The 126,355-nt window shown below is 18.9% G+C and overlaps 5 protein-coding genes across 13 annotated transcripts; 3 read left to right on the forward strand and 2 right to left on the reverse strand.

Annotated features, from left to right (window-relative positions):
- The first annotated feature begins 2,929 nt into the window (after positions 1–2,929).
- Positions 2,930–13,499, forward strand: LOC100871079 (rho GTPase-activating protein 44). Of its 4 annotated transcripts, none has more exons than XM_086912561.1 (11): positions 2,930–3,258; positions 3,347–3,619; positions 3,983–4,136; positions 4,342–4,627; positions 4,708–4,932; positions 8,643–8,940; positions 9,051–9,290; positions 10,567–11,360; positions 11,437–11,609; positions 11,865–11,912; positions 11,997–13,499. In XM_086912561.1, exons 2-11 carry the CDS (start codon positions 3,567–3,569, stop codon positions 12,291–12,293), a joined length of 2,568 nt encoding a protein of 855 aa, XP_086768687.1. In that variant the 5' UTR covers positions 2,930–3,258; positions 3,347–3,566; the 3' UTR covers positions 12,294–13,499. The 4 variants fall into 4 exon arrangements, with proteins under 4 accessions (XP_086768687.1, XP_086768688.1, XP_086768686.1 ...); XM_086912562.1 differs by adding an exon at positions 11,684–11,744 and having other exon boundaries at positions 11,865–12,002; XM_086912560.1 differs by having other exon boundaries at positions 11,865–13,499.
- On the reverse strand, positions 11,777–15,741 carry LOC100865212 (acyl-CoA-binding domain-containing protein 6). 2 transcript variants are annotated; one of them, XM_086912565.1, is made up of 2 exons: positions 15,069–15,741; positions 11,777–12,299 (listed from the first exon to the last, which is right to left on the reverse strand). In XM_086912565.1, exons 1-2 carry the CDS (start codon positions 15,739–15,741, stop codon positions 12,283–12,285), a joined length of 690 nt encoding a protein of 229 aa, XP_086768691.1. In that variant the 3' UTR covers positions 11,777–12,282. The 2 variants fall into 2 exon arrangements, with proteins under 2 accessions (XP_086768691.1, XP_012348431.1); XM_012492977.2 differs by lacking the exon at positions 11,777–12,299 and having other exon boundaries at positions 14,491–15,741.
- Positions 14,491–17,392, reverse strand: LOC105734741 (histone-arginine methyltransferase METTL23). Its single transcript, XM_086912564.1, has 2 exons — positions 17,047–17,392; positions 14,491–16,699 (listed from the first exon to the last, which is right to left on the reverse strand). Exons 1-2 carry the CDS (start codon positions 17,209–17,211, stop codon positions 16,115–16,117), a joined length of 750 nt encoding a protein of 249 aa, XP_086768690.1. The 5' UTR covers positions 17,212–17,392; the 3' UTR covers positions 14,491–16,114.
- A 1,065-nt stretch (positions 17,393–18,457) lies between these two features.
- Positions 18,458–21,413, forward strand: Sirt7 (sirtuin 7). Its single transcript, XM_086912566.1, has 5 exons — positions 18,458–18,488; positions 18,593–18,747; positions 18,891–18,988; positions 19,193–19,408; positions 19,468–21,413. The coding sequence occupies exons 2-5, from the start codon at positions 18,649–18,651 to the stop codon at positions 20,624–20,626; spliced, it is 1,572 nt and encodes a 523-aa protein (XP_086768692.1). The 5' UTR covers positions 18,458–18,488; positions 18,593–18,648; the 3' UTR covers positions 20,627–21,413.
- A 3,959-nt stretch (positions 21,414–25,372) lies between these two features.
- Positions 25,373–118,107, forward strand: ckn (CRK like proto-oncogene, adaptor protein). 5 transcript variants are annotated; one of them, XM_086912568.1, is made up of 9 exons: positions 25,373–25,461; positions 25,590–25,832; positions 34,730–34,841; positions 104,991–105,269; positions 106,642–106,965; positions 107,768–108,105; positions 108,948–109,334; positions 111,012–111,458; positions 117,444–118,107. In XM_086912568.1, exons 4-9 carry the CDS (start codon positions 104,999–105,001, stop codon positions 117,699–117,701), a joined length of 2,025 nt encoding a protein of 674 aa, XP_086768694.1. In that variant the 5' UTR covers positions 25,373–25,461; positions 25,590–25,832; positions 34,730–34,841; positions 104,991–104,998; the 3' UTR covers positions 117,702–118,107. The 5 variants fall into 5 exon arrangements, with proteins under 5 accessions (XP_086768694.1, XP_086768695.1, XP_012348427.1 ...); XM_086912569.1 differs by lacking the exon at positions 34,730–34,841 and having other exon boundaries at positions 108,948–109,068; positions 109,138–109,334; XM_086912570.1 differs by lacking the exon at positions 25,373–25,461 and having other exon boundaries at positions 25,591–25,832; positions 108,948–109,068; positions 109,138–109,334.
- The last annotated feature ends 8,248 nt before the right edge of the window (positions 118,108–126,355 follow it).

The following is a 126,355-nucleotide window of genomic DNA, read 5'->3' on the forward strand; positions in this document are numbered from 1 at the left end:
CAGAGATGATATTATCTTGCAATTATCTATAACTGTGTCTATAAATATATATGATCTAAGGTCTGAATTTAGTCTCATTGATTTTTATTTAAAAAAGGCCTATTATATTTGTTATAGAATATGCTTTAATCAATCAAGTTATTAAAAATTACTTAAGATATTCAATGTTTTCTGCGATTTTAAAATAAAAAAAAATTTACTTTTAAAATATATTATGATAAATTAAAAATATAAGAAAATTATTCAATACAATTATATAGCCTTCAATGCAATAGTGTGGATAAGCATTTTCTATATTGTATTAATTTGATTTTCTTTTTTTTCCGTTAATAATTGGTAATCTTTTTTGGTTACATTTATATATTGCCTGTCGGTGTTACATTTTAAAATATATACAATCAGCAAAATTTCGTATTATCAAAGAATATTAGCTATTTATAAAATTTATTGAATTGAACAAATTGCATTTATGATTATATACTATAGAAATTTAAATACAATTGGATCATGAATATTTAAAATTAAAAAAAATGTGAAAATTTTTGATTTCTTCCAAAACTAAAAAAGAAGTATATATTGAGAAACAAAGTTTTATCTTTAAATGAAAGAAAAAAAAAAGTATATTATATTATTGAAAAATTAATATTTCTTTGAAATATAATAATAAGTAACATTTATCTATATATATGTGGAAGAATTTCACAAAATATGCAAAATAAATTTGATTTTGTCTTTTATGGGCCAAGTCCATATAAACTTTTGAAATCTTTTTTTATTAATCATTCTTTTTGAATATTTTCCAAAAAGATAATAATAAAATTAATAAAACAACAGATCACAAAATGGTATACTAATTTTTAATTTCATCAAAAATTTTAGATATACAATAGATGTAATAGATTGAAACCAAACTTATTTAAAAAATCTTAAATATAATCTTACTCTATTAGTTAAAAAATATCAATTTAAATAAAGCATAATTTTATCTTATCAATTGATAATGTGTTAATAGAGATTTAAAGACTTTAAATTTGTATTTTACATTTTTTATTTAAATTTTTTATATTATATTTACATATTTATAAATATTGTAAAAGTTTATATATTTATTTAAAAATATATTTATAAATATATTTTCTTATATAAATATAAGGAATAAATTATTTAAAATCATGAATAATCATGATTATGAATTCCATTCTAGTTCTATTCAAAAATATCATATTTGTAAATCGTTGAATATAGAAAATACTAAATACTAAAATTGAATACTAAAAATAAAACTTTAAACAATATATATTTTATTTATATAGAAATATAGTTAGTTTTTATTTTTATTTAAAAAATAATAATTTTTTTATTCTTATATATATAATAATAAAAGTTTTGATAAATAATAATTTTTTTTTTGAATTTTTCAAAATTGAAAATCATAACATTTTATATAGATTATAATAATATTTAATTTAAATTATTTATCATTTTTGAAAATATATATAAATATATATAAATATATATGCTAACAATTGCTCTATTGCTATAAGATCTGATATTTTAACATTAAAATTTTATAAAATAATTTAATTATAATTAAATTATAATACTATTTTTAATGCAATTTAATATAATTCATTCATTAACTTTTTATAATTTATCGCCACTAGTCATTTTTAATTTTTTTTAGTAATATTAGTAATCTTCCTTTTTAACTTTTATTACCATATGTATTTAATTACTTATTTTTAAAAATTTTACTCATAAAAATAATTTAATTTTATAATACTAACATTTGCTTAATAATCAGCATAAAATATTTGAAGTATAAATATTATAATCTTAAATTTAATTAATTTGTATTTGTATTTATTTTATCATTTTTAAGTTTGTATATTTATTTTATAATTTTTAGTATTATATTTTATATATATATATATATATATATATATATATATATTATTATTATATATATTATAATAATACTTATATATTTTTAAAAATTTTTACATAATAATAGAAGAATTATGTATATTTAAATTAATTTCCTAAAAAAAATTTTATTTCGTCTTCCTATTTATCACAACACTAAAATAAGATTCATATTTTGAGTAATTTGTTAAATTCAGAATTTGTCAGATACATTTTTCACATTTCAGATTACACAACAGTAAATCATGATATTCGTCAACATAAATATTTAAAAAAAAAGAAAAAGAGAAACTAATACTAGAAAGTAACTAATAATAAAATAAATTAATAACAGAGTAGAATTTTAAAAATATTAAAATTTATTGAAAAATGAAATTGTTTATATAATACAATCATTGGATGAGAATTTCATATCTTAGTGATTGAATATAATCTATATATATGGTTGTATAATAATATATAATAACATTTTTTCTTGGTGTATATTTTTAATTTTTTAATATTTTTTAATCTTTAATTTTAAATTAAACAGCACTGATATTCATTTTTATAATATTGTTATATTAATCTTATCAATTATTAATAATTGGTTCAAATAGAATGAAGAAACAAGCATTGTTATCAATCAACACTTAATCAAAGAATTAATAATTACAATTTAATTAACAAGAATTAAGATATTAAGAAATTAGATATTAATCATTACAAAATTTAATATTTATAATAGTTATATTTTTTCTGAAAAAATATATTCAATGTATTATTTATATATTAGATAATAATAATATAAAAATAACAAATACATTAAAATTTTCACCTAATTTTATTAATATTTATTTTTGTTATAATTATTATTATTAAATTATATTAAAGTGATATGTAATATAATAGAGAATATAATGTAATATAATAGAAAAATAAAGTTTAAAAATTTGGTAATGTATATTGTATATACAATTGTAGATTTCAAAATAAAAAATATATTTTCATTATATATTTTCAGATTTATAAATTTCATAAAAATAATTATTTTAAGTTTCCCGCTTTTGAAATGATTTCTCATTCTAAATGAAATCATACTGAGAAACAAGAATGGCTGACTACTAAAAGTAAAAACTCGTTGGTTGTCCCGTTATCAAATTTCTTGATAAAAATTTAAAAATTTAATTAAAAAAAAAAAACAAAATTAATAAATGAATGAAGTCACATTAATGATGAATATATTAAAATCATTGTTCTTGCGTGCATAGAACAACCAATAATGAACAAGGATATAAAATGCCGCGATTAAAATTTGTGAGACTTTGACACGTTTACAAATTCAAGATTCAAGTAATTAATCTTGAAAACTTTTTTTTAGAAGTGAAAATTTATTTATATTATAGAAGAATATACTAATCAGAACAATATTCTTTTATAGAGGATGTGAGATCATTGTACAAACATTATGACGAATTGCTGTCTTTGTAATAATGTGATGGATTCTTATATTTTTTATTATCTGCATTTCTTTAATATTGTATAATTATATTAATTATGTGTATTTGTGAACATTATTGTGATTAACAATTGACAAGTGATTATTTAGAAAATTAAAATATAATTTTATTTACATAATAAGCATTAGGTGCTTATCAATCATGAAGAAACAATTCTTCAGAGTTAAACAGCTCGCTGATCAAACATTTTCTAGGTAATTATTTTACATTTTCATTTAAATTTCTGAAAAAAATTATAATATGTTTTATTATTTATATTAATTTTCTTGCATATCATTATGATATTACTAATATTACACTCATATTAAACTGTTTTAAACAAAACATAAAATTAATATCTTTGTACTTCATAACAAAAAATAAACATTTTTATTATATCTTATGATTTTAAAAATAAAAGTTTGAATAATATTAAGATGTTTTAAGAGGCATCTATGAATATTAAAATAACTTATGAATCAGACAATCTTAAAATGGATTGATTTTAAAAAATGTATTTTATCTTAATTTAAACATATTAATATATAAAATAATTAAATATAATGTTATTTCTATAGAGCTGGCAAAACAGAAGTGCTCACAGATGATTTACAAGCTGCAGACAAACGTGTAGATCAAATCCGATTGGCCCTCATTGGATTAAATAAGAGACTTGGTAATCCACCAAATCAAACTATGACACAAGATCCTGCTCTTAAGGAAAAACGATTGGTAAAATTAATAAAATTTTTATATTAAATGTGATTATAATAATTATTCTTTATTAATTATAAACAAAATTTAATATATTTAATATTAATATATATATATATATATATATATATATATATATATATATAAAATTTCAAAAAAATAATTATATAAAATTTATATTCTTTATATATTCTTTTATTTTTTTAAAATATTCATTTTTCAGAAAAAGTGTCCAGAATATATATTGGGACAAACAATGTTAGAAAATGCTCCTGAAGATGGTCTTATGGGTTTTACTTTATCAGAATGTGGCCGTGCACAAATACATTTAGCAAATGAAGCAATTGAACATGAAACAAAAGTTGAACAATATGTTGCAATTCCTCTTCAACATATTTTAGATACAGATGTACCAAATATATTAAAACATAAAAGAAATTTAGCTCGATTAATCTTGGACATGGATAGTGTGAGAACAAGATATCAACAAGCCAGTAAACATAGTGCTAGTAAGAAGAAATTTTAATTTACCTTGTAAATTATATTGTAATACTTATATTTAAATTTTTAAATTAATATTATATAAAAGGTTCAGGTGCAACAAAAGTAGATAATTTAAGAGAAGAGTTAGAAGAAGCTGAAGCTAAAGTTGAACAGTGTAGAGATCAACTAGCAGCAGAAATGTTTCAACTTATGTCACGAGAAACTGAATTAGCACACACTATTATACAATATATAAAACTTCAAAGAGCTTATCATGAAAGTGCACTACATTGTCTTGAAGATCTTATTCCAGGATTAGAAAGTTATATTAGTAAGTTAAACTTAATTATATTTATAAGCTTGTTATTATTGTTATACAAGATGGTTTGTAATTTACGTTATTTAATTTAAAAATTGATTATATCACAAGTAATGAAAAGAGTTCATATAAATAATAAAAAAATTTGCACTATTTGATTTTATTTATGAAGTATAACAAATTTTGTATTATTGAATTACTTTTACAAAAAGTATTCAAGTTTTTTTTCATTTTTTTTATAAATGTTTTTATTTTGTACAAAATAATTACATTTATTGTATCAATAATTAAAATAAAAAAATAAGTAGTCAAAATAATAAAAAATAAAAATCAACTTGGGGATTTAAATATATATATAGGTAATCCAGAAGTTATTAAATAATTAGCTGAAAAATTAGCTATCATTTTCAAATTTAATTGATAAAATCAGATATTTTTTCTTGAATTTTCTAGGAAAATCTGAATAACAGTTTATAGCTAGTGGGTTTATATGTTTGACTATAATTTTTGTTAATATACTTTTAAGTATTGTCATTTCTCTGCTACCATACAGAGTCTTGAAATTTTCCTAATATTGTATTTCTCACAAATTACAATTTAAAATAGTTCTTGAAATGATGAATTGAAGATTTTTCTGATGTTTTTTATACTCCATTTATATCCAGATTTGCAGTCCGTATCTATATTAGTTTAATTATAGTTTTATAGATCAGAAGTTTATTATTTATGTCTAATTTGGATCTTCTCGCTGTGAGTCAGTACATACTTTTTCTAGCCATTTTTATTTGCTTGATTTTTTCTTATATATGTTTCTTCCAGTTTAATTTACTATCTAAGTGGAGATCAAGATATTTAATGGATTCTGTTTGGGTGAGTTCTGAATTTTGAAAGTTAATTTTGGGAATTGATTTTCTATTGAGCATAAAAGTGATATGTGAGCATTTAGTTAAATTTATTTTGATTTTATTGTCTTATGATCAGTTTTTAATCTTTTTTAAATGATTTTGTAATTTTTTTATTGCACTTTCGATATTTTTGTGTATAGAAAGTATGATTGTATCATCTGCAAAAGTGTATATTTCGATATCTGGTTTAATTGATATATCAACAGTAAAAAGTAAAGCATAGGTTTAAAGACATTTCTTTGCGGTACTCTAGCATGAATTTTTGTAAACGATGAGATTGTATTATTAATCTTGACATAAAAAGGTATGAAAAGATAATTGAAATTATTGAAACTATAAAAATTGATTGTAATTTTTTTAGTAGTTTTCTATGCCAAACTTTATCAAATGTCTTTTTTATATCTAAAAAAACTATTAAGCAGTATTTATCTTTCTTATATATATAATGCGAAAATATTCAAAATGACTACTTTGCTTTTCCTAACAAGTGCTTTTCCAACTTATAAATTTATTATGGATCTGGTTATCCTTTCAATAAATTCTAATGTTGACATGCTTTTTATATTTTATAGTATTTTAACATTTTCTATAATATTTCAACATTTATAATACTGCATTGTATATAGATTTTAAATATATTTGTAAGTAATGAAATTCAATGGATTTAAATAAAAGGAGATGATTATATAATAAGAAATCTTTATGTTCATCTCATTTATTTGAAAAACATTAAAAATTGCAGAAAATTCCTTATAATTTTAAATGAACAATTTTTTTAAACAAACAAAATAGAATATATTTACTTAATAATAATATATGAACTTTTTTTCATTATTTTTGGATATATAATCAACATTCAATTTTGAAATTTGTAAAAGTTTCATGAATTATAGGACATAACATATAATAACAGTATATAATCATTTTAATAAATTAAAAAATAGTTTTCATGAATTACGCATTTTATAATTAATTTTATAATTTTATAATTTACTTAATATTATTATTGATATGGTATTTATTAGAAAAAATAAAAAATATTTAATCATAAATTTTAAACAGATTCTAAAATGCTTTTAATGCCAAATATAATTTTATATTTTTTTGTAGGAATAATTTATTAATTTAATTTATTTATCCAAATAATAAATAGAAAATTATATATTTGATATATAATATATCGGAAATTGTGATACAATTAAAAAATTTATGTATATCGATATAAAGAAAGAATATTAAAAGAAATTTATAAAAAAAAGATTAATAATAATAATAAAATATATTTTATGAATGAAAAAATAAATTTTATATCTTAATATATTTTTCTTTTTGGATATTCATTTTATGATATTATCATAAATGATATTATATTATAATCATTTATAATATAATATATTTTTAAATCAATTTTTTTATATTTAATAAAATTATAATTTATTTTAAAGAAAAGTATTTTAAAATCTATATTTTTTAGATATATTTTGCTTGTTTCAGTAAATAATATAAATTATTTAAATTTTAGATATTTATTTCTTAATACTATTTAATTACTTATTTTTTATATTTTTTTTATTGATTTAATTTTTATGATAAATATAGATTTGATATAAAAAAAAATTAACAATAACTAGAAAATAAAAAATTCTTTTTAATTTATTTTAAATATTTCTAAATTTAATCAAAATGTTAAATTTCTAAAATAAAATTGTGTGATTATTTAGTTATATATAAGAAAAAAATATGTAATAAAAAAATTTGAAGTTTTTTGTCATAAATGTTGTTTATTTTTATTTATTTTACATTTCAAAATGTATTAGAATGTTCAAAATAGTATTCTATTTTTTTAAGTATATACTATTAAAAGCATTTTTTCCAATTTGTAAATATATCGTTATAAGTTAAATTGCTTTCAACATTTTTTTTGATTTGGTAATTATTTCCTCTTGTGCACCTATTGCATGATAATATATAGCCATTTATGGCATTGTTAATTATGTTAAATATTTTTAATTTTTTAGTATAAAACTATAATGTTTAATGTTAAATTTAGCCTACTAAATTTATCAATAATTTCTTTCTATTCCCATGTTTAAACAAGTATTAAAAAAAATTTTTTTGAGATACAAGAGAAAAAATTTTGAAAGTGAAGTACTGATTTCTAAAAAAAATGAATTTGCAAGTTGAAAAAAAAAAAATTTCCAATGTATGTATTAGCGATGTATGTATACTAACAGAAAGAATATTTTAAAAATGTTTTATTAAATTAAATTAATTATTAAGTTCTGTTATGCTTTGAAATAAACAATTTATGACAAAAATTCCAGAATTTATTATCATATTTTATATTTAACAAATTATAATAACAGTATAGCAATATTATAATAATTTTTTAAAAATTCATAATTATAAATACAATTATAAATACATATTACATTTATTATATATACAAATATAACAAATATATAACAAATAATTGAAAATGTATAAATAATATATATATAATGTAATATATAATGTATATATAATGTATAAATAATATATATATAATAATTTAAACTAAAGAAAACTAAAAACTGAACACAAACCAAGAATTAGACATTTTTATGTAAAATAATATTTCTATCTCAGATTGCGATTTTTCAAGAGTTAATAATTTATTAAGTGAAAAAATGGATCACTAGATAAAAAACTGTTCTAAAATAGAAAGGAAATTATATTCATTTTTAAAATTCACTTTTAAAAAATAGAAGTTTTGAATTATATATAAAAATAATAGATTTCATATTCATTCTATATAATCCCATTTTATAATTACAGATGATAATGAAATGAAACCAGTTTATGGTTACCCTCTGGAAGAACATCTCAGAGTCACTAACAGAAAAATTGCATTACCCATTCAATTATGTGTATCTGCATTATTAAGATTAGGTATGGAAGAAGAAGGTCTTTTTAGAATAGCTGGCGCTGCATCAAAATCACGACGAATTAAATTAAGTTTAGATGCATGTTGTCTTACATTACTAACTGCTCTAGAATATAAAGATCCACATGTCATTGCTGGTGCATTGAAATCTTATCTTCGAGAATTACCAGAACCTCTTCTAACATACAAGTAAATATAAATATATTTATTGCCAAAAATATTACTATAATGATAATATATAAATATTACTATAATGAAAAAAAATAATGTTATATTCATGTTTTTATTTTATATTAAAGATTATATCCTGAATGGATGGCAGCTGCAAAAATAACACAGAATGAAACAAGATTAAGAGCGCTTTGGGAAGTGTTACATAAATTACCATCAGCAAATTTAGAAAATTTACGGTTCCTAATCAAATTTTTAGCTGTACTGACTAAAAATCAAGATGTAAATAAAATGTCACCACAAAATATTGCAATTGTGATTGCACCTAATTTAATATGGAGCCCACAAGAGGATGTAAATACAATGGTGTAAGAATCTATTTTTTTGAATAATAAGTAAAAACTATATTATTTATTTATATAAATCTTATAATTAATTATTAAATAATAAAACAAATTATAATATACAACTATTGATAGTACCACTATTAATAGTCTAAAAAAAGGATCATTTTACATCAAAAAATAAGTCGAAAATCAATTTTAAATGTTTGCAGAACTTAATTACGTCCTAACTATATGTGCATTTGACTATATTCTGATCTAACATATCTCGCTATAGATTATTTTTTTGGTTAAATTTGTATTTATTATACTAATTAATCAAGAATTTATGATAAATTTTATTATTTTAATTGTTGAAAATGTTTGCTATTTTGTCAAATACTCTACAAACTAAATTTCTATCATGTTTATTGTTTTAATTGATTGAACATGAAATTAATTCTTTCCTTTAATTTAATTTCCTTTAATAATCAAAACTAGTAATTGAAAATTAGCAATAGAATAAAGAATTGATTTAATATGAATTTGATCCATAAATAAAAATCAAATGGTATGAGGAAATTATAGTGAAAAAAATTAAACTCCAATCTAAACTTTAGGGAAATCACATCCATTATTTATTTTAAAGAAATTGCAATAACGAATATTTTCAATGATTTCTGTAATATTAAAATTTATTTATATAATAAATTAATATTTGGTTTTATTGTGTTTTTAATTACCCTGTATAATAAACACAAATATACAGCGAGATAGATTAAATCAAAACATAATCAAGTATATTTGGCAAATATTTAAAATAGATTTTCTCGAAACAAAACATTATATGAAAAAATTTTGTTTTATTATTTTCGATTTATTTTTTGATATAGTATCACCTCTTTCCGATTATATTTTTAGCTACCGACTATCTTGTACAAATTATTATATATATATATAGAATATTAATATTCGTGGAATATTTTTGAAGAATTCATTCTAAATATTAAAATAAATTCAAAAATTAATATACAAAATTGATTATGATTTATTTTATTTTATATTTTGGAATTTGCATTTGATTAAATGAGACAAAATGAGATTTTAAAATTTTAATCTCTTTAATTTAATTCTGTTTGAATATTACTGTTTCGCTTTATTTTGATGTCAATTTATCCAACATAAATTTTAATTGCTTATAACTTAATAAATTATTTTTTTATACTAACTTTTGTTCTGTTTTGATCTCTATCTCTAATCAATTTTTCAAAGAATAAACAATGTACGATAATTTCTACCAATATAATATTTATTATTTCAGAATGAACATGAGCACAGCTAATAACTCTAGTCTTATAGTTGATCAGTTGATTACATATGCAGATTGGTTTTTTCCTGGTGAAATAGATTTTGATCGTGATTTAGAAGTTGGTATTATAAATGGTTCAGAAAATCAAAATACGAATATGCGCCGTTGTATCTCTAATAGTAGTCTTAGCGATCATGGTGAAAGTCCTCCACAAGGTAGTCCTAAACCAGCAACTCGTAGGAAAAACAAACCAGCTCCAACTCCACCAAATAATACTACTCCAGATAAACATGATAAAAAATCTGATGATAAACCACCACCTACACCTGATAAACCACCTAGACCTTTAACATCAGCAACTCTTAATCGTAAAATTCAAAAACATGAAACAATAAATACTGAATCAATTAGTAAACATGACAATAATATAGAAAAACAAGATGGAAGTTCAGAAATAGAAAATAAACAATGTAATGAAACGAATGCACTAGATTCTTCATCTTTTAACTATTCAGAATGCATTAATGAAGTACAAGAAGATTTACATAATGCAAATATTGAAACTGAAAAAATTAATCAAGAAACTCAAAGATATGAAAAAAAAATAAATGTTCCTATTGCTTTTGAGAGAAATACTATAGAAAATTATATATTGTGCAATAAATCTGTTATGGAACTTGAAAATTCAGAAAATTCTACACATAAATTAAAAATAATACCAATTGAAAGATCACTTCCTTCCACAATAGAAAGACGTAGACCAATAGCTGCACCAAGAAGTATAACTAATATAGTACATAATACAGGTAAATAATAAATATTTTTATAATTTTTAAGAAAATGTATAATATGAAATTTTTAATATATATTTTAATTTAAAAGAAGAAATAGTTGAATTACGTAAGAAGTCGGATAATAATCCTATTTGTACAAGTACTCTTGACAGAAGTAGTAAACCAGCAATACCAGAACGTCCAGCTGGATTAATTAGACCTTCAAGCCTCATTAAACAACAGCCACGTCACAGTAATGAAAACTTAGATTCTGAAACAGGGGTGAGTGTTAGGAATTTTCAAGTATTATTCATTTTCAGTATTGTATGTAAGATAATTCTTTAAAATAAATGTAGTTACTGCCAGTGGACTCAACAAATATCACTGCCTGGATATTGCATTTTGAAATACAATAACGTAAGCTATAAATAAAGTGAAGAATCCAAACGTGTTAATAATTAATTTTATTTAAAATGTCAAATTGCATAATGATTTTTCATAGTTATTAATATCTTTTTCCTTTTTAATAATCTATAGCCTTTAACTTTGGAAAGAGCTCATGTATATTCAGTGGACAAACAACAGGTCAGTATAATACAAGTGCGTGGAAATGGCAATGTGTTCTGCACCTCGGGCAACAACAATGGCAACGCGGCTTCGAACTTACAGAGAAGCCCCAGTGTAGGTAGTCGACCTTCATCTATGTCCTTGTATGGTGAACGACCGGAAAAGCCAGCCAAATTAAATGCTCCAGAGCAAACAAAAGCTCATGTGCGAACAAGATCAGAAGGAAATATTATCGATGTGCAAACTCAGACTGAGACGGTAGTAGTTGTTAAAACTTCACCTCCACAACCTGTTCCGGCTTCTCCAAGATTTCATCAAAGGCCTCCACGGCCACAACCACCGCCTCCACCTCCACCCATCGCACGAATTAAATCAGAACATGAAAGTACTAATCTTTAGGATTAGCTGTAAAAAAGTGATTATTAAGAGAACTTTATAAAAATTAATATTTTTAAAAAATGAATATTATATATTTCTTATAAAATAATATGAAATTATGAAAAATTTCTGACAAAATAACACAATATCTCATATTTTAGTATTATGATTTTGAGAATTGAAATTGAAGCACACTTAAATAAAATTTCATTTTAACTTTCTAAAATTATGCAGATGATAAAATATATTTTTTTTTGTATTTTTAAATGTTAGTAAATAACAAAAACAAAAAATAAATTTTAAAATTAAACATTTTTAAATCTTATATTATTATATTAAAAATCAAGAAATTATATCTAATTTTCATATTTAATTCTAATATTTTTGCAATTTATTAATTTTTATAATATTTTTATAATGTTACGAAAACGATATATTATAAATATATATATAAAAATTGGCTTTAAATTAATATATATATTTTTACACATATAAATTTCAGTATGGTTATTATGTAATACAAAATGAAACACATTTGGAATTATAACATATTTATGTTATTTATTTGTATCTTGTGAAATATATTAAATTCTAATACATTTAATAAGGTAATTACTTAAAGAATATAGAGAAGAGATGAATTTTTTAAATTAGTTTTAAGTTGTTAAAAATAATTTTGAATAAAATAATATCAATTAACTTCAGTGTAAATAAATAAATAACTTTTGCGTGTATTTGTTTTACAAAATAACAATACTGTGATATAGAACTTATGATACAAAACAATATAATATAAAACAATATAGAACTTATAATACTACCAAAAATTATAACATATTCAATTTTATTATTTAGCATCATTTATTTAGATCAAATAAAAATAATGTTTATTACAATTAATTGTAAAAAACTTATTCTAATTAAAATTAAAATATTATTCTAATATATTAAATATAAAAAATTGTTTTATATTTATTTATGAATGAAATATTTATATTGTGAATGTTTTCAAAATTTTTTACAATATATTGAATTAATAAATTACATTTTCAAAATATTATTATATTTAATATTAAATTATATCATCAAAATATACGTAGAATATTTTTCAATGTAAGAGTAAATGTATGCATTGATAAATATATTGTATATAATAATATATTATATCTTTATATATAAATTTTTTTCTTTTTTTTTTTAATATAATAATAAAAAAATCTAATTTCATATTTGTTTTTTTTTTATATAAAATCACCTGCATATTAAAATTGCAATTTAGTAAATTCTATTTAAACAAAATTAATTAGAAAAAATATAAATATTTATATAATTTTAAAAAATTATTTCATATTTTGACAAAAATAACTTGATATTAATAGATATGTAATAAAATTTTTATATTTTAATTTTTTCATTTATTTAAAAAATACATTTAATTTATAGAAAAAATAATAATTTCATCACATTATTTAGAAGATTTATAAATTTTTTTTGTTTTATTTATGAAAAAATTATATATAAAAAAATCTATTAATTAAAGGTAATAATAAATATTAAAATATATATACTTTGCAACTTTACAAAATTTTTGATTTATTTAATGAAAATTTTGATTAAATACAAAAAGGCAAAACTTCTATTTTTTTTTCTCTCTATATAATCTATATATAATTTATCTATATAAAAAATAAAAATTGTTACATAAATGTATAAATAATTTCCCTAAAGAAATTCATAAATTTATATATATTTACATAATTTTTGTAAGATATTTATAAAATATTTGTAAAATATTATAAACATTTGATGATATATATGTATAAAATAAAGAATTTTAATGTGCAATAAAAAATAAAATTAGTTACATATTTAAATTTAATATTTTATGATTTTTTTGTATTACTAATATATATTATTAATATTTTTTAAATACATTTTACATATATAATTGTAATTATAAACGTATTTTTATAAGTAGTATTTTATAAAAAAATTGATAAAATTTTCATTAATATATTAGTATATATATATATATATATATATATATATATATATATATATATATATATACAATATTTAAATATTCTATAAACATAACTTTTTAAAATAAAAAGCGAGAATACTTAATGAGATATAGAATTGTTATTAAGTATTTACACATACATATACATATACATATACATATTTTATTAAAAAATTGAATAAATAATTCCATATATTTCATCAATTAATCAATTTTATTTTCAGAATTTATATCAAGTTACATATCAAGTATTAGTAGTTAAGCTAAACAAAGCAAAAAAATAAACTAATAATATATTATAAATTTTTTTGATGTAACAGATTATTTAATTTTATTAATTTTTATATTATTTTTTTTTTATAATATATGTTTACATGACATAATTAACATAATATTATTTTTGTTTATAATAATAATTTTAATCATGAAACCTTAAATATTTTTTATTATAATAAACACTTAAATTTTTTATTTTTTAATTAAAAATGTTTATTTAAATTTTTTATTTAAAAATGTTTGTAAAGTTTTCTATATATTAAATTATGTTATGTTATAAATCATGCATTTATTTTATATTGTTTATATATAAAAAATATTTAAAGTGTGAATTTAATAACAACTATTTGAGGATCTGTTTATATAAATAAAAAAATTATAAAAATAGAATTGTAATATAAAATATCATGAAAAAATCATTAATTTAATTTATTAATATATATTATTAAACTTAGCTATTACAATGATTAAATATATTAACATTAATTATAATATACCTCTTAAATGTTCATCAGCAATATCTTTTGGTATCATACCATTATTATCTTTTATAGATTCAGCTCCGATAGAAATTAAATATTTTACAACATCAAGATGTCCACATGATGCTGCATAATGCAATGGTGTTTGTCCACCTTCATCTTGTGAATTTATACTTGCTCCTTTTTTAATTAATTGTTCTATAATTTTTAAATGTCCTCGATCTGCAGCCCAATGAATGGGTAATAAACCTTCTGAATCCATTTTATTTATAAGATTTGGTTCTTTGTCCAATAATTCTTGTACTTTTTCTTCTTGTCCTTCTTTTATCCAATCCAAAAAAGTTTTATCTACATCATTTATTTCATCTTCCATATTTATAAACCGACTAATAGCAACCCAATTACTAGATTCAGATTGTACATTTTCTTCCCAATTAGGATTAAGTTTAGTTAATTCTTGTATATAATTATTCATAGCATCATCACAACTCATGTTATTAAGACTTTTCCATGCTTCCCATTTTTGTCTTGCTTGCATTTGATACCAATTAGGTTTTGAAATATTACAAGGTCCAATTGTAGCTTGCTTGTATAAAGCATAAAATTTTAAAAGTTCTGCAGAATTTAATTCTGAAGCCAATAACTGTAAATAATGTGTTGCTTTATTGAATGTTTTTTCAAGACTCATTTTGATGTATATTTTGATATATTATTAATAATTGAATTTATGCTATAAATTATATTGTTTTGTCTATTACTTTATCTATTTTGTATATTTTCAAACTGTTTAATATTTTCCTCAAATGAATATTTAGTTTCTTTTGTAACATGTAATAACTCGCCTTCTAAAATATGATTCATACAAAGTACATTATTCATTTCTAATTTACTATAAAATTCTACAAAACCATGACCTGTACTTAAACCATTTTTATCAAATATAACTTTTGTATTCTTTATTTTACCAAATGTTGAAAAATATTTTTCAAGTTCGTAACGAGAAATTGTCCATGGAATATTACGTACAGAAATCAAATATCGATTAATCATGGCAAAAATATTTAAGCTGCACGTTGTATACTTAATAAATGAATTGTATGATCTTGCATTAATTCATGTATATTTATATCAGAATCTGTGCCAAGTCCAGCTAATGATATATGGGTACAAGTAAGATTCCATTTATTTAATAGATGTTCTATTGTCCAATCTGCACTTCTTTCTTGATAGGTACATAAAAATTTTGCATTTGGATTTCTTTCTAATAAGAATGCCACTGTAACAACTATATCTTCAAATAATGCTGGTTCATAAAAACAATCAGAACCAAGAATTAAATCTAATGGTCCAATTGAAAATAAACTAGACAAAAATAAACCCCATGTAATACCAACAATTTGAACTTGAGATAAAATACCATTTAATTCGCAACTTCTTCTTATATGTTGTAGACTTCTAGGAAAATTAGCAGAATCACTTAAAGTTACTATAGCACCACATTTACTAGCTAAAATTCCAGGAAGAGCTGTACCTGAACCAAGTTCCAATACTCTTTTCCCAATAAGTTCTTCTTTATGTTCCCAAAGAAACCAAGCTAATACAGGTGCTGAAGGCCATGTATAAAAACTATAATTAGCTTGAAGTTGCTATAACAAGAAATACATTATTAATAAAATATTAAACAAAATATATTTAAATAGCTTATTTAAATTTTATTTATTCATAATATAATTTAAATGATTCATAATATAATTTAAATGATTTAAATAGTATTTAACAATTTTTAACATTTTAATATTTTTTTATTAATTAAAATATAAATTAAATTACAAAATATTTATTTTATATTATTTCATGGAAAAATATGAATTATTAGATAACATAATTTTTGAAATAAATATTTTTGAAAAATGTATAACCAAACTGTATGGTACATATATAATAATAAAAAATGATTATAATAAATAATATAATTAATAAAAAACTTTATTACCTCCGGAATATAAATCTCTAAACTTTCGTTACACTGTACGTTATCTTGAGTTTTACGAGAAGTGAACAAAAATTTTTTTATTTGCTCGGAAACGATTCCATCGGACATTAGGCTGTGCGTAGGTGGACTTGTATTGCGTGGAATACTTTCTTCTAAACCTGGCATGACTAATTATCAAGCCGTTTACACTAGTATCTATTCATTCTGATCGTAATTATAAAGTTGTCACTAGAAATCATAAACTTAAAATTTTCTTTGTCTGCAAATAAAATAAAAAAAAAATATAATCACTATTTTGTCCAGAGTTGTCGATTCACAGTACAATAGAAAATACAAACGTATAGATAAATTTAAATTTTGAAATGGCGGGAATAAGTTTAAAAAAAAATTAATTATAATTATAATTTATCATGATGAAAATAAATTATTATTATTTTTTATTTTTCTCTTTTTGAAATTTTAATTTTTTTTATAATATATATAACGTACATAATAATATAAAAAAAATAATAAATACCATATAAAAAAAATAAATATAATATAGATAATATGTATTTAATATGTATATATAATATATTTTTAAAAATTTGAAAAAAATAATGATTTTTACTTTGTTTTATAAAAAAATTAATTTTTATTTTATCATTTTTAATTATTTATGTTAAATATAAAAGATATATATTAAATTTTTAATTGATAAAATGATAGAATATTAAAAAAGATATTGTATTATATAATACTTTTGGTTTTAATTGTATTAAATATAATCTTTAATCATTTTTATATTATTTTTAATATTCCATCTTTTATCCAATATTCGATTATTATTATTTATAAATTTATATTGTACATTATGTTAGTATATAATGTTTTTTATTGAAATGAGTTTATAATAGAATGAAATGATAGACATATTTTTATATAAAATATTAATATATTTTTTTTTATACATATAACTTTTCTAGCAAAATATATAATATATATGTTATTATTATTATATTATAATATAATTATAATATAATATAATATAATAATATATATTATAATATATTTTAAATATTAAAACTATATTCTATTTTTTTAGAGACTAAATTAAATAAGACTAAAATTAAATATCATGATGTTAATAAAATTATTTAATAAAATCGAAATGTTTTTAATATAGAATATATTTTTTTAATTTTAATATTTATATACTTGAATGATATTTATACTTTAGAATGATATTTATAATTTTATATAGTTACAAATTTAATTTATTATTAATTTTTTTAAAAAATAATATTTGTAATTATATGTGTATTTATTTTATATATTTATATATTTTATATATTTTTCTCTTTTTTTCTCTATCATCTATCTATCTATTTATCTATCTATTTCTATATCTATCTATCTATCTATCTATCTATCTTTTTCATGTTTTCCATTACAGTTGATCAGTAAATCAAAAAATATATTATTAATGACATTGAATAATTTACTATTATTATTATAATAGATTTAATAATTATAAATTATCAATATAATATTTCTATTATTTTAGATAAGTATGTATACTTTATATAGTGCTATGCTGCTGTTTAATCGGTTTGATTAAAGATGGAGGAGACTAGCAATGAGAAGTTTCTGTCAAGGAGGCGTTCTGCTGCTCTTAAAGCTTTCAAAGTTAAAGACGAACGTGTTGCAACTTTTAAAAAGGTACATTTATAATTTTTAATATATTTTATTTGATCATAATTAATCAATAGTAATTTTTTTTTTAATTTTTATTTATTTCCCGGCATTATTTTTGATCCATCATAAACAACTATGAGTTTAATTATATTTTTATCTTTTTTTAGGTAGCAGCGATTTTACAAAAATCTGAAACGGACAGAACCGCAGAAGAAACAGGAATACTTATATCTTGCAGTGATGTAGTAAAAGAGGTTAATTTAAGGTATAGCCATTTTGGAAATCATTGATTGTACATTTATGAATATATTAATATCATTTTATAATTATATTAATTATTGGTAACATAATTTTATAATACAATACAAGTTTTGAGAATTAAGTTATATATACAAATATATATATATATATATATATATATATATATATATATATATTTAACTTGATAAAAAATTTATTAATCTTTTAGACAAGAAAAAAGACATAGAGTTAAAGCAAGATTAGAAGAAATAGAAGATGCACCAGAAATTTTGGAAGAAAAATGTATGAGATTGGCTGCTGCAATTAGCAGAGCAACATCACTTGCTGTTTATACTGGTGCTGGTATTAGTACAGCTGCTTCTATTCCTGATTATAGAGGAACAAATGGTGTTTGGACTCGTTTACAACAAGGAAAAGATATCGGGTAATATCAAAATTGATTGAATATTAGAATATAATTAATTAAAATTTATATATTTACAGAAATCATGATCTTAGTCAAGCAGAACCAACATTGACACATATGGCTCTTTATGCTTTATATAAGGCAAGAGTTTTAAAACATATAGTTTCTCAAAATTGTGATGGACTTCATTTGCGTAGTGGAATACCTCGTACACTTTTATCTGAAGTTCATGGCAATATGTATGTAGAAGTTTGTAGAATATGTAAACCATATAGAGAATATTGGAGATTATTTGATGTTACTGAAAAAACAGCTCGATATTCTCATGGTACTGGAAGATTATGCCATAGATGTAATTCTGTTTTACAAGATTCTATTGTTCATTTTGGTGAAAGAGGCAATCTTCCTTGGCCAATTAATTGGAATGGCGCAACAAGAGCTGCAAAACAAGCAGATGTTATATTATGCTTAGGTTCTACTTTAAAAGTTTTGAAGAAATATCCATGGTTGTGGCAAATGGATAGACCAATTCATAAACGTCCATCATTGTATATTGTAAATTTACAATGGACTCCAAAAGATGAAAATGCAGTTTTAAAAATAAATGGAAAATGCGATGAAGTTATGAAAAGGATCATGACTCATCTTGGATTAGAAATACCGCAATATAATCGTGCCAAGGATCCTATTTTTTTTCATGCTGTACGACTTAGAAATAGTGAACAACACACAACAAGTCAACCTTGTTTGGAAGAGCCAACTAATATTATTCATAAAGAATTAAATCAAATCGATGATAATTTTCATGAAGGTATATCATCTCCAACAAAAGAAAAAGAATGCATTTCACCCAAAAGAGTAACTGAATCAATGTCTGCTTATTCAGCACCATTTTTTACTGCATTACCGTTTTTATCTATGGGATTACCATTTCCACCAATGTATATGTGTCCTCAACTAACACCACTTTTTTATTATCCATTTGTACAAGTACCAAATATGACTTCAGATGTGCCAAAACCTAAACCTACATGTACTTTTTGCATGGAAAATGAAGGATCTCTTACTTGTCTTTATTATCAACGAGAAGCAGACAATTCTACTTTAATAGGAACAGAAAGTAAACAAATAAAAGATACAAAAACATTAGTAATTCATGCAGATCCTCCAATAGCTGCTAAAAATCCTGGATGGTTTGGTAAAGGATATCGTAAAGGCATGAAAAAGAAACGGTAGCATTTACTTTCCCTAATATTATATAATCTTCCTCTTTTCTCTTATAATATGAATGTATAACATATATGATATATGATAATGTACGTAAATGTTCGATTCCTCCATATCATAATGAGATCTGTATACACAATTTAGAAATGTGTAGCAATTAAATTCCAATATTTAATAACCAAAATTTTAGCAATTAAATTAAAATATTTAAAATTAAAAAAAATTAAACTTTTAAGCATTTTATTATTCCTATTTAGTAAATATGCAATTATTTAATTTTAATTAAATAAAATATAATATTAATTACAGACTGAAATCATCAATAGATATTTAAATATATATTATATATTATCAATTGGATTATTAATAGCTTACTATGAAATATGTTTAAAATTTTTATTTTGCAGGCCAATTATATTGTGATTTTTAGTTATAAGATTTTTAAATGTTGTGCAAATCATTGAAAGTTTATATTAACCAAAGTGATAATTTTCTTTTATTATTTCTTATTTTATATGTGTACAGTTAAATGTATTATAATATTTTAAAAAAAGAATTTTTTAAAAAATAATGTGTATGAATAGTATGTATGTAAAACTTTTATATTATATCTTTTTCATATTGATTTATCATTCCAGTTTTATAAACTAAATATTATAACAAATTAATCCTATGGATATTAAAAAACTGTTTGTAATAAATATCGAACTATATTAGCTCTTTTTTTTGTATTGATTAACAATGCAATAAACAAAACAAAATTTTATAAATAAAAATAAAAATTTTTATTTATTTATATTTATTTATTTTTTTCATTAACCATGTTGAAGTGGAAAAAATCATATATAATATTATAATTCATATAATATAAATTATAAGTAATAATAAAAATATAACATAAATATAATATATAATATAATATATTCATATATGCACTATATATAAAAGCTGAAACATTTTTTAAGAGTATTTAATATAAATGTCTTTTTTTAAATAATAAAGTTTATATTAATATAAAGAAGTTACTGTATATCATTAAAAAAGTAAATTATTTATGGTTGATTATTATTCAATTATAGATAAAATTAATATGTATAGTTTCAATATTCCTATTATTCTTTTAGTGATATATATATATATATATATTGCATGATATTCATATATATACACAAGATAGAGAGATAATATAAATTATATATGTTTTATTTATTAAATAGAACATTAATAATTAATTTTCAATGAATAAAAACATACAAAAATAAAAGAAAAAAATTAATTAGAATTAAAATTAAAGTTAATTATAAGAAAAAAAAATAGAACTGAAAGAAAAGAAAATAAATATGAAAAATGAGAATCTATTCAAATATAAATCTAAATGATATTTCTATGTTTCAAATTTTATTTATTTTACATGGAACTCGATTCATTTATATTTTTGTATATCAAATAATTTTTTTGAATGAAATAAATTTATTATATACGTTTTCAATTTCATGTTATGATAACTTTAATAAATTTTGAAAATATAAATTTTTTGAAATAAATAAAAAAAAAACAAGATGTATAAGAATAAATAGAAACGAAATAATCATAATAAAAATTTTATATACAATTAAAAACAAAATTTTTTTAATATATAATATAAATATATTAGAATAAATAAGAAATATGACGACAAACTTTCAATTGAAATTATATGAGAAGTCATATAGCGATAAGTGAATATTGAAAATAGTAAATATATTTAAAATAAAACTTATAGCATCAAGGTAAGAAAGGAAAAAAAAAGAAAGAAGACAGAAACGAGAATGAAAGAAAGAATATAAGAAAAGTATAAGGGCTAATACTACTAGAAGGGAAGAGATTGAAAAAGCCTATAGTCTGTTGTCATAGTAACCCCGTACAACGTCAACCTATTACCAGCTTCGACAGTACTTATTGTAAAGCCTACTATGTAGTACTTTGCCAATACTATAATATATGTTGACTGCTCATTGACTTATTGACTTTACAATGAGATATCATTGTAAAATAAATGTGCTAGTTCTATTTTTTTTATGTTGTTTTTTTTAAATGAATATATTAATATATATTAATGATAATATATTATATCAAAATATATTATCATATTAAATTAATAAATGAAAATTCATAGAGAAAAAAAAATTACAAATTTCTTATAATTTAAATTTAAAATTTTAAAAATAAAAAATTTTAAATTATTTTTTATTATCTTTTTTATTTTTACTTGTCATTTTATATATTGAGTATAATATATTAAAATATAATGAAAAATAATAAAATTAAATATTTATGTTATTTAATTTTATATGATATAATAAACAATACTTTTTATAATTCCTATTTTTAAAAAATCTTATATTTACAGTTTTAAAACTTAGTTATTTGTGATTCATTACTTTATGTTAAACATATATACATATTTTCTCTATGTATTTTTTTAAAATAAAAAATAAATATCATAATGTAAATATTCAAATTATTGAAATGTATTTAAGTATATAAGAAGAGATTATAAAATATTTTAAATGATTAAAATTCTTAATTCTAATTAAAAAGAATATATGAATTATTTTAATAATTAATAATTAATTTTAAACTATTTAGATTCTATAACTTTTTAATATTGTTTTTAGATTTATATTATATTGCTTATTTTACTATAATTTGTGAAATAATTAATATAATATAATTTATTAATTATTAATATATAAATATAATATAATATAATTAATATAACATAAATAATATAATATAATATAACGTAATATAAATTAATATAATAAAAATAAATTTATATTTATTTTGATTTATTATTATAAAATAAATAAAAGTAAAATTATAAAAGAAAAGAATTATAATATAATATAATGTAAAATATTAAATATATTAAATAGATTATAATTTAAAGATTATAATTTAAATAAATATAAAATCTAAATTATTAATATGTATTATATAATTATTTTCGATTAGAAAAGTATACAAATGTTGTAACAATTGTTATATTATCAAATTATATTTATAATTACACTATATACATATATGTATGAATTCTTAAATACATTTCGAATAGTAATTATAACTAATTCTATTATTATTGTTATATTTTGTGTACTATAATAAGTATAATACTATAATTGTGTACTATAAGAAAATAATTATTAGCGCTAAAACTTTATTTATGAAACGTTAAATATAAAGTTTAACATAAATTCAATCTCTTTTATAATTCATTAAAAATAAATAAGGTATTTAAAAATTCATTTAAATTTTGATATTTTTTTTAAAGTAAAATTTTTAGACAATTGTATCGAATACAATTATTTATTATTGAAATTATCACAAATACATTACGTAATCGCTTCATGACGAACAAAAAGTAAATTAAATGCTTAAAAAATATAATTACATGATATTTAAAAAAAATATATAAAGAAATATTTATAAATTATATAGATATTATGATTTTTTTTTTTTTAGAAAATTGAATAAGAATTGATTTTAAGTCATTTAATATAACTATTTCTTTTATTTTAATTATATTAAATATATGTTAAATAACTAATTATGTATTAAATATCTAATTATATGTTTTAATATACATATACATATACATGAAAAAATATAAAAAAAATTTAAAATAAAATAAAATAAAATAAAAATTTATCTAACAGAAAAATTTAATATATATATTTAATTAATTTAATTATATATATATATTTAAACTTTAATTATATATATAATTTAAACTTAAAAAATATATATATAATTTAAATTTCAATGTCTATTAAATATTTAATGTATTATCTTTTAATTTTAATAATTTTAATCCTTAATCTTTAAATGATAATTTAATTTAATTTATATATTTTTTTATTTTTTATAATTTATGTCAGAAGTTTATTAAATTATTTATTTATAATTTCTATAATAAATAAAAATAATAAAATAATTTATATAATAAATAAAAATGATAAACCATAAATAAAATTAGGAAAATAAAATATAATCAAATATTTCTGAAATTATATAAAGGAAATTATAATATATATTAATATTTTTATTTTAGAAATTTAATTTACTTAAATTTTCATATTCATAATTTTTAATATAGCCTGAATTTAGGATCGTTTATTTTGATTTATACATTTTATATTATTATATTTTTTGACATTATATATTTTATATACAATTAATAATAAAAAAAATTTTTTAAATTATTTAATCAACTAAAACTTTGTTTTTATTTTAATTTAAACTTGAAAATTTTATTGTTTATTTCTTAAAATTATTTTTATTAATATTATCAATGATAGTAATAACAATAGATATATTTTAAACTTTACTTAAGTTAAAATAATATAATTTAAAATAGTAGATATAGTAATATAAAATTTATTTAAAATATTAGATATAATATAATTTAATTAAAAGTAGATATATATAAAAACTAATAACAAACTCATTAATTATAATCAAAATTTTTGTATTTTAAACATACAAAATAAATATTATATTTTATTCATTATATTTTAAAACTTTTTAATTTGATTTAAAGTTTAATATTTTAATGTTAAATTTAATAAAAATAAACAAAAACAAATTTAATAAAAATAAACAATAGAGAGATAGAATAATGAATTTAAAAAGCTAATATTTCGACTGCAAGACCTAAATCCATACAAGGAGGAGATTTATCATTACCGGTTACTCGAGCGCTCTAGCGGTGGCATTGGATACTATAACACGACAGTGCTACGTGAGAAATCGTGATGATGTAGTTTATACTCTGTTTGGTCGTCATTCTTCATTTCGTTCAAGTACGTTTAAAATTATCGCGTTTTCAGTGTACTTATTGTATACGTAGATAAAAAACTTTGTAATCACAGTTAACAATATGTCATTCTCTTTCGAAGTAATTTTTTACTTTTTCATATTAACGTAACAGGTAAAAGACGTGTCGAAGGGCCAGGTTATCTTCTTTGTTCGAGAAAAGCCTCATCAGTGAGCAATGGCGCGGGAACTTCACGTTCCAGAATCAATGTGTGCATGGCGTAGGTGATGATCGGTGTTTGTACATGTGGCATGGTGTTTATAGCGAACAGGAAGATTTACATATCTTACTGGATTGACCAGCTCGTCGGTTTTTGGATACGAGCCGTGTCGTGAGCCGCCATGAGGCGTATTAGCGGTAAGCCAAGTGTATTAGCCATTTTAAACGATATTTTTAACATTTTATCAACAATTAGATATACTTTCTTTAAAGATCATTGATTATATTTTGTAATCAAGATTTTCTGTAAAAAATTCTTTATTAGGAAGAATATTTATTAGAACGTAATTTTCAACTTTTCTACAAGATTGCGCATGCGCTGATTTTGCAAATTTTTTGCGAATTATTTAATATTATTTAAATATTATTTAAATATTATTTAAATAATCGTACTAATTAATTAAGTTTATTTTATTATATATTATATTTAATAATAAACAATTTTTTATATTCACACATTGATTTCTGTAAAACATATTTTATTGAATATATTTTTATATTTTTAAATTAATAGTCAAATTGTATTTAATTTTTTTAAAAGACATTTTACATTTCTTTAAATTTAAATAAAATAAACATAATTGTTTACGTTTGATGTTTTTTCTGCAATTATGATTCATTATTTGTTGATTTTATCATCATTAGAGTATTATATGAAAAATAAAACAATCTACAATGCATTTATAAATTTCTTATTTAATAATTTAATTTGATAATATTAGGATTGAATCATATATTTGTATATATTTCAAAACATTTTATAGATAAAATAATAAATATCCATATGAAATAATAATATATATTGTTGAACATAAATATAATATTTTGATATTATAGAATTGACACAGAAAATAGTAAAGCTAGAAAAATTAATTATTTATATCTAGCAAACGTATTTGAATTTTTTCTCTTCTATTGAATAGAAAAGATTATTTGCTACTGGAATAATTTTTTATTTTCAATAAAAAATATTAACTAAAATGGAAGATTCATTTCTGAAATAAATCGAATAAAGAAAAGTATAAAAACAATTTTTTAATATTTGATATCTGAAATTATGATTTTCCTAATGTTTATATTCAATGATTATAAAAATTAATATAGATTAATTTATTAATTTGTATATAATTAAAAACTGTTTTGTAATCGTTTATAATATAATAAATATAAAAATCTAATATATAATATTTATAAATGTAATAAATATAAAAGTTTGTATATGATATAAAACAATTTGATTTTAATTCTTTTAAAATCTATATTGATTTTATTCATTTTTATTATTTAAAGAATTTTTTTATTTATATTATTATATTTTATTATATTATATAGCATATATTATATTATATATACTGTTTAAACATTTTTATAGATATATTTTAATTTTGTACAATTCACAAAAGTATTATTTTTATTTCTAAACATTTTAGAATAAAAATATTCGTAATTTTGAAACTCTTTAAAATTAAAAAAAATGTTACTTTTTAACTATAATATAATAATATTATGATAATATGAATTTATTTTTATTTAACCAATAATAAATTTAATTTCGTTAAATTTAAATTTAATATAAATTGAATTTAGATTCATTTTAATACAATCAATTTATTGCAATAATTTATATAGAGATAAAATAAAAGATAAAAATGTAATTTTTTAAGCCAAAAAGATAACTAATGATAATAATAGCAATGACCATGAATTTGAATTTGAAGAATTCCATTTAAAATTTATTGAGACTTGTTTTTTATATATACATTATATTTTTATACATTATATTATACAGAATATTGCTTAGAAAAAAATAAACATTTTGGATTTCGAAGTTTTAAACCTCACAAAGTTTTAGATTCAAATGAATTTCATGATAAATCTTTTTAAAAATATTTTGATAAATCTTTGTAAAAATATAACATCGAATCTGATATATAAAAAAAATATGATTAATTGTTATTATGAAATTCATGCAAATAATTTCTTATTTTTTTATATTTATCTTGTTTTTCTTGTATGACTTTTATTAAACTAATAAACTATTAAACTAATGTTTAATTTAGATATTATATATTAATGCATCATTATTAATGTATATTGATATATTCTTTAAATCTTATTTTTTTATTATTATAATTATATTAACATTACTAATGCTTTAAAAATTGTATTTTACAAATCAAAATAAGAAATAATAATCGTACATAATTTTTTTTTAGGGATTAATTATATTAATTATTATATATCTAATGAAACATTTTATTATTTCAGATAAATATTAAGATGTTATATTAAAATTATAAAATTTTATAATAGAATTTCAAGAATTTTAAATAAATGGAAAAAATAAGAATGTTAGTTTATTATTCATTTAGTTATTATTCATTTTTATATATCTTCTTTCTGATTTTCTCTCTACTTTCTTTTTTAATAAAAACATGTATCAAAAAAATATCTAGAACATATAATTTCTTCGATTATGCGAAAAACATTTTTCGTTGATTCGTTATGTATATAATTTCTTTTTGTATAATATGTTTATAATATTGTGTATAATAAGTTTATTATATTGTTTATAAAAGTTTATAAATTATTAGTTTGATAAAAGAATTAAGAAATTGAAAAGAAAGATGAAAGATGATAAAAAAAATGAGATTAAAAAAAGAGTAAAACAGAATAGAAGGGATGAATGTAGTATTTACATGCAAGAAAAGAAAAAGTAAAGAAAACAAGTGTGTGTGTGTGTGCGCGCGCGCGTGTGTACATGGATTAAATTTATTCTATTTTTTCATTCACATTATCGAATGTCATTTTTTGAATGTCAAAAAGAAACGTGTGAATATAAATAAAATTGTCCAATTCTAACTGATTATTAAAAATTTAATGGTAATTAAATTATGAATTATAACAAAATAATTTTATGTTAAAATTGTATAAAATTTTTTGGTTTTTTAACTTTTTCTTTTTTTCTTTATTTCGATTAATTTTAATATTTTAATATTTAAAAATTTTTATTAAATAATTTTAAAAAAAATATACATTTGATTTTTGCACAATATCGATGAATAGAAATGCTAATTTTTTTAAATATTTTATCACAATTTTGTTATGTTATTTACAGAAAGATATAATGAAATGTTAATATAATATGTAATATGTAATATGTATGTAGTATAATTAAAATCATAATAAAATATATTTTTATAAAATAATTATCATATTAGAAAGATTAATTATTTTTGAAATATATATTAAAATATAAAATTTGTAAATTTTTCAATTCCGTCATTGTCTTTGTTTATACTATTTATTAATTATAAAGATACGAATTAGATCATAATATGTCCTTTACGATACTTCGTTTTTTTATTCAAAAATATCAATTTTTATGGATATCATGTATTTTCTTGTTTTTTTTTTTAGTCTTCTTATCACAATAGAATTTGGAAAGAATTTCATTATTTAAAAATATTAAAAAAAAAAATATCTGTATATAATTACAAACTAACGTTATTCAATTATATTTTGTATTTTTGAAGAAATAGAATGACATCGTAAATAAATTCTAAATTGTGTAATATGATAGAAAAATTAAAAAAATTAAAATTTAAAATTATACTATTAAAAAAAAAACATTTTATTTATAACATATTTTATTATAATAAATTTTTTTTAATCACTTCATCATTATTTCTTTATTATTTTATATTAATCCATTGTACATCATATGATGATAATATAATATTTTTTATAAAACAATAATATAATATTTATTTTAATAATATTTTAGAATAAAAAACAAATTAATTATTCAATAAATCAATCCAATAAAAATTATATATAGAATAATTGATTATTTATTCTTTTTAAAAATTATTTAATATTTCAATAAAAGATAATTAATTCATTGTAAAAATTATGTAATCTAATTATCTAATTATTTAAAAGTATTTAAAAATATAATGTTTGTTAAAAATATAATAAAATTAAAAAAAATTATTATGCGATTAAAATAACTACTAAAGTTCTACGCAGAATTAAACATGTTTTTAGTGTTAAATACAAATAACAATAAATTTATGATAAAATATATTGTATAAATGTAAATATATTTAATAAATTAATTTTTTATATATTTTTTGGATAAATTATCAATTTATATATCAAATCAAATATATGAAATATATCAATTTATGTATAAATTATACATAAACTGCACTAATATAATTATCAATTGAAAGTATAATAAAAAGCTATTTAAGTGTTCTATCTATGTTTCAATTAATAGTTAAATATTTTTTTGCATTTAATTTGCTTGATAATTGATTTTCCATATTGCATATATATATATATATAATAATAATTTCTTATTCAATTTGATTATGTTGAATATTGTTAGATATTAGATTGTTTTTTTATTTGTATGAAATGAATGTTTTGTATATTTTATAAATATGGAATTTATTAATATATGTAAATTTTAAAAATTTCTTTTTTTATATGACGAAAATTATAATTTTTTTTTAATCTGAATATTTTAATTCATTTTTGCAAATTTTAACTAAATATTTCGATGCAAATAAATATAAAAACATATACAAAATTAATAATGTATAATAACATGTACGTGAAAAAATATATATTGTTATATTTTAAGTGTATTATATATTATATATATTATTTTATATATAATTTATATAATGTTCAGATATAATTTTTTATTAATTTTTTATATGTCACTAAAATTTTTTTTGAAATGTAATATCAAATGATAAGATGATAAAATGATAAAATTTGATTATTATATTTCATATAATATTTGAATTTCTATATATTAATTATTCTCTAAATTAATTTATTTAGAAATATATTTTAAATTATATAACAAAAAGAAAGACATTTTCAATATTTATAAAATATTAAATAAAATATTAATTAAATAAAAAATAAAAAGAATAAACGAATAATTTACAAAAAGAATATTATTTCAATTATATCATTATCAGTGTTTCTAAATGCTAGTTAAATAAAAATCAATATTGAAATAACAGGATAACTGGATCTTTGTAAATCGATCATATATCTGATTTTTTCGAGAAGAGGTTTTATAAAGATCAAATAAAATTCAGATAAAAAATTTTTTCTTATTTTTTAATGTAGAATCATCATTTGCTCGATTATACTATGACTATTCTGTGATTTTGTATTTAATGCTCAATTATATTTCATTTTTAATTTCATCGAAGTTAAATTATTATTTTGCAAGACATCACAAATATAAAATTGCGACTTGATTAAAATATTGAACCAGATCATATTTTGAATATATATATATGTATATATATATAATGTAATTCTATTTATGTTTTATATTTAAAAGTATTATATTTTATCTAAATAATTTATATAAAAATACTGATTTATATAAAAATTACGGAGTTTTCTTGTTCAAGAAGTAAGTATTTTTAATGATCGAATTTTTTTTCTTTCATTTAAAAATATATTTTTGAAGAAAAATATTATATTTATTTGAGAATTATAATCCTTATATTATTTAGAATAGTTTCTATCAACTATAAATCAATTATAACTATGTATTTTTACGATAAATTTTATGAAAAATTTATAATAAATGAATGAAATAAGAGAGCTGATTCTATCACAAAGTGTGGTAAATTAGAGTGTAAGTAAATTAATCTAAGTTAAGTAAATAAAAATAAATATTATAAAATTCACAAATGCAATTTCTAATTATATTTATTTAAATTTTGTATAAAAAATATACATGAAAAAAAATATTAAAAACTAAAATGTGTTTTGATTTATTTAAAGATTATAAACTGTTTAAAAAACACGTTTATAAAGTTTATAAAATTTATAAAGTGTTTAAAAAAATGTATAAAATTTCTCAGATATTATAATATATAAAGAAATGAAAATGTTTAACTAAAATAATTTTTAAAATAAATTCTGACAATGTGAAACTGAAATTTGTTTTGTATTTGTAAAAATATTCAATGTTTATATATGTTTATATATGTTAAAACAAAACTAATATCGACAGATTATATTTATGCATTTTATGCAATTATATATTTTCAAATATTTTTACGTTTCATGCTTTGTGTTATATATATTCATTATCATATGACTATTATTAATGAATAAGATAAAGATTTTAAATGCTTTTGTAAAAATAAATTCTTCTATTTGTCTATTACATATGTAATTATAGATATGCAAAGAAACTTATAGTATTATCATATATTTCTATAAATGTTTTTCATAAAATTTTTTATTAAAAATGATTCAGAATTTTTTTATAGAATTGATTTTACAATTAAAATGTTTTTAAGCATTTTGATTATGCGTTTTTTATTTGTCTCATTGAGAATTATAAGACAAAATCTCTCTTTTATTTTTTCATATGATTATGTTATATTTTTTATATATAATTATGTTTGTTCAACAAGATGAGATAATACACATAAACAAATGCATGTGATCGATGCATGAGTAGGACAAGAGTAATTTTATATTTTTGCAAGATCATATTTGCCAATGCATGTTTTAAAAAGTATACTTATGAAAAAATAGCAAAAAAAAAAATAATAAAGTTCATAAAGCTTTCAATGTGTGATGTTAATCTCTATTACGTGATCGCTTCTGTTCTAAAATAATAGCAATTGTTATATTTACTTATTAAATTAATTTTTTTTCTATTTCTTCTCCTATCTGATATCGTATTTGCTATGGTAAGTCAAATGTATTTAATTTCTTTCTAAAACGATCAGATTTTTTGGGGATTGCAAATGCATATTAAAGAGATTAAAACTGATAAATTAAACCTATAGATATTAAAGCCGTTATAGCAAGATCAGCTCATACTTGACGATGATGATTTTTACGATGTTGTATTAATAACATCTGGATAAGCAGCATTCAATAATATTTGTTTAATAATATTTGTATATGCAGTTTTCAATGCACAATGTATAATATTAGATTTTTTTTTATCTATCTCATCTATTTAATATCTAATTAAAAAATTAATAAATAAGTGAAAAATTTAGATCTTACATTCTTTCTCTAAATTTCATATCAATTGGTAATTAAATGATGAATTGACAATAATTTATAGAGTAAAGATGATTATATTAGTTTGTTGTTTTATTGTATTAATTCTGAATTCAATTGCAAGCAAAATTCAATTATATTCAGTTTTTTTTTTAGTAATATTGCTAAAAAATATTCGAAATAAAACTTTTAGATTTAGAAATTATTCTCTGTATCTTCCATCTTTTCTAAATTTCATCGATTGAAAGTACAATCAAAAATTCAAATCAGTTGATTCAATTTTAAAAATATTATATATAAGAATCATGGAATAGTAGTATCTGAAAATCGAAAAATAATATTAGATTAGCAACTAATAGCTGCAGCCACAATAAATAAACATTTTAAGTTTATGTTTACTGCCTTGTTTTATTATACAAATTATACATCATTTGAACTAATATAATATTTGAATTATTAAAAAAATTATTATATAATAAAATATTATTATATAATATATTTTTTATAAAATTCGATTTGAACCAACTTATAATATATTGTGTTTTATATTCATATGAAAAACTTTTCTTTTTTTTATTTTTTTTTTATTATTGCATTACTAATTCTTTTTCAAACATTGTGATTTCTATTATATCAGCCATTTACTAATAATTTATATTTATATTTATCTGATATTTATATAGAACTAATAAAATATTACAATTATAAAAAAATATGTAGATCATATAAATGGTAGATCAAATAAATGTTTTAAGACTGATTTATAGATGAAAGATATATATATTAAGATTAACATAGAAAATGTTTCCTTTAATTTGCAATGTTCGAATATTTAACATATTGAAACTATCAAAAAAATAATGTTATAAAAGTGATACTATTTGGTATAAAAAGATTAAAATTTGTATTAATAGAAACGAGACGCGAAGGAATCATTAATCTATCTTCATTGCATTACTATTGCATATTATTCCCGCCTCATTTCATTTGATGTAAACTTAAATTACTTATAATAATTTAAATTAATAAATAAATCTCGAGTAATATTTTTATATTTTGTATTTATTTTAATTCCTAGAATTGATCCTCCAAAGATCTTTCATGAATATTAACATATATATATTATTAATACTGCATTAATATATATCAATATATTATAGTATATCAAATAATTTTTGTAATATTATTTTTCTGATGATTTCACGATTTTAGATGTTCTAACATTGTAAATAAATGCTTTATTTATTTAGATATATAAAATGAAAATATTTTTCTTAAAATTATGCAAATTATTTTGAAAGAAAATATATTCCAATTTATTCAGATATAAATATTATGTATATGATATTCTTTAAAACAATCAAATAGGTATAAAGATTTGCAGAAACAAACATTAATAGTCAATTTCTCAGGATGATTTTCCATTTTGACATTTATGCACGTTTATTATGTAAATAAAATTTGGATTTGACTTCTTTTCAAATTGATAATCATCTTCGAAATGTATCTATTCTTCGATTTGTGTATATCCTTAAGTCTTTTGTTATTTACAATCTTGAAATCTGTTGGTAAATAGGTAATTTCTTCAACTATCAAATAACTCTATTAATTTACTGATTGATAATAATATTAATTATACGTAAAGGAAAGTAGATAAATTTCAATCAATTAGATTCACTTCACAATCCGGATAAAGATTAATACACACACACATATATATATATATATATATTTGATATTTATAATATATACACATATAAAAATAAAAATTATTTTATTTTATTTTCTAAAAGTTTATATGCGTTTCGTAACGAAAGGATTCTTTATTCGAAGGAACTTCCCAATTTAATTATATGAATCCATTCTTTTTTTTCATCGATATCTCTAGTTTCTCGATATAATGCAACGTTTATAGTGCTAATTATAAATAGGTGAAAGAAAAATATTTTCCACTATTTCAGGATAATAAGCAGTCACCTGATCTGATCTGTTCATCCCTTTGTGAATGTTGTAATCAAGAACGACATCTGGTTTTGTCTTTGTAACTGGCTCTTCTTGTGACTACGTAACAATGTAAGTTGTAGAAGCTGTGTGGCATGCTAACAGCATCAACACATCTTTCGTGTCTCTCCATTTTAGGCAGCGCAGGTGCTTTCTTCTTACCGATATTTTTTTATTTTTTTTTAATCCTGTATAATTGCTTATGAAAGGTTTTTATCTATTCATATAAACGACAACCTATTATAAATTTAATTATTCAACAATATCTAATTACTGTAATGTTTAGCTTTTCGATTTTCTATATTAACTGACTTTTAATTCGAAACATTACATATTTTGGATTTTTTCTTGGTTTTTTTAAGATTTTAACAAATTGTTAAGAATATTGATTTTATTTGTTGACATTAAATTTAAATATTCAAAAGTTACATATTGCATATGCATATTTAAAGTATTTTTAAGGCAAAATTTCTCATTTTGCGATTTAAAGCGTCATGTAATTGTTTAACTAAAAAATAATTTAAATAATATACGAATGTTTTTATTCAATGAATCAAATTAAATAAAAATCTCATATAATTCTTATGTTACATGATATAAAAAATATTAAAATAGGAAAATTTACATATATGTAATTTTTTAATGAAATCTAATGGTTAAATTATTATTTGATTCTATATATCAAAATTTATAAGAAATCTACGAACAATAATTTAAAATTTTAGATATCCTAAAATAAAATTTAGTTTCTATTATTAATATTTTTTATTACATTTTCATTTTAAACACATAACATTAGATATATATTGTAATATAATAGTTTTATTCTATATTCTTTTTCTGTATACATAGTAGTGACTAAATATGTATTTAGTTTTTGCTATTCTTAAGATTGAACAGTTTTAAAAGCACTATTTTAAAACGATAGCAGATGCAAGCTATAAAATGAAGAAATATGGAGAAATGAGGAATTTTTAGATCATTTGTTAATCATTAAGTTTAAATTCCTTCATGAAATACATACATATATTTATTATTGTTATAAATCATATAGAGATTAATTTCATAATCTTTACGTTTTTTCTGACTAAAATGTTAGTTAACTTCAATTTATTCATTTGTCTAAATTTTTAGATCAATCAAATTGGTGGCATCATTAGTTTTTATTTTGAATAGTCTTACTGTATATTATAATTTCAAAATATCAATGAATAATTATTAAAGCAACAATTCATGTTTTCGCACTCATATCGAAATATAAATATATGAGCACAAAATTTATTGTATCCCTTATATTTTTATTTTAATATTTAGATTTACTATAACTTCACATACTTAAATTATAATTCTTAAATTTGACATTATCAAAAATGTTGTTTATATTTATTGAATTTATATATTATATTTAATTATTTCTATAAAATGTTATGAAATGAATAATAATTTGCAGGAAATTAGATTGTATAGAGAAAATAATAAAATATAAAAATTAATATTCGATTTTTCATTTTCAAATCTAAATTTTCGAATATCAAAAAAAATTCAGTATTCAAACTTTTGCTTAGTAAAAAAATTCTTATTTGATCCATTTTATTTGAATATTTATGCAAAAATTCAATTAATTTATATTATGCAATTCAATCGATTAAATATATTATAATTCTAAGAGTTTTAATTTAATGAAAATAATTTTATTTCATTTGCATTTTGTGATAAATTTTAATTATAATTTCAAATTAATAATAATGAATTTGTTAAATTTTTGAAAAAAGTTTTCGAATTGATTTTTTTGAAAATTTTGTTTAAATATTATTTCTAATATGTATAATTATATATTATTGATTATATATATGATTTTTTTAGAAAATATAAATTAAATTAATTTTTTTATAAAAAATAATATTTATTAAATATTCAATAAATCATTTAAAAAATACAGAATAAAAATAATGTAATTTAATATTAAAATAATAATAGAAGAGATCAATTTTATATATAATATAAAGTTAAGAATATTATAAATTTTTTATATTATTGTTAAATTTAGAAAAATTTTGATTTCTTAAAAAAATATTCTTAAAAAAATTAAACATTGAGAAATGCAAAATGAATATAATAAAATAGAAGTTATAGAATATTTTATATTAATTTAATATCATTATCATAATATATTATAATTTTATATAATCATCAAAGCTTAACTTTAATGAGTTAATTAATATTTTTATTAATTATAGAAGAATTAAATTTTGCTTTCTCTAATGAATTTATTATATTTCATAAATATTGTAAATTTAAATTGTTAAATTAAATTAATAAATATTATGCGTAATATTACACGAACATTTTCACATAATTGAATTATCAAATTGATAAAAGACAATATGTACTAAAGAAAAAATAACAAACTGATTTAAAATAAAAATAAAATAATAGAATAAATTATAAAAATAACTTTTAATATTAAAATATATTTAATATTAAAAATAACTTTTAATATTTTGCATTGTCCAAAATATATTATAAAGTAGATATTATTAAGATATAATAGTATTAAGAAGATATTAAAACAAATATTTAATTTTTATAAAAATAATATTATATTATAATAAATTACTATTTTAGTTATTTGATTATAAATTTTTAAAGTATTCAAATATTTTTGCAATGGAAAAATAGTTGTGATTTTATTTAATATTTAATATTATTTTATTATACCAATTACATAAATCACTCATATTTAGTAAAGTACAATAAATATTTTATCCAAAGAAAGTTTGAATTCATTTTTTCTATATTAGAAAGAATTAAGAAAAATATAAATGTCGTTAAATATATCTTAATATCCAAATATTTTTATGAGTAATTATACATATATATATTTGTATTAATTCTCATTAATTAATAAATTCTCATTAATTTCAATAAACATATTATTAATACTTTATATAAATATATATATAATACTTCATATCTTATAATATTTTATATTTGTAAATAGCTATTTATTTTATAAATAAATTATTTTTTATGAATTAGTTGTGTAGATATGAATGTTTGTATTATTTTATTAAAAAAAATTTGTACGAATTTTTTGATCAAAACATATATTTACATAGATTTAATTAAAAATATCAGCTAATCAAATCCGCATTCTTTTATTTTAAAATCTTTATTAATTTAATTATTTACAATATTTTCTTCTTTTATTTCTTTTCTCAGAACTTTAAAACGCTGCAGTTTTTAATTAGCATTAATTATACACATTTTTAAATTAATAAATATAGAGTATTTTTTAGATAATGTTTAAAGAATTTTTTTTTATAATTTTTTAAATTTTGTTTAATCTTAAAAAACTAAAGATTTGTCATCAGATAAAAATATTATTATGTTACATAAAAAATAGTTCATCAGTCCACGCTAAAAATATTATATATAATTATTTCATATTTTTAATTAATTAATCATTTTAATTAATCATTTAATCAATTAAGAATCTTAGATCTTATTTTTAGTATTTTTAAGATCATATTTTTAACATATTCCAAAAAATATGTTTTTCTGTCATGTCAATTCTCAATTTTGAAAGCTGATTTTATTTCAAATTGGATGTTAGTCGATAAAAAATATGCATTAAATATTTTGTCGAGAAGAATCTAATTTTTGCCATAAATTTCATCAAAATTGTGTGGGTCAGTTTGACGAATTTTTTTATTAATATTTTATTCATTTGATTTTGACAACATATTTAAATTTTATCAAAATTGGTAAAGATTATTCTTTAATTAATTAATAATTAATTTGAAAATTAGTTAACTTTCCTTTAAGTCAAAAACATATATTATTTATTAATATTAATTAATGAATAAGCAATAATTATTGTTAAAAAAATTGTATTCATGAAATGATGATTTATAATTTGGATATTACTTTTTTATTGTTAAAGTTCACTTAAATATGATTTTGAATATTGTATAAAGGAAGGAGCTTGAAGTGAATGCTATTTCTTGAATGATCATCTATGATTATAGGATTATAGGATAATTTTGTTTGTATTGTAAGCCTTGAATGAACTAATAGTGTTTATTGATTGATAACTGATTGAATTTTATCTGATTTTTAATTATGCTCTAATTTACATTACATATCTGATTAATTGCATACAATTAAATTCTAGCTATGATTTAATCTGAATTTTATCTCGATTAATTAATTTGATCTGAACTTTATGTGGATTAAATTGTATCTAATTGTCGATTTGGAAAACATCGGATTTTCTTTCTTCAATCATTATCTTCTGCGAAAATGCAAATTAAAGGAAATTAAAAAAAACTATTGATCGTGTTGAAGAGCGATTTTCAAGAATGGGTGAAATAATATCGCAGTACATAAGAATCAGGATTCTTGCAACTATTTCTATGGTGATTCATGACGAATTTGACGCAAATTCTAACTTGTAAAGTGGCCATCGCTGTTATATCTTAGTTTTGACTGCTAAAGAATTGAAGAATTGAAAATGTGAGGGAATTATATCTGTTCGTAAATTATTATTAAAACTTAAACTATTGAAAATGCTATTGAAAATAAAATTCAAACTATCTGGCTGCTTCATAAGTTCTAGTTTTTGTTCTTTATATAAAATTTTATGTAACATTTTATAATATTTATTGTTATATAAAAAAATAGTTTTAAATAATTGTTTCATAGATTTTGTTTTAAAATGTATATTGTCTATTCGATTCGTTACGGAATTTATTATAATTTATATTAATTTATATTAATTTCTAGAATCAATTATAATCAATTTTTATATTCTGATAGGAATTTGATTAATTTGACAATAGGGCCATAGAATTCTAGAGCTTTAAGAATTTTCTGGGTCAAAAATATATTGTATGATTGATCTATTCCTTATTTATGATTTAAATAAGATATATTGGAAATTGAAATATTAAATTTTATGAGTTTACATTTTAATAAAACTCTCTTGATATTATGAGAAAGTATAGAAATATTTTTTAATCATTTTCACATCTGATGTGAATACAATATAATTATATACAATATAATTAATAATTACGTATATATATATAATATAAATAATTTAAATAATTATTTAAATAATGCATAATTTAAAAAATTAAATAATAAACATATTTTTCATTGATAAAAAAATTTTAATTTTAGTAAATTATATTTTTTTTTTATAAAAATATCACAAAAAACATGTTTCTTTTATAACATTCTCTTTAATAATCGATAAAAATAAGTTTTTTCTAAAATCTTAAAAAGATTTCTTGAAAGAATTAAGAAAATTATCTAATTTGTATCTTTATCTTATTTTTATTTTATTTATTAAATATGTGGGATTTCTCAATTCTTAATTTCAATTTCAAACTTTGGAAAATATACTTATATTGGCTAAAAAAAAAAATAAATAAATTTTTCATTTGAAATTTTAAAAATTATAATAAAAATACGAAAGAAATAATAAAATATAATGATGATGATATAATTAAGAAAAGAGACAAAATAAAAAAATTCATTTATTATTTATTATTACAAATTTCACAATAAAATATTTTTGTTTGAATATTTATACCAATATATTATGTATAATACTACTGAAACACATTTGACATTGAATCCAATGCTTATTTATTTTAAATGTAAATATAAAGAATTGCAATAAATACAAACTGCATTATATGAAAGTTGATATATAATTGATATATAATTTATAAAATTTTTATAATTTATATAATTTATAATTTATAAAAATCATAATTAAGATTTGCTGAAGTTAAATATAAATAAATATTCTGCAAGTAATTTTTTTTTTCGTTTAGAAATATTTGTGATGTTATGAAATTCGGATAAAAAACTTCGTTATTTTTACATTTAATTATATATTTAAATATTGTTTTTATCAATTTTGTATTTTTTAGCCGTTATTTTTGAATTATTTTTATTAAAAATTTCCAATATTTTTAGATAAATTTATTTGACAATTTTCAGACTTCCATTTAAATGGTATTTATTAAAATATAAATTTCTATCATAATTGTTTATTGAAGAATGTTACAGATTATAAATTAAATTATTTTAGTATAATATATTAAATTTTGAAATCTCATACCAAATATAAAATTTTAAAACCATAATTCTAACAATATTTAATTTTAAAGAGAAAGTAACAAGAGTTGATACATATATATAATATTAAGTATATTTTCATAAAATTAATAATATTTCATCCGTTAAATAAAAATCAATGCAGTTATAAAAACTTTACGTAAATAAAGTAAAAATTTACATTTTTCAGCACGAAATGAATTTCCTTTAATAAAATAGTTTTAAATTAATAAGTTTAAAACAATTGTAACCGAACATACAGAATATATGATATGATATACAGTGGCAGCCATATACTTACATACACGTAATATTTTAATGATTAATCCTGGTCTCTTAAAAAGGTGACAAAAATATAAAAATCTTTTTTCAAAATCTCAACTTTAATCTATTATATACGAAAGAAGTTTTTATTTATTTCAAGAATTTAATAAATTTGTAAATATTTTATTTTGTTGAATAGTAGTTTTTCGGAAGGATAATTACTTACGTATATGTGAAAAATTTACATGTTATATGAAATTCTTATATTTTCTTATATTAAATATAAAAATCACTTTAAACTTATGAATAGTTAATATTTAGTGACTAGTTGCTTTTTATCGAATCACAACTATCTTCATCGTATCTTCATGGCATTCGTCGAATCAGTTAATTTGATACATCTATCTATGGGTATTGATTTCCACACTTCTTTTATTGGAAAAAATTCTTTCAAATTTTTTGGTTTTCGGTGTTGTATATATTATTCTACATCAATCCATAACATCTTAATGGGATTCAGATCGGGAGATTGTGCCGGCCATTTTAAACAGTTAATGTTTTGGTCAGATAAAAATGTTTTAACAAGGCGTACTATGTGCTTTAGGTCATTATTTGCTTGATAAATCCAATCATTTCCCAGATATCTTTTTGTATATGGTAGCAATATCTCTTTTATTATATTTAAATAAACGTAACGATTACCATGATTCCCTGTATTCTATGAATAGGGTCTATATCATTCATTACATTCCAAATAAGTATCGATCCACTACCACCTTTCATCGTTGGTTTTGTATAATTTTTTGGGTACTTCTCTACACATGCCTAACATAAGTTTTTCCATCAGATATAAATCTATTAAATTTAGATTCATCTGAATTAAATTACTTTGAATTACTGTTCTTGTTTCAAATGTTCTTTCGCGAAAGCAATTTTAACTCAACGATTTTTTCTGAAATCAGGGATTTCTTTCTGGCAATCCTTTTTAATCCAAAATCTACGTCGAATTGTTCTTACACTGATGTTTTTGTTAAGATTTGGCGTTATTTTTTTACGAATATCCACAGTCGTCTTAAATCTGTTCGTTTCAGATAAGCGATGGATAATGCGATCGATTCTTTTCGTGTTTTAATTTTCCGAGGAATATGAATCATTTACAATTCTATAATGCTTAATGTGTTGCATTGTTTGAATACAAGCCATTATAAATAGCCTTAGATTTTTAGCTATCTCTCATGAAATGTTTTCTCAGCTTTTCGAAATAATTGTACCCTATTGTCGTTGATTTGGTGTCTTTCTTCCCTCTACTAATCATAATTACACACACTTCTGTTCATTTCAACAGTTTGATACATGCTGAATGAAACAAAAGTTGTTTATAATATTGATGTGTCAATTTGTATCACCACAACTACAATGTATGTAAACAATTGTCCGCCACAAAAGCGACAATTCAACTCAATGTGTACACAAATGTCCTCGATTTCTTGGAATGAATGAAAATTTCATTGGAATTTTAAAATTGAATATTCAAACTATATGAAAATATAAGTTATATATGTTTTCAAACTCTCTAAGAAACTATATTTCATATTTTTTAAATTAATGTACGACTTGTATGTAAGTAAATAGCCGCCACTGTATATATACTGAAGTATATGTTTCTTTTTTATTTTTAATATAGATAATATAGAATAAAAATGTATATTTCAAATTTTTCTATATATCAATTTTTGCCAGTTTTCTACATATAGAAATGTTCAGGATGATAAATTTAAAGATTTATTAATCAGTATTTTTCTTGTAAAAAATGAAAAAAATGTTAATTAGGAGAGAAAAGTTTTTTGTTTTATATAAGTTATATAATAATGTAATTTTTTATATGTTATTAATTTCTAATTATTAATTTTTTATATATTTTATTTAAATTTTCGAGAAACAAAAGTGACCTTCAGATTTTTAAATGCAATACACATATGCTTCTATCTTAATAAGATAAATTTATTCATATGATCATGATCTTCAAAGATCAGAAATGAAGGAAACATTTTGTTTGCGAATTATGTACTATTTATTTTTTTATTAATTTAATAGATTTTTTGTTATTTATATGATTTTATAAAAAATTTATTTTACTATGATATTCTGTATAATTTTATAATATAATTTTTTGAAATTTCTGCTTTTTCAGCAATCTTTTCTTGCAATCTTAAAATTAAAAACAGGAGTTTGTCTATCTGTTTTATATTCTGTTTTTCAGCATGAGATCTTTCAGTTATTCTTTTCTTTTTTTCTCTATAAATTTTTTGATTCTTTAAAAGATTATAATAATACGGCTTTTAATAATTTTGCGATTTTTATAATAGTATCTTTGATCGCAACAATAAGATCCAATCGATTTCATTTTTGTTTAATTGTTTTATTTATCCATTTTTTATTTATTTTAAAATTAAATGCACTAATATTATCTAATTGAAAGACTTATATGTTTATTTTGAATCACTGTTGACTTATTACTGATGAAAAGAATGAAAAATATGTCAAATTATTTTGCTTGACTAAGATTAGCACAAGTTTATATTTTTTTTCTAACTTCTTCTTTCTACAAATTTAAAATTTAATTTGTTTATTTTAAAGAATACACCTAATATAAAATGTATAAAATATATATATATTTTTTCTTACACAAAATATTCAAATGTATCAAGTACTATTATTTTCATATCCTGTATATCGAATTTGTCTAATTTATCGTATTTTAAAAAAAATAACGAATTTTTTCCAAGTTTCTTAATGTTCACAATATTTATGTTTATGCATAATATAATACATTTCATATAAAGTTTTTATAAAATTACACATTTTATGTTTTCATTCATAGCTATTCTGAGATTTTTTAAGTCACCAGTTTAAATATCTATATATTTCTATTCTCTTCTCAAAATTTAAATTATGTATTTGAAACATCATTTTACATATGATAATATGCTGTTAAAGTATAAGATTCAAACAATTAATCCCAGAAATTTTCAGTTATGATCTATTATTCAAAACAGAAATAATTCTTTATATTTTATTTAATTTTTTCTTTTCTTTTTTTCTTTTTCATCAAAATTTTTTTAAAAGTTAGAAAATTAAATCTTTAGATTGATATTGAATATCATATGTTATATTTTCTTTTCTAAACTTATATCTCTTTTGTTTTTTAATAATAAATTTACATATTAAAAATTGAATAAAAATGAATGAAAGTGTAATTATTTATTTATATTAATTTTCTTTTAAATCAATAAATATATAATTTTTTTATTATTTAACTTTTAAAAAATAATTTTTACAATTTAAAAGAAATAAATTAATACAAAACAGTGAATTAAGAAAAATTATGAAAATATAATTTGATATTAATATTAATATTAATAAATATTATTATTTATTAATAATATTATAAATATTATATCTAATATTATATAAATGTTAATATTATATAGTAATTTTATAAATATTAAAATCGAATGAATTATAAAACAAACAACACAAAAATATATAATAATATATATATATATATATATATATATATATATTAGATTAGCTTATTATATATATATATATAGCTTATAAAATATAATATATAAAAATATATATATGTATTATTGTACTAAAACCATTAAAAAAAATTATTATACAATTAAAATATATATTTGCGTATATAATTACGAATTGTAAATACTTAAATTTTTATTTTAAATGAATTCAAAAAAAAAAGTGAATAATATATATATTGTAAATTAATTAAGCTTTATTAATTTTATAATAATATTATATTTTCTTTATAATTTTTATAAAAATTAAAGAATATTATTGCTTAGAATATCGATAATATAACTAATTGTCTAATTTTTATCTTCTTGTTTGTTTTATTGAATTTACAAATTATATTTAAGCAATACAGATTATTAATTATTAAATAACAACTATAAAATATATAAAAAATAATATAAATAAAAATTATAAATTTTTTTTGAATATTAAAATTATCAAAATTTTTATGTTAAATATATTTTAAACAAATAGTTATATTTTATATAAATATTATATATAATAATATATATATAATATATAAATATATATATAATATATAAATATATATATATATATATATATATTATATATAAACTATTAAAATTTTTAATATTCTAAGTAAATATATATAAGCATATATATGTTTATAAAATATGACAATAAAAAATTGCAATTATTTGCGACATGATTGTTTTCGTAGATCTTTTAATTTAAAAATTCTATGTTCTGGAAACAGGTAACATGAGATGATGTCACGTTACTCGAAACGTGTACTCGTGGTACAATGTTGCCGTAATAATATCTTGTTTACACGAAAGTCGGTTATAAAGCATGGCAACATCGCAAGTTTTGTAGACTTTGTTTTCATTCTATTTAGAAACCCTTGCACAATTAATTTTTTTTGATAGATTTTTCATTTATTTGTACATATATATATATATACATATACACAATGCATGCGCATGCATGTGCACGTGCACATGTGTGTGTATCTATAGAAAGTATATATTAATATATTTACTAAATACATTTGAAAAATGGAATTTAGGATTGTAATGGAAACAAAGACAAAATTTGATATATAAAAATATTAATTAAAGTTTATTTATTAAATTATAAACAATATAAATTTACATTAAATGAAGTGAGAATAGTATGATAGCGGTATGATAAAGATAAACGATCTCAATTTTTTTTCTCATCTTATTTTATCTTATTGCAAACTTCAATTGTTTATAACTTAATAATGAGTTTTAATTGACATTTTTGTATCAATTTTTATATCGGCTTTTAAAATGAATTCACCAAAATTCTAATATATATATTATGTAAAATAACGTAAATTACGTGAATAAATATTTAAGAATATTAAATAACATTAAATCTTAACGCAAACAATCTTAATATAAAAAAAAATGTATATACATAGTATTATGTACTTAATGAATTTTTTAAAAACTTTATATCTGAAGAAAATTAATTGTTTTTTTTATCTTTGAATATGCTAAATAAATTTTTGAAATTATTGTGAAATGTGAAATGAGTTCAATGATCACAGTTATTTTATGTTAGTCGAGATTTTAAAATAGTCATATTAATCAATTATCTTTAATTCTATTTACTTTTACTTAAGAAAATTTTTTAACCATTTTTTATATCTTTTTTTTTATTCTTTCATTTTTAATAGAAACTAATATATGTAATGTAACTTATTATATTAACTTAACATAAGTAATGAACGATTTTATTAATGAGTGTTATCTATGAGCCATTTTGTCAGTCTTATGTACTCATATGTATTATATTTTACATTATAATTTACAATGATAATTATCATTATCGTGATAATTATGTTCCTTTTCTTCAATATCATATATTGAATAAGAGATTTGAAATCTAAAAAAAAATGCCAAAATAAATTCGAGATAAATATATACGTATAAAACTTGACATAAAGTTTTAAAATTCAAAAAGAAAAGAAAAAGAAAAAAAAAAGGTGTGTGTGTGCGTGCGTGCTTGCGATAAGAGAGAGAGAGAGAGAGAGAGAGAGAGAGAGAGAGAGAGAGAGAGAGAGAGAGAGAGAGAGAGAGAGAGAGAGAGATCAATAAATGTTTTTTTATATTAATTTTGTTTTATATTTTTTGTTTTTAATTATACTTGATTCTTGACAAAGATTATTATTAAAAATTTAGAAAATTTGTCTATTATGTCAATAATTTTTTATAATTAATATTTATTATTTAATTTTATTTTTAATAATATAATTTATTAAATTATTTTTGTTAAAAATTATTTTGAGCCATATATGCATTCAATAAGAATATTAAAATAAATTTTTAATAAAATTGTTATATTAAATATACCAATATATTGATTTACAAATATATATTTGATAGCTTTTATATTTTAAATAAAATAAGATTTATGTTTGGATAAAGTTTTTTTATGAAATTATTTATTTAAGCCTTAAATTTGATTTATTTTATTTATTATATTTCTACAATTCTCTTAATTTTGTACTTGTTTTTTACTTTCATATTATATTCTGTTATATTCAAATAATTCAATCATTTTTTAAAGTTCAGATTTCTATAATTTTGTTTGTATTATTGTTGTTGTATTATTTTGAAATATTATAGAAAAATATTATATTAATTAATTAATTTATTTTTCACTTTATATTATATTTTATATTATATTTATTTAGTTATAATTTTTTGTAGTACTATACTTTTGTAAAATAAATTCTTATTTGATAATAAATATTCTAACTATGTTTTCTTCACATATTTTTTTATTTGATGAATTAAATTTATAAAAATGATATTAATATAATGTTATTATCTTTACAATAATTATGTATTTTTATATTTTTTACTTTTTTATCAATTTTTATAGAAAATTTTTCAATTGAATTAATTTATTTTGATTTTATATTCCTTTAATATATAAAAATTAAATCATTGAGAGAGAAATATTTTTCTTTTTTATTAATATTTTATTTTTATTTTTTTTATTAATTTTAACTCAATATTTTATTGTATTTAATATGCAATATTAATATGTATATATATTCTAATATACAATATGTTTAATATATAATATTTTTTTCAAATTATTAGATAATAATTATTAATAAGCTAATAAATTAAATATTTTATTGGCCATTTTTGATCTTTTAATTTTGTAACATTTTATATTTAATTTTAAAAAATTCAAAAAAGGCAATTAGGAAAATAATTATTTTTTTCTTTTTATTATTTGAAATTTTTGAAAATTTTTATTTTATATATAAAAATATATGAGATATGAAATTTACGTAATTATTCTTAACAGCTTGCTGAAATTTTTGAGTTCATTGTGAATGGATTTACAGAAGCAATATAAATTTGATTAATTTAATAATAATTAATTAACTAGTTTATATTACAAAATATATTACAATATATTACAAAATTGTTAGATAATCAACCATGTTATTTGTATTCTTTAAACATTTCATTAATAGATAAAAATTAATTATAAAATGAATATAGAAATCTTCAAATCAAAATATATAGAAATCTTTCGATGAAATATTTTGCTTTTATCACTTTGTTATATATATTATTATTATATTATATTATCCATTTTGAAAGTTTGTTATTATACAGATATTTTGTATATAACGAGAAAGAATTTATTAATTTTAATTGCTATTTAATTGATATTTAATATATATTTAATTCAATTCGTTTATGTTTATCTTTGACAAAATATCTTGACATCTATCTTATGCAAATTCGATCCATGAAATTCGATTTTATCTTCTTTTGTACATACTTTTTAGCTTACTTTTTAGAACGTAGTATCCTAAGGCTGTTTTAACATTGACTTATCTTTTAAATCACTTAATTCATAAGGTTCTTATTTTTGGATAAAGTCTTTTGAGTTATTTTTTAAAGATAGATCATATACTAAATATTAAATATATTAAATATATTAAATGTATATTAAATATATTATTATTATTATATATTATTAAATATATATAATCATATATCATATATATAATCAATATATTAAATATATACAAATATATATAAATTTTTTGAAAATATTTATTTAAATTGTTAACAAAATTTTATTAATATTTTTAAATTTACTAAAAATCTTTATATGTTATAATATAATGTTATTTAATTCTAGAAATTATTAATTCACAAAAAAATTTTATCATTTTTTTACATTTCCATTTAATTAATCTATCATATATTTTCTTTAAATATTCTTATATATATTATTTTCTTATATTATTTTCTTATATATATTTATATAAATATATAAATATATATATATATATATATATATAATAAATTCTGTATTAAATTCTATAATATTGTAATTTATATTTTACAAAAAATTTTAAGTTATAAAATTTTAAACTACTTGTGACAAGTCTTTTTTTTTTTTTTTGCCATTTCATAGACATTAGAAAATATTTTTTTAAATGATTTATAGAAATTTCATATTTTTAATATATATTATATCCGTTTTAAGCGTATACATACTATTATTTCTATATCAGAAATGTTAAAAAATGTTTCAGACAAAAGTTCTATGATATTGAAAACACATATAATGATAAATGTTTGATTTTGGAATAACCTTGAATTCTTCAATAATTATATTATATATTATATTATATATTTAAATTTTTAAATGGAACCTTTAAATTTATGCATGTATTTTTCTTAAACTATTATTAATTTATAAATACTGTTATTAATTTTTATGTATCACTGTTATTAATTTTGTTGGTTTGGATATGGTAGTCCAATGATATGATTATCGAGATTGCTAAATTTTTGGTCATGCAATTTTTTTCTGTAACAATATAAAAAGTTATATTGTTTTTCACATTTCGGTTAAGAATATAATAGAATATGCTTTTTTTTTTTTAGATATTTTAAATATTATTTTTCCACTAATATGTATATATACACATTATGTATAATATATACATACAATAAAATTTCTTCTAAAAATTTCTTGAATATTGAATTTAACTCACATTCTATTTTCATTATTCTTTTAACTTTTCTCAAAATTTTTACAAAATGATAATTTTAAATTAGTCTTTTTTTTTAATGTCTAAGTAATTAAAATTTATATTTTTGCTTAATGTCATTAGCAGCATCAGAAGTAGATAAAAATAGTTGAAGTTGTGCATTTTTTTTGAAATTAAAATAATAAAGAGAAATAGATAAAAAAAGAAATAGATAACAATTACATCAAATAAAATAAAAAATAAATTTATTTGAAATAAAACTATTTATAAATATTTTTTAAAATCTTTTCTGAGACAAATTTATAAATTTTTAAAGAATTTATTTATTATCAATTTATTTTTTTATTATTTCAATAAAAATAATTAAAAATAAAAAATAAAGTTAAATAATAAAGTTTTTCATATATATATAAGAAACAAATTTCATTTTCGATCAAATTCAAAAAATACAATATATTAAATCTAGATACAAAAAAGTGACTTTGAAAAAATTTTACGGAAAAAATTTATATTATAAAGAAATATTTTTATATTTACGTAGTGAAAAATATATATTTAAATAATAAATAAAAAAAATAATAAAATAATTTATTTTTTAAATACAATTTAAAACACAGTACAATATAAAAAATACAGTAAATACAGTATAAAAAAATAAAAAAAGTTTATTTAAATAATTATTTAAATAAGAATTATTTCAATTATTATCGAATTTTTAATCTTATGTATATAATTTATGTTATGTTTATATTTATATCGAACTAATTGAGACTAAATGAAATATTATAAACGAATATGCGAAGAATAATTTTATTTATCTAATAAAATTTTATTTTAAAATCATGACTATTAAACAATGTAGCAAATAAATATCTGTACATAAAAATATCATCAAATAATTCATAAATACAATATATTAATGTGCAATACATAAATAATTTGATGTAATAAAATTACGATGCCAGATTTATCATTGAAATAAAAAAATCCATTTATTTTTTATAGATATTAATATTTCTTTAGTTTCATTGTATTGTGGAGGTATTAAATGTGTGTAAAATATATATTTTTACTTATATAATTATAAAGCAAAAATAAAACTCAATTCAATCTTCATAGCGAGACGACAGCAAATAAAATCACATATAAAACACATGCAATCCTATATTCATTGTATTATTTAGATCACTTGAATATATCACAATATATTTTATATTATTCTGTGTTTATCTTTATTTCTTTCTTTTTTAAAATCATTTGAATGGTTTCAACATAAAAAAAATAAAAAAATGTACATGTATATATTAGAAAAATCATTAATTAAATTCTTATATACATATATTAAATATATTGAATTATAATGTATAATCTATATATATAATGAATATCAATAGTTTATATAAAGTAAACTACACTGTTATTAATTAATGATTCAATAGAGAACAAATTTTTATCAGATAAAAATTTTTTTATTTATATATAAACTTTTTAAAAATTAAAGATATTTATACAATTTTATTTTTGAAAATAAAATTCATGTAAAAGTATATTAAATATATTGAAATTATAAAATATATTTTTATTTATTGATTTATTAGTCTAAATATATTTTGTGTTAAAGTCGAAAGTGTGAACTATTTTGAATATTGCATAAATATGTTGCCTAAACTGATATTATTCGAAGGACCACTTATTAGGAGATGGTATCTATAGGTGGGATAGGAACTATGTATGAGCTTTGAATGAACAAATGGTGGTAACTTTTACTCTTTAACTTTAACTCTTTGAGGCTAACTGTATGATTCTGACTGTATTTTGATGTAAACTGTATCGTCATTGAAATCTATCTATTTTATATCTTCTATATCTATTCTAATTGAACTGTAAGACTATCACGAATCTTGGTTTTTCCTCCAATTTTTGCCATTTCGTGAAAATGCACACAGAAAAACGATTGAAGAGTCCAATCCTTGAAGGGCTTTCGATGAGTCTGCGGAGTCACGTCGCAATGCGTGCGGGTCAGAATTTTTGCGCTCGCTTTAATGTGATCCATCGCATGGCGTGCAAGTATGACTTGTAAAGTAGTCGTTGCTGTAATATCTTTGCTTAAATTAAAGATCTGGAAAGCGTTATGAAAACTGTACCCATTTATAAATTATTGTTAGATTATTGAAAATATTCAAATTGAAAATAAAGACTAGACTTGATCACTTCATAAGTTCTAATTGAACTGTTCTTAATATTTTATTTAATAAATTTAAAGATAAATATGTAATAAATAAATATTTTATATATATATATATATATATATATATATATATAAAATATTTATTTAATAAAAATAAATTATTCTTTATAAAGAAAACGATATAAGTATATATAGATTGTGTCTCAAAAATATTGGAACATCCGTAAACTGGAGATTAGGTAGAAATTTCAAGCAATATTTTCCTTTGCAAAAACTTTTATTACGGTTTTGTTAACGAGTTATACTATAATATACTAGTTATAACAAAAAACACTGGCTAATCACGGCACACCTCATATAATCTAATTGATTCACAACAATAGCGTTGATTAAATAGCTTGTCACCGATACTAACAAATCCAAGCAATATATGTCGTAGAATGTATATTGATTATGAATATAAAAATTGTTTTATTGATAAAAAATTAAATCGAATTAAAATCCAAAAAAGTTATAATATTCATTATACTTTTTTCAATATACATATATTGTTTGGACTTGTTTGTGCTCGGTCATCGACATAAATCAGTATTGTTATGACTCGATTAGGCTACGCATTTCGTGATTGGGCAATGTTTTTTCATTAATATATATATATAAATGAGAGTGTAAAAGACGATGATAATATATTTAATACAAATATTATAATACATAAAAGTAGAAGTGGATATCTAAAAATAATATATTTTATTATTAATATATATTATAAATAAATAAATATATATATGTGGGAAAGACTAAAAAATGATTTTAGACTTTAAAATTGCACTTCTTTAATTACATAATTTTTAAAACTTTATACTTGATTATTTTTTCAATTTAATAAAATTGTAGAAAATTAATGTCAAAGATTTTTTATTATTTATTTCAATAATATTTATTTTATTTTATTTTATTTATTTCATTTATATATTATTTATATATTCATTTTTAGTTAAAATTTGTTTCATGCACATGAAGGCAATCTTCAATCTTCTAATCTTTATTATATCTTTTCAAAAAGTTTTTAATAATTACTAAATCACAAACGAATTACATTATATCTCTAAATAAAGTCAAAAACATGAAAAAACAATTTTTGTTTCTCTCTCTCTCTCTCTCTCTCTCTCTCTCTCTCTCTCTCTCTCTCTCTCTCTCTCTCTCTCTCTCTCTCTCTAATATATATATACATATATATATTATTTAATGTTTGTATCTAATCTAAAAATATTAATTTAATGAAATTGGTAAGAAATTTTAATTATATTTAACTTTTATAAAAATCCGTTATTTAATAATTTTATTAAATATTTTAATAATTTAAAATATAATTTAAATAAATATCCATGCTTTTTTACTGTTAAATTTATTTATATTTATATAAGTATGTGTAGGGGAATATACGAAATGTAGTTACAATAAATAATATTTTTATCAATGTTATTACTCTCTAAAATTTTACATCTAATATTTGTATTTCTTTTTCATTAACGAATATTTTTTATTTTTATATCAATTCATATTATTCTTTTATATTTAATATTTAATATTAATATTTTTGAAATATTTAAAAAGAAATGATTTTTAATTATTTTATTATGTGCATTCATGTGCATAAAAAATTATAATACAATTGCGAGAAATTTTTCTCATCATTGTAATGCTGGAAAAAAATGATGGAATTCAGATTTTTCTTTAACAATACTTGTATTCATGAATCTTCGTTTCTTTTTGCGGCAATTATTTTGTCTCAAATATTGAATTTTCTGATGATTATAAGCATATATTTATTTATTTTTCTGTCTTATCGAATTGATATTATTGTTGCAATGATTTTCAAGAAAGCTTATGAATATGTTTTATGAAAATTAAAAATTTATATTAATCAGAAATTAAAGATTTGTTTATCTGAAATTAAAATAACAAATAAAGAGATTTCGAATATATATTTAAAATAATAAATTAAAGATTTCAAGTATTATCAATTTCAAATATATTTAAAATAAAACTGTTTACAAATAAATTCTAAAATTCTATTTAAAAAATATTTATTTAAATTATTTAAAAAATAAATTATTTCTAAATGATTTGTCATTAAATGCTTCATTATTATAAATTATACAATTATAATTTATTTCATATATAATTCAAATGATAATAGATAATAAAAAAATAAAAAATGCTAAAAAATAATAAAATATTTATGTATGTTTCTAAACATTAAATAAAATAACAAATATTAAAATAATTTATTTTAATACATATATTAATTCAAATAAATAATGAAACTTTAAAAATTTTATTCAAGTAATTATTTAAATAAAAATTTATTTCGATAATGACCACTTCTAATTTGTTTTATATTATGTTTTATATTATCAATATTTTATGTATTTAAATATGTATAACAATCCTTTGTATTTGAGAGAATTTAGTCAATCTGTAATATTATTTAATTAATAATTGAAAATGTTTCTTTTTTATCAATATTATAATAATAGATTAAATTTAAAATAAAAAATATTATATTTTTGATATAAATACATCAGAGTTGGACATTAATTCGTTAAAAAATAATTAATAATTAATGAAAATTTCGAATAAATTATTTATTAAAGTGCTTAAATAATATCTATTTGCATTTAATTGTTTAGGATCATAATTATTTACAATTATTATTATATTTTGAACAATAAATTATTGAAATAACTTATCTAAATAACTTTATTCGTAACTTCAATTATTATAATATTATATAAATTATTATATAAATTTTGCTTATCTAGAATATAATAAATTGTAATGAAATTTTATCAATTTATTAAATATTTATATTTTATAGATATTTGCAATCAGTATCATTTAAAACAATTTTTTCAATGAAGTTTTTTATTACAAATTACAAAAATAATCTTTGATACTTTTGAAAATTGAAAAATAAAATCTAGTATTATCGAGATATTAAATATATGTTTATTGTCATTATTAGATATTGAGTCTTGTTTAAGTTCTCGGAAATTCCAAATTAACTATATCAATAGTTTTGGCTAAGTACTTTGTATGTTATAATCTTATATATTTTTAATATCTATACAAATTATTAATATAATTGTAATATATTAATATTTGATATTTTTTTAGAGAAAAATTCTAGAGATTAAAATAAATATAAAAATTAGATTGGTGTACAAAAATTAGATTAAATTTATTTATGAAGTTGTAAATAGACATGTTAATATAAAATTTTCATCAGTAAATAAAAAATTAGAACTTAAATAGAAATTATTCTTTAAATCTCATAATGCATATTTTGATTTTTTTTTTTATATATATATAATATACATTTTATAGATTTTAGTACATTCAAATATTTTATAAAAACATTTGTAGTCTAATTCTAAATAATTGATATTAATATTAAAGTAATAGACTTTGTTAAAGAAGATAAGACAGAAAAAAATTGAAACCATTGTATACTTTGATTTATCTAATGTGATCGGAAAATTGTCTTCAAATTTCTTTTTCATTTTTTAAATATTTTATACATATCAAAATTAATCTATAATATATAGTGCTGATATAATTGACATTTCGATTTTAAATTAATAATAGTTCTGTACATACTATATGTATAAAAAATAATAAATGTGACTGATTCCACTAATTTATGAATTTTGATCTAGTATTAATAAAAAGAGAAAGAAAAAAATATAAAGACAAAAGTATCAAAAGATAATTCTTTTTGATTTCTAATTCAAAAATATTGATATATTTAATCTAATATCTAATATAAATATTGATTAATATCTAATCGGTATTTATATAAAATATACTTATATGATACTATAAATTATGATTAAGCTTGTTATATATATATATATATATGTATGTATATAAATTATTTGTTACTTATTTTTAGATTTTGATCGAATTATAAATATGTAATGTTTAGTTTGCTCATGAGAGAATTATTTGTGCCGAAAATTCGCGACTCATGCGATTCTTGCAGGAAAAGAAATAATAGATCAAAAATATTCATTGGTATCAATATTTTCATTAGAGCATCGATATATTTGTGAAATACCAAACGGATTGTGATATTGATTTTTTTTTATTTGATATGAAGTAAAAACTAAAGTAAAAAACCAAATAAATAACAGTATTCGACAAATTTTAACTTTTTTTTGAATTTGGAAACTTAATAATAATAATTATTAAGTTTGCAAATTATATATAATAATTTGGATAATTATTGGATAATAATTATTGAATAATAATTGTATAAAAAACGCAATAAGCGTTTTTTATAAATTGTAATCTATTGAATATGAATCTATTTTTCTCAGAATCTACAATTGAAAAAATCATTTTTAAAAAAAATTGCAATTTTTTAACTTTGGAAATGTTTTGTGTTTTTGTAATAATTAGTTATTCATTATTTAATTTGCTCTATAAATATTATCTAATATTTTATTTTTGTTTGTGTAAATTGTATAAACATTATTTTTGAGGAATATTTAATATTAAGGAGGAGAATTATCGAATTTTTTCAAACTTTCGACCTTTATATGTATAAAATAATATATAAAATAAAATATGTATAAAATATAGAATAAAAATATCCAAGAATAAAATTCATATATAATTCTGAAACAATTTATAATCTACATATTCACAATATATATAAATATATATAAAACAAAATTATTATTGATTTTGATAACATTAACTTATTAATTGAATTCGCATATATAAATGTTTTTGTAAACAAGAATATTTTATAAAATTTCTTACATGAAAGTGAAAGAAAACATAAATAGAAAAACACATTATTTTACATTATTTCTTATTTTTCATATCAAATTTTAAAAAATTATAGTTAAAATATAATGTAACATGCAGTTTTATTTGCTGAAAATACATAAATATTTTTTTATTTTCAACAATATAAGAAATTTTATTGATTAATGAATTAAAAATTATATAATTGTAATTGTATAATTAAAAAACGAGTATGATCATATATATTGATTGTCGAAAATTTATTAATATCAAGACTTTTTTTTTTATCATATTAATTCCACTTCATTTTACTTTCAAAAATTAATATCATTAATATAAAATATTATAAAATATTTTTCGCTTAAATCATAAAATTTATAAATCAAAAATTAAATAAAGTAATATATTTAATCAAATTTATTTTATTTAGAGATATTTTTAAAAAAGCAGAAAAAGTTTCAAGTTTATATTTTTTTATTAAAATAATTATTTTGTAAGCTATTTTATCATAATCATAAAGAGAAGTATTTTTTATAAAGAATATATAAATAAGAAAAGATTATTATTAAAGATATTAAGGATTATTGAATTATTTATAAAAATTTCTTTTGAATACAATTTCAAAAGTATTTAAAATATTTTTGTTTAATTTATATAAATAATATTAATTATCTAAATTCTTTTTGTTATTATATTTTCATTGTTGTAGTTATATTTTAATTGCTCTACTAATTATTATTTTTATAAAAATTTATAATAATATATTAATAAAAATTTTTTATAATTTATTAATAACTTTTAATAATAATTTCTTTATAACAAATTAGAAAAATTATTCATTCATTTGATTAAAGAAACATTAATTGTACATATATATATATATATGTAATTTTTTATCTCACAAATTTAGTGTAAATATTATTGTCTATTTCTTTCTGATTTATTTTTGTATCATCATATTCTATTACTACAGTATATATATTATCTTTTTTTGTTTTTCTCTTCTGATTATTTTTTTTTAACAAATTCTAAATTATACGTAATTTTAAATTTAGTATTTGTTCGATTTAATACTTTTAGATAGAAATATTTATATGAAAAATTATTTCACGTGTTGCGTTTTTGGAAACCTATGCTTGGAAACATTACTGAGGGCGGCCTACACCGTTCTCCGGAAACTTGTTCACCCACCTTCGACCTCGCCTCTTTGCATTCGCCACACCAACGATTCCGTTGGTGTCGCCAACTGAAACCTGTATCTAACATGGATCGTTTCTGACAGTCTTATCCGGTTATCTCCACCGTTTACTTCACAGTATTTCATGAGCGCGTATATATTTTAAAAATTCGCACAAATTAGTGATGATTTATTAAATTCGTGGATTTTTTATCGATTAAAAGTGAATAACCTAATTTGTTCAAAAGAAATATGTCATATAAAATATTTATATTTCATAATGTATATAGAATCAATAGATAAAATCAATTTAAAAAAGTGATCGAATTATATTTAATTCAAAAGAGAAACATTATTTTTCTTAATATTTTATTAGTGAAAAACATATTATAATGTTTTCAAAGATTATAAAAGTTATTAAAAATTATATTATTATTTGAAACAATCATAATAATATAGTTATATTTTCAAGTTTGTGATAATAATTATTATAATATCAGTGCATTTTTCTTGAAGCTTAAGAAATTAATAAACATGAAAATTTTAAAATTATTTTTATATTTGCATATCGTTATATAATTATTTTTGCTACATAAAAATTATAATAGTAATAAAAAATTTTTGGTTAATAAACGTAATTAGGGTAAGAAGACAGATAATAAAAATTGCACTCAGTAAAAAGTCAATGAATTATCGATTTATAACAAAATCAATTCTATTATAAATGGCGATCACTGCTGTCACGAGCTGTTTGGGTCCCCCACCCTTACCACCTGGCAAGCGATTTCTTCAAAAATCTTCGAAAAAATTATCCTCAACTTATAGAAGTTTTCGCGATCCAGCGGTCGAATCCTGGATTCCAAGTGGTGTCTTCGAAATATCGAAGACGAAGTTTTATCCGCGGGAACGTAATCCAATGATTTGCACAATAAGCAACGGCACTTTATTTAGAAGTTGTTCTGAGGGTAATTTAAATACACACAAAACGAATACAATATTATCTGCTACTCCCCTTGATAAGTGCATTCAGGCGATTTATGGCAGTTGGAAGAATCTCATGCATCGTAAGTGTGCAACGTTCTATGAACATTGCTCGATTAATCGTAGTTTGAAAATAGATTGAGTAAATTAAATGATCGTTATAATGTAACGAAGTATGTATTGTTTCTACGAACGAACTTTCTTATCAAATATTTCGAAACAGATTATATATATATATCATAGAATAATAACGAAATTTATCAATGAAAATTTGATAGGAAAGATATTGTTCTATTTTAAAAAACAAGAAACAAAATTTTTATGTTTATGTTATTTCTAGATTGTTTAGATTTAATTGATTTATTAAAATTAAATATATCTTACACATTAATACTTAGAATATATATATATATATATGTAATATATGTAATATATATGTAATATATATGTAATATATATATATATATATATATATATAACATTTTTTCTTCATATGTTTTTCATTTTTGCCAATTTGATTTTTTTTTTAAGAAAAAATTATGAAACATTCTGAAATGAAATAAAATTTGCGTAAAATTATATTGAAATATTTAATTTATCATTTTTAATTTTTGAAATTAAATGGAGAAACTTGAATCCTCCTATCCTTTAAAATTGAATATTTTGCATATAATTATTTTTTTTATTAAGATTTTTTTTTGTTAAATTTTTAAAATATTATTTAAATTTTCTTAAATTTATTTTATATAGTATTTAAAATTTTTGAATTATTTGGAAATGTATAAAAAATATGGAAATATTTTTATTTAAAAAATTTAATTTATTTAATAAATAATTTAATAAATTAATTTAAGACTTATAGATTATTCTTCTTTGCTATTTTTTGAATTAGAAATTAGATGAGATGAATTATAATTCTACGAATGGAGAACATGTTATGAATTTAATTATTACAATTAACATATATGAATTTATATATATATATATATATATTAAAAAACAAAAAATTTTACTGCTTTTACAACATTCTGAAAATATTTGACAATTAACTTTTTTAAATGAAATTTTAATACCAACTATTGTATTTCCTTAAGATCCATATGTTCGATATTTTCTAATCGTAAATTAAAATAGGTTGTCTTTTACATAATCATATGAGCAAGAAGTTGCATCATTCATGGAAAGTATAAAATCAATTCATTCCACTCAATTGTATTATAATTATAGAATTTAAAATCATAATGTTTTTTATATGAATACATCAGAATTATTTGAGTTAAATAGAATGATATCTAACATGAAACTATTTTAAATAAATTAAAAGGAATTTTCAGATTAATTTTTTTCATTATATAAATCATATATATATATATATATATATCAAACTTCATTTTTATTTCAAATTTTATTTATATGTTTCAAATGTTTAAATTTTATCTGTTATTTATTAAAAGTTATAAATAACATATAGATATTTTTTTAATCTTAATAACAAACAATATTACAAAACAAATAATATAAAACAATATAAAATAATATAAAGAATTAACAAAGTATACATTGACTTGAATATTATAATAAAAGCTCCCGCCTCCTTATTTTCTCTCCCTCTTTCTCCTTTCTCCCTCTCCTTCCGTCTTTTTCCCCTCTTTCCTCTTTCTCCCCTTCTTTCCTTTTTCTCCCTCTCCCCTGCCCTCCCTCTCTTTCTCTCTCTCTTGCATTTGTGCTTGCATGTTTAAAATATTAAAAATACATTAAATGTTTGTTTCATTATCTTCTATTTTTATTATTTTATTTAAAAAATAAAATATTTGGAGGAGATTATTAATTGTGAAAATAATATCATTTAGAGTACAATAATGTTTTATATGGAAGTATGTATATCGATGCAAAAGATATAAATAGTATTTAATTGGATTGGAAATACAATCTGTTATAATTAATTCAAGAAACCTGTTTTGTTTTTTTGCAAACGGTATCTATAGTTTTATTTTTTTAATGGCATTCAATACTTCATCATTTCATTTATATTTATGTAAAATACTTTTCTAAAAATAACGATATGATAAAAATAAAAACAAATGATTGAATGTATATTGGAAAAGAATTTTTCTTAATTAAAAATATTCGTATATCATATATTTATTGGATATTTTTGAAATTGTGTAATATTTATGAATTTATTTTTAATATAGATTATTTTCTTATATATGAATAACTTATGTTTCTATTTTTCTAACTATCTTGTTTTATTTAAAAATAAAATTTTTATTTTAATTAATAATTAATGAATTAATATTAAATGAAATTTTATATTTTAAAATAATATTCTGAAATATTTTAAAATAAAAGATTATATTTAATGTTTTTAAAGATATATTTTAATAATATGTGTGTGAGTTTAAAGATTTTAAATACTAAAGATTTTAAAAATGCGTACGCATATAAAGATTTTAAAAATTAAAAATATTAAATTTTTTATTGGAATATTTTTACAAGTTTTCATTAAAAGATTTTTTGATATAATATATAAAATATTTTAAATCATAATAATTGTAAGATATCATTTTCGATAAATAGAAAAATAATGCTTGAAAATGTTACTATAAATCAATAATAAATTTATTGTCTTATGCTAGAATATATACTGAATATATATGCAATGTAATGTACATTGAGATCAAAAATTTACAATATAATTTACACTGAGATTTTTAAATAAAAATTATTATATAATTTTCTTCTGTTTATAAATATAGATAATATCTTATTCAAATATAAAAAGTTTTTATATTTTAATATTAAGATTCATATTTTTTATTTGTCATGAAACTTAAATTTTCCCTTTTTACAATATTTATTTAAAATATTAACTGAAATTTTATAGATCATAAATTAAATATTGTCATATTTTATTTTTTAGCTAATGAACATCATTGTTTATTATAAAATATTAAAAAAATGAAAAACGTATTTTGATATATTTTGATGTTTTAAAATATCAATATTACATTTATATTATATTTGTTTCGAAATGGAAGAAAATATATCAAATATAGAATAACATTTTGTTTTTCGAATGCCATAATGCCTTATAAATTATTTATAAATAAAAATTTTTATTCAATTTTTTATTTCAATTTAGAATAATTTAAAATTTTTAGTATTATAAGCACTTATTAATACTTATTAAACAGTCAAATTAATAAATAATATTAATGAAAGATAAATTCCATATAAATGAACTATGGAACAATAGATATAATATTTTCATAAAAAAGAAATAAAAAATTGTGTTTTCTATTTTTTGTTCTTATATCTTTAAATATAAAGTATATTTACTATAACATTCTATATGTATCATTAGGTTTGAATATTTGAATAAATTTCAATAAAAAATTTTAATATCATATACTTTAAATTAAATGATTGTGATTATAAAAACATACTTAATAATTACTTGTACTCTTATACTTATGACTTATTTATTTTGGATCATTATATATATATATTATATATATATATATATATATATATTTGGATATAATATATATAATATATTTGAGAGTTTTTTGAGAGATTAGATTTTGATTAAATGTAGGGATACGCATTCAGCCAATATAATAAAGCAAGCGCAAAGCGATCATCTCGCTTAAGAGACATGAGGGTCCCACAGCTTAATTTCGAATCCACTTCACATGGCTATAACAGTTGAGTTAACAAGATGGATTAGAACAATAGTCCCACTCAATCCATAAACTACTATTAAAAGAGCTATTATCTTGAATCATTTATTTTAATATAAAAATATTTCCTATAAATGAAATTTTTTATTTTGTATTTTTACAAATATATATCAAATATTTTATCATTTATAATAAAGATATGAATAATAAAAATATAAATATGATTGCAAGGAATATGAATATTTGATAAAATAAATATTTCAAAAATAAATTTTTTCAATATAAACATTTTCCAATATACAAAAAATTGATAAAAAGAATTGAAATACAAATATTATAAATCAAAAATATAAAATAAAATTTTTTTTTCAAATATTAATTTCAAAATTCGAATTTGAAAATTTGTCAAGTATATACGAATTTGTTAACTTTCGATTGCATATAAATAAATAATTAACAAAATTATTTATATTTATTTTTTTTTTATATTATATTATACTAAATTTTAATGTAGACTAATGAAGATTAAGTTTTGATGTATTCAATTAAGAAATCAAGTATACATATTATATTATAATAAAGTAATTAAAATTATCGAAATGAAAATTTGTAATAATTTTATTTAATAATTTAATTTTATATTGAGAAAAATGAAAATTACAACGAAAAAAACAAATTTTATTTATAGTAAATATATGGCAAAAAAAGTATAATCTCTAGCTAAAAAATTAAGATCATTCACAATTTTTAATTAATATAATTTTAATTAATAATTTTATTTAATAATTTTTAATAAATAATTTTAATGTTTTGTTAATGTTTTGTTTTAATGTTTTTAATAAAATTTATGAAGATCTAAATTTAATTAATTATGAACATATTCCGCATATAGATATATTAATAATTTATATTAATTATATAATTTTTATATTATTATATATAATAATATTTTGTAATTTTTTATTATAGAATATTTATATATTATATGAGTAAACCTTATGTTTAGGATTTATGTTAGGAGTTAGGATTTTTAACAAATTGAAGATTTTCTTTAAAAAAAGTCTTTATACTTCTATAAACAATTCTTCCGATATGAATACAATAATTTTAAAGTTGGAATAAGTTGAAATGAACTTGAAATATTTCTTTACATTACTATTAAATGATTTAAAGAAAATTTTTTTGGATATTCATTGTTTCGTTATTTAAAATCATTTAAAAATAAAGAATATCATAAAAACAATGTATATAGAACAAGTATATTAGAAAAAATATATGCTATAATCAATATATATATATATTTATAATATATATATATATATATATATATATATATATATATATATATATATATATATATATATAATATATAATATATATATATATATATATATATATTATTATATATATATATTATATATACATGTATTTTAATAATGAGTAGACCTAATTTGATAAGGATCTATAAAAAAAAGATTAATATTCAATTGCAAAAAAAATATATTTCCAATATTAATCAATATTATAATTAGTTTAAAATTTATCATAGAAGAATAAATTTTCAAAAATCTTCTTTAAGAATTTCAAAAGAATCAGAATAAATATCAAAAACAATGAAAGATGAATTTATATGAAATATCATGTTTCTATTAATATAGTTTGATATAAATTTTATATATTTTATATAAATTTTATATCAAAAAACAAATAAGATATCATTCTATCAAAAAATGAATATAGGCTTATATTTAATTAGATATAATATAATATATAATAATATATTACATAAGAAATATTTAAATATTATTTTTACAAGAATAGTGATTGAATTTAATTTACAAGATAATATCATAATTTTCGATTGTCATTTTTTTTATGTGAATATAATTACATAACATTTTTATATTATGTATATATATTATGCAAACGATAAATATACAGATTTCTGATAAATTAAACAATTAAAAAAATCATCAGCTTTGTTATATATAAAATTAAATAAAATTGTATAACAGTTCGAAATCTTTATTTCTCTCTGTTCGCACGAGACATTATATATTAAGATCCCCCAAAGTTTCTTTCGCACCACGCTAGGAATGACTTTAATTGATATTTTTATATAAACATGCTTATTTATTAGCCGTTTATAGCATCGATTTCAGTCAGAGTCCTAGAGCTCTTTTAAAACATTTGCTGACACAAACTTTTAACATTTTCTTCTTTTCACCGTTTAATATTGCTTTAAAAAAAGTAATAATGCAAATGATACTGCAGATGAGATTTGTATGGGAATGGTATTACGATTATTACGATCGTTCGCAATTGGTTTAAGAAATTTAGAGCTGACAATTTTGATTTGAAAGATAAAAACCGCAGCGATCATTCAGCAACAACGGATATGGATCTTATCAAGGCCATACTCGCTGTAAAAAATCCGCAATATAGTGTGTGCAAGATAAAATGTGCAAGATAAGGATACCAATAACATTCCCAGGACAACGATACATAATCACCTGATCAGGATGAGATGTCAATTGATGTGAAGTTTGAGTTCCACAGCTAATGACGGAAACCGGTCTTATGAACCGCATCTCTACGTGCGATTTGTTTTTCCAGCACGAAAGAGATCCTTTCTTAAAGAGGTTTATCACTGGAGACAAAACTTGGATTTTGTATCAAAATGTGCATCGAAAACGCACTTTATGTGGAAGGACCTTCAACTGTCATGAAACCTGGACTTCACTCGAAGAAAGTTCTTTTGTCCATTTGGAACTGGAAAAGTGTAATCTCATCTACTATGAGCTCCTTCCTCAAGGTGAAATCATCAATTCTGCAAAATGTAGCAATCATCTTGATAAATTCAAAGCCGCCATAGAAAAATGTCCAGAATTAGCGAATCGACGAGGCGTCGTTTTTCATCACAACAATGCAAAACCGCATGTTGCATTGACTGTAAGAGAAAAACTGTTACAGTTTGATTAGGACATTCCGCATTCTCCATACTTCTCAGATCTTGCTCTATTCAACTATTGTTCCTATCATTAAAAAATTCTCTCTATAATAAACGATTCCAATTCGTAAGCGAAATAAAAACGCACTTCGAGGAATATTTTGCAAGTAAGCCTCAATTTTGGAAAGAGAAAATAACGAAGATTCCTGAGAGATGGAAGAAGCTGATAGAGCAGAAAGATTCATATATAACGCAATAAATCAAGCTTAAATAATAAATATCGTGTATTTATTTCATATATATATAAAGAAAGAAAGAAATTTATAAGAAGCTCTAATATAATAATTATCATTTTGTTGTTTCGTGACCATTAGATATAAAGATCTCCAATCTCGTCGGAGGGATGATTATATCCCTATTTCATTCATGCATTCATACCACATTTTTTATACGCATTTGTTTATATTATTTTATGTACATATACTTATTTACATATTGGATTATCACGTATATATCCTTTGAGGTTAGTCGGATATTCTTAGAAAAAATATAAAAGAAACTTACATATGTTGAAAATAAGCACATGCTTTTTATGTCGAGGATATTTTTAATGATACTACATATGTAAAAGCTGTTTATTTAAAAAAAATCTATTTTTAACATCTACTCTCATTTTTTCATTTCACTTTAATTTTATATATTTAAAATTTATATGCATATATTTTTTTATTTGAATTCAGTCATAATTATGTAATTATAATAATTGTTGCATTATATATTATTTAAAAAATGCAATATTGATTTTGTATTTTATCATCATAAGAAAATATTTAATATATTCTTTTCATTCTTATTATATGTATTTTCAATTTTATAAATAATATGATATATACATTGTATATATATTGGTAATAATTTCTCATCGATTTTGAGATTGTAGAGGACAAGATTTTAAACAATTTTTTTCTTTGCATATTATTGTCACTTTAAATTAATAGAGAATAAATGATCACATAGTTATAGATGGAGAAATAACATATGGAAGTAATTTTTTGGAGTAAGCAATTTTTTTTACAAATATTTCGAAAAAACGAATAATATGTAGAGAAAAAAACTTGTTTAAAGATTTTGAATTCCATTATGATATTGATTTCTATATCAAGATATCCAAAAAACATCAAAAAAGTAGGTGAGGACTCTTCCTATTCTGAATAATTATTCATTGTGTTGTTGATTAAATATTATTATTAATATACATAATATTTTTTTAAATTTATCTATTAATATTTATTATTGTATAAATTATTATATTTTTGATTTGCACTTACACAGAATATATTGGAAAGACAACTTCAAAGAATTAATTCTGGAGGCTAAAAAGGAAGAAGTTGATATATAAAATTATTAGTTTATTTATTAAATTTTATTATTTATTTTTAATATTTATTTATTAAATATTAAAGTTTACTTATTAAATTATAGATAATGAAAGTTGCAGTGCATTAGATAAAAAAATGAAGATAAAATGAAATAATTTTATCTTTATTACATTATCTTCGTCTAAGATATTATTATTTAAATATATCATTTAAAATAAATAAAAAATTTCTGTATATTCTTAAGTTTTTGATTTTTGAAATTGATACTTTAAAGTATCCCATATAAATATATTAACAGCCTGTACAAAATAAATGTATTTTATTATTTTTATATCATTTAAATTTATTAAATTTTTTAATTTATATATACAGATGTAATATATGCATATGTGTATAATGTAATATATGTACAATAAATTAGTAATTATATAATTAGTAATTATATCAACAGAAAGAAAATGCATTTATATTATAATTATACGTACAAAAATACATTGAAAATATATTAAAATTATTTCATATGAAGCTTTAACTTTAAGCAAATTAAAATCATTGAAAATTCATTAATTTAGTTTTTTAACATATGAATGTAATTATGAGTTCGATACTAATGAAAAATTAGCAAAAATAATTCAAATTCTAAGAAAGTAAATCAAAAATATTAAAAAAAAAATTTCCTCTATAGATTTTAATTTTTAAAAAAATTTTCATATAATTAATCAAACAATAAGCAATTCAATGTTTTTCATATAAGTGATATAGGAACAAATATAAAAGAAAAAAGTAAAGTGTTTTGAATGAATATAATAAATTTTGATAGGTTCTCTCTTATATATTTTTTTCGTTCTTGAATATATTTATTTTCATATGTAATAATTTATTATCGATTATCATAACCAATCAAAAATTTACGTTATTATATTATTTCTAAAATGAAGCGTCAAATAAAAAAATTTTATTTTATATTTTCGATGTATTTATTTTTTCTTAATTTATTTTTTCATATAAAATAATTTTTTTATTATTTCAAGATTATTAACATATTTTATACTATCATATTTTTTATAAAAATACTCTTTTACAAAATTAAAGAAATTTTTTTTTTAAAATTATTGACATTTGAATTGCTATAAACGTAAATAAATAATATACAACAATCAATCTATTTTATTTAAATAGTTATATCCTATATTTTTGCATTATATTATTGAATTTTTCCAAAAACACTTTTATATTATATTATCAAATTTATATTTATATTATAAAATAGAATTTAAAGCCGAAGATGGTTTTTAGTTTTAAAATGATTTAAAATATTATATATTTTATTATATTCAAATAAGATGAATCTATCGATGTGTAATGTTTTCATGAATTTTGATAATTTTTAAAATATATACAGTTATAGAAAACAAGATTGTTAATAACATTTTCCTATACATATAAATGGTCTTAATTTTTAAGATATTTGCAAGAAATATATTATTACTATTATTATTGAAGCATAGAAATGACCATATTTAATATTTATTCGTTAAGAGTTTCAGCATTTTTTAAATTCTTCGAACTTGAAGATGAAAATAAAATATAAATAATATAGTCTGAAATTACATAATTAAAATATTAACAATAGATATCAAATATGAAATATTTCGAGTCATTAGCCATGCTGTGTAATAAGTGATCTTTATATCTTATATACACACTGTTATGGATACACATGTATAAGTGAAATTCAATATTTTGGCACTATTTTTTATAAATTTTTCAAAAACTAAAATTGATCGATCTGCAGAAAAAATAATTTAAAATATTATTTTTTGTAATTTTTTGTAAAAAAAATATTTAAATATCTGTGAAATCATATATTGATAAGTTTAATATTAAATAATTTTAATACTAAATTTCTTATATTTTCCACACAATTTTAATTATTATTTTCCATATTTGTATGAGGAAAACTTTTCTTTACAAAATTTTTTAAAAATTGTCATACCAGTTTTTGAAAAATTTTAATTTTACTTACCATTTTATTACGTTATAAATGAAAAGTGAATTAAAACAATCCAAGACAACAGCAAAAGATTATATTATTAAACTTTTATCATATATTTATGAACAGTATATGTTTAATACTCACTTCTAAATAAATTAAACATAAATTAAAATTGATTATTATATGATATTTTTTTTTAAATAATATTAGTTCAAACATTAAGAATTTTTGGGCAGTAAGAATTTTTGAGAGATTATTTGAAATAATGCCATATTTATTAAAGTTATTTTGAGATATTTAAAATTAAAATTTTTTTTCGTTTATAAAATTGCGATATTCACAAAAACATAAAAAAATGTTTATTTTCAGAAAAAATAATAAAACTTTAAAAAATAATTTTAGATATTTTTTTCCAAATAACGAGTTTATTTACGATTATATTGTTATATTGAAAGTAATTATATGCATACAATTTTATTTAATGCATTTTATAGTATAATAGTAATTTAAGTAGAACAGAATGGTAAAAAAACATAATTAAAATAATAAAAACATAAGAATTTTAAAAATATTTATTGATTAAAAAATAAACGTAAAAAAATATTATATTAATATTTTTATTTAATTTAATGTTAAATTATGTTATTAGTGAAAGAAATACTGAAGTTAAATTTTCAAATCAATTTTTTAGTAATTTTATAGTATTTTTTTTTTCAGAAATAATGATAAACTTTTAATATTTTGAATTTTACTTTTTAACGTAACAGTCATTTATGTAATGCAAATAAAATAATATATTATACATTTTGATTTGCATTATATATCAAAATTATTGATAATATTAAAAGTGCAAAAAATAGGTATTATGTAAATTAGAAATAGAATTATTAAAATGGAAACTCATAATAATTCTCTGTTAACATTTCGTAAAAATTAAAATTTCTTTAAAATTATCTTTTTTATGATTTAGAAAATATTAAGTAAAAGAAAATGTTTTTCTAGAAACATTTTTTTTTAATTAAATACTCATTTAATTATTTTGTATCTCAATAAATTATAATACAATATGTATAGCAAGGTTCGTAAATTATAAAATTGCGATAATCAAAAAAAGGAATATTTCGAGAAATATCTACAATTCAAAGAATTTTTTAAATGTGCATTTTTATACATATCTATACATATGTGTACTTACGTCAATGTACTGCTTATTTTTATGTTTTTATAAATCCATCGCAGTAATCGGCGTCCAAAATATGTAATGCAACTAAACAAAAATCTATTTTCTCATATGGATTTTAATTTTTTTTTATATGATTTGTCATATGAATGGCTTCGAAATATTTTTCTTCCCAACAAATAACGAACTTAGAATCTGAAGAATTCGTGAAATGTAAAAATAAAATATAAAACAATCTTTGAACAACCAAAATTACAACGATATAAATATGATTTAAATTTTCAAAATCAATGAAATGTATCTTTTTATGTACAATACAATTATTTTAAACTTATTATAGTTTTATAGTTTATTTTATAGTTAATTATAATTTTTATATAATATTATTATAATTTTTAATTTTTAACTATCAATTTTAGTTTTTCTTAATTCTTATATATTAAGTTTACTTTTAAGTAATATTTTTTTGGCCATGATTTTGAAAACAAATTTAACAAAGTAGATCAAATAGAAATATTTTTATCATTTATATTTAATTTATTGTTTTAGTTAAAAACTTAGTCATGTATGCTACTATAAAATAGTTATGAAACTAAACATGTGATAAAATGTTATCATTTTTCCAATGATATATGAATGTATGATACACAATGTATTCTAATTTTCTAATTCATTATTATTTTTAATAAGCTATATTATTTTATAAATAATTTATTATTATATTATTATAAAAATAATAATTATGATATATATTGATATCATAATTATGATAAATATAATTGATTTCAAATATTTAAAATCATTTAAATTATGATATTACGTATTTAAAATTTGATAATTATTATATTTTTTAGAAGTTCATATATTTATGAAAAATTTAAATATTCAAAATTTTAAAACACTACTTAAAAAAAGGCAACAAAAAATATAAAATATCCAAAACGAAGTAACATATTATGATATTTAAAAGATGAAATAAATTTATATTTCAGTTCTATTTTTATAGTTATATTCGTAAAAATTTAAATTTATATAAATATCCATAGTTTAGTAATTATATAATTTAGTTATTTTTTTAATTTTTGTATAAATTTGCATAAATATTATTATTTGATAAATCTAAATAAAAAAAGCTTTTCTTTTCTATAATTTATACATTGTAAAATAAAATTAAAAAATAACTATTTTCATTTATATTATATTAATTTACACATATTATATTAATTTTAATAAATAAGCAGCAAATTGAACAGTAAAAAAATTATATATTAGTAGCCTATAAAAATTGAAACATGTATTGCAAGCATTGATTTACGATTGATACGATTTGATGAATATAAATTAATTGCTCATTCAATATGCACAGCCATTGATAAGATCATCGCTTGAATCGATGGTTAATACTGTAGCATATTTTAATATCTGTATTTTATATATATATATATATATGTGTGTATATATATATATATATATATATACACATACTTCACATAACAAAGTTTTATAATTTTTTCAAATTTGCAAATTAAGAAATTTCTCTTTTGTTAATAAAGATTTTTATTCTATAAAAAATGCTATCATAAACAAATTTAGATTTGTAGATCTAAATCTAGCTATGAATCAATTAAATAATAGCAAAAATTCAGTCGTTATATAAAAATCGCGTTATATAAATTCCTACATGTTAGTCACATGATATGAGTAGATAAATAAAGTAGAGATTTTATTCTTATGCAGCATGATGCTAACGGTTAACTTACGCATATGATGTCGCCAGGAAAGAATTCTTATATTCTTCTACGTTATATCTAAAGTTTTAAGTTTTACTCTTTTTTTTTTATTTGTTACATTGTTATAAATTAACTTATAATTATTTTATCAAAATATTATTTTTATTAAAATATTCAAGTACTATTCAATGATATTATATAATATTAACACATAAATGATCACATTATTTGAAATACTTATTTATGAAAATAATATTCTGAAAAGAGTATTTATAATATAATAAATATTTATGTAATAATGCAATAATATAATAAGTATGTAATAATTTTATATTTTATGATAAATAATTATAATATATAATATAATTATCATAAATATTATTATAATATCAAAAATATTAATATATATGAATGTTATATCATTTTAAAGAGTCGTTAAATAAATTATTTTACATATACATATTTCAGAAAAATTGAAAAATATGAAATAATTGTTTTACTTATGATTAAATAAAATTCAATTATAATTTTATGTTTAATATATTGTTTTTTTTCTCACGAAGAATCATTTGTTCAATATTTTTATCACATTTTGCAAGATTTTTTGCATATTTAATCATTTTTGTTTGTTTTTTAATCTTGTTTTTTATCGGTAACTCCAGATTTAATTTATTCCGTTGAAATCCTTATACTCGTATTGCCACGTGTTTTAATTCTTCATCACTATGTATACCCTACTTGTCGTATCGTTTTGCTGATTATTGGAAATAGATTTTTATGCTCTACCACCTCTATCTTTCATATTTCCTTTACCCTTTTATACCTCATTGTCCTCATTTATTGCCATGTAACCTCTTTACGTTTTACATCTTACCTTTTACGTTTCTTTTGTTCTTTTTTATTATGTAATAAATTGATGTATTACTATATGACAGCTGATTAAGAAATTAATTAATTATTGTTTTAAATTTTCTTTCTTAACTTTTCTTCTTTCTGAAATATATATATAATCATAAATGAATCTAAAATCGATTATCCAATAAATAAAGAATTATCATAAATATTACTATATATTATATTATTATATACGATTATATTTCATACTGGATTCAATTTTGTTCCATTCTTTTTTCCTTTTCTTAACATCTTTTAAAAAATATACCAGTTTTTCTATAATTATTATAATTAGAGAAAAGTACAAGTACATGTAATTATTTTTATTCTTTTATATACAATATGCAATTTAATAGTATCAATATTTCAAATATTATTGAAACTACTTATTTTCATGTTTATCATTCAAGATTTTACATCAAAATTATATAATTGAAAATGTTATATAATATAAAGTGCTGGAACAAAACTTGATTCAGTTATTAAATTATAATTCTTCTATTGCTTTTATACGATTATACGCATATCTTTTTTATTTAAAATTATTTTTACAAGATATCTACAATTCTAAAGAATAATAAGATATAAAAATTACAAAATATTACTTATCCGAAGATTTACTAATGTGTAATTTAAAATAGAATTAAAAAATAATATTTTAATTTTTTATATATTATAACTTTAGATTTTGATTTATTAATATATATTATAAGTGGAATACTGAAATTTCTATATTATTTTTAATAAGTATTATTTCATGATATTATTTGTACAGAAATAACAGATATAGTATTTATTTAAAATATTTTTTATGAGTCTTTATAATTGATGCAATTGATATCAATAAAAAAAAATAATTAAAAACACAAAATATGCAAACAACATTATCTTTAATAGATATACGTAGATTTTGTTTTAAGATTTTTTTTGTAAGAGATAGTCATTAATACTTTTATTATAATTCCATTATCACTATCACGTATTTTGAATATGTAAATATATTGATTTCTAATTAAAATGAATTTTATTGTTATGCTAATATTTGAAATTTTTTTCTTAGTTCTTTTTTTCTTATAAATTCTATTAAAATTATATTATGTATTATATTTTGATTTTAGAATATTTGAAAAATAAATTAAATATTTATTTAAGATTTTTATAAATATTAATTAATATTTAAGTATTTTTAATAATAATATAATTTATGTCTTTTTAATAAAAATTTTATAAAAAATTTTTTAAAATATTTCCTTCATTTTTCTTAGCCAATATTTAATCATTCAATTACCTAATCAGTTTTCAGATTTTGTATTTCTTCATATTATATATTCTGTTCGTTTATTTTTAAATTTTATGATCCTTGTAACAGTTTTATTTTTATAAGATATAATATCTTCTTGTAAAAGACGCAATATTCTTGCTAATACAGTTAATTCTTATCTAGTACGTGCTCATATAACAGCCTTTGCTATCTTTTTTCGTATGCATATGAATACAACTTCTCTTTATAGTAAAATCTTCTTTGGAAATAAAATATTTTTAATCATGATCCATTTATTTTATTCCTATATTTCCCATATTTAATTCATAGAAATTACAAAATATCTATGATGTATAGTATTTTCTGTTGAGAATATATCATATCATGAGCAATGTTAATTTTAAGAATTAATTAAAATACTTAAAATTATATATGTCCTCATTAGATATAATATCTTTGAAATTGAATATGTCTTTGAAATTTGAAAATATAATTTTTTTTGAATCATTTTTGTTAAGAAAAATAAAGATTTAATTCTAAATTTGAAAAGATATATTTCGAATATTATAATATATCTTAAATTATAAAATAATAATAAATAACATAACTATGCAAAGCAAAATATATTATAATTTAAATTATTTTTTATAATTTGATTATTGTGTAAAAGCATTATAATAAAATTCTTTGAGATGTTGACAATATGAATCAAAGAAGACTAGAAAACATTGATGTAACGTTTATAGTTTTTTAATATATATTTTTTATATTAATCAAATATATATAAAAGCAATGTATATTTATTTTAATGAAAAATATATATTATGTTTTTTACATTAATGTGTTATTACATTAAAATTAGAATATTGAATAAATTTCTATAAATTTGATATTAATAAAATGAAAAAAAAAATATATTGGATTATTACAAAGATTTTTTTATTAAATATTTGAGTTTGTATTTATGAATTTTTAAAAAATATTTACTAAAAATATATATATATATAAATACAATTTGCATTTATGAGTTTACTTCATGATATTGGAAAAACTGAATGTAATATTCTTAATATTGATTTGAAAAACAAATTAGAAAATATGTTTTAATAGTTCGAATCGCTCGAAGAATATATCAAAAGAAAATATCATAGTTTGAAAATTTATTTACATAATTCTGCTATAAACATCAATGATTTTTTTATATTAATAAAATATTTGCAACAATGTCAACAATTTAGAATCGCTATAAAAGTAATATAATGTAATATTTTATTAAAATACTTTTTTTGTACACATTTTTATATTAATGTACAATTTAGATTAGAGTACGAAATTATCTGTCATTACTATAATTTTTTCAAAATTATCTTATTTATTCTCTTTATATTGTTAATTAATTTTTTATCTGTTTAAATTTTTATTAATAGTTTTTATATATTTTTTTTTAAATTCTTATATATGATTCATTATGCAAATAATATTGAATAAGTAGCTGCATTGAATTTTAGTTAAATGAAATGAAAAGCTTCAAATAGATAAATTTTTTTAGAATCACTTAATAAAATATCACAATACCAATAAAAATTGTTTCAACATGAATTAAGTTTTCTGTACTTTTACTTTCATTCGATTATATTTGTTTTCGTTTGATCGTTGATCATTGAAAATAATTAGTGAAATTAATTAAATAATTAAATAATATCAGCGATTTGATTATAAATTTTATGAAATGAAACAACATGTTACGCATCAAAATGAATGTGAGTCATGGAAACGCCGCCCACTTTGTGGCTGTTTGATGGATTCAATTCCTCAGAGATATCTCACAATTTATCTGCATACTTTATTAACTTTATTAATTTGCAGAATTTATTTCCAATTATAACACCAGCAATTTTATTAATATTAGCATTTAATAAATTAAATCATAGTTTCATTATACATCAAATGATATTTTAAGAAATTGTTTGTCTATCGATTCGAAATTTAAAGTGATAGTGAGAAAAAGGAAATAAATTAAAATTTTCAACTTCAGATATTTATTGATTTTTGAAATATTAAGAATAACTTTCAATTTCATACACATTGAAAGATATTATATTATTATATATTATTATATTTTAAAAATTATTAATACATTAAATACTTAAGTACTATAATAATAATACCTATTATTACTAATATAGTAATTTTAATAATGATCATTCTTATCGAGTATTAAATAACCGATGATTTAGCTATGTCCGTCTCAAGGATGTTCCATTTATTAAAAATTCTATCACTTAAGAAATTAAATTTACCATTAATTTATCAAATGCTAAATATGAAATATCATATTTAGAAATAGAAAAAAAAATTTCAGGTCATTTAGCAATATTTATCATTTTTTATAAAAGCAATTGAAGGTTTCACATTTTTTCCGTATAGATATACAATGACATTTGATGATTTTGTAGCGAAGATAATTAGATTGTATTAATCATGTTAGACTTTAACGTATATAAAAATTTTATTAATATTTCGAAAACTCAAAGTCAAAATTTTATATTTGAATCGATTCTCTTTATCTATTTTTTTTATGAATTTTATCGGAGTCTTTCAGAACTTTATTCATTTATATTTATTAGAAGTTTATTTATAATTTAATTGTTTTCAGAACATTAAATATATATATATATATATATATATATATATAATATAAATATATAAATATATATATATATTATATATAAATATATAATATATAAATATTTATTATATAGTAATACAGTAAATATGAATAGTTTTATATGAATGATTTTCATTATAAAATTTTCACAATATTCTGCATATAATGATAATGAGGATTAAATATGTCATAATGAAGAAATGTAATATATACTTTTTATTATTAATCCTAATTTGATAGTTAAATATTTTTTACTCGGTTAGTTCAATAGTTAAAAATATATAAGATATAAAATATAATGAAAAAATATCATAAACGTATGCTTTTTATCATTAATTTTAATCTAATAGCTAAATATTTTTAATCCAATTAATTTGATGGTTAAAGATAAGCTTAATAAAATTGTAAATATTAACACACATTAAAATTATATAATAAGTTTCGATTTTTTTATGATATAATTTAAAAATTAAAATCAGATTGTTGCAACAAATAAATATAGTAGAAATATATAATAGCGAGAATATATTCTTGAAAAATATGAATAAATAAAATTCAATCATTAAAAGATATATATTATACATATTTGTAGAATTAAAAATCCTTTAAGATATTTTTCTAAAATTAAGAATAATGATAATAATAATATAAATAAATAAAATTTTTATAAATAATTATCGTATACTCCTTTCTTATTGCAGTTATTACGTTAAATATTATTATTATTAAACAAAGTTAGCAATAATTGAAGTTTTTGAATATATCATTTGTTATATGATATATATATTTAATACAAAAATTACTAGATCATATTCTAGTAATCTGGTAAATTTTTTGTTGCTATGTTATATTATAATAATATATATAATAATAATTTTCTATAAAAATAATTTTTAAAAAAAAAAATCAAATATTATAATCGCAGATGTTTTCAAAATAAATACATTTTTTCAAAAAAAAATAATATTGAATATAATTTTAGCTGAATTGCCAATATTTTATTATAATAATTGTATTTATAATTAATTTAAAAAACAAAAAAAAATAATAGTATACAAAATATTAAAATATTTCCATAATCTAAAAACTTTTTTCTTTAAATTTTGTTGGTTTGAAATTTCAAGAGAATTATCAGATAATTTTTTTGCCAGCTATAATTCGATTTCTCAGAATAGAAATATTCTTTAAAAATAAATAAATGTTTCTTTAGTTTACTATACTTTATATATACATACATACATACATACATACATACATACATACAATATATATATATATACAAAAATATTAGAATGAGAATTCAATGTTTCTTATGTTTTATAAAATTAAAAAAATCAATATCATGGCTTATTTTGCAAATTTTTTTAATTGCTATATGATGAAATTCAAATAAATATATGTTCTGAATAAAAATATTAATGATTTTGAAAAAGTTATTTATATATAGTTTTCAAAAAATATTAGAATGATTTAAATATATTTTGATATTTTTTTATATTCACTATAAAATATAATTTTATAAAATGATATCAAATCATTAATTATATATGATCATATGTTCAATCATCATATATAATTAATCATCATATCATTAAAAATAGAAAGATATTTAGATGTTTCAAATAATTTTACATTATCTAATCAAACTTTCTAAATATATATATTATTATATATATAATAACGGAATAAATATTAAGTGAGATATATGAATTATTCAAATATCGAATTAACTCCACTTCTTAAAAATTTCCAAAAAGTAATATCAAAGTATGTATTTAATATTTTTCAAAAGTCGAACAATTTATCTTGATAAGATTTTTTTTGTAGCTCATATATTTTTTAATTAAATCAAAAACATTCAAATATATACTCTGTTAAAAGTAAAAATAACCAAAAAATTATTTTATTTATGTTATCTATTGTTAGTTTAATAATTTTTGGTTTCATTTTATTATTAATTATTAATTAATTATCTTTATATTTACATACAGTTAAATATTTGATAAAATAATAATCATTCATTTTGCACATAGTGTTAAAATTCATTAGAAATTGTATAATATTTACTGCAGATTATAATAATTATGAAAATTTTTTTCAAAAATTAATTTATTGGAATGCAAAAGGTTAGGTTTTATTTTATAACTGTATCGGATCTTATTCGTATAGAATAATATTCTGCATCATTGAGCTCATCAATTCACTGAATGAATTGACATTAGTATCATCTAAGTTCAAATTACGGTTATGAATTTTAAGTAGGAATCTTAACAGGAAGAACTTGCATAATTAGCATTCGATATGTAAGTCACGTACAAAAAGACCTTGAAGAAGCTTATCTTGAAATTCACATATTCATTTTGTATTTTTATTTTCGATAAACATTGAATATACATTTTTTTTAAATGTTTATATAAAATAATTTTTTAAATATAAATGATTATATTGCGATTATATTATTTCAGAAAATTCTAAATAGAAATTTAGATATTATATTTAATTTTTCAAATTATAATTGTAATGTAACAATGAAAATCATACTTTAATATAAACATTGAAATATATCTTATAGACTTTTAGAGACTTTACAGACAAATTATAACCTTGAAATAATTAAAAAAATTGCGCATTTGTTTTTTCTATAAAAAATTTTTTCTATTAAAAACAAATTTTCATTTGATTTCTATTTATCTGAAAAGTATAATTTTTGTTTTTCACCAAATTTTTATTATAATCTTTAACTGTAATTACAATTTTTCTATTTTTATTTACTCTTTTTAATATTTTAAAGTTACACTACTTTTTAATATTTTATAATATTTTAAAGTTATAACGATAAAATGCTTTGTTTATAAATAATCTTTTTTTAATTTTATAAATAAAATTCAATTTTTTATTTAATGTATATTATTAAATCACGAATTTTTGAAATTTTTTATTAAAAAAATTCGTTAGTATTTTTTGTCTTCAAAAAAAAAAAAAAAAAGAAAAAAAAGAAGTATCAGAAAAAGATTCTTAATTTTCATATGCTTTCAAGTTTCTATATTTACATTCTATATTAATGAATTTACACAGTTAGTTAGCTTTGACCTTTTCTGCTTTTTTATTTAATTTTTTTATTTTCCTTCTTTTTGCTCTGTGTATTTCGTATTAAGATTGTCTTCACTTATACGTATTTTCTTTATATAACTAAATTCTTAGAAATAATTCAAGGAATGACATTAATTTCTTCATCAAACATCTATTTCTTTTTAAGACACATAGTTATTATTTTTTATTTTTTTTTCGTTCCGTTTTAAAAAAAGAAATTCGTTTTTTTTCCTAATTTTTGTTTTAATTTACATGAAAGTTTTGTTGCTTAATATTTTAATAATGTTAAATTTAAAAATTATGTGTAAAATATAATAGAATAATATAATATAATTAAAAAAACATTTTTCAAATTATAAAAATAATTATAAAATAATAAAAATTGTTTTTATATCCATTTAAAAATTTTTTTTTATAACTCCAAATTCAAGTGTAGAACTTGGTGAGTTGTCTTAATAATCAAGGGAAGTATGTGAATATTATTTTCAATGGAATAATATTACTTCAGAATATTCATATCTGATCTTGCATCATTAGATCTTGCGTTTTTTCTGCAATATCTTTATACTGTTAATGTCAAAATATAAAGTATTAGTTAGTTTGGGTAATTTATAGTTCTCTTTATAGCTGTTTCTATATTTTTTTTTTACATTGGAATTTCTTTATGTAATTCTTCATTTTTTATATATAATGCTGTATTTAAAATTGTTAGTATAATGGATTGCATGGCTTTCATTTAATCGATAATTTTTAACTGCTCTACCATAATTGAATATTATACAATCAAATAGATTTTATTATAACTTTATAAATTAATAATTTAGTTTCTATATTTAATTTTGATTAATAACTAATCAACTAGTTTTTTCTTAAAATTTTAATTTTTTTATTTATGTGTTGTTTTTTTCATATAATAGAGCAGTTAATTTTACGTCTAAATTTTAAGAAATCTGAAGTATTTTATTATTTTTGTTTAGTATTTTATTATTACGTAAAATAATTTTTGAAATATTATTTCTACTAATATTGCATTTGCTGTTATTTTTTTATATTCTACTAGCCAATTTTCTTCAGTAGACTTATATATAGTTTTGCAGAATCTTGAATGCTTTATGTGGATTTTTATGAATTGCAATTATTGCAGTATCGTCTGCAAATGTACATATCATATTGTTTGAGCTTATTGGAGAACATGTATATATAGAGTATAAAATACTCCAATATCTTAATACTTTAGCATTTATGTAAGTCTGACTATGAACTTTTTATTTTTATGTAAAATGTTCTATTGTGGTATTCAAGTAAAATTTTAATAACTTAAAATATAAATTTGAAAAGTGTTATTTTATCTTCAATAATAAATTACGTTAAATCGAATTTTTTTTATATCTAAAAATAAACATATATAATATTCTTTGAAGCAGTTGTGATAGTCTATCTTTGTTATTAGGCTTGTTCGATTATTGTGCATTTTTCTCTAAACATAATAATCCGTTATTAATTCTTAAGATTAATTGTTAAAGTCAAAAACATGAACGACTGGATATTCTACAAATGTGGTGTCTAAACTGATATTACTGCTCGAAGGATCACTTTATCGTAGGAACTGTATAATCATTTATATTATAAGCTCTGAATGAATGAATGGTAATATTCTTTGCAGCTAACTATGTGATTCTAATTGTATTTTGATGTAAATTGTATCATTGTTAAAATTTATTTGTCTTCTATATCTATTCTAACTTAACTGCAAGACTATTAGTTTTGGTTTTTCCTTGCTTTTCGAAAATGCACATAGAGAAAGATTGAAGGAATCAATCGTTGCGTTGGAGGTTTCGAAGGATAGATCTTTGCGAAACGCGTTGCAGTGCGTGGGGATCAGGACCTTTGCGCTTGCTTCCACGGTTCACATGGCATGCAAATGTATCTTAAGTGACCGTTGCTGGGACATCTTTGCTAAAATCAAAGATTTGGAAAACGTTACGAAAATCATGCCCGTTCATAAATTACTGTTAAGCTATTGGAAATATTGAAAAACCAGATCCGACCGCTTCATAACAAATGTCTTGTCCTTAATAAATGATCAGAATTCAATTCTAAAATTGATGATAATTTGAAATGTGTTTCGTTTTTTTTGGGAGAATAGAAAAATTTATAAGATTAAGTGTTTTTTATATTAGTTACTAAGATAAATTCGATACTGATATTAAAGATACTTCGTTTATAACATGCAATAATGTTTTATTTCTAGTTGATGTTTTTGATGCTTAGTGTTTATGTTTGGAATAGTTTCTTTACCCTTTTAAAAAAGATCTCTTCTCACACATTGTTTAGAAGTAAATTTATGTTTTAGGAGTGAGTAAATAGCTAATATTTGAATTTCTCCATTTATTGTTTCTAAATTATTCCTATTGTTGTTTGAAGATCATATTTGCTATATAGCAGATAGTGTTTTCATTTCTTTTAATAATAAAGAATGTAATTTCATTATGTGTTCTTCTGAAAGATGCTTGGTGTCATATTTGATAGAATGAAGTTTTGATATAATTTTTGATATAATTTTTTATTTTAAAATAAATTTCTGAAATTGTTATATTATCGATGTTATATGTATGGATAAATATTTCAAATTCTTACAGTCTTTATTATTTCTGTTTCATACTATTATTTTGATTGAATGATTTCTTATTTGTTACTATTAACAAGTTTTATTATGGTTATAATACTTTTATCATGAAAATTAATTATTGTATTTATAACAGTATAGTTTGTAATTTGCTAATAGTAGTAGAGTTTATATTGTTAACATGTTAATTATGATTTTTATATTTTTGATCAATTGGATTAGTAATTTCTTCAATTTTATATTTTTATTTTCATTGCGATAATTTGAATGAGTGATGTTTTGAATTTGATTTTGTTTTGGTTATTATGATCTGCATTTATTGTCTATTACTTATCTAATCTATTACTATTATCTAATCTATTATGTACAATACATTGTTACAAACATATTTAGATATCGGAATTAAAATAGATTTATTTGTAACGATATTGAATAATTGATTATTGTTTATTGTTTATTAAGAATTGTTCAATACTTTTTCTTAGAGTAAGGAAAACTTTTAATTAAAAGTGTTTACGAATTATATAATCTTTGTAGTTTGCTGTATGTTTTCTTTAACATTATTTCATATTTTTAATTTTATCTTGGTTTGAATGATTGTATATTGTATATTTGAGCTTTGACAAGAGTTTGTTGCAATAATTTTTTCTGTGCCATGTATTTAATAGCGATAACGTTATGATATATCATTTTGGTCTTCGTAATTAAAACCTGATCATGACATTTAGTAATTTTTCTATATTGTATATATTTTGTTTTAATTTTTTAATGATTTGTATTTTAGATGAATTTTACTTTGTAGCTATGGTCTGTTAATAGTTCAATTTAATAAGTATGAAAATTTATATTTTTTTCTTTTTAATGTTCATTATTTTTCTATAAAGTTTTAGCTATTATTATATTTTTTTAACTATTATATTTTTATTCATTTTTAACTACTTGAAGTTTGTTGCCTGTCTATTATTTTAGTTATTCTGTTAATAATAATAAAGTTCAATAATTTGTATTTGTATATGGAGAAAAGTTTAGATATTTAGTTGTATTAGTAATGCAACATATTTTATTTCTGTTAGTATATTATATGGATTATTAATAAATATTTCTTATAATCATGTATCTATTTGCGAATATATGTAAAAATCTATCATAGTGTCTTTTATTAATAACGGAGTTAGATTTATTTGAAATTTTTACGTCATTGTTGTTTGTAATATTTTGTTACATGTAATTATTTTTCAGTTTTGAAATTTGAATTTTTAATTGTATTGGAAACATTTTGTTGTGAATACAGCATGGACTCACACAATGACAATTTGAGCAATTTGTACACTTTATGTACACTTGTGTATATGAACTAAATTATTGATATCTGATTAAACAATTTTCGAGCGATGAACGATGTTTTTTTAGAAGTTATTTGACAGAACTCTAATGAGAACTTCATTTGAAATAGAAATTTGAAATAGAAAATAATGAACTGGATTTATTAATTCTATGTAACATTTTTAGATTTATTTTAAAATTCTTAATTGTTATTTTGATATTTTTATTGTAATTTTGATCACGCAAGTGTTTTTTTATATTTTATTTTCACATTCCGCGAAAATATATATATATATTAAAGTTATTCAAAATTTCATTTTCCACAGCATATTTTAAAAATTATATTAAAAATATATTATATTTAAAAGTTGAAATTGAACAATAGAAATATAATAATTATTTTCTTATGAATTTGAATGAAAATCAAATTTTTAAGATTTTTTTGTAACGTATACTTTTGTATTTGTTAATGTATTGTATTAATACCTTTGATTCTAATAGCTAAAACAAATGTATAAGCTATATAAAATATAATTTTATAGTTTTGCTATACAAAAATGTCGATTCAGATTTAGTTATTAAATTATAAACAATTTATTTTGTATTAAAAGAAAGACGGAATGAGATGGAAGTATGATGGTAATAGAACTATCACTTTATTTCGATCTCACTTTGATGCAAATTTCAATCGCTTATCATTTAATAAATAAGCTTCAACCAATATTTTTTTTTTTATATTTATGTGCTTATTTTGCTTTCTAAGAATTGATATCTTATACATTCAATGAGAAAATTAACTTTAATCATTTGATCATCCAAGAATTATTTTACATTTTTATTAATCAAATCCATGATACTCAAGTTCATTATGTGAATGCTAAGTTATATTTTATTTACATATGTGAACAATTGAGAAATTGCAGAATAATCGTATATTATCAGACAAGTTGTTATGAATGCATATAGTTATGTATATAGGCAGAATCCAATATACAATATACTAAAAATTTTTTATAAAACTCGAAAATTATAGCAATTGTGTTATATATAAAAGAAAAAGTTGCTTAAAATAATATGAGATTAATATTTATAATTTTTTATATTTTATAACATAAATTAATATTTGATAATTTTAAGATCAATATTAAAATTAAGTATTTATGAGGAAGGAATTAATCAGCAAATTCATTTAATAATAATATCAAATAACGCATACTATAATAGAATAAAAAAATGCAGAAGCTGAGATACGTAATAAGTAGACGGAAACACGTACAAAATCAGATACTAAATATAGGAATGCAAAAGAACAGGCAAAGAGAACACGCATAGGAAAAAGGATGTAGATTGCATTACAGTGAATGACAGCGTTGAAAGTCTGACGGCCATTATATTTGTGATATATACGTGACATGAGGACAGGCATGTGGCAAGACCATAAAAAGTAGGGATCATAGATATAGTAATTCGCAATCAATATTGATTTTGAGTAGCCAAATTTTTTACGCTTTTCTGTAATAAATTCGATGATGTCCTGCATAATTTAATTTTGTTAAATTATTAATGAATTCCAGATAGAACGAAATGAATTAAACAAAAACATATATATATAATATAAATACATAGTTACAAAAATTTTGATAATAAAAATAAATATATATAAAAATGAATATAAACACACATACTCAAAAAGAAAAATATAAATTTTATTTTTATATTTTAACAAATTATAAAATAATTTTAAATAAAATAAATCATTTCTTTAAATATACTTAAAAATATAGTGTAAAAAGCACTTATTTTTAATAAAAAGTATACATAAAAAGTTAATTAAAAATATCCTTTTTTAAATATAAATAAATAATTCATTTTATTTAAAATTTTTTTTATGAATTATTTATTAAAATATGACAAAATATATATTGTATTTTTATTTTTAGATATATTTATATTCATTTTTATTATTTTTATTATTTTTAATAGATAGATTAATTTTGTGAATAATTCTATATCAAATAATTTCGGATTCAATTTTTTTTGTTTAAAAGAAAAAGTAGATAAAAATCAATTCCGATTCATTATTTTATTGTTCAAATAGTTTTGTTGAAAGATACGCAGTATTTCTCTTATAACAGTTTTCGATTCATTATATCAATTTATTTACAAAGCATTTAGTTTATTATACACTATATTTGATTTATTGTATCCTTACTTCTAAATTTAGTGCATAAAAGTCCATTAACTTTTAAATTGGGTAAGTTTTTATGTAAAAATAAAATATAAAATTTTTTATGAAAAAGTATCATAATACATTCACGAAAATGTATATATGAAATATATCGGAAGCATATTAAATTCTTTCCAAACTAATATTTTTTAAATCTATGTTTATTAATTTTATATATATATAATATAATATACATATATATTATTACATAATATATATATATATATATATTATTACATAAAGATTTATATTATAACAATATCTATAACAATATAAAGATAAAGATATAAAGATTTTTTTTTCTAAAATTTATTCTAAGTTTGACATTTTTTTATGACAATTTTTTTATGTATGAACATTTATATTAAATTATACATTTTATAAATTTCAATGAAAATAAAAAAAAGTAGCAATTTTAGTTAAAAAAATTAGTGTTTGACTTGATATGAATTTTGTAATTGGTTTTATCTAATAGTATTCTAAATAGTTTAACATATTAACCAATATTATTATTTTTTTTAATAATCTACATTGTGCAATTATTGTGTTAGTATTCTTTTTATTTTTTATCAATTCTATTCATTGTTCATTCTAATCATTTAATTTTGTTCATTTTAAAGGAATGATCTTTTTATTTAAAAATTTTTTATTTTAGTTTTATAATTTATTTATCTAAGTATTTTCATAAATATAAAATACGTATTTCTTTATCATTTTATAAATAATAAATAAATAAATAAGTAAATTTTTTTTATATATACGTATAATATTATAAAATATATATGTAATATACAATATTACAATACTTTACATATAAATGTCAAAAATGAAAAAATTTGTTAGCTTATTCTATTAAAAATAAAAAATTTTTTAATCTGTTATATTTTACTATTTGAATGTTATATGGAATATAAGAGAAATTGAAAAAAGATATATTAAAATTTAAATATGTAAAAATATTCAATATATTAAAAATTTAAATTATCAAAATAACAATACATTTTTATTAGGATTTTTATTTTACATTTTTATTTAATATATATATTAATGAATAATGAATAAAATATTATTTTATTTATTACTATTTAAATATTTATTATATGAATAAGATTTTATTTAAATATTAAATTGTTAAATATTATAAAATTATGCAATATATTACTTATTTGATAATTAAAATAAGAAGAACTAAATAGAAAATTATTTTGTTAATATCTGAAAATGAGGTATATATTAACTTATTATATTAAATTATATTAAATATTAATTATTATATAAAACTTAAATATAATAATATATACAGCTTTGACAGAATAATAACTTATTTTTAAATCATTTTTAAGTATTTCATGCTGGTAAAAAATATTTATTCTTTATTATTCATTCTTTGTATTAGTTATGTTTAATAGTTACGTTTGTATTCAAAATTGAAAGAATGTTATAATTTGTGGAAATTGATTTCTCTCTTTCAAAGACATTTCTCACCGATAAAAAAATTGTCTCATGTATATAATTAAATTCTACATATATAAATTTTCAATAAAATCGGAACTTTTGAATAAAGTAAAATTTTTTATAATGAAAATGAATATTTTTATTTAATTGTATCTTTTTTTTAATTATTTTAAATAAATCTATTATCCAAATTGTTAATAAAAGTAACTATTAATTTTTTAACTATTAAACTATTATTATTATTTATTGTTATATCATTAAAAATTGTATGAAAAATGCCATGACCGATAAAGTTATATCAATGATATGTTATATCAATCAATTCGTAAAAAATGATATATCACCAGTATAGCCGACTGGAAAATAAAATATACTCAATATATATACCGGTATTTATATATTGGTTTGAATATATATGTATATATATATACATATACACATATATATACATATATATAAATTTTAGAAAACAGAATATTCAAAAATACTATGAATTTTTGTTTCCAATAGTCAAAAAAATAATACCAAATCATGAAAGCTTATTATTTGGTATATTTCTAAAAATAGAATTTCTATACACATATGTATATATATATTTATATATATTGATATTCATTTTCCGAATAAATACTATGAATGATTTCATTTTAGAAGCTTTAAATTGAATATTCTACCGAAAAGAATACTGCATAACTAATTTATGCATTTGACATATCATAAAAAATTTTATTTTTTTAAAGGATATTGGGGACGGCTGGTTTTTATTGCTTTTTTCTTTATATGCATATCATAAAATAACTTTTAGAAAGTCTTGTTAAAGAAGCTCGACAAAAATCTATAAGGACATCACGTATCGACAAAATGATAGTAGATAGTATTTTATTTTTTTGAAAGTCATTGGTTCAATTGCTTCTTATTACTTTAGAGTTTCATCTGCTCTTTATTATTTTTTTCATTATATACATGTCATAACATATTAATTGAAAAATTTGCAGATCTATGGAATAAAAAATAAAATATAAAACAACTATTAAAATAATAAGTAAAATTAAATACGAAATACACTTTGATTGCTAATTCCTACACAATGAGTTATTTGCCTAATAAATATTACTAAATAAAAAAACTTTTTTAATTATAATTATAATTATAAATATCTTCAAAATTATAAAAAATAATATATATATATATATAATTAAACATGGTTTATAATATGATATGATTTTTTTCATTTTTTATTAATTATTAACGTGACTAAATTTTAAAGAATAGTAAGGAATGAAAAATAAAGATATTATTTACAATTTTTTTTAATATAACTTAATATAATATAATTTAATAATAAATGATGGAATTAAGATATATGTATGGAAGTAAGATATATTATTTTAATTTTTTTTATATTATTTATATTTAATCGCGTTTCAACTTCACAATTTGCGATTTGATTAAATTATAAATATTAGAATTTACTCGAAAACTAATTATAACAAGATTTAATGCTTTTAATTTTGTTGTAGTGCCTGTCATTGACTTCTAGTTTATAGCAGAATTTGTACAAAAAATTTACGGAAATTAAACAGTTCTACTGAGAATGGTAAAAATTATATCAAATTTCGATTTAAAAAGCTGATAGAAAAAATTGAATATATTAATAAAAATATAAATAAGAAAAACTGATTGTCTTTATTTTCCGATCATTTTCAAGTAATAATCGATTAAGATAAACTAAATTAAGATAAAATATTCATAAATAAGTATACATTATTGATTAAAAGATTTATGTTCTTCATATCAATATAAGTATTTTTAAATCGAATAATCTTTCAGTAAAATGAAAATAGTCAAATACTTATATATATATATATATAATAATATGATTATATCGTAATTATAATAGTGACACTGATACTTGTAATAATATATCAGACAGAGTCAATATTATTTTAACATTTTTATTAATTAAATTTAAATGTTAATTCTTATCATTTAAAAAATGCAAATAAGTAAAAATAATTTATACTGTCTAAAATATCATTCCGCATCAAGAACAATTTAGAAAAAGTAAAAAGTTACGTTTTTTTTTCTAAATAGAAAAAGAAATCAAACTATTTAACAAAATAATCCATTTAATCCAATAAAAATTTCTTAAATTCGTTAATATTCATAATTGATATGATTTTAAATTAAAAGAAAAAAGGCAATACATATTAAAATCAAATCAATTTTTGAAATTTTAGTTTATGTGAAAAATTTTATGAATGTTCAATTCCTCGTAATAATTACATTTTGGTGTTAAAACAATAAAAATAAAAAAATCAGAAATCAATAATTCAAACTTTTTGCAAATTTTATTCAAAACTAATTTAATACAAAATTATGAATTTCGAATACAAAATATTGAATTTCATATTTTTGGATACTTTTTCTAATCCTAATTATAATTATGTTTAAAAACATAATAATGATTTTATGATCTAATGTAACAAAACTATCTTATTAATTTTAATAACTTACTATTTTATTAATTTTACCAATTTTGATTTGTAAAATATTTTATTGTAAAAAAAAAGTTTGTATATAACTTAAATATATAATATATAACAATTTAATAATTAAATATAATTGAAATTTGTTAGAGAATTGATATATTGAGATGATATACTTTTAAATGAAATAATTTTGAATCAATTTCAAAAATCAAAATATAAAAATTGAATGAAAATAGAAATTGAAAATAAAGTTATCTTATTCTATTTATTTTATCCAATATAATTGTTTGTAATTTAATAATAATAAATGAACCGTAATTAACATTTTTGTATACTGTAATTTCATTTTATATTCAATTCTCCAAAGGTATCTTATGAATATATCAACATTTTGTATAAAAAATCACATAATAATTTCATTATACACTGGATAACGAAAGTATTCGAATGTTTACATTTACAATTTTTGATGAACGAAATATATTTGTTAAAGCAACTTGTTTAAGATAATGAGAGGTGTATAATAGAAGGAAAATTTCAAGATTATATTAGCAAAATTTGAAAATGATTTATCAATTTTTTCAATAGTTATAATACATTTATTATAAACACACATCGTTAGTATTAGTTAGTATTAGGTTACAAAAGTATTCCCATGCTTCATATATGCAGTATTATTTAACATAAATATTTTGTTGGACCATCTTTGGTGGTACTAATTTATCTCAATCGATGTTCCATACTATGGATCAATGATTTTGTAAAATTACAATCGATGGAATTCCATATTTCTATAATTTTTTTCTTTAGGCATCTGCTTTGAAGATATTTGAAATTTATTTAATTTTTTTCCTATTTCAGTCTATAAAATTTTGATGGGATTTATATCTGATAGAATACTTAATATATAATATAAATATATATAATATATAAAATATATTATATACGATCCATTTTTTTCACGATCTGCGTTGTATGTTTAGGATCGTTGTCCTGTTGAAAGTAGAAGTCCTCCTAGTTTATGGGTGGTATCTTTAAGATTGTTTTTTATAATACCTAGAGATTTGTATTTATCAAGTATTTATCAATTGTATTTCATCAATAAATACTACAATTACTATTATACATACTAAATTTCCTGTACTACTAACTGCCATGCAATTCCATGCATACCATGACTGAATCACTGTGTTTTATTGTTGGACAATTCCATAGTTGGTCTTTTCCATACATTATTTCGCCTATCCAAATTAAAAATATTATACTTAAACAGAAAATATTATTTTTTCCCAAAAACTCTCATTATCTTTTGTTACAAATTGACTTTTATAAAAGTCAATCTCTTCTTTTGATTTTGTTTATTAATATATTTCTTCTACTTTCTTCTTGGTGTTCTACCATGAAAATTATTATTTCGTAAGACTTATCAACATAATTGGGGATAAACATCTTTGTCAAACATTTCCGACATCATACTTGAAAGTGTAAATACAGATATAATAAGATTTTTTTTTTTACTTTGCGAATAATAACTTTTTCCTCTCTTTCAGTAATTTTTTTTTAATTTTTAATTTTAATTTTTAATTTCCTTTTTAATTTTCGATCTGAATGAGCTTTATTCACAATTGTTTTTTCAGTTTTTGATTTTTTTATATAGTATACCATAGATTTACTTCTACCAGTTTTACTTTTACAATTTTTGCTATCTCATTATATGATTTCCCATCCTTATGTAGTCGAAGGAGAGTTCACACTTTTGTATTTTAGACTTTTTCGAATTCATTTTAAATATTATACCTCACACTTTTCTATTATCGTTAATAAAATGATAATTTGACATCAACTGAACGTAAAAATAATCTCACTTATTTCTGATTTATATTTTTGATTTGAAATGTTTAAAAACCAATCGAATATTGGAATACTTTTCTAATTTATTAACGATGCATGTTTATAATAAATCTATTATAATTATTACGCAAATTGGAGAATCATTTTCAAATTTTGCTGACATAATCTTTCTAAATTTTTCTCCTATTATACACTTCTTATTTTGAACAATTTGTTTTAACATATATATTTCATTCATCAAAAATTGTAAATGTAAACATTCGAATACTTTCGTTATCCGCTGTGTATATAAAAGTATCAGTTGTTTGATAATAATATCTCTTCTTTACGCTTATAAATAATAGAGCGAAAAGGAAAATTAAATACATCCGAAAAGATATTTATCATGATTGAAGTATCTCTGATAAATTCGTTACATAAATATTTTTATTATTTTATTTTTGCGCTAAATAACATTCTTTAATTATATTTTCGACAAAATTCTTTAAAATATTTTTCTTTTTCTTATTTACCATTTAAACAACATTGAAATCGAATTTCTAAGTCTTCATACACATATTGAAACATATGTATATATGCATTAACTCAAGCGATGAGTTTAATTTAATGGCTCACATAAAATTGAACCATCATTTTATCATTTCCAGTCTTGTTAAATCCATTATTTTTAAATTGATACACATACACACACATACGCACACACGCACACTCATATTTCAATATATATAGAAACTTTTAGAAATGTGAATTTAATTTTCTTTAAATAGCGAGAAGAAAAAAGAAAAAATTGAAATGGAAGAAAGATAGATATATACATATACATATCTATGTATTACATAATAAATTTTTGTTGTATTCTGGTCAAAAAAAGCAAACAAATTATGAATAAACTATGAATTCGAAAACTAATGAAAATGTAATATTTTTTTTTCAACTTTTTCTTCATTGAGTTGTGATCCATAATTCCTTTAAAATTTTTTATCTTTATGATGAATAAAATACATTACAAAAAAAAATTTATCTTGAATTTCATTTTTATATGTATTTTTATTTACAGATAATTTTTACAATTATTATTTTATTACAGATAATAATTTTATTTACTGATTCAAAGATATAAAATTACGCTATAATCTTTTTTATATATCTTATACTTATCTATAATATATACATATTTTATATTTTATACACTTTGATTTGAAAAGAAAAATAATGTTATCTAGGACTATTGATGAAATAATATCTTTTTTTAAGAAAAATGTAATTTGCATTTAATTATATAAATTAAAAAATCTATGTATAAATATTACATATAAGATTTAAACATATTTAAATATAAAATAAATTCTCTAAATGTTTTATTCAATTAAGTCATGAAGATTAAATATTATTAAATTAATTCTTTAAATGTTTTATTATCAGTAATAATGTCATACCAAACTGTACGTGTCAATATATTACTTTTTTTTTTTTAAAACAATCGTTACATAACTAAAGAAGATATTTGCAAGCGAATCCTCCCATATTAAAATCTTTCCAATCAGAATTATTTATATATCTACTATATTGTATTTTTTATTAATAAATAGTTTAATTTTTTGTATATTAACTCAAATTTGACTCAATCATGATATAATCAATATTGCTCAATTCCAATTATTTTATAATAATAGTATTTCGTTACATTTTTTATATCTTTTGTTATAATTTTTTTTAATTATGTGTTCTATACTGTAATAAGAACGCGCGACATATCATAAATATTTCTCGATTAAAATTGTGTATATGCAACAATAATTTTGAATATTTAATAAATAAAATATGTATTCTAGTTTAATAATCATTTCATATGAATAAAAGTTATTCAAAAAATAAAAAATTATTAATTATGCTACTGCATTTAAAAAATATGAGAAGAATTTTATTTCTAACACACTCCTTTTTCAAATTATTTATGTATTTTAGATAATAATCTTCTTATGTATCTCATATAAAAAAAAAGAAAAGTAAATCAATATTTGCAATATTTGCAAATGTTAAAAATAAAATAAATATAAATATTTTATGTGATTATATTTTGTATATTTATGTATATCTTCAAAAACATAAGGAATAGAATATATTATAATATTATCTTACCTTTATAATTAGAATTTTTGTTTAAATTAATAAAATTATTTTTCTATATTATATAAAATATATATAAAATATATTACAAACATATATGTGATTTTTTAATTTAATTGATAAAAATGAATCGTTTTATTTGTTATACACTCTATATTTTTGTGAAATTATACGAAGAATATTAAATATATATATTGTACTTTTATAAATTATTAAAATTATAAAAATTATAATGGATAAATATATATAAATACATATATGTTTATCACATTAAAACAAACATTTATTTAAACATTTATTACAGACTATTAATTAGAAAATTTTCATTTTACAACATTAATAATGATAAATTTAGAATAATATAAAAAATTTGTATAGATATAATCTTATTTGAAAAATTGTATTTTATAAATAATATCTAAAATCTGAAATAATGATTTCTCAGAATCCATACATTACAAATATATTTTCTGATTATCGTTGCTATTTTTAAATTACAATTTTTAATTATTCAATTATTTATTTTAATATTATTATATTGCTATGTTTCATAGAATATTTCATTATCGCAATCATTCTGCAGATAAAATCTGTGATTTTTTAAAATTTTTCTTATTTTATGAAATGAAGATTATTTAAATATTATAAAAAATTGTAATTTGAAAAGAATAAGAAATATTCTATAATAAAAATTCAAACATAATAAAAAATTAATTATCATTATTATCGGAAATAAATACTATTGATATCAATTTTTATTCAATTTTTATTTGAATAAATGAATTATTTTATAAATTATTATTTATTATTATTTAATTGATAATTGATAATTATTAGTTATAAATAATTATTAATTATTTATAGAAGTTACAGGAAGAATTATAATAAAGAAATATAGTTAGAATTGTTATTTTATTAAATTATAGATTTTTATTTTATTTAATTTTATTTATACATCGTTACTCTGTTATTTTATTTGAATATATTTATTTGAATATTTATTGTAGATATTTGAATTATTTTAACATTTTTTATTTTATTTAATATTTAAATATCATATATATTGAATAAATTCAATATAATATGATTTCATTATGAATATATAAAACATATTTTTCTGTAGTTTTTTTACGTGAAATTATCATTATCTAATATTCTTTAATAAAAACTTGTTTTTTTTAATTTTTAAATCCAGAAATTTTTCTTTTCACACTTTTTGATTTTGATTTGATTTGATTTTTTCTATGGAATATTTAATTATTTATTTGTTATTATAATAAAACATTTACCAAATAAATCATTTAAAAATAATTTATTTTAAAATAAAATTTTAGAATTTTAAAAACATTTCTACAATTTATTCGAAGAAATTATTTAATCTTTTTATTTGCTATTTTTAATTCTTAGTTTCAATATCCAATTCTGGTTTCCAATAATTTAATATCTATAAGATGGAAAAAATATAAAAATATAAACATATCGAAACTTGAATAAAAAGAACCGAAACACTTTGAACATAGAATAGAAACGATCGATGCTAAACAACCGGATGCATATCAAAGGAACTCAAAGATGTAATATAAACGATAACAATATAATCATCAAACCTATATAAAATCAATCTATCTAATTTTGTTTGCTATAAGTTGATGATCATTGAAATTAGAAAACTGAAGCTGTATAACAAAAATAAAATTAATAAAATAAAATAAAATTAATAAATGTTAAGGACAGAGCTTGTGAAGCGGTCAGATCTGGCCCTTATTTTCAACAGTTCAATAATACCTTCAATAGTCTAACAATAATTAATGAGGGAATTAAATAAAGATACCACAGCAACAGCCACTTTACAAGTCACACTTGCACGCCATACGACAGACCACTGTGGAAGTGAGTGCGAAGGTCTTGATCCTCACGCGCTGCGACGTGACTCCTCGAGAGCCCATTTGATCCGCCCTCCAACGCGACGATTGGTTCCTTCAACTCCTCTCTGTGTGCATTTTCACGAAAAGGCAAGAATTGGGAAAAAAACCAAGGCTCGTGATAGTCTTGCAGTTGAGTTAGAATAGAAATAAAAGATTGGACAGAAATAGAATTCAGCAACGATACAGTTTACATCAAAATACAGTTAGAATCATTATAGTTAGCCGCAAAGAGTTGAAGTACCACCATTCATTCATTAAGAGCTCATAATATAAACAATTATATAGTCTCTACCATAGTATGGTCCTCCGAGCAATAATATTAGTTTAGGCACATTTGTACAATATCCAGTGGTTCACGTTTTCGATTCGAACAATTAATCTTAAGACTTGTAATTAATAATCTTATTTAACATTTCTACCGTATTGCGGATACTTAGAAAATAAATTAAAGATATAATATAAATTATAATACTTTATTTAAATATGGAATATTCATATATTGAAAACTATATAAATAAAGAATCATCTATTAAATAATTATTTATTATTTTTAAATAGTTATCTATAATGAATTATTTTCGAATAATTATATAATAAATAATGAAAATAAATATCCACAGATTAAATAATATATATAATAATAAAATTATAAATATGCTATATTTAATGTATTGCATTTTATAATTTATTATTCTATTAAATTAATGTACAGTGGTTAACGAAAGTATTCGAATGTTTACATTTACAATTTTTGATGAACGAATTATATATGCATATATTAAAGCATTGTTTTAAAATAACAAGAAGTGTATAATAGGAGAAAAATTTAGAAAAATTATATCAGCAAAATTTGAAAATGATTCACCAATTTTTGCAATAGTTATAATACATTTATTATAAACACGCACCGTTAATAAGTTAGAAAAGTATTGCAATATTCGATTGAATGGTTTTTAAACATTTCAAATCAGAAATATAAGTGAGATTATTTTTACGTTTAGTTGATGTCAAATTATCATTTCATTAACGATAATATAAAAGTGTGCGGTGTAATATTCAAAATGAATTCGAAAAAGTCTAAACACAAAAGTGTGAACAAGAAACTCTCTTTCGACTACATAAGGATGGGAAATCATATAATGAGATAGCAAAAATTGTAAAAGTAAAACTTGTAGAAGTAAATCTATGGTATATTATATCATAAAAAAATCAAAAACTGAAGAAACAATTGTGAATAAAGTTCATTCAGATCGACCAAGAAAATTAACTGAAAGAGAGGAAAAAGTTATTATTCGCAAAGTAAAAAAGAAATTTTATTATATCTGCATTTACACTTTCAAGTATGATGTCGGAAATATTTGACAAAGATGTTCATCCTCAATTATGTTAATTTGTTTTACGAAATAATAATTTTCATGGTAGAACACCAAGAAGAAAGTAGAAGAAATATATCAATAAACAAAATCAAAAGAAGAGATTGACTTTTATAAAAGTCAATTTGTAACAAAAGATAATGAGAGTTTTTGGGAAAAAATAATATTTTCTGTTTAAGTATAATATTTTTAATTTGGATAAGCGAAATAATGTATGGAAAAGACCAACTATGGAAATGCCCAACAATAAAACACAGTGATTCAGTCATGGTATGCATGGAATTGCATGGCAGTTAGTAGTACAGGAAATTTAGTATGTATAATAGTAATTGTAGTATTTATTGATGAAATACAATTGATAAATACTTGATAAATACAAATCTCTAGATATTATAAAAAACAATCATAAAGATACCACCCATAAACTAGGAAGACTTCTACTTTCAATAGGACAACGATCCTAAACATACAACGCAGATCGTGAAAAAAATGGATCGTATATAATATATTTTATATATTATATATATTTATATTATATATTAAATATTCTATCAGATATAAATCCCATCAAAATTTTATAGACTGAAATAGGAAAAAAATTAAATAAATTTCAAATATCTTCAAAGCAGATGCCTAAAGAAAAAAATTATAGAAATATGGAATTCCATCGATTGTAATTTTACAAAATCATTGGTCCATAGTATGGAACATCGATTGAGACAAATTAGTACCACCAAAGATGGTCCAACAAAATATTTATGTTAAATAATACTGCATATATGAAGCATGGGAATACTTTTGTAACCTAACTAATACTAACGATGTGTGTTTATAATAAATGTATTATAACTATTGCAAAAATTAATAAATCATTTTCAAATTTTGCTGATATAATCTTGAGATTTTCCTTCTATTACACACCTCTCATTGTCTTAAACAAGTTCTTTTGACATATATATTTCGTTCATCAAAAATTGTAAATGTAAGCGTTCAAATACTTTCGTTACCCACTAAGTTATATAGAATCCTTGAGTTTTTCCTGATATTATCTGATATATTATTTGGTGCATTACAATGGAATATATAATAATAGATATAATAATAGAATAACTATATATCATAATAAATGCTATTTTTATTGCATTCTGATCAAAAAATCTAAGCAAATTATAAATAAATATGAATTCGAAAACTAATGAAAATTTAATTTTTTTTTCAAAAGATTGAATTATGATCCATAATTCAATTAAAATTTTTTATCTTTGTAATGATTTTGAATTTCAATTGAATGTTAATTTTTACACAATTTTTTATTTACAAATATTTACCAATTCAGAGGTTGAATCACGTTATAATATTTTTTTTTATATTTATTTTTTATATCTAAAAATATATAAAGATATATATAGATCTTACATGGAAATGTCAAATGTCATATATGCCAAAATAAAACAAATCCACATCGAAAAAGAAAAAAGTGCATTTGATTTATCAAAATAAAGTTTCTTAAAATAAACTTCTTTTATATAAATTATTAAGTCGATGTAGATTTATGGGATAGAATTATAAAGTATAATAGCTAAAACTCACATAACTAAATTTGCAATCTATTATATTCAGAATAGAAAAAGATCATTTTTATTATACAATTAATTCATCAAAGAATAATAAAATATATTTAAATTTATTTTTATATTGCATTGAAACTTTCTCAATATATACTATGAAAAATATTTATTACTTTTTAATATTATATTTTATCCAAAATTTTTAAATAAAATATAATTAAATATATTTTATCATATTTAATTATATTTATTATATTTAATTATATTATACATAAATACGGCTAAAAATAATATGAGAAGAAAATAATTATTTAACATTTATGTCATTTATAAAAATCTATAATTTAGTTTTACAATTATAATTAGTATGGAAAAATTAAGGGAAGCCAATTGAAAGTAATGAACTTTTATTTATATTTTTAAAACAAATGAGATCAGTTTATAGCTACATATTTCTTTTATAAACATGCCAAGTGTTGGTAACTTTGCTCCATGCAATCTTGAACAAATATCAGAACGAAATTCGATATACATTTCCAGTATCAACGAGGTTCAAGCAACTTTGAAATCGTTATCAAGAAGAAGGCAATGATTTTCTTCTGAATATCATCACATATGATAAGAATTGGATTCAAAAGAAAAAATGCAGAATATAGAATAAAAATCTATTTATTTAAAAAATATTTTGAAGTTAGCGAATTCACGTTTTTTGAAATGCGAATTAGATTTATTTCATCGAATATTTTTAATTGTATAAATTTTTAATTGTCAAAGAATTATGAATATTGAATATATCAAGATGTATTCAAGATCTTAATGTATTTGTGAAAAAATATGTATATTGAATTCGGAATTTAGCTAACATGATATTGCTACAATAATACTCAACTATATGGATATATAATGGATATACGTACATAAATGGAACGCTGAAATCAAAACAAAAATGACATCTTTCGTAAAAAATAAATTCTATAATAGATAATTCTTCGTTGACGAAATGAAGAAATTTGTTATGTGTTAATAAGAAAATATCCATAATTATAAAAAATAAATACGGTTGAAAAATAATTATTATATAATTAATAAATTGTATTTTCATTTTTTTTTTATTTCATTTCGATAAATGCTTTCGTTTTTGAAATGCAGACAAAAAATTATTATTTTTCAGCCGAATCTTGTATTTATATAGTTTTATGTAAATATATTATGAATATTGTTGTTTTTCAAAATATCAATATAATTAAACGAGAATTTTTATTTCTACATATTATTTCAAGTAAAATATATATATGAAAGTTTTCTTTATTTTACTTAATTTACTTAATTTACTTAATTTACTTAATTTATGTAATACAAACACAGATCAGTATTTCCAGAAATATATATAATATTTTAAATATTAAATTTTAAAACGTAAAATTTTTGTACAAATTCTGCAAATTATTATGTTTTTAAATATTTCAAATGTTATATTTCAGTTTAATCTTTGATTAAAAAGAAAAGATATATTACTTGATTTAAATATTACATATTATATAATACAATTTCCACGCTTCAACGAACGAACAAAAACCTAAAGATTTATTGAAGATAATCTATGGAATTTAAGACTAATAAATCTGCAAGATTCGAAGGCTTATAAAGAAAACTATCTAAAACTATTGTATTATTGTTGCAATTTTAATATGGATATCGGAAATGATGAAAATTTTACTAATGTTAATTATATATTAAAAATTAAAATACATTAATAGCATATTTAACTATAAAAAAATTTATATTTATGTAATTGCTGTTATTCTTAGATATATAGAACATACATAAATATATAAAATAGAGTTTTATTAGTATTTATATTTATAAATATCAATATTTCACAAATATTATCTTACACACGTTTCTTTTGCACTAATTATAAATAATTATATATTCCATCCTCTATTTTTATAAATATACGTTTACGATATTATATTATATTTCTTTTTTTGTGAACATTATAGATATATTTTTTATATTTTATATTTGTCTTTTTAAACATTTCATATGCATTAATCTAAAAATGATATTCAATTTTGAAATGAATTTAAGAAATTTTTAATATCGATATTTTCGAATTTGATAATTATTTATAGAAAAGTACTATTCTTCTTCGATTTAGATGTTTTTTTAACATGTTATTCAAGTTATCATTTTAATTAATGTTGTTAAACTTTCACTTAATAATTATAGTTTATTAATAGAAAATTCTTTTTCGAATTAGAAAAGTTTAGATTAAAATAGGTTAAGTTAAGTTACTTAGATCAGTCAAATTTTTATTGCTAAACAGCTGATAGTTATCTTACAACGATGAAAAGAACAAAATTACGAAAACTAGCTAAAATACAAACTATCAAATTAGCTAAATTTTTATTTAATTTTGATATGAAATTCAATTGATTAATTCAAAATTAAATTAATAAATATAAATTAATTCATATCAAATAAAAATTTATTTGATTTCTGACTTGAAAGTTTATTTTGATTAAATTAAATTAATTTGTTTTGATTAAAATAGATTTTGGTTAGGTCTTTTTTAATCTCTAATCTTAATTGCTATAAAGTGATCGGCTATTAATTATCTGTAACAATAAATTTGATTAAGATTAAAATCTAATTTAATGTAAATTGTTTTGGAGGAACATTTTTATTAATAATTTTTTAATAAAAATTATTGCCAAATAAAACTTTATAAGATTACTTATGATAATCTTAACATATTAAAAAATTATCGAGATTAGAAGATAGTAGTTTTTTGTAAATATTTATTTTGAATTTTATTCTCAGCTTTACTAGCAATTAAAGATTATTTTCAATGAAAAAATTAGTAAAATAATTTTATAACATTTCACTGCTAAATTATAATCTGTTATTATAAAAATAACAAATTTGTAAATAAATGTTTGGAAAAATGATGATAAAAAAATGATAGTAATAAAATTAACATTCAAATGAATTATTTTCAATATTTGTTCAGAATAATTCTAGTCAAATTGTTTTTATAAATAGTTTAAATCTTTTAAGTCTTCTAATTATTAGATTGTTATTTAAATTCGGTGCTAGTTTATTGAAATAAGTTTTGATTCTTTTTCTACTTTTTCTACTTAATTTGTATTATATTTTGTTTACGTTGGAATTCCTTCTTAATAAATAATTTGATATCTATAGGTTTCTGCGAAGCCACATTTATAATCTATCACAAAGCAATGAAGAAAAAGTAAGAATAATTTTTAGTTAAAAAAATTAATTTTTCAATTTAATTCCACTTTATTTTTTGTTATTAATTTTTTTTTAAATAAATTTTGTTTTTTAATTATTTTTGTAATATAATTAAAATTGAAATTGAAAAATAAACGATTTCAATCTAAGTTTGATATTTTATAAAATGAAAACAAAGCAATACAATTCAAAAACTATTTTTGAATAATTAGATTATATATAATTATATACAATTTTTTGAATAATTAAATTATATATAATTAATAATTTTTTTAATAATTAATGAACATATTAAATTAATATTATTAAATATTAAATTTTTAAAAAAATTACTTTGAAAGAATAAAATGAAATAATATATAAAAAAATTTTTATTATATTTTTTTAATTTTAATTTTAATATATTTTTATCTTATATTTTTATTATATCTTACTTTTTTTCCAATTTCATCGTTGTCATGCAAATAATAATAATTTAAAATATTTATTATAATAAAACTGTAACTTCTCATATTTTATTAAATTAAAACTTTTTGATTACTAAGAAAATTGATTTATTCTTACTTTACTATCGTTCTTTTTATTGTTTTTAGGTATTTATAAGTTTTATTTTTTACAAATGGATTAATAAAATATAATATAATTGCTTTTCATTAAAAAAAAATTTATTTGGTTAACTAATATTTTGTACAAAATTAAATGTCACAGGTAGCCCTCAATTTGAAATTTTTTTTTGATAATTTCCATTATTGTATGAAAATTTCTTAATTATTACATTGAAATAATAAAATAAAACCTAATATCTGAAATCTAATTTATATTTTTTCAAAATTCCATTAATCAAAATAATTGATTTTATATAAATTCCTTTCTTACATATATTTTAATTAGATTATTTAAAGAAAACTAGCATGGAAATTGATAATTAATTATACTTAATTATTAATATCTAATTATTAATTATAAAATTTAATCATTAAATCATATTTTAATATATAATTTAGATTAAAATAAATATATATAATAGATCCCAATCTGAAATTTTTTTTAAATCTTATTATCATTAAAGTATATTTCAAATAAATTATTCATAAAAATTTAATTATTAAATACAAGAAATTTTTTGTAGAAACTTTTTTATTTTATATATTTTTTTATAATAAATATTTATTATTATAAAAATACTGATTAAAAATGTACCAAGATTTTTCGAATGCATTCTTGATCCAATACGATCATATTGCGAGCTTAACTTGCTCAAGTAACCTACTTTGAATGCTTTCTCTGATGTATAATTTTAATGAATTGTAACTTGAGGGAAAAAAACATTAATGAGATCTAATAGTAATATTTTTTTATTATATATTGCATTAATGTAAATTATTAAATCTTAATTAATTATTTTAAAAAATATCTTTTATATAAAATGATTTATTATATTAAATATATTATTAAATAATGTATATATTATTTCTTCTAATTCTACTTTAAAATAAATTTTTTAATAATTTAGTTTTTATTTTTAAAGTATTCGCAAGATGTTCAAAATTTTATAAACATTTATTTGCAACATATAAAGTAGATCACTTAACATAATTATTTTTACTTTTTTTTTATTAATGAATTAATGAATTAATCATTATTTTTTTTAAATTTAAATTAGATTATACAATTTCGAAGGACTTCAAAGATATTTCTATTCGATTTTTTTATTTTTTTTTAAAAACAATTTTTTCAATTTATATTTAATTTTATTATGTATATATAATCTTATAATTCTTTTTTATTAAAAAAAACAAGTATTTTTTTATTTTCGATCTTGTTGAATTTCTGATAGATGTAAAAAATTATAAAATTATATGTAAATAAATTAAAGATATTCTTGTATAAAAAAAACAAATTAATACTATTTATTATTTAACGAAAAATATAAAAAATTAATTATCATCATCTTAGGATTTCTCAACAGTTCTTATTTCTTTTAAATATAAATTACATGAATAATATAATTTTTATGTTAATTTATTTAATAAATGACATTAAAAAAAAGAAAAAAAAATATTGTTCGATTAATACGAGATAATAAATAAAAATATACAGTTTAGAATTGTATATTCGCACATATTCTATACTAAGCACATATTGAAAGAGAAATATATAATTATAGTATATAATTGATAAACGATAATATTATATTCGATTACAATATTGAATTCTTTTATATAATTCCTTTTATAAAATTTTATTCAAAATATTGAAAACAATTTATTTATTTTTTTTTTAAATTAGATTTTGATTATTCAAAACTTATTTTAAACTTTAGAACATAGATTAACTTCAGTTTTATTTTTCGAATTGAATATTTAGTAATAATTTCCTTTTGGAAAATTTTGTTTTATTTTTACATTGTTTATATTTTATATTATATTTTATATTTTATATTATATAATATATTATATAATATATTATATATATTTTATATTATATAATATAATATTTATTAAAATTGAAAAAATATTTATTAAAATTGAATATCTATATTTAGAATGCTAAATTTTAAAAAACCAGAGATAAATTCTAGTGATTCGGTTTTGATTTTAAATACATTTTTCGAATTTGAAATCATAAGGTTAATGTTTTTTAATATCGCATTATTTATAATAGATAAAATTTTAATCGATTAATTAATAACAACAATAATTAAGATACTTATATTACATGATCCATACTGTAATTGAACTTACGCTATTGTTTTCTTTTTTACATATATGTGTCTCCTATGAATAAGATATCTCATATTGTATTTTATAGTTCCTCTTAACAGTTAAACTTTTAACTGCTTCTTGAAGTATCATATAATTTTCATAAATGCAATTAAATTTATAAAAAGTATTGTATATAATGTTGATGACAGCAAGGTGTATCATATTGAATAATGAACTAACGAAATGAATTTGTGCGCAGTTGGCGGCATGAATCGGCCGTCCAAAGCTGTGACCCAAGCAAAGAAAGTGGCACCACCAGCTGTACCCGATGTATTTCGACATTCTGGCTCTTCTTTCGGTTCTGCTGGATACGCAAGCAGTGAAGATAGTTGTTTCCTGCCCGGAAGTGGACCAGGCGGAACAACCGACGAAGGTTCTTACGGTGTGCCATCTGGGAAAAGTCCGGGGCCTATTTTTACCCATCCTGGGTTTGCGTTTCCACCAGTTGTTGGCAAATATGCCCATGCCGAGGATCAAGGTGTGATGTTTATAAAATTATTGTTTTATTAAAACTGATAATATACTTACACATTGATTACATGTTTATGATAATTTGTTATTTATTTATCATTTATCATCCTCAGATTATATTTTCATTCATGTCCTATCTCAAGAACATATATTTTCTTTTTTTTCGATTTTTATTATATATAATAATAAGTTTATAAATAATAAGTTTATTTCTAAAAGATATCTTTGATATTGATAAAAATTAAGAAACAAACTAATTATTTGCAAATATATTTAAATCTCTCATTTCTAAAATGAATAAATTGAAACTAAAAATAATATAAGACGATAACAATTCATATATCAATAAATAATAAGTTTTTTCGAATATACATAAAAAGTAAAAATAATAAATATAAACAAATTTGAGAAAGATTAGTTTATTTTTTAATTTTTGTCAGTAAGAGTATATTTCAATTATTAATGATTACTTTGACTGTCAATATAAATAAATATTTTTCTTTTGTTAGATATTTTATTTATAAGATAAATATTTTTATATAAACATTTGTTATTAAAATTTATTGTTTTTTTAAGAAATAAAATATGAATCATTTTTAATGATATGTATAAATTATAACAAAACTATTAAAATATTAAATATATTTTAATATGAATATATTCTAATTTAAAATAAATGTATAAAGATGAATTTAATAGAATTTAAAATAATAATTTTAATAAAATTTAAAATAAAAAATTTAGTTTTAACAAATAAATTATTTAAATTAAATACCATTGTATAAAAATAAAAATGCAAAATTATTATTTTTATATTTTTTATAATTTTAAATTCTAATTTTTTTATATCTATTAATATTAACTACCAGAGGATTTGATACTGATACAAAACATGAATTACTGCTTTGTTTGAATTTATTAAAAATAATTATTATAGTTTTATTTAATTGAAATAATTTAATTAAAATTTTATTTAAAAAAAAATAGTTTCTATTTTGTTTTTTTAAAATCAGAGAGAAATGTTCTGTTCATTATATAAAGTGATAATTTCATTTTATTTTTTATTTAACTTATAAACTTTTATTTAACTTAAACTTCTTAATGTTAAAATTTATTAAAACAAGATAAATTTTTAATGTTAAAATTTATTAAAACAAGATAAATTATTAATATTTAGAAATTATTATAATTATTATGAAAAATTAATATAAAATTAATATAACATTGGACTTTGAACTTCCGATATTATTTAGAATATTTAGCAAAATATAATTTTTTCCAATTTAGTGTCTAATTAATTGTATATATTTTTTTATATTAATTAATTATATAATAAATATTTATATTCTTTGTTGATTATTTGCATACGTTCTTTTTAGGAATCGATATGACTCAAAGTCCTGGAAGAGATAGTCCAGGTAGTTCAGGATCAGGTTCAGGTTCCAGGCATTCTACCGCTTCATTAGATTCTGGAAGAGCCTCTGGATATCATTTAGGCCCTAGAGGCCCTGGTGCTCTTGCTTCATCTCCCAGATGCTCTATAAGTTCACTTGGCAGTCATCCCGACAGACCAGCAGATCTTGACGTTGTTCATGCTTGGTTGACTGAACTCCAATTCGAGGAATACTTTCCTTTGTTTGCTTCTGCTGGTTATGATCTAGCTACTATTACACGTATGACGCCAGAAGATTTGACAGCAATAGGCAAGTATATTTTTAATCAATTTTTAAATTTATAAAACGAATTAAATAAAATATATTTTTCAAATAATATAATTTAAATTTACAAATATGTATGTATAAAACAAATTTTATGTATGTTGAAACAAATTTTATGTATTTGAAAAATAGATATAATGTAAATGAATTAAAAATATAAATTTTCTATTTTTTTTAAGGTTACAATTAAAGTTTTTTATAATGAAATTGAATGAACATATTAAAACAGTATATTATATGATTTATATTATTGTAATTTATATAATTATTTGCAATATGTCATTTATAAAGAATAATAAAGAGATTGAAATCTTATATTATATTATATTATATATATATACTAACTAAATGAATGAAAAATGAAAATTTAAAAATTTTTTTATTATAAACCTAATTTAATCTGTTTGTCTAATTTCATTGCTTGTTTACTAGGAATTGTTATATAAATAGATAAATATATAATAATATATAATACATATTTTTATTTTAATTATGAATATTTTGTAAATAAAAATTTTATATTTTATATTTCTAAATTAAACTAAAAGATATTTCTAAATATCTTATACATTCTTTCTTTTTGCTCAAGCTTAAAAAAATTAAAAAATTATTTGACATATTTATTTTTCATAATTTATTTTATGCATACTAAATTTTATTATATAAAAATATATAGTATATATCACGTATTAAATTTATATATAATATGTAATATAAATACCAACTAAATTGTTAATTAAAAACTAAATCTGTAATTATAAATATTTAAAGCTCTGTATATTTACAGGAATTAAGAAACCTAATCATCGAAAACGCTTGAAAGCGGAAATAGATAATTTAAATATAGGAGATGGTTTACCAGAGCATATTCCTGGCTCATTAGAAGAATGGCTTAGACTTTTACGACTCGAAGAATATCTTGGAGCTCTTCACCAACAGGGTATGCGTTCAGTTGAAGATGTAACAACTCTCACTTGGGAAGATCTCGAAGATATCGGTATTGTGCGTCTCGGCCATCAGAAAAAATTATTATTGGCAATTAAAAGAGTTAAAGATATTCGCGCTGGTAAACGTATACAGCCCCTTGATCTTGCACGATTACCACCACATCCTGGACAAACACAGGTAAATTAACAAAAAACGATTAAAAAAAAATAATTAAAATATTTAATTTAATATAAAAGGAGTTATGAACTTTAAGAAAATAAATAAAAGAGAGAGCTCATAGTATTCGTCAAATTAAACAAAAATTTTTTTTTTAGTCAGCATATAGCTTAAAAATAAAATTAAATATTATAAATCATACATATTATTGTGATATAAATTTTATTCAAATTTTATTCAAATTATTAAGATAAAATTGCATTTATAACTATTGTAATATATACAACTATCACGTTTTTATATATGAAATCATTCATTTTTCTCTTCTAAAATTATTAAATATATTTTAAAAATATTTCAAAAAGGAATTTAATTTTACAAGTCGAAAAGTTAATATACAATTCTTAGTTGAAGCTATTTATTAAATTATAAGCAATTGAAATTTGCAAGATAATAGAGAAAACATTTCGTCACATCAACATTTTGCTGTATCTTTATCTCATTTAATCCAATGTGAAATTGCTTGTAACTTAATAATAAACTTCAATCGATATTTTTATATATTAACTTTTGTGTTTCTTTTTAAGCTCTAAAATTGAGTTTTTTTTGTGTTTCATATACTAATAACCTTATATATATTCTTCTTGTATATGCTTTAAATAAATTTTATAATTCAATATATATTCACATAAAACGATAACTATGGTCCATAATTCTAAAAATATTAATTTTGATACCCAAATCAATTAAAAACATAGATTAACATTTTAGTAAAATATTTCTCAATGTTTGTAAAATCGTTTCTTTTTTATCAATTATTTTAATCTTATTGTCTTAATATTTCATTTCAATTTTATTTTCAGGATGTAGTTATTCAACGAGGAGGTCCTGACTTGCCATCTCCCGATGAGGACTGTTCCTCACCTGTTTTGAGGTCTTTCCAGAGAGGAGGAAATGATACGACATCTGGAGCTACATGGAGAAGTATGTATGCAGCTTTACCAGCAGATTATAATATTGTTGGTCGAACTGGTTCACGAGGAAAATCTTTAGAAAGTTTAGAGGATGCACCTCTTGGATATCCTCCATCACCAGCACCTTCTACACATCCACAACCAATTGAATGGCGTCCACGTAGTTTTGAAGATGGTGACCTGACTCCTACAAATGATACTTCCGTAGTGGATGCAGGTGGAGGAACTCTTCCACGGCCAAGACATTGTCTTGTTCGTCCACGACCAGTAGCAAAGGTATAAAATATCATTTTAAATATATGTACAAAATAGAATATATATTCATAATTCAATTGAAAAGAAAATGATTCTTAGAACTAAAAATTATTAAATGAAATGAAATTTTAGATTCTATTTATCTCTTAAAAAATTTGTTTGAATTTTTAAGGATTAAAAAAAAATCATTCATAATAAATGTTTACAAAAATTATAAAATAATTTTATAAATTTATAAAAAATTTACAAATTTATAATTTTAATATAATTAATATAATTTATAATATAATTTTAATTTAATATAATTATAATATAATTATAATATATTGAATAACATAATAAACATTGTTTCCTTTCTTTATTAACATAAATATTTTTGTTGTAATTTAAAATAAAATCTTAAATTTTATATTAACCCTTTGACTACGGTAGACTTTAAGATGCACCAGCCGTACTATATAAAGTAGAAATTCAGTTACGATATACGCCGAGAACGGCGAAATTTTGAGTAGGAATGCATTTTTATTAAAACATATTTCAATAATCAAAAAACTGAATTTCACTACATTAAAACAATATTATTTATTTCTTTCTCTCTACTTTGAACTTAACTTGCTACTATACATATTGGAAATTTAATGTATTATTAAATTTTATTATTAATTATTAATGTGAAACTTTTTTTTCACAAAATATTTAATAATCTAGTAAAGTATAATTCGAAACATAGATAAATAATATATAATATCCTACATCATATTTCTTACATTTATATGTGTCTCACTTCTTTTTTATGTTATCGATATATATTAGCGCTTTGTGTTTTTTCGAATTGCTGCATTTACATATGGAGACGGAAAATATCTTTGTGTCAAGCATTCACTTTCGTGTAACTGAGATAAGATTTATTAGAATAATTGTCAATAAAATTTTTAACGTGTCTATAGGCGTCTTCCACGTTAAAAAATCAAATTGTATCGAGCTTTTAGACGCCTTTAGTCTCAGGCGATTACAATGGAATAAGCGTCAAGCTATAGACGCTTTCAGTATCATAAACGCAAAATTTCACAAAGGCATCCACAATAGTTTAGGGGTTAATTAGCGATTTTTATTTATATTTTTCAATTATATATAGCATGATTTGAGTTTTGAGAATTGCTAAGAAAAATTTATCTATTATTCTAACTGATAAATTCTAAATAATATAAATCATGCACTACAAAAAATTAAAAACTCAAAACATGTTATTAAAAATTTACATCTATAATTAGATACAAAAAAGCATAGCTATGTATCATATTACAACGAGATAATTCAGCAATTAGTAGTTTCAGCAATTTTGTATTTTTTACTAAAATAAAATATTTTTATAATCTTTTTTTAGATCCTGTAAATTAATACCATATAGGTATTATTTGTAAATATTTATTTGGTGAAGTATTATAATCGTAATTATACAGTAATTCATATATTTATATATTTGTTTATATATTTTTATTGTATTTATTAAAAATTTTTATTTAGAAATATTCAAAATAATTATAATTATAATTTTCAAAATTTTTCATAATTCTTTCTAACTCTTAAAAATAACGAAAAATTATGCATTTTATTCATTTAAAAATTTATTTTATTTAATTATTAATTTTATAAAATAATATTTATTATTTATACAATTGCATTGTTCTTTAATTATAGGTCACTGCAACTCCAGGACAATTTAAGTCATTACCAAGAGATTTCGATAACAAATATCAATTGACTTATGGACTTGAAAGTAGTCCACATCTTCCAAAACGTTGTCCTCCATCTCCTCCAAGACGTCAAAGTTCCAGAGATAACAATGCTTCTGGTGTAGGAGGATCAGGGGTTGGCGATGTTGTGATAGATTGCAGCGGACCAGTTCCAACTGCTTCTTGCGAGGAACATCATATACATCATCACCAACATCATCATTTGATTCATCATCCTTCTCCTCCACCACCTGCACCCGCACCAGTACCATCGACTCCGCCACAGATAAATCGACCACCTTCTTCTATGTCTCGTTCTTGGGGTAGCGTCAGCGTCAATGTTAATGAAGAACATGAATTAATAGCTTCTCTTGCATTGCAGCATCGTAATGGTTCTGATGCCAGTTTTAAGGTAATTTTATTCAATTTTTATTTTCTATTAATTCTAATAACTTAAAATTCTACAATGAACTTTTTTTTGTAATAGAATTACTTTTAGATTTTATATGATTGAATATTTAAAAATTCAAAGATCAAAGAAATTAAATTTTGTTATTATAAAAAAATTTTTATTAATATAATATAAGATATTTTTTGGAAAATTCCAAACTATTGGAAACCAAAGATCAAAACAAAGATAAAATTTATAACAATACCGGTTAAGACTTGTTTATTAAATTATAAACATTTTAAATTTGTATTTCATGAAATAGAACAGAATTATGACAGAGATAAAACTCTTCTCGTATTATTTTCATCTCGCTTCTTCTAATGCAAATTTTATTTGCTTATATATTTAAAAAATAAATCTTTCAAAAACATTTCATATAAATGTTTCATTAAATATATATATATAGTATAAAAAGTATTCGTTAGTTTAAATAAAACTATCAATAGTTTTTATTCAAACTTTATAAACTTTATTTATATAAAAAAAATGTTAACAAAAAATTATATGCATAGTTAGAAATTTTTAGAAATAAATATTGTTAGAAGGACTATTTATTTATTTATTTAATGAAAATATTAACAAATTTTGAGAAACTGGCGAAAAATATATATAGAATAAATAGGCTGTGGATTTTTATCTATATAAAATATATATAAAAAAAAAATATATATATGGAATATATATTTATTTTTATATTCATAAAATACAAATATATATGAAAAATATATAAATATTTATACAGAAAATGTGCATGTATAAATGCACATTTATTAATATTGCATATAATAATATTTGAATTGATGTAATAGATATTCAATAATTTTATTTTAATTAATAATTATTTATAATAAATTTCCATGATTGATATTATAATAAATCATAAGTAATTTTTTCATATTTGTAAAGCTTAAATGTTCACGTTTTTTAATCACTATTAATTTACATGCTAAAAATAAATGTTCTATATTGTAAGATATGATGGGTACATATTTATATTTGCACCAATATTTTTGTGCACATAAACTCTTTTTTAGTATTAGCGTTTAATATTTTTATAAATAAAATTGGCAATTTTAGATATTTCGAATATATTCGGATTCTTTTTTATAACTGTTTAGAAAAATATTTTTAATTTTTTTCTGAATCTGTTCATCGTAATTATCGATACATCTTATAAATGAATAATTATATATATAATCTGTTAAGAATAAATTAATAATTTTAATCTTTTTATTGACTGATAATATTTACAAGTATTATAATGTATATTAAATTTTAAACAATTTGAAACTGTTGAAATGCTTAACAATATTAATTGTAACGATTCCATTTTTGTTAAAAGATTCAACTACTTATTTTTAAAATAAAAAATAAGATATAGTAATTTTGGTCTTACAATATTATTATTGTTATGGACAATATTATTATTTATGTGTCTAGATTTTTAATTAACAATTTAATTCTAATTAATAGTAGTAGTGGTGAATCATCATTAATGATATAACAATACAAGTATTATATCTATTCAAATTTTATAATATTATTATTAATATTTTAATTAAATGTATATATATTTTTTTAAAAATTAAATATTTAATAATTTTAATTAAATGTAATATAAAATTTATAGTTACCTATGATACGAATACAATGAAATAGATATATACGAATACAATAAAAATAATATTTAACATATACAAATATATATGCACTTTAATTGAAATATACAAAACATATGCAATATATAAAATAATAGTAACATATAAAATATGCTATTTGCATTGAAATTAAAATTAAAAATTTTATAATAGAAATTTAATAATAAAAGAAAAAAAAATTATATTATAAATTTAGAAAACTAATATAAAACTCAAGATTATATTTATTATGTAAATTTTTGAAATATACTGAGATTTATGAACCAAGGAATAAATATTGAGATTGAAAAATTTTAAAAAATAATCTAAAAAATAAACATGAATCTATAATAAATGAATAATTCGAAAAATTAAGTAAAAAATTAAGTAAATAGATAAATATAATAAACATTACAACTGAATTTAAAAATTATCTTCAAATTAATATATATTTTTTACAGGATATTGGATATTCTACTACTTATAAAATAATAATTAATAAATAATAATTAAAATAATTTATAAAAAATATTTCAACGAATTCATAATAGAAAGAAATAATTGCAATTTGCGAAAAAGTACATAAATAAAATATTGAAATCATGTCATATTTACTGATGCAAGTAAATATATTTGAATGAACGAAATATGGTAAAAAAAAATACCAAGTACAGAAAAAAAAAACTTGTCAACTGTAATGGAGAATATCTTTGTTTGATCAGTTATATTTTGAGAGTATTATGGGGTATGAATATGGTCATACATGATTTCAAAAAATGACAATTTTCAAATAATATATTTTTGTAAATATATTTTTTGTTCCAGTATATAAAATATCAATATACAGAATGTTTATAAAAATGTGGGACACTTTTGGAGATTCTAGATATTAAAACAACAAAAAAAGTTCATATACACATATATAATTGAGAAGTTATAAACATTTTAAGTTTATATTAGATAGAGCGAGATGGCGAAAAAGCGAGAACATTCAGTTGGGTGCGCGGTAGTACATATTGCAATGTCGTTTGCATAACAAATCCCTTCGATAAAAGTAAATATACTGATACTTTTTTACAATTGATTATTTCAAATGAATTTCAGTAATGTAATATAATGTACATATTATGTAATTCCTTATTTAACAAAAACTTATTTCGAATAAGTTAAATTCCAGAATATTAATACATTACTTTATATAAATTCATAGATAAATTATTTTATGGTACAAACATATTATTTAATTACAAACATTACAAACATAAATCTAATTGAATTGTTATATGACACTCAATCTGTCTAATTACCGAAATCTATTGGAGTAACACATTCCCATAAAATTTCAGATTAAAAAAGTTGAATATATTTTTTACATATAAACTTGTTTATTCTCACATGTACAAGAAAATGATACTATGATAATGATAGTCTAATGATACTTAAATCAATTTGAAATTCATAGATCAATTAGTTGAAAAAATTAGTTGAAAAATCTTTGTTTCTTTCATTTGAATTCAATATTATTCAGATGACTGAGATTATGATATGAGATTAAAAAGAAAAAAATAATAATGGAGAAATTCAATATCTATATTTTAATCATACTAATACTATTATAAATTCGTTATTATTCACTATTATTCACTATTCATTATTAATTTTTTTGAATAAAATTATTTTGATTATTTATTATTATTGTAAAATTTAATTTTATTTAATTAAAATTATTTATTAAAATTTTATTTTAAATAAATATTTAAATATGTTAAATTATTTCATCAAACTATGAATTTGACTCCAATACGATACGATTACGTGTTATTAAAATAACGTTGCAAACAATTGAATGCTAATTGTGGATATTAGAAAAAGAGACTTGATAAAAAGAAAAAATGAAATAATAATATTCGAAATCGAATATTATGTTTATGTGTATTAAATATAATGAAAGCCTAGATCAAAAATCTTTCCTATTGCTAAGATACTATTCCTTTATTGTGGCCTCAGTTCATAACGTTTATGTAATGTATATCAGAAATAAAAATAAAAAAAAATTAGCAAATTTGTAATATTTAATCGAGTATATATAAAAAAATTGCAATATATATGCATTCTTTTATAGATATGTGATATTAATGTGTAATATTGATTCATAGTGATATCCAGATCGACTACTATTTCTCTTTGCATAAGAATAAGAAATATTGAGTGCAAGTGAAATAAAGAAATAAAGATAAAGATTTGTCAATGATTTGATTGAATCTGAAATTTAAATATCATTATTAATTGAAGTATCATTAGTACTTCGAACTTTTTTATACATATGAAAATAATTAAAAAAGCAATTGTATATAAAAAACACATTCAACTTTTCTAATTCGAAATCTTATAGAAATGTGTTTTCATTTGTTTCTATAAATTTCGGTAACTACGGCAGGTTGAATGAAATAAAACGATTCATTTATGATTTTAAATGAAATATTGTGTAATCATCGTATAATTTTAATATTGTGGTATTTGCTATATATATTATTATTCGAAGTAATATTCTTAAATAACAAGTTACATAAATTTTAATTTGCATAATTAAAATTTTTTTAAACAATATAAAAATGTTGTATAGTTACATTATACGGTATTTATATACATTATTGTATTACTTTATACTTTGAAATTCATTTGAAATAATCAATTATATATAAAAAAATGTTAGTGTATTTACTTTCATCGACTCTGTCACGTAAACGATATTGCAATATAGTATTCGTCTCACTCTATCTAATATAAAATTAAAATACTTATAACTCATTAATTAAGCCTTAATAAGCATGTGTATATGAACTTTTTTATCATTTTGATGTCTAAAATTCACCTTTAAAAATATTTCACATTTTTATGAATACCTAATATATATATTGTTAACAATTTGTAATATTTAATCGAGTAATATATATTATCAATCGCCAATGATATGTTTATATAAGTAGTTAATAAGTGATGATCGCACATCTATAAGTAGAATTCAATAATATCGAAAATTTTTTACAAATTGATTATATGCAAAGAAAAATGTACAAAATGTTTTTTATGATATTTCACATAAATTAATTAACTTATTGTAAAAATTCAATAGTTATTTTGTATTTAATTTATAAAAGTTTTGGAAAAGAAATCATATATTTTATAACAAATATTTTAAGACCAAATATATAAGCATTATCTAAAGAATTAAAAATAGATAAATAAACAATTCACAATTGTTTTATTTTACTTATAATAAGAAAAACTGAATAAAATAAAGAGATATTAAATATATATACGTTTAGTATTTAAAGCTAGAACTAATATGTAATATAATATTTTTATATACAATTAGCATTTTATCAAATGATTTTATCAATGCGTTTAAATAGTTAATTTTAAATATTCGTAAAGAATTTTTTACAAGTTGAATTCTTATAAAATAAAATGTTTTATTTACTTTTTTTTTATTTTCGAAAAAATAAAAAATTCATTCCTATTTATAAATGCATGAAATAAAAGCTTCAGAGAATATATTTTATTTTATAATTGTTTTCTTGAAATAAAAAATATAATGATCAAAAAATTATTATTTCATAACTATTGAAAATTTTAACTATTTTATTTAATGAAAGTTTGTTTTATTATCACTAATAAATACAATTAACGTTTAAAATTAATGCTAATATCAATTAAAATTATTTTAAAACACTTTATACACATTTTATATACATATAAGGTAAATATATTCCAAGAACAACTTTGATTGAATCGATTTTAAAAAATACTAACTACTAAAATAAAGAGATATATAGATAAACAAATATATATAAAGATAAAAAGATAAACAAAAGATATATAAAAGTATTAGTTAAGATTTAATTATTAAATAAAAACAATTTAAATTTATTGCATTAAATTTTAGAAAATTTTAAAATTTTACTTTAAAATTTTTTTTAATAATTTTATTATTTTTTTAAACATAATATTGTTCATCATTTCTATATATATATTATCAAAATTTATCAGCTATTTTATCAGCTTTCAATTTAAATATATATATACATTTTTATTATTATTTTGAACATTTAATTGTCTTAAATATTTAAAAAATATTCATTGAGTTTTTTTTATTTTTTTTTTAATCTTTTTTATGAAATATTTTTATTTTAATCTAAATAATATAAAAATTAGAAACATGATTAAATAATATAAAAACTTACTATGATTTTTCTGTGTAATCATCATATATTATATAATTATATTAATACCAAATATATTTTTTCAGTCGAGTTCCAGTACAGAATCAGACTCATTACCATTTGCAAATGAGAATGCTGGAACGATAAAACAGAGAGCAGCACGCGCACAAGAATATACAAGTGGTAATACTGGCAACAATTTGCAAAATCATGGAATAAGCCATCATTCTGGTGGTAGTGAACCAGCTGATGTTTTGAATGACATTGGGAATATGCTTGCAAATCTTACTGATGAACTTGATGCTATGCTTGAAGAAGAAAAGCGTCAAGGCTTGAATTCATAATTGCTATCTTTATTTGTATCCTATCTTTTTTTTTCTTTTTCTGTTTTTGTTTTTGTTTTAATTAATTAGTGCTACCATAAAGAACGCAATTTCTAGTTGATATGAAACAAAAGTTGATATGAAAATACAGATTTTTCACGCTATGACATATAATATGGTAGATCATGAGTGCATACAATTCGCAAGATTAAATAAATAAATGTCATATATGAACTCAGATTAGCTTGGAATTTTGCATTTTAAGATGATAAAATGTTTGACATTGAATGAACATTAAACTACGTTTTATTGTATTAGTTTACAACACAAGTTATATTACACAAATAATAATTCCTGTTATAATTGTATGTATAGGTTAATGTAGTGGATTGTATTCTTCCATATTATAATTTTAATTCTTTATTCATTCCTTTATTTTTTTCATATAGAACAAAGCTTCTTATTTTTTTATCAAAATATTATAAACATTCTTTGAAGTTTTCAGAGATATTTGAATATTATGCAATTTTTATAATTTTTAAATTTCTCCAATATATTTATTTCATGTGTTCTTTTAATTCTTATACTAATTCATATAATTCATATACTAATATCATAGATTATTATTTTACATTATGTATATATTTTTAATCTTATTTTTAAAGAAAGTTATAAAAGAAAATGTATGTTAATAAATAAGAACCATTTTTAATAAATAAATATAATAAATACTTATAATGCCTTATAATAAGAAGACTGCAAAAGACATCAGTCTAATCCAATTCACAATAATTTACATTTCACTTTGTATATTTTAGATTCACATAGCATAAAGACTGATTCTCTGGAAACTTCATTGTTATCAACATATGTACATTCCAATTAGTATATTTCCTTTTCCACTTCCGTCCTTTGCTAAAATGATAGCATATTAGATTGGGACCTTCATAACTGTTGGAACTGTTAGACATTTTGAGATTAGTATGATACACAGAAAGAAACTTCTGTCCTTCTCCACAATAAAATAATTCTTCCATTAACATCAAAAAAAAAAAAATATTATTGAGTCAAATTGTTTTGATGATAAAGCATAATTATATCTTTGACTATATTATGGTACAATTTCTATAAGAGTTTATGATAGTTTGTATGAAAACATTTACATCTTCCATTATTTGAACTTGAAAAAAAGTTCTCATAAGACTGAGAACAAATCAACATGAACATTTGACTGCCAATTAAAATTCAAGATTATACAATTTAATACAGAATCATACTGCAATTAATATTTTATATTTATTATCCGTACTAATATAGTGATGTATGTAACTCACTATTATTATATGGTGCACAAAAACATGTGGAATATAGAATATCCACATGTATCAAATCAAAGTAATTGTCTTATTAAAATTTTGTCGATAAAAAGTGTTCAGGATTTCTCAAAATTTAAGTATACTGATAGGTATACTGATATGTACTGAGACTCATGTATAAAATTTCATGCAAAAATTTTCATATATAGTAAGAGTTACGCAATTAGATCAAATTATATTTTATGTTTGATTAGATATACAAAAAACTTGTAATTTTTAATAAAAGTCAAATTCAATTATATACAATAATAAAAATATATTTATTTTATTGTTATTAAAAAATGTCCAAATATTAAAGATGTAATATATAGCTATAATTATAGAATAGCTATTACATATTTTGAATGATTAGAATGATTAATTATAAAATTCTTCAAATATTAAATATCATTTGATACTTGCAATTTGTCTTAAATATTATTTCTTTCATTTAATCATATTTTTTTCATCAATTATTTCAAAATGTAATTTATTTGTAGATTATTTTAATTATTAATTAAAACAGATTTATTAATAATTGATTAAATGCAATTTTTTTGTTCTTATATTTAATTAAGATAGATACATAATAACATCTGATTTAATGCATCAAGTTCACTTTTCATTCTTGTATATTATTTCTTAAACTTAAACAATGATAATTATAAATTATTATATCTATCTTCAATATTATGATATATATTTTTAAACACTTTTATATCTCCAGTGTTTATATATTGGAAATTGGAAATATTTCATAAAATATTGTTTTTCTAAATATTAAAGTCATTATACAGAATATTTTGAAATAAAATATATTAAAAAAAAAAATGCAATTCATTTTGCATTCTTAAAAAATACATTCTTATTTTCGATCGAATAAATCGAAAAAAAAAAATAATCATAAGAAGCTAAATTTTTGTATATATTATTTATCTTTTTTCAATACAAAAATACTTTTTTGCTATGTTTAATTGAATTTGAATAATTGCATAACTTATCCTATATATGCAAATATGCGCGCGCGTATATATGTATATACAAAATGTTAATACATTCGTTATAATATATTTATTAAAATATTTTAATACTTAATAATATTTATATTAAGAATTATAAAATCAAAACGAATATAAAAGATGGTACATAAAAGTATTGATTAAATTAGTAATTAAGTTATAAACAATTCGAATACATAAATAATGTTAGAAATAGAAATTTTTTTTTCGTCTCAGTTTATCTATAAATTTCAATTACTTATAAATTAATAAATAAGCTTCACTTGACATTTTTTTATATATATTGTTTTAGTTTAAAATCGAGCCTTCAAAGATATTTGACGAATATATTAATATTCTGTATATATAAATATATATACATTTACATATGATGATTTCAGATTAATTATGAATTATAAATTTATATATAATTTATTTTTTGTCTGTAACTTTTTTTTAAATTTATATGTATTTTATCATTGTTAACATATCAGTAACATTATATACTTAAGAATAAATAATATATATTTGCAAAAATTAAATATAAAGTTTTTCTAATATGTAAGTGTAAAACATAAAATTCTTATATGTAAATGTATATAAAATTTTAAATTTATATTATTTTTAAATATAATTTCTATTTTACATTTTTTAAAGAAGTACAAATTGCTGTCTCTGTACAAATCAGTTTCATAATTAAAACATATATTAATTGTAATTCATTTAATTTTGCTGTCATTTTAATTATTTTATTTTTAATTTTAATGTATAATTTTTTATACATTTATATGAAGATTATATTATACTTAAATCCAGTAATGCTCTATCATTACAAGAAAAGAAAATGTGGTAGGATATATACGAAATTTTGAAATACATTTAAAACTTAGATTAATCAACTAAATATTGGGACTGCATTATTGTAGTCTGCAGACTTGTTAACTACTGTAGGTATATAGTAGGTATACATATATCAGTTTAAGCAGTGTACTTAGGGAAACTGTTTTGCGGTGCTGCACATTTACATTTAAATCTACTATTATGTATTCTATTTTTTATTGTATTATTATCATTATACATTGTTATGTTATAAGTAAAGAAATTGATTTTGAGTCATATACATGAATAATAAAAAGTAGAGTAGTAGTTCTAATCATTCATATATATAAATTTAATATTTATATGTGTTGCATTTATATGCAAATATTTAGTTTGTTATTAATTCAAATAAATGTCTTAAATACTTAATATTAATTATTAGAGATTTTTTGCATGATTATTTTTAAGTATAATAATTTGAATTATTATATATATTTGTTTGCTATATTTCAACAAGAAAAATTTTTAATCTTGTAAAGATTAATCAAAATCCAATTAATCCAATTAAGTTTTTATATTTATGATAAATAATTATTTAAATTTTAGATACAGATTTTTACAATTAAATTACAAATCAATTATAAAAATATATATGATGTTTCAGTACGAATAATAAAATCATAAGTAAATTTTTTATGAAAAAATAAATTGAAAATAGAGAATAATGTTTTTTTATCTATTATTTCATTTTTGAAAAATTAAGTTTGAAAATTCTTTAAGTACAAGTAAAATTTCCAATTGAATGAAATGAACTATATATGATAGGATTCCATAAATAATATATAAAAATAACTAAAAAGTATAGAATTTTTTAAAATTTTATTATTTAAATAAGTACTCGTTTTCAAGACATTAAATATATTCGGAAGAGAAATTAAATCAAAATTAAATTTTCAAATTTAATTTTCTCGAAAACAAATACTTAAACGATAAAATTTTATTCTATACTTTTCAGTTACAATCAGTTCCCAAAATATTGATTATATAATCGAATTATATAATCCAATTTTATCTATTTTATGTATATGGAAGGAATTGAAAAAAATATATATAATTTTTAAGTTAGAAAAAAATTAATATAAAATAATGTAACACTCATCAAAATTAATAAAAAAATAAATTAATAAAAAATTATTAATAAAAATAATTAATGAAAAGAGAAATTTAATGTTATATCAAATAAATGAGATCACAAAAGTATTCGTTCATATATAATTTCTTAATTATATCTTTCTTATATTAATAAAATATAATAATATCATATTATAATTTATTATTAAAATACAGATTTAATTAAATCTGTTAGATATTGATTTAACCAATGATTTATTTATCATCAAATCTGAGGATATTTTTTATTAATTCTATATTTTTTCTATTTTTTTTAAAATTCATTTTTTTAAATGAATTAATAATTAATAATTTTTATTGATTTTTAGAAGAAAAGATTTATATCTTGATTTTTTTTTTTAATTTTTACTTACACTACTTATAAATATTCTACTTATAAAAGTTTATGTGGTAATTATATGGTCGTTGTTATAGATATTAAATAATACTAAATATTGTATAAGATTCATTCTTTGACAAGTTGAACATAGTATGTATTCGGATTGTCTTTATTATTGGAACAAAATTTTTCTCTATATTCAATTTTTTAACAGTTGATAATAAATCTTGTTTTAAAATATTTAAATATATCTAAAAATCTATGATAATCTTTATAATATGAAAATTATTAAATATAATCAATGATGATAATAATATCCCATATCATTAGTGATGACACTTTTATGTATGCAGTATTTAGTTTTTTCCATACTTTTTTGTCAGGATCAAAAATATAAATTTTTATGTCAGTTGTAAAAATAATGTTCTTTTTTCTTTAATTTAGACTATACTAATACTTTAACATTTTTTTATTATTGATACTATTTTATATTCTTTAAATAACAATTTCTTTTTCAAACGAAATTTTGAAAAAGATCTTATTTTTTTTTATGACTCATGATAAATATTCTATAATCTTCTTTCATAATTGATTAAGATGATTTGTGATAAATTATTGCTAGTTGAAAAAAAATTTTTTAAAATTCGCTTTTTTATATATTGGATATATTTTGAATATATTGGAAGCATTTTTTAATGAAAAATTCGTAGGTTTTATAAAAATAGATATTTTAAAATTTTATTTTCTGACATAATATTAAATTATATTAAATTTATAATATAATTTCTAGCAGAAAGTATCTTTAAAATGTAGATTTTTACAATTTTCAATGTCTAATGTTTCTATGTATATTGATTTTGAATTTTCAGGATATAAATGACTGACATTTAACAAATTTGCAACATTGTTTAATTTTCCATTACAATCTCAGATAAAAAAGAAAATAATTTTTATTATTTTCTTCGTTATTTCGATTATTATAATTTTATAATTACAATTCTTTTAAAATTTTCTTTATACATTTGGAAAACTAATTCTGATTACCTGATTTAATTTTCCGAAAAGATTCATATTGTTTGATTTTATTTTCCTAAAGAAATTATTTTATTTTAAGGCAATCGAATATTTTTTATTAGAAATTGTATATCATAAATTTTTCTTTTTGCAATAATTATTAATTTTAGAGTATTAGAATATTATATTGTTTTATATTAATAAAAATTTATTTTTAATTTAAAAATTATATTTGTTTTTTGTTTCAATTTTATTTATACAAATAAATAAATTAAGTAAATGAATACTTTTGATTGTATATAGTATAACATTTTCTTGATAGTTCATTTAGTTAGCCAATATCATTTGTACTTGAAGAATTTTCAAACTTTTTCATAAAGAATTCATAAATAGCTGATTTTATTATCCATAGTGGAAATCCAATATAAATATTTTGAAAAAATTACGACTTTGAAATATATTATTTTAAATTATTATTTAATAATAATAAATAACATTAAAAATTAATGTTAAAATTATATTAAAATCTATAAAGTAATATCATGATACAGATGTTTATGAATACTTTAATTTGACAAAATATAAAATAAGTAAATATAATGGGGAATTAAATTAATTGTAAAAATTTATACTAATTATATGTGATCAATTAAAAGTAATTGTTTTTATAATAAAAATTGATAAATATAGTAAAACGTAAAGCACATACTGCCGACTTTTATACTGCAATTTCATAATATCGAGATATCAAGAAATAAATAATAATTGTATGTATTTTATAAAGTAATTTGTGCATAAAAAACACAAAATTAATGATTAACGGATGAATAATTAATCGATTTATTTAATATTTATTTCTTTTCAAATATTCGATTAATGAATTTTTAAAAGATAGTATAAATAATTTTATTAACATTTTGTATTATTTTAAGTAAAACGTTATAGAATATAGATTAATCATCTATATCCCTATATGGTTCCTTAAAAAAATGGAACAAATTATAATGTAAAAATATTTTACAATAACATATACATAGTAAGATTTTTATTATAATAATGTTGTTATATAATTGAATACAGAGATAAAATAAAAAAGACGGTAAAAAACTTATATAAAATCTTTGGATAAAAAAAATGTACAAATATTAAATGAAACTTAAAGTATTATTTTATCTTTTAATTAAATATAACTAGATAAATATATAAATACATAAAATATGTTGTAAGATGTTTACTTAAAATAATACATTCAAAAAATAAAATTGAATAAAGAAGCTATATTAAACGAAATGCAGTTGTGGTTATTTTTAAAATAAATTAAATTCATACCATCTATTCTTTCATTTCAATAAATTATTAAAACAATAATATTGAAAATGTTTTTTCTTGATTTTTAAGCAGCTGATTCAGAATTCCTGAACACATTGCTTCTGATGTATACATATACATATTATACATACATACATGCATACATACATACATACATACATACATACATACATACATACATACATACATACATACATACATATATACATACATATATACATATATAAATGTATATTATATTATATAAATATAAATACAAAATATAAATATAAATATATAAATATATTTATATTTATGTTTACATTAAATTAGTAATAGTTTTTGTACAAACGTCGTTGCAATTTTGTTCAGCGAATTTAATACCCGCTTAATTGTATTTTATGTATTCTTGAAATCCTATTCTACTTTCTGTATTTGTTTATATGCACATTAAATACATTATTTGGTTTATTAAATATGATAAAAAAGATAATCAAATAAAAATATTGACAGACTTCAATTTTATTGTTTTTTAGTGAATACCCAAAATAAATTGTTAATTATTTAATTATATAAGGACTATATATAAACAGATTTTCATATTTTTAATATATTATATATACTTATAATAATATAAATAAATAAAATAGTTATATATTTACTTATATATTTCAAACATAATGATTAAAATAAAAAAAAAAAGAATAGAATAGAAAATAAAAATAAATAAAATAATTTTTATATTCAATGAAAAATAAATTATCTTATTTTTTAGTTGATAAAAAATATATTATTATGAAAAATTAAATATTTTCTATTTTAGAAAATTTAATTTTAATAATATTATAATAATTTATATAAAGTTTATATAAAGTTTTATTATACTTATAAGACACAAAGAGTAAAGAAATGCATAAAACATTTATATGAGATATATTGAACTTTTTCACTTTTATATTATTTATATTAGGTTTTTTTAAAAATTTAGATGTAAATTGTATATTTCAGCAATCATATATATATAAATTATAGCATCATCAATATAAAATCAAACAATTAAATAATAATAATTGTCAATTTATATTATTATATTTATTTCTTAAGTAAAAGATATCATCGTTTTTGACTATATTGTTTTAAAAATAAATATAGGCAAAATAATAAAAATAAAGTATATTTGGTTTCTTAAATAAAAATTTTTAATAAAATTTTGAAATATTCTATAAAAAGATTGAATGGTAATATTAATATATTTCTGGTATGATAATATTAATATATTGATATATTACCTATTAATAAAAATATATTACTTATATAATATAACAAATATCTATACAACAAAGTTCATATTTTATATAGTAATCTATTATAATAAAAATTTACATATATTATTTTATAAAGAAATTTATTTAATTTATTTCGAAAATTTGGATTTTAATGAAAGTTTATGCATACTTATAATTGATTTTTAGAAAAATAAATTGTCACATAATAATTATAAATAATCTAACTAAAAAAATTGTCAGTAAAATTTAAAACATTCAGAAAAAATATATAAGTATTATGTAAATTTTATATAATTAATATAATATTAAATATAATTAATATAATATAAATATAATTAATATAATATTTAAATATTATAATTTGAATATTTTTTATTATAATATT

The sequence above is a fragment of the Apis florea genome, unplaced genomic scaffold (assembly GCF_048593485.1).
Source record: "Apis florea isolate Af1SG1 unplaced genomic scaffold, ASM4859348v1 contig_3391_pilon, whole genome shotgun sequence".
Classification (NCBI taxonomy): domain Eukaryota; kingdom Metazoa; phylum Arthropoda; class Insecta; order Hymenoptera; family Apidae; genus Apis; species Apis florea.

Coding starts and splice junctions, on each gene's coding strand:
- LOC100871079 (XM_086912560.1), top strand. CDS start 3,567: ATGAAGAAACAATTCTTCAGAGTTAAACAGCTCGCTGATCAAACATTT. Junction 3,620..3,982: donor GCTGATCAAACATTTTCTAG/GTAATTATTTTA, acceptor TTATTTCTATAG/AGCTGGCAAAACAGAAGTGC. Junction 8,941..9,050: donor GAACCTCTTCTAACATACAA/GTAAATATAAAT, acceptor TTTATATTAAAG/ATTATATCCTGAATGGATGG.
- LOC100865212 (XM_086912565.1), bottom strand. CDS start 15,741: ATGAGTCTTGAAAAAACATTCAATAAAGCAACACATTATTTACAGTTA.
- LOC105734741 (XM_086912564.1), bottom strand. CDS start 17,211: ATGCCAGGTTTAGAAGAAAGTATTCCACGCAATACAAGTCCACCTACG. Junction 16,700..17,046: donor TAGAGATTTATATTCCGGAG/GTAATAAAGTTT, acceptor TTCTTGTTATAG/CAACTTCAAGCTAATTATAG.
- Sirt7 (XM_086912566.1), top strand. CDS start 18,649: ATGGAGGAGACTAGCAATGAGAAGTTTCTGTCAAGGAGGCGTTCTGCT. Junction 18,748..18,890: donor GTGTTGCAACTTTTAAAAAG/GTACATTTATAA, acceptor ATCTTTTTTTAG/GTAGCAGCGATTTTACAAAA. Junction 19,409..19,467: donor CAACAAGGAAAAGATATCGG/GTAATATCAAAA, acceptor ATATATTTACAG/AAATCATGATCTTAGTCAAG.
- ckn (XM_012492973.3), top strand. Junction 106,966..107,767: donor AGAAGATTTGACAGCAATAG/GCAAGTATATTT, acceptor GTATATTTACAG/GAATTAAGAAACCTAATCAT. Junction 108,106..108,947: donor CACATCCTGGACAAACACAG/GTAAATTAACAA, acceptor TTTTATTTTCAG/GATGTAGTTATTCAACGAGG.